The 144,179-nt window shown below is 35.6% G+C and overlaps 10 protein-coding genes, 1 long non-coding RNA gene and 3 pseudogenes across 13 annotated transcripts; 6 read left to right on the forward strand and 8 right to left on the reverse strand.

Annotated features, from left to right (window-relative positions):
- Positions 1-4,251: 4,251 nt before the first annotated feature.
- LOC104888540 (cleavage and polyadenylation specificity factor subunit 2) lies at positions 4,252-18,199 on the reverse strand. Its single transcript, XM_010673559.4, has 18 exons — positions 17,961-18,199; positions 16,760-16,928; positions 12,212-12,308; positions 11,719-11,845; positions 11,521-11,636; positions 10,976-11,070; positions 10,745-10,896; positions 10,405-10,462; positions 10,219-10,326; positions 9,542-9,791; positions 8,863-9,044; positions 6,952-7,044; positions 6,169-6,267; positions 5,850-5,981; positions 5,710-5,754; positions 5,208-5,375; positions 5,032-5,106; positions 4,252-4,931 (listed from the first exon to the last, which is right to left on the reverse strand). The coding sequence occupies exons 1-18, from the start codon at positions 18,107-18,109 to the stop codon at positions 4,830-4,832; spliced, it is 2,217 nt and encodes a 738-aa protein (XP_010671861.1). The 5' UTR covers positions 18,110-18,199; the 3' UTR covers positions 4,252-4,829.
- Positions 18,200-25,665: 7,466 nt separating this feature from the next.
- LOC104888542 (zerumbone synthase) lies at positions 25,666-28,339 on the forward strand. The gene is made up of 2 exons (XM_010673563.3): positions 25,666-25,844; positions 27,322-28,339. The coding sequence occupies exons 1-2, from the start codon at positions 25,792-25,794 to the stop codon at positions 28,118-28,120; spliced, it is 852 nt and encodes a 283-aa protein (XP_010671865.1). The 5' UTR covers positions 25,666-25,791; the 3' UTR covers positions 28,121-28,339.
- A 6,712-nt stretch (positions 28,340-35,051) lies between these two features.
- On the reverse strand, positions 35,052-35,995 carry LOC125495465 (RNA polymerase II C-terminal domain phosphatase-like 5; annotated as a pseudogene).
- A 3,586-nt stretch (positions 35,996-39,581) lies between these two features.
- LOC104888541 ((+)-borneol dehydrogenase 2) lies at positions 39,582-42,290 on the forward strand. The gene is made up of 2 exons (XM_010673561.4): positions 39,582-39,725; positions 41,401-42,290. Exons 1-2 carry the CDS (start codon positions 39,673-39,675, stop codon positions 42,197-42,199), a joined length of 852 nt encoding a protein of 283 aa, XP_010671863.1. The 5' UTR covers positions 39,582-39,672; the 3' UTR covers positions 42,200-42,290.
- A 1,911-nt stretch (positions 42,291-44,201) lies between these two features.
- LOC104888543 (xanthoxin dehydrogenase) lies at positions 44,202-48,764 on the forward strand. The gene is made up of 2 exons (XM_010673564.4): positions 44,202-44,410; positions 47,836-48,764. Exons 1-2 carry the CDS (start codon positions 44,364-44,366, stop codon positions 48,632-48,634), a joined length of 846 nt encoding a protein of 281 aa, XP_010671866.1. The 5' UTR covers positions 44,202-44,363; the 3' UTR covers positions 48,635-48,764.
- A 2,609-nt stretch (positions 48,765-51,373) lies between these two features.
- On the forward strand, positions 51,374-52,727 carry LOC104896955 (uncharacterized). The gene is made up of 2 exons (XM_057393241.1): positions 51,374-51,996; positions 52,071-52,727. Exons 1-2 carry the CDS (start codon positions 51,535-51,537, stop codon positions 52,242-52,244), a joined length of 636 nt encoding a protein of 211 aa, XP_057249224.1. The 5' UTR covers positions 51,374-51,534; the 3' UTR covers positions 52,245-52,727.
- Positions 52,728-56,609: 3,882 nt separating this feature from the next.
- LOC130590750 (uncharacterized) lies at positions 56,610-58,407 on the reverse strand. Its single transcript, XM_057393289.1, has 2 exons — positions 57,862-58,407; positions 56,610-57,767 (listed from the first exon to the last, which is right to left on the reverse strand). The coding sequence occupies exons 1-2, from the start codon at positions 58,405-58,407 to the stop codon at positions 56,610-56,612; spliced, it is 1,704 nt and encodes a 567-aa protein (XP_057249272.1).
- Positions 58,408-60,510: 2,103 nt separating this feature from the next.
- LOC104888544 (signal peptide peptidase-like 1) lies at positions 60,511-64,520 on the reverse strand. 2 transcript variants are annotated; one of them, XM_010673565.4, is made up of 4 exons: positions 64,389-64,520; positions 62,514-63,459; positions 61,433-61,633; positions 60,511-60,816 (listed from the first exon to the last, which is right to left on the reverse strand). In XM_010673565.4, the coding sequence occupies exons 2-4, from the start codon at positions 63,315-63,317 to the stop codon at positions 60,700-60,702; spliced, it is 1,122 nt and encodes a 373-aa protein (XP_010671867.1). In that variant the 5' UTR covers positions 63,318-63,459; positions 64,389-64,520; the 3' UTR covers positions 60,511-60,699. The 2 variants fall into 2 exon arrangements, with proteins under 2 accessions (XP_010671867.1, XP_057249533.1); XM_057393550.1 differs by having other exon boundaries at positions 62,514-63,339; positions 64,389-64,509.
- LOC125495962 (uncharacterized) lies at positions 61,892-62,507 on the reverse strand. Its single transcript, XR_007272438.1, has 2 exons — positions 62,280-62,507; positions 61,892-62,246 (listed from the first exon to the last, which is right to left on the reverse strand). It is a non-coding gene; the product is annotated as an uncharacterized LOC125495962 (long non-coding RNA).
- A 5,145-nt stretch (positions 64,521-69,665) lies between the features above and the next one.
- On the reverse strand, positions 69,666-71,323 carry LOC104888545 (pentatricopeptide repeat-containing protein At1g55630-like; annotated as a pseudogene).
- Positions 71,324-73,695: 2,372 nt separating this feature from the next.
- LOC104888546 (pectin acetylesterase 9) lies at positions 73,696-88,788 on the forward strand. Of its 2 annotated transcripts, none has more exons than XR_007272439.2 (11): positions 73,696-73,957; positions 74,223-74,305; positions 79,804-79,933; positions 85,565-85,644; positions 85,742-85,828; positions 86,221-86,345; positions 86,538-86,658; positions 86,902-86,979; positions 87,276-87,389; positions 87,473-87,623; positions 88,585-88,788. XR_007272439.2 is itself a non-coding variant. In XM_010673566.4 (11 exons), the coding sequence occupies exons 1-11, from the start codon at positions 73,819-73,821 to the stop codon at positions 88,693-88,695; spliced, it is 1,209 nt and encodes a 402-aa protein (XP_010671868.2). In that variant the 5' UTR covers positions 73,700-73,818; the 3' UTR covers positions 88,696-88,788. The 2 variants fall into 2 exon arrangements, 1 of the variants encoding a protein (XP_010671868.2); XM_010673566.4 differs by having other exon boundaries at positions 73,700-73,957; positions 87,276-87,381; positions 87,475-87,623.
- Positions 88,789-91,611: 2,823 nt separating this feature from the next.
- LOC104888547 (tripeptidyl-peptidase 2) lies at positions 91,612-121,221 on the forward strand. Its single transcript, XM_010673567.4, has 34 exons — positions 91,612-92,175; positions 94,022-94,100; positions 94,333-94,406; positions 95,786-95,895; positions 96,028-96,108; positions 96,654-96,740; positions 96,819-96,961; positions 104,195-104,345; positions 104,430-104,552; positions 104,885-104,968; positions 105,107-105,294; positions 105,450-105,624; positions 105,732-105,853; positions 105,946-106,025; positions 107,225-107,283; positions 109,151-109,305; positions 110,734-110,912; positions 112,520-112,632; positions 112,724-112,894; positions 113,816-113,944; positions 114,064-114,164; positions 114,245-114,362; positions 114,702-114,781; positions 114,883-114,955; positions 115,144-115,229; positions 115,319-115,370; positions 115,454-115,588; positions 115,721-115,792; positions 115,865-115,957; positions 116,576-116,671; positions 118,574-118,672; positions 119,079-119,171; positions 119,495-119,677; positions 120,706-121,221. The coding sequence occupies exons 1-34, from the start codon at positions 91,761-91,763 to the stop codon at positions 120,862-120,864; spliced, it is 4,158 nt and encodes a 1,385-aa protein (XP_010671869.2). The 5' UTR covers positions 91,612-91,760; the 3' UTR covers positions 120,865-121,221.
- An 844-nt stretch (positions 121,222-122,065) lies between these two features.
- Positions 122,066-133,564, reverse strand: LOC130590751 (cytokinin hydroxylase-like; annotated as a pseudogene).
- Positions 133,565-138,966: 5,402 nt separating this feature from the next.
- LOC104888632 (cytokinin hydroxylase) lies at positions 138,967-143,368 on the reverse strand. Its single transcript, XM_010673657.4, has 4 exons — positions 142,996-143,368; positions 142,133-142,365; positions 140,793-141,416; positions 138,967-139,579 (listed from the first exon to the last, which is right to left on the reverse strand). Exons 1-4 carry the CDS (start codon positions 143,270-143,272, stop codon positions 139,154-139,156), a joined length of 1,560 nt encoding a protein of 519 aa, XP_010671959.2. The 5' UTR covers positions 143,273-143,368; the 3' UTR covers positions 138,967-139,153.
- Positions 143,369-144,179: the final 811 nt, after the last annotated feature.

Raw genomic sequence — 144,179 nt, forward strand, 5'->3', positions numbered from 1 at the left:
GCCCGTTTGGTAGTTGGTTATAAATGGTGGTAATGAGAATGAATTTGTGTGTAAATTTGTGAAAAATATCATTGTCCATTCCCATGGTAATGCTAATTTATCCTAAAGTGTCCACTTTCCTTCTTGAATTTTCATTCCCATCCAATACCACCTTGTAGGTTGGTAATGAGTGGTAATGAAAATTGCTTCCCCTTGGAGACAAAAACACAAGTTTATGGGTGAGATTGCTTGCCCATGGAGAAAAAATATCTCCCCATGGAGATTTTAAGGGTGCTTCCCTAATAAAATTACACTTAAAATTCATTCCCATTACCGCAATTTATTAACGACTACCAAACGAGCCGTTAGGGCTACATATAAGAAGCTAAAAATGGAAATAAAAAGTTGAATCAAGCATTTATTACCTCAAATGATGTGTAATTTTGTCTTGAATTTTTAAACTATTTCTATTTTAAGAAATATATTTAATGCTTATCCATAGCCCTAATGGCTACATATAACATTACCCTCTTTTTATTTAACTTTTAGGAAGTTTTAAAATACTTTTAAGATTGCTTTGGAAAGATGCCCATACGTTAACAAGGTCATTTGGAAAGATGCTCCCTTCTGAGTTTTTTGACCCTCTCTATCTGTGTTCATCAGTTGAACTTCTTTTCTTCCTTTCTAAATCTTCTAAATCTCTATTATCACATGAGCTCCTTAATCTTTATGACTTCCCTCCACATTGCATTTAGAACAAAGGATGTACATCTTTTTTCATAAACGGTCCAAAGGCATACTCCACAAGTGGGTATTATGATTAAAAAAATTATTTTGCCCGAAACTCTTTTTTTTTTTTAAACCCAAAGGAAGCTCAACTTAAATTAATAAACCAGGTTCAGTACAACCCTTCAAAGTACAAACATGATTAACATGAAAAGACAACCTAAAACTGGAAGCAAAAGTACCACAATTACACCACATAAAGCAAACTTTTAAACTGAGTCGACCTAGGAAACCCCTCATAATACTCAGCCAACCATCAGGAGGAGCTGACCACAAATTCCTTGTCTTGGAAGAAGACAGCCTTAGCATGCTCCAATACCGAAATGAACACCACTCTCTCGTCCTTCTGATGAGTCGCCTCCGCAGCAAGCAAGTGCGCCATCTTGTTACCCTCCCTCTTTGTATGACGGAACTCCACACTCCAATTTCTAGTGAGGAGAATACAAATATCCATGATGATCACACCCAAAGGATGATTCTCTGCCTCAAGGGGCTTAGAAAGGAGCTGAACCACTCCTCTAGCATCACATTCCACTTCAAGGTTGCGGTAGTTGCAGTCCCACGCAATCTGAAGCCCTTCCCTAATGGCCATCATCTCTGCCGCCTTAGGAGATCCAGCATCCACCTTTTTTGCAAACCCGAACTCCCAGTTACCCGCAGCATCACGAATAACACCTCCAATCCCCGCATTAGGCCACTCTTTCTTCCACGCACCATCGGTATTGAGCTTCAAGAAACCTCTTTGAGGTGGTTTCCATCTGAGCACTGGCGTAGCACCACCCTCCTTCAGACTAGTAACCTGAAAAGATTTAATATTAGTGAAGAAATCTGCCATCACCCTATTATACAAGAATCTAGGGTGATTGACAGCCTTCTCAAATACAGCCTTGTTTCTCGAACACCAGATGTGCCAAAAGGTAGTGGTGAACTTAGAAACCCAACAATCATTTTGGTTCAGATTAAACTCCAGCCACCCCATCCAATCCAATGTGAAGAAAAGGTTGTGATTTTTTGGAGTATGGTGTTTTAGAATTTCAGACCAAATGTTCATGGCCACATAACAGTCCCGAAAAATATGCATCAGATTTTCATATGGGAAATCACACACAACACATTGAGGATCGAAATTGGTGATGCGGCTGGACAAAAACGTGCCGGTAGGCAAGATGTTATGGACCCCATTCCAAAGAAGTAACTTGAATTTAAAAGGAATTTTTTTTCTCCACATCCCCTTCCAAAGCCCATTATCCTCATTGTCAACCTCCAATCTTGACGAGAGAAAATAAGCCGATTTAACACTAAAGCTACCATTTTTTTCAGGTTTCCAGATAAAATCATCCTCCAACTCAATCATGGAGGCAAGGGGGACCTCACTTATTTGCTTAACAATATCTTGAGGAAGTAAGCCATATATTTTCCTCAAATTCCACCTTCCCCTCTCAATGATGTCCTTCACTTGCCAATGAGTAGGGGTGAAAGTTCGGTGTGCGGTTTGGATTAGGGTCGAATCCAATCCGATCCGAACAAATTTTGGATTTCAATTTTTCAATCCGAATCCAAACCAATTAGGGTTTGAATCCGATCCAATCCAATCCGAAATTTCATACTCTAGATTGGATCCGATCCGAAAATCCGATTTTTTTGAAACTCTAGTTTTTCGATGAAATAAATTAAGCACAACAGCAGCCTAATAGATTTAGAAAATGAGGAATCAAGTGCAGTTAGTGTTTTAGGGGAAGGATTGAAGTGTTATGTGTATTGGGCTATGGAGTAGGTTTTTTTTATAATAAAAAATCAGTTAAGCACTTAAACCCAATCCAGATACATAATATAAGACATATTACTATTCGGTCATATTGGATTTTTGGATCCAATTACCCTCAATCCAATCCGATCCGAAAATCCAATTTTTCAAAAAATCTCAATCCGAATCCAATCCGAACACAGTTTGAATCCGATCCGAATTACTAATTCGGATTGGATTGGATTGGATTTTGGATTTTATCCGAATAACTTTCACCCCTACCAATGAGTCATGAACTCAGGGACACTGCGCACCACCACATTAATTAGAGGCCCATTACCCACCCACCAGTGATACCACAGCGAAGTGGACTTTCCATTCCCAATTCTCCTAAACAGACCCATTTCAAGCACCTCCCTTCCTTTCACTATGTCCCGCCAAGTCGGAGAGTGGTGATTTCGCGCACTAGCATTCAAGAAAGAGCCCTTCTTCCAGTACCTAGCCTTTAAGATCTGAACCCAAAGCTTCGCATCTTCTTTTAGAATCAGCCACCCTAATTTAGCCATAAAGGCCAAATTCCAATTATTGAGCCTCCGAAACCCTAGACCTCCCGTCATCATCGGTCTACAGACCCTATCCCAATTAACTCGTGCTAAATAATGAGTTTTGTCCACCTTATTCCACAAGAACTTTCTGCAGTCCCTCTCAATCTCCTTAGTAAACCGAAACTGGAAGCAGGGTAGATTGCATACTATACACAGGGTAAGACGCCACAACCGATTTAACAAGTGTGCACCTCCCCGCCATATTCAAAAAGTTTGTTTGCCACCCTCTAATAGAGGCCTTGACTTTCTCTAGTAATCCCACATAGTCACCCCTTCTAAGCTTATTCGGCAGAATATTACACCCAAGATACTTCCCAAAACTAGTCGACCCCTTCATGGAAAGACAATCAGCCATAATACGCCTTCTCTGGTGATTCATTTTCGGAGGGAAAATCACCCTAGATTTAGTCACATTGACCCTTAAGCCTGAAATCCTCCCAAATTCTTCCAACACCCCCTGAATAACCCTCCCATTTTGGACTGAGGCCTGCCCAAAAAGCAGGACATCATCTGCATAGAAGATGTGGGAAACACCTAAATCTCTGCTAATTTTAATAGGCTTCCAGCTACCCTCTTTCAGCTTATCATTTATAAGAATGGAAAGGCGTTCCATACAAAGCACAAACAAGTAAGGGGAGAGCGGATCACCTTGCCTAATACCTCTAGAAGGAGAGAAGGACTCGGTTACTTCACCATTCCAGATGAGCGAAATGTGGGGAGAACAGATACAATCCATAATCAGATCAATCAAGGATTGGGGAAAGTTGAAGCCCTGCATGGTATCTCTAATAAACTCATAAGCATTAACAAATTACAACTCAAGAATTCTTTTTTTGAGGGTTGTCACTTGAAGCTGATCTTTAATGGTTAATTTGTCATTTAAGGGTTTAATAGTCCTTCTGCAAGGGTGAGATCTAAACAACCCAAAAAAAACTAAAAAAAAAACAGCAAACTTTAATATGAATATATATCCCTATGATGCATTAACACCCTTGACCCAACCCAACCCGTTAACACATTGACCCGGCACAGCCCTGACCTGCCCCAATGAACAGGCCTAGATGCAATGTACCTTGATATTTCTCAATATCAGCTGCCTGAAATGTTGAATTCATATTTATGTTTTGAGTGGGAGCGAAAGAAAACTTAATGCTTTAGCATAAACTTGTGCTTGGTTGAAAGAATTCAAGAAATGAAATTACAATTACAATTGGAAACCCATCTCCCTTAGTGGGTGTTTTGGTTGACCTTTTTCTAAAATCCCCTTCACCACAAAAGCTTTCAGCATCAAACAAAGAAGCCATATATAAAAAAGATGCACAATAGATTACTGCAATATGAAAGCCAGATGCTACTTTCCTTCAACCTTCGGATGCTAGTATCGTTCCTTTGCTTTTCATATCTTCATTCCATTCCTTTCTTTAGTGTCGAACCAAACAACCCCTAAAGTTTTCCTCGTTCAAGCCTATTCTGATACATGATGATATACTTCATCGCCACATAGTTTGAAGAGGATTGCTCAACCCAAAGCAAAGGAAATGAAAATACCTATTACCTCCATCCGGATTTAGTTGTCATGTTACTTGGTTATACTATTAACAAAAGGAAAAAAAATAATTCACGAGGGAGTACAAGACTCAGAAACTACGGAGCCAAAAATGCATAAAATTTTGAAACGATTGCGAGTCTTGATCTACAAAGAGTACATTGACAAACTAGAGCAAATAAAATTGAGAATAAAGATAATCCCTAATCTTGTAGTATTCCTCTGATAGAGGGCCTTCGATAACAATTTGCTGACTTCCAGCTACACCACCCTACACCATAGTAATAAATGAAAGGCTTCAGCTTACATGGTTCATTTATTTAACCATTTGTTATTCTAGTGGTATCCAATGAAATAGGTCCAGGTCTCACCTTTTGGGTAGGGTCTCCAACTTTCCTTAGGGTAACAAACTCTCCACACCGCAATGCTCCTCCAGAAAATTCTGCCTGGAAATTGTGTGAGAATCTCGGTAAGACATCCATGTCAAAGTCACAGTATTCGAGAAAAAAATTTACAGAGATTTCAGGTAATCAAAAAAGAACAGAACCTGGATGCCTTTACTAGCCAGAAACTGTTTGAAATCGGCCATTTTGATATCACCAACCAAAACTGACTTGTGAGCTGGAGCTTCATTTGAGAGAGGGAGCAACGAAAGCATCCCCCCTTCAGTTTGACCAACTTCAGCATCAACCCAAGCAATTTCGTAATCTCCAAGCTGTCAGATTAGGTTTAGGACATAGAAGTTGCAAAAGAACACATAAGATGAAGAACAAGACAGAAGAAAACTCTATGCTACAGGCTACATCTTTAAAGGATATAGACTCATTAACAGTGAGTTTAGAAATATCAAAGCGTGGTTCGATCATAAGCTAAATGTCCTTCCCAGCTCCCATTACGACAACCAGATCAAAATTACTTCAGCAAACTAATCCCATAATCAGGATATTCCATAATAGAGAAGATGAACAAACTAGTAAAAGCAGTACATGCAAACACACGCACATAGTTTGATATCCATTATGCATGGACTCTGATGATCATGTACATACCTTCTTAAACAAGACATTGCTCATCAATTTTTCCGAGAGTTGCACCTGTAGAATGGGAAAAAGTAAAATACTGTAAACCTACCATCACATAAACACATACAACGATATAATTAGTTTACCATACATCTTGCAGTCTATACCTTGTAAGCACACAAATCAGAGGTGACATCAATTGTTTCTCCAATTTGAGGTGCATAAACATGTGGACAAACATGCTTCGAGCAATGTTGCTTCAAATGCTCAGTAGCCTCGGCTGATCCATGCACCAAAACCTTAAAGGAAAAGAAAAACCTGGTAATTGTTGACTATTTCGATTTCCGAAACAGAGGTTGGGTGGGGAGGTAACTCTAATGCAAGACAAATGCTTTCATCCTAATAACATACATAGCTAATATGTACATCTTAGCTTTATCTATCTAGTAAAATCATGGATAAAGATGTAATAAACATCATTCTTACAAGCTTTAAAGGAGCCACATGAGCAAGAATTGACTTAATTGATCGGCCATCAGACCGCCCCTCAAAATCCATGTAGACCAGTGAACACTTGACTTGCACCTGAAACATTAAGAATGATAGCATTAACATCAACTACAATTCTCAGAACATAGGTGTAGTAGTAGTATCAAGCACCAAGCTTGGATAGTTAATCTGTAGAAACGACATAGGACAGCAGGAACTCAAATAGTTGGAAAAAAAATCATTTCTAGAGCAGCTAAAGGACCAAATGAGCAATCCGTGCAATTCTAAAGCAGGCCAATATATTGCCTCTACAGTTCTTTAAGAAACGTGTACCACCACCACTCTAACAGCCTAACGCCACACATGTTCACCAAAAGATCGGAGTCATAATATAATAGTATCAACTAAAAGCAGATTGAAATTACATCAAATGACACAAAAACCAAGATGATATAGAGAACTTCCTTTGTTCTGGGTATTTCGATAAAAGTATCCTGAATAGTACCTTTGGAGTCTTATAGCAGTGATTGAAAAGCTTACAAAAGCAAAGGAGACAATGAGACATAGATTCATCACTTTTTCATACTTTACTTCTTTTTGGGTTTTTTCCCTTTCCTACAGGGGGGTGTTGTCCAGGCAACAATGACATACAAATGTTAGGTGTTGTCCACGATACAATTGGAAGTGTAATACACCACCAAAAAGAACATCTTACTACATATTCAGGGAAAACTCGCTAGAACAGATTGAGAGAACATTAGAGAAAGAGTCAAGACTTACAGTGGATTCAGTGGATACAACTTTGGAAGGTGTAGTATCAAGCATCAAACCAGCGGAGCCTTCATCAAGTTTTCCATTGATATCTCCACCACCCTACACGAAAGTACAAGCAGCGTGATCAATAGAAATATTTACAGCAAGAGAAAAAAAGTCGCACAAAGCATTTCCATGAAGATAAAATCAAATAAAATTTAGACACAGTGACAGACTGGTTAAGACTTAAGGCCATGATGGTCCGATATACTTCCATCTAGCCATTGCAGTTTGATTCCAGCATTTTTTTTAAGAAAAGAGGATGAGATATCCTTCATTAATCGACCATTTAGTCACCGAGATCCATCAAACATCCAACTTCCAGACAGAGCACAAAGTTGCCAAAAGAATATATTGGTATTTTGGGTGTCAGCAACTTGTAAGCTCTACGAAACTCAGAACCTTTTAAGTAGAATATTGGCTGAGCGACATAATTGAAAATGCTACACAAGACCACAATGAGAAATAAGTTCTTAGCTTGACACAAGTCCAACAATGCATATTAAAGAAACAAGAAAGCAGCAAATTATATCAAGTCACCAGCTCTCTTTGTTTCTTTCTTTGCATCAGTTAAACATGGTTAAATATCATACTCGTGTTAGCGGCTTAGGTTATCTAAGCATTGTTATCCACTAACCTCAACAGGTTAGACAACGCTAATTAGATTTTGAATTCCTCAAACTCCACTAACATATCCATTTAATCTACTGATGATTGTGGTCGTTTCTTCGCAGCTTCTCAGCTTTTAACAATTTAAAACAACCCAAAAATGATAGCTGAAAACCTTGCAGCCTGAGGTAGGTTTTGGTCGCAAGTCGCAACCACATATGTGCCATTCAAATTCTCAAGTAAAATGTACTAATATCAAGAGTGAGAGAGAGCTACAAACTCCACAAAAACCCGGACCAATTCGTGCAGGCATGTAATAAATATCTTCCAAGCATTTCTTATGCAGTAACTTAAGTTGTACTGAGTAAATAGCACAGCATGCAAAACCATATCAAGGTTCCAAAATCATGCACCAACAAATACCAGTCAATCAGTCATGACGGTAAGGAACAGGAAACAGGGATTAGGTTTAGTGTTACCTAACTGGCGGCACACTTAGATAAGCATAACAGTTACACGTTCACAACTGCCCAGTTCCGTTGAACTAGTGCAGAAGAGTACCACTGAGCCATGGTGGTATAAATTTGAGAATCTTGGTTGTAGTTTGTGGGTGATTAACGCAGTAGGTAACATTGAATGAGTTTGGGCTAGATAGGAAAAAACCTGTGTCTAATATAAGTAATTCAACTTGTAAGGTGAGTCAAGTGACATTGAACGAAGTACGTACATGCCACTACAGTTGTCAAGAGAATCCACAGTCAAGTAAGAACTGAATCAACTGATTGCGCAGTAGATGCAGAACAGTTAATATGACCAGTTAAAACCTCAGGTGGCCAGCAAGATACACCATACTACAGGCCTATACCATCCAGAGCAGTAACTTGTAGCCCTCCCAGAAACTATCCAATCACTCCTTTGTGAAGATAAGATATATTCTCATATGTCATCCAGAACAAGGGTACTTATATTAAGTATAAGATTCAGTAAAATATTTGTTAATTTGTGAAACAACTAACACTTTCCTGTTTGAGTGTGTGCATGAACTAGAATACCAATTCACCAAAAGTCTCAAATCACAATAGTATATATACACCAGCAACATATGAAACCAGTTTTATTTAGGATATTTAGCAAGCCACGATGTCCTTGAAAATTCCAGACAAGAAGAGAGGCATACAGAGTGTAACATATGACACAATCAGCAACCATCAAATAAAACATAATAGATCTGGTTACAGGTACTTCTATAATTCTATTAGGCAAGTTTACCTGCAAGGATGTCAGCTCCATATTTTCTTCCTTGATCATATAATCGTCAGGGTTAATTACTTCACCAAAATCACTCCAAGCGGCAGACGTTTCAAAAAAGGGAAACATTGGGGCTACACTTGTTGAAGATGAAACAAATCCATCAATAAAAACGTCCTTGTGTCTACCAGCAAAGGTGCCACCTGCTCCAAGTTACCAACAAGATACAAATTAGCCCAAGACTTTGCAATCAGAGAGATCTTCTCCCGCCTCCCCCACGATTAAGCTTTGAGAGATGCACAGTAAAAGAGAAAATCACCGGCAGAACCACAGAAGTACGAATGAACAACATTTATCTCAAATGTGGGCCGATAGAGCTACTTTTTTCAAGGAAAAGAATGATGAAATGGACTCAGTGATAAACGTACATGTCTTTTCAAATCATTGAATATGTACATATCGCTAATTTGCTATTTGAACACCATCAAAACAGATAGATGCTGAAGTAGTTGACTACAAAAGACCAACAGTTTCTCAACATTGTATTGGTAATGACCCTTCTTATGTGCATTAGAGAAATTCCACATTATCACAGAACATTTTGCACAGATTCATCATCGAGATATCTTAGATTATCCTTTAAGAAAAGATTTTATGTACATATGATGCCAATGCATAGCTTCTTGAAGTTTCGACATACCATCCGCTAGAGCACTAGTTTCACGAGAATCGATCATCATTGGGTCGGCTAGATTAGGATCAGATCCATGTGATATCTTAACTTCTTCCTCTTTAATTTGACTAGCTTTTAAAGCTTCTTCCTTTTTCCGGTTCTGCTCTTCTTCATATGCTGCTAACTCCTCTCCTACTAAAGGCACTCTTTTTGATAACGTGATTTTAACAGCTTTTGGAGGTGGATCTGCTTGTAGCATTCGAGCTAGTGTGGCGAACTACATATCAAGATAACCAACTCAGCATGCAGGGACATTCCCCACATATTATTATCTCTGAAATAATGCAGAACTCAAGTAAATCTTGAAAGGAAAAAGGAAAAAAAAAAAAAAAAGTCAAATATTACTAGTTAGATACTTAGATCATATGGTTTTGATTTCTGAGGACATTCATGAAAAGCATATAACTCAGTAAGCAATTTAATTGTATTTATTATCACTCAAGTCACAAGAAGGTTGACAGAAGAGCTCAAACAGGAGCTTGCAAATTTCCAAAAAATAAAAAATAAGAATAAAAACATAAGGGCATCTGTTGATTATAGATTTACACACTAAGCAAATATTTTCCAGCAACTTCAGTAACGTATTTCTTTTTGTCCATGACAGGGTTTAACAGAGTAAGAGATCAGACAAGATAAAAGATTACCTGTCCTCTTTCTGTGAAAAGGACAAGATTCTTGGGATCAGTTGCCCACTCAGCAAATATGTCATGAGAGAAACCTGCTTCAAGACTGGCCATGGAAGCTAGAACAATCTGCACAATAGCTTAAAAGTATAAGACATAAAGTACAGAAGTGCAATGAGATACATGAATTTAGTTTAGATAATCTACCTTTGGACCTTCAGGAACTTTCTCCAGTTCACTCTTATTGATCAAAAGCGAGACATGCCTTCAAGTGTTTGTAGAAATGCCTAGTAAGTGATTATCCATGCATAAATAATTTCTTTTAACACAAGCAAGCTAAGGAATCGATTTTTTTTTAGAAGAAGAAAAAAGATAGCAAACGAAAGAAGAAAGACAGCACAGGAAAGAAAAAATAATGGAGAAAAAAAATAGCCTATCCAATATAAGTGATTTAAGTGTGTTACGCTACATTTGCTACATCTTAAAAAAATAAGGAACTAGAGATCGAGTAGCATGGAACATAATTGTGACACATAGAACCATTTACCTCAGAAGAAAAGCATTATCACGAGTGTGTTCAAAGGACTTCGCTATAGAATCATTCATCCACTCCAAGAAACTTTTCACATAGTCTATTGTACTCGAGGAAACATACGTGAGAAAGAAGATTGGATAAGTCAAGTGATGCTGGGCCCAATGCTGCAGTTTCGAATGCGATAATAACATCAATTAATCAACAACAATCCAGAAAGAAAAAGACTACGACGGTTGGACATACCTGTTCCAGTATTAAAATAAGTTCCAGTACTCGTCCTGCTGTATCGACCGGAAGCAAGACCTTCCCGTCACCTCTGAGTGTTCTCGTTATAGCATCTACATAAGAAAAGAGGGAAGAAGTAAAAACATGTGTCCACTATACGCCATATTAGTATCTATATTTTGTTTGTATGCATGAGAGGACGTATAAAATTGTTCATGTCAAGGAAATCCAACAGCACGCAGAGAAGGCAGAAAGCGAATGTGAGAGGACACACTAATGCCAAAAATTGACTCTTCTTTCCTTTACTTGAAGTTTGCAACTTATAAATGAAAAAGAATGAGTACACAGCAAGATGTATACAAGTAAACATTTGCTGATCCTTACTAAAATCATTCCACGAATGCTTTGCAATTTGATACATTAGCCTTGCAGAACATTGTATGTATTATTGTTTTTGTATATACATGCAATACCCATAAGCATGTGCATACATATACGAACATCACATATACCATACATGTATAGAGAAAAGGAGAGAGCAAGAATGAAAGAAAGAAAAGGACCTAAGAATTCGTGATCCCTTTGGCGTCTTGGAGGTTGAGTATTCAATGCATTGTAAGCATCTGTTATTAGCACAGCAGGGCGTACAAATGATTCAAGAACTGTTCCATTTAAATGCCTGATAAACAGTTGCAAAAGTCAAAAGCCATAATATATATAATTATATAACCACACAAGTAAAAAGAATAAGATGAACCAACCTTTCCTTGCGATGATTGAAGTCTACTGCATAAATAACATCCTCACCATCCTTGGTTATCTTCCACACAGTACCTCCAAGTAGATGCCCAGACACATGTGGTGCGATAACAATTCCTTCACCTTTGTCTAAAATGAAATGTTAGGTTAGAAGAATATTATCAAAAGCAAAATCAACGAGCAGTACGAGACTATAACTTAGAAAATCTGATACATCATTTCCAGCTCATTCTAGATCATTATTCCTATATTACTAGACAGTTTGCACCCATCAACATTAGCAGGTAAAGAAGAATTTTACAGCTGATACTAAAGCAAAAGCTAGAGAGGTTTATAATGGTGAGAAAAAGAAGAAGAGAGAGGTCAATCAGGTTCAATAGCCAAAATAAAATTCTCATCCTTCCCAAGTAGTCTAGTATAGACATACTTCTCTTGCTCATTATCAAGAATTAATCTCCTCCATGATGTAAAAAGATGGAACGAAATGATACTAACCAGATAGATGATAGTTCTGAGAGTAAGTCAGTCGATTCACATTTTGGAAAGCCGCATCAATGTCATCCAGTGTAAACAAATCAAACTCTGACACTTGCTGCAGACAGATACACAGAATTAGCAAAATCACATTGTAAAGGTAGATACAGATTGCAAAAACTAGAATGCAGACATCATAGCATCTGGCATGTGAATTTGATATTACACATTTTCAACAAGAAAAAATCTAAGACATTTTCATTCTCTTCCTTCACTCTTTCTTTCATCATGATCATACTGCCTAGTGCTTATTATGGACAATGAAGACAATACCGCCAAGTGGATTTTTATTTTCTCCTCTGATACGCAAGCATAGACAAAGACAGACACCTGCTGTCAGAGGCTCTGAATCATAACGCATTAGTTACAAACTTCTGGTTCTAGCACTACATGACATTTATTAGTAAGGAAACTACTAACATCAACAGGAGGGGTAAAATCGTCCCAGCATTCAGTCGAGCAAAAAAAGCAGGTTTTCCCCAAAACTTTCGAAACTCTTAATAGAGGTGCCCCAAAGCTCAATTAGTTCCACTTCCCGTTGATCAATAAAAGATAGAAATTTGACGGGTCAGGAAACAGCAAATTCTATAATGACTTGCCCTGGTTTTATACCAAAACATGGAGCCTCTTTGGCTTCAGGTCCCATTCTTCAAAAGAGCTAAATGGAGATTTATAGGGTTTAACTTAGCAGACTTCTTGTGCTCTGCACCTAAAGTGTTCACCTTCATCCATATTACTGTCTAAAAAGAATAAAATTGCATTAAAGAGTACAGAAGCAAATTGCTAACAGCTACCCAAAGTAAAGCTACGCATGTGAAGCAGCAAAATGATCTATTTATCCATGTATTAAAGAGTTCCCTAGGGGACAAGCAGAACTCGCCCACGAGTAACACAGAAGTAAATGAAGAAAAACTAGTTCATCCACTAATATAATTCTCCTCATAGTCACTGGACAGGTCCATCTCTCCCACTAATATCAAACGAACTATATCATGCAAAAGCAGTAACTTCACAGTTCACGGTATAGGAACAGGTGACTCCCAGTGGCAGCTCCTTCCTTACTTAAGACACATACATTTAAAGAGATTAAGAGAATGGCTCATTAGCTGTACTTGTTATACAATTTAGCAACCTCTCATCGATCTCTAAACTGTTTAGTAGATATATTTCCGCATTTGATTCTACACATTTATACATGTGGAAGATTAACGTCTTGTTCGTTTCACTTTCCGGAAGTAAGAGTGGATAAAGAAAAATAAATTAGATAAAGAAAATTAGTTTAGATAGGCCTAACAAGTTCAAATAAGGGACACCTAAATTCGATTTACAAGTCAAACTAAAAAAACCTCATACAAGGGTCAAAAAAATAATAGAAGGGGAAAAAAGTGAAAAAGATAAAACCTGAGTAATAGTAAAAGCAACTACACAAAGAATATGTAGAGAGCTCTTCACAAAAATCTTCGATTTAGGGTAAAACATATAAATTGATTTTTTTTTGGAATTTTACATTGAACCCCTTCCTCGATAGGAAATTTAAAGATGGATATGTTACCTGGACTCGTATACCCATGTCTGACACGGGTACGTGTCCAAGTGTCTGACTCCGCTATTTTATGAAAAATTTCAATGATTTTGGCCAAAATGAAGTGTCCAAGTGTCCGTGTCCACGTTCGAGTGTCAAGGATCCGACACAGGTACTTGAAGTGAATTGAAGAGTCAATGTAACTAAGGGCCGACATGCATAGCCAATTGCTTACTTATGGAAACACAACTGAAAGGCTGCTCCCTTCTTGTATTATACCAAAATAAGAAAAGGTGCAGAACCCGTGAATTGGAGATGCAAATTCCATGAACACAAACAGGAGGTGTTCCGCCATGTGAAAGCTTCTCTAGATTTCTAGAAATTTTGCTTCGTCTAAATTTGTCCTGATATATCAAGTTTTAACATGCTTTCCCACTAGGAAGATGTAACAGACTCAATTGGCGCCACAAAACCTCCACTGAGGTTCACCTATGTAGGTGCAGGCACAAGGGCAATTTGGGCAACACAACCTAGTCATTAATACAGAGAATGATGACAAATTCTGTTATTTGAGACTGGTGATGACAACACAACAGATGACAGCACAGCACCAGGAATGTGGGTAGCAGAACAATGAAGAGATAGGAATATTGTAGTCAAAGAAATAGTTCAACTTTAGATTATATATAGCCAGTAGAGAGAATAAAGATTTCATTCAGAAAATTGATCTTTACAGTATTGTAGTAGGAGTTTGGAAGCCACTCGAAAGCTTTCCTCTATATTCAGTCATTATATAATACAATTTTTCCATTCTCTCTCAGTTTCCCCTTGTTTACTGTTCTTACCTGGTTTTATTCTTGTGCTGCTGCTTCTGTCACAGAAGATCTTTTAAGAACCCAAAACCACCAGCGACCCTTCTCCCCCCCCCCCCCCCAAAAAAAAAAAAAGAGTAAAGAAACCAGACTAAAACACAGCTAAACATCTAGAAGCACCAAGCTTACATATATAAATTGAAAAGATCCATAAGGGTAACCCCCCTTCCACCATTTCTATCTCGCATCTAGCCTCAAACAAGTTTCAATAAACTCTAAATAGGTTCTTTTATCTATCTTAGATGCCCTCAAATTCTTATGTCATAAATACCATATGCCACTAACATGACATCCTACATACTCATGCGGGTATCTCACAATGGATCTTGCACACATTTCAACTAGTCCAAAAGGACCTTGTAGTATGAAATGGTTGTAAGGTATAAGTCAAATAATACCCCACTTGATTCCCATAAAATTGTAGAAAACCCTTCAAAATATATTTTTCCAAAAACATCTATATCAAGAACTTCCTCATATAGAAACTCCAGACAACCACAAAAGTCCAGGTCAACCAAGTGATCAGCCTGATCATTGCTAGTTGAACAACATGAAAATGTATTTCATGAGAGAAGGTTTACACTAGGGTTTGACCTTGATATATCATACTTGGGGTGTAATTCATCAATAAGATAAGCCAAATTGTTGCTCATGCTATCGACTTCATTGAATTGTGAAGTATTAAATTTTAGGCCTCCATCATGCATTAACCCACCCCTCAGTTGAATGTCATAGCAACAGCAAGTGTGAAAGTCTCTCCTAGGATGATACCCATTCTAAAATCCAAAGTAGCCCCAGCCCCCATCTAATCCCCCAAATGAAAGATATTAACATAACAATGACCACATGTGCCATCATTGACAAAAATGGACGTCTCCTTTCATCTAGCAGTGAAGCAGCAGTGCAGCACTTTTGGACTTTGGTCATCCAACTATTTGCACCTCTTTCTTTCTCTGTCCTTAAATCTTTGCTCCATTTTGCTTTTTTACACGTAATTTGAGGGTTAGACAGTACACATAGAAAATTGTGGGCGGTTGAGCGTGGGCCTAAACATAGAGAGCGGTAAAAAGAACATTTTACCAAAATTAGAATGAAATAAAAAATTTGGAGGAAGTAAAAAGGAAGTGAAGCAAAGATTTAGGGATGGAGAAAGTATATTAAAATGAACAATATCAAGATTTCTAAGATACACCAAAAAAACAGCTAGTGTGCACTTGAGTCAAAAGAACCATGTATATGATTCCAACCAAGATAAGATTACATTTATTTGCAAACAATGTTGTTAAAATCGAGATTCTAGTTTGAATCGAAAACAACCTTTAGAATCGAATTGTAAAATCGAATCGTAGAATCGTAAGATTCTACAAACATGTATAATCAAGATATTGCACTCAATCTTCATTGAATATGCTAAAATTATAAGTTAAAAGACCTAAAAATTGGAAAAAATAGTTGTTTACCCACTATATTGGCAATAACTAACAATATATATCTCTTATTTTCTTTGTTAGCATGATTTAAACTTGCGAGGTTTTCGGTAGTTAACAGAAATGTATAGAATCGTCTAGAATCGCAAATCGAATCGTCTACCATATTTTGAACTGTAAAATCGTAAGATTTTAAGATTTGCATCGCGATTTTAATAACTTTGTTTGCAAATATGATATATTCCCTCCACCCCACAATTTTTTACTTTTCCCTTAAAGAGATGTCGCAATTTGTTTTTCACCTTTTGGCTTTTGAGTTATAAAACACTCTCTCCCTAGTCCCTATCACATGAGCCCCTTTTGTCTTTCACTCCCTCCGGTTTCTCTTACTTCTTTCCTCTCTCTCTACCCAGTGCCTAATAACAATTTAAGATCTTATAACATTACTGAAACATCTTAAAATCGAGCCAAACCCTATAGTGGATACATTTTACAATGGAGGGAATATATGAGAAACGAACACTGAAACTTTATCAAAAAGGGGAGCAACTTTTCTCCATAGTTTCTAACCTGATCCGCCACGATCAAATAAATAGTGCAAACAAGAGAAAGTAAAAGAGAGAAGAGCAGAAATGTCTCAATGTGCTAACTTGACCAGGAATAAAAAAAACCAACGATGGAATTTCACCTTTCTTGAAAGATAGTGATCATACATAGTCAAAAGCCCTAATCTGTAGACTGGCTCTGTCGCATAAACTGGTGCAGAGAGCCCAAACTGCTTCATTGCATATGGCAAAGCGCCAAGATGCAGGGTATCAGGATACGACAGGAGAACAGCATCAACGGTAGAAGCTATCCTGCATATCACATAACAGTTAAAAATTGTATTGCATAAAAGATTTGTAACCAGGATAAAAGGATGAAACTAATTATGAGTATCCATCAAGATCTAAGTCTTGACTAACCAGATTCTCTCCCTTCCCACACCCTACAAAAGGGAAGTGATACGGCTGGAAAAAAGGAAAAATGAAATAGCAAATCAAGAAAGGCATACACAATAACCATTATCATTCATAAACATCAAGCAGCTCAAAGGAAGAAAAAATTTGCACTTTCACTAAATAAGTAAAAAGATGAATTCTCTTTATCAGAATTGTGACATTACAGGCCAAATTTAGTAAACCAAGAAAGCATATAACAAAATATCCGAACAAGAAAACACTTCTAACTGGGAGAAACTAGAGTGAACATAATGCATAAACAGAAGATACTTTAAGGCTAGTGCCTCTTCTAAATTCCCCAATTACTCAATCAGAAGAAATAGAAATTGCCAACGATCAGAGCATTACGCACGAATGCATAAAAGAAAATCTAAGATCCATTACAAATCCACAATTACTTAAAATGAATTAAGTAAATAGAAATGAATGTTTGTGGTAACAGGATAATTATAATCTGAAAAGGCTTCATCTACTACATAGTTAAACACACAAATTGGACAAGATTAAGGCAATGCAACTTAAAAATCTGGCTTATCTTTGCAGCAAAGTTAAAAAAGAGCTCCTCTAGTTCTTAATTTACAACAACCAAGTATGATTGACAACAATATAACAAAGCAACAAGCACGTCCTGTCAGTTCCTCGGCGGCTCTCGATTCGGCCAATTTCTTACCTCTTAGCAAAGACAAAGATGCACTAATATGAAATACCTAATGCAACAAAAACAAATTCTGATACATTTGTCCTAACTGAAACAAAAACATAAATTTCACATTGCATTTCACCTAAACTTGCAGAATAATGAAACAAGCAAAAGGAAGAATTAAGCGCTAAGATACATAAAAACACAACAGAAGAATTAAGAAAGAAAAGTGTAAGGGTGAAGGAAACCTGGAGAGGGGTTGAAGGAGGGAAGGGTCAAAATGGTCATTCCAACCGCAATCAATGAGAAAATTGAAGCCATCAATGGAAACAAGGTAAGAAAGTGGGTTTTCATTGTATACGCCACACAGTGGAGTTACTTGTACCGATGTTCCCATTTTTCTCTCTCTTTCTGTGCTCTACTAAGGTCTGAGGGAGAATGCAGGGGACGATTTGAAAGTTCTTTTTACTTTCGTAAGAGGGTTTTAGCAAGACAACTAGTCAACTACTACGAACGTCGTTTTATTGGTCTGGGTCAGGGTAGTGCGGTTCGGGGTCAAGCCGTCAAGGTTCGTCATCCCGATGCGGGTTAGTGTTGGGTTCGGTCAGGGCTCGGCATAGCTAAGAGCCTAAGATAATCTATTGGCAATTTTGCCAAAAAAAACATTTTAAAAGTTCAGAGTATTCTTTGCAAAAATAAACCAAAAAGTAAAGGGTTTTTTCACCAAATACCCTTGACAAATTTTAAAATTCACCATATGTCTTTAATGTTTAAAAACTGCACCATATACCCATGAATTTCGGAAACTGTGCACCATATACCTTTTTCCTAACTGTCGTCAACTCACCGTTAGCTTTATTTACGATTTTGCCATCATTAAGCCTTAACCCTAATTCTAATCTAACTCTTACCCTAACCCTAACCCTAAATCTTACTCTAATCCAATCCCTAAACCCTTCCCCTTACCCTAGCTCTAATGATGAATTTTTAAACTTGTCGGGGGTATTTGGTCAAAAAACCAAAAAATAAATTATTTTTGCAAGATAAAACTTAATCTCATTTTCTGGTGTTGACCATGGACTTTCCAGTTTTGACCACTTCTACTTCCCTTTTTCCTCCATAATCACCACCTAGCCACCACTACCAATACCTGCCACTAGCCCCCACCCACCCCTGCAACCCCACTTCACCCCCACCACTCGCAACCCACCCCACCCCTACCAGCAACCCCTAACCTCTTCCTACAACCCCTTAGGTGGCAGTCCCCCACCCCCATACGTGGCTGCCTCTGTAATTTTTTGTAATACCCCATATTTTTTAGTATTTATTTACATAATTAAATATTTATTTTATATTTATTTTCTAAAATAAATATTTAAAGCAAAGGGTATTTTCAGTGATTTTTAATTATTTTGGCGGGATTCCGGCGCCAAAATTGGATTTGTCAAGCTTTTGGTATTAAATCCTAGTCAAAAAATTTCTGAAAACCCCAAAAAAAATAATTTTGGGCCATATATTCCTACGGGATTTATGGGGATTGGAGGGAGTTTTGTTTTCCTATAACTTCCAAATTTATGTTGGAGTTAAAATCTTGTTTAATCTCCTAATTTATGGTGAAGGTTACAAACTATTTAATTTTTGAAATTAAGACTACCTTTTCTACTCCTATAAATACCCCATACCTTAAGCCATCTTTTCCACACAAAACTTTGAAGAATCCATTTCTCTTACTTCAAAGTTCTTCTTTCTCTTCCTATCTATTCTAGTTTTATATTTCTTATTCAAGTTTCAATTTTCTTTGGTTTAAGAAAAATATTTTCATATTTCTTACTCAAAAATATTATGCTCATGATAGGTCATTCATGTTTAAATTCATGATTAAGTTCATGTGGTAAATTGCTTATTGGTTGGTTATGAGAAAGCTCAAGTATAAGAATAAGTAAGATACTAGTATACTTTTGTGCAAGATCAAGGTACGTTATGTAGCTAGATCTTTTGAAATATGTTTTATGATAAAGTTGTTTATTGATTTAATGGTTGGATTGGTTTAGAAATTTGGTTTGAAATGGTTAAATATTTTATTATTCACTCTTGAAGTGAAAAGAAGGAATGATTTTATCAATCATTTTATATAGAAGTTTTGTTATCCTTTTTGGAAAATTAAATTATTTTTACAAGGAAAGGTTGATTTTTTTTATGAACTTTGAATGTTCAAAAAGTTGTTTATGAGGAAAGGAGGTTTATTCATGACTTACAAGTCATATTTTTATTATTTCCGCTTGATTAATATCAAGAGATTCAAAGTCCACTTGTTGGCAATTATAGTTACCCCTTGATATAGCTCGTGATGGGATGACTAGCTTGGGGGTGTGCACACTTAGCAAAATAGAAGGGGAGATAAGAAGAGGAATTGTTTTCAGGATTATTTTTAATCCAAGTTGTTTGGAAAAAGTTTTCTCTTAAAAGGTTATTCTTGAATTATTATTAAAGTGTTTGGAAAGAGTTTGTTCTTAAAAGTTTATTCTTGAATTATTATTCAAGTGTTTGGAAAGAGTTTGTTCTTAAAATGTTGTTCTTGAAGTATTATTAAGTGTTTGAGAATAGTTTATTCTTAAAGAGTTATTCTTGAATTATTGGTGATGGAGTTTTCAAAATGAAAAATTGTTATGAACTAACATATGTGTTACTTATCTAGTACATTTCATACTCAGTCTTATACTGATGCGTATTTCCTTTTTCCTATTTGACTTTGCCCTGTTTACCTTTTTGGTAAGCAGTTTTGCAGGTGAATTTTGGATGTGCATGGGAGCATACTAGGAAGGGATCTTCACCTAGATTAGGGTTTTTATTTATATTGAGTTTTGAGACAATATTTACTTTTATTAATAAAGAAGTATTATTATTTTTTGTTAAAAGTCTTCCGCTGCAAGTTATTTTGTTAGTTAGTAGTTGGTTGCCGAAAGCGTGTTAGTCACGTGGCGGTAATACTCCTAGATTACTCAAATATTATTTACTAAATAATTTATTTAAAAGCGAGTAATTTGGGGGTGTTACATTTTTCGACCTTGGCTGGGTGGGAGGGGGAGCTGCGGAGGGGGGGTTCTGAGTGGCGCAGCGGTGGAGGGATGGGCGAAGGGAGAGGAGAGTGGGGATGGGTGATGGAGGGAAGAAGGAAGAGGAAAGAGGGTAGGGGCGAAGGGGGTGGAGGGTAAGGTGTGGCCGTGTGGGGCAACCGCGTACGGGGGTGGGGGGGTTGCGGCATGAGGGGTGGAGGGAAGGGTTGGGAGCTGCTGGAGGGGGTGGGCTGCAAGTGGTGGGGGGCTGGGGTGAAGTGGGGTTGCGGGGGTGGGGGGGCTGGTGGCAAGTGTTGTTAGTGGTGGCTAAGTGGTGATTATGGAGGAAGAAGAGAAATAGAAGTGGTCAACGTTGAAAAGTACATGGTTAACACCGGAAAATGAGATTAGGTTTCATCTTGCAAAAGTAATTTACTTTTTGGTTTGTTTTCGTAAAGAATGCTTTATAAGTTTTTTTTTTTCCGCAAAACTGAACTTCTAAAAGGTTTCTTTTTGACATCCCGAAGTTTTTTATTTTAGGAAGTTGTTTATTACTTATGATGTGGGAATGTTTTGCATAATGTTTGCTCTTTAATCTACTAGCACATGAGGGTTCTTTTTGTCACTCCTTATCTCTCTCGTTTCCTTGTTTTTTATGCACATTTTAACGTTGTGAGTATTAAAAAGCGATAAAGTAGAAGATAATATTTTCATAGGATTGTAGTGTAAAGTTCGACAGGGCAAGTTAGTTGAGTGTTCATGAACTTGTTGGATGGGATTTCATGTGGAATCGAGCCTAATCTTTTTGATTTGTGGCTTGTTTCTTCCTTGAGTAAAGTTAAGGTTGGGTTGGAACAAGCCTTTGACAAGCCACTGAATTAGGCTTTAGGGATGTGATGAGTCAAGGTTTGTGGCGGATCCAGTGAGATTAATACATAGACCATGAAGTTATATGCGAAGCCAAACCCGTAAGTTTTGAAAAATCTAGATTACAAATGTCTTTTAATTTGTTATTCCCTCCTAAACACTTGTTGAAACATGTAGCGTAAGATGATAACTTGTAATATGATTATCAAATGTAATTTAATTAACAAAAAAGATGTGCTAGGGATCAATGGCATTTTTTTATTGAACACAAGAGAAAGTTCAATATTTTGTTGATAGAGATAAAGTGTGTGCTAAATGAGTGTAAGAAAATTAATATAGTAAAAGTGGGAGTATGTGAAAATAGAAGTGTTCACACTAATTTAGGACAAACAAAAAAGAAAAAATTTCAAACTATTTTGGACGAACGTGGTTATTTTAGTTACTTTTTTACACCCACTTTTATAAGCTATAAAAATAATAGAAGGTTTTCAATAGCGCAATCGATAGGAACATTAAATATCCCTTCAACACAACATATGTCATTTAAAGGATCTCGAAAAACCACCAAAGCACGAAAGTCAGGATCTTTCAAAAAATGGAAGTTACAATAAAATCGTAGTCATATGTAATAAATCTAAAACATTAATTTTAAAATTATCTTCACTAATTGCAATAAGTTAAAATTGAACAAGACTAATTAGAGTTTAACTGTCATTGGCTCTATTTGGCAATACTAGCTGACAATAAACTAAAACTGACAAGTTAACTGAAACTGATAAGATAAAATTGAAACTTGATAAGGTAGCTGATTGGTTCAACTGTTTGGCAAAATTAGTTACTTAAGTTGAAAAATTATTTTGGCAAAATTAGTTGCTATTAAAATTTTGAAAAATAATTTTCAAAATCTCGATCACCTGATTTTGAAAAGGTAAAAATTTTCAACTTATCATTTAAGTCATTTTAACCACCTGAAATTTTATTTTAGGTACTCCCAAAACACCACTAATCATTTTTGCCCCTAAAATATGTTAGCACCTTATCATTTAAGATAATTATATACTTCCCCAAACAGAGCCATTGTCTTTGTGTTTGCCATTAAGATGCCACTATGACGGATTTTTTTCAGTTTCTTTTTCTTGTGGTGAAGAAAAACCATTTTCAAGTTAATAATACTAGTCACAAACCAAACTGTGAGGATTAAATTTTCAAAATGAGTGGCTTAAATTAAAAGATTATAAGCCTTTTTTATGCATATTATGCGTGCGAAATCATATATTCTTTAATTACTTTTAGTAATAATTTTCAACAATAATTGAAAAGGGAAAATGTAGTTGTTAATGTTGTGCTTTTTTTGTTTGCAAATGATGAAGAAGAGAGTGTAATGACGAGGAAGAAGATGTTGTAGTGCAATTAGCTTTTAAGAGTTAGAAATAAATTAAGAATTTTTATTTGTTTTTTTATGAAAATATTGTTGGCAGTTACCTTTCTCTTTTAACTTTTTTATTTTTATTTTTTGGTGTTCTCCATTGTTATCTTATATAATACTAGTTTTTATATGCACGCGATGCGTGCGAACATACGTACAAAATTATTTTTTTAGGAGATGAAAAAAATTAAATTAATTATTAATTATTTCTAATAAAGTAGGAATATTTGAATTCTTGATGGTTTTCTTTTTGTAATATTTTTTTATTTTTTAAATTAATTAGGTAGTTTTCTTTTTTATTTTTTCATTAAAGGAAGTAGTTATAATAGAGATGTTATGAGGGTAAAATGGGGTTTCTAATATTTTGGTGTCCTACCCCTCTTCCCATATAGAATAGAGATAGATGGTGGCCATTAATAAAACAAAAAAATCTTTAATTCTTAACTATAATCAACACGAATTTAAGTACTCCCTCTGTATTTTTTTTATCTTTCCTACTTTGACTTGGCATGTTTGCCAATGCACTTATTATCCATTAAATATCTTTCATTACATATTAGTAAACATTATAATAATTGAATATTAATAAAGTACTCATTGAGATGAATCAAACAAGACCCCACATGACTATATTTTTTCTTATATATTGAGGCCTTATTTGGTTGACAAAACAAATCATGGAAAGTGCAAATTTCTGAGAAGTAGAAGTATATGATAATATGAAGTTGTTTGGTTGGCAAAACCATGGGAATTTACACTTCTTAGGAAGTTACTTACCTAGGTCCCCCTAGGTAAGTAGAGCTTCCCATAGGAAGTTCTACTTCCCATTATCAACCAAACACAATTTTACACTTCCTAAGAATATCAAATACATGGAAAATAACTTTCTAGGAAGTATGACTTCCTATCTACAACAAAACAAGGCCTGAGAAAAATCTAAAAGATTCTCTCTAATTGTGAATAGTGTCAAAATTCTAAATGAGAAAGATAAAAAATTACAGCGGGAGTAAAAAATAATTAATTAATTTACTTATATCGAAATGTTATTGGTTGTTGGTTATCTTTATCTATACAAATATATTAAAAGGCGTGCGGGACAATATATACACCCCATGTGGCACCTCTGTTACTCCACTAAAATTGTCCAATGTGTACATAAGTCATGTCAATTAACAAAAATAAATTAGCTTGCAACAAGATTTGAACCCATGGTCTCTTGATAATATACATGACACAATTACCATTTCACTCAACTTTTAATCATGCTTTAAGTGTCGACATTATTATATTTGTACCTTTTACATGTTGAGTTTTCCTTAATATATTTTAACGGATATGGAAAAAAATGCATATCAAGTTCGGAAACACATACCAATCCGAGACAACGCCCACGCCGAAATACTAGCTATATATGGAAACAAGGTTGAGAAACAAAAAAATAGAAAAAGAAAAAAAAAATAAAAAAATAAAAAGGATGTAACTACAAATTAACTAAAAGAATAAAAAGATGAAAAGACACAAAAACAAGAAGTGAGAATTTATTGTCATTACTTCCCTCTCATCTAAATTATATGAAAACAGGGTTGACTGGTTGACACACGAAAAAGTAAAAAAAATAAAATAAAAAGGATGTAACTATAAATTAATTAGAAAAATATAAATATTTGAATGGCAAAAAAAACTGTGAGAATTTACAATACCGTCATTACTTTCCTCTCATCTAAATTTGAAAAAATTTACAAAATTCCTAATTTAGTGGGAGAATTTGATTAAAAATTTTAATCTCTAATTTATTAGATATAGTTAGTAATTAATTTAATTTTCAACATGTTTTGATATGCATCGCGTGTATATAAGACAAGTACTAATATAAATTTGGCTAGGTAGACCATATTTGATTAAGAATTCCTAATGTAATGAAATAATTGATCAAAAATTTTAAAATCTCTAATTTGATGTAATTTGTAATTAATTTAATTTTCAACATGTTTTGATATACATAGGGGTCGCTTGGTTGAAGTTGGGAAGTATAGCTTCCCTTGAATTTGCATTGTCCATGAAATTTCATTTTCCTAAGAGGTGAGTACATTTTTTTGTTTGGTTAAACATGGAAAATTCTATTTTCTATAGAAATTTCCATTTACCTAGGAAGCTTAAGTAAGTTAGTTCCTGACTTCTAATTTCCCATGTATTTGAAGGTTAACCAAACACGTTGATAGTGTATATAGGCAGAGGGGTAGATGAGGGTGTGCAAAGAGCCCAACAGCACAGGGCCCCCAAAAGTATAAAGGCCCCAAAATATATTATTTTGAAAATTTATTTCATATTTGAAGAAATCAACCTTGTTTTCCACCCTTAATAAATTTGTCGATGATTTATCTTTAGATTTTCAACTTTTCACTTTAGAACTCTAACCTTCCATCTCTATTTTCTATAAATATAGGGGCTCAATTTTCATATTAGAACCGGGGCCCCAAAATCTTCAAGACGGCATATAGGGCAAGTACCAACACAAACTCGGTCAGGTAGGCCATATTTCATATTTGTCATTTCTCTCCGACAGTTGGCACCTGTCAGTTCGACTGTTCGAGTATAGATAAAATTGCGTTTAGCAAGATAATAAACGTGGAAAATCTGAAAAGCAGTCTCAGAGTCTCAGTACAAATGTACAATGAGTACATGAGTAGAAGAGGAAGAGATTGAGAGAGGAGAGTGAAAGAGAGCGGAAAACTAATGGCAGCAATTAGCAGTTGTAATACTAACAATCCTCTACCTTCAACCCAAAGGTATGTTCATTGGAATAAAAGATTAAAATGGAATTTATGTATCACTTTTTCATATTAGCTTAATTTCATCACTGTTTCACTAGGTAGTTTTTAGCTTAATTTCATCATGCTAAATTGTCTCAAATGGGTTTGTGATTCGTCAATTAAATCTTTCCTTGTTGTGCTCATTCCCCTAAATCTAAACCATATTCGAAGTGGTTTTGTCTAATTGTAATTTGTACCACTTAGTAATTGCTTAGAACCAATTTTCTTTTTCTTGAGAATTGTGTTTTGAGGAATACTTTCAAGTTTCAACAACATTGGTGTTCCTCTATTGTTGGCGGGTGTTATTTAGGTTATGTTGCCACTTAGGGATTAGGGGGCCTGATAGAGTATAAATCTATTCTTGGGACTTCAACCAAAAGCTTAAGCTGATGGTTGGAGTCCCAAAACTAGATTTATACTCTATCAGAACTTATCTTATTGTGACTAAATAAAATCTTATCTAGATTTATTTTTATTTTTCTTAGTAGACGAATTAATCGTGCTTATGCTATGAAGAACAGAGCACATACATTGTGGTATAAACTAGAAACAGCAAATTAGAAGCTTTCAGTTTTCCTAACTTCCTACTATTCTAGAAAAAGTGGCACCTCTATGTAGTATTCCCTCCGTGACTCCGTCCCATAATATAGTGCTTGTTTCTGTTTTACATAGTTTCCAAGACGTAATTTTGACCTTTAATATCTTCAATTCCGTATTAATAAAATATATAAAAAATTGATATTATGAAATTACACATTGAGACGAATCTAACAAAATCCCACATGAATATGTTTTTTATATATACAAATGAGAATATTCGGTCAAAGATTTTAAAGTTTGATCCACCAAAAATGAAGTAGGCACTATATTATGAGACGGAGGGAATATACGATTCTGTACTTGGAACTTTGTGCTCTAGCCAGTGGCGGAACATAGGGGTGCGAGTGCTGGCCTCGACACCCCAAACTTTTATTCTTTTAGGAAAAATTAAGGTAAATTTTGCTTTATTTTTTCAAAAATAGATAAAAATATTAAAATACCCCTTCTGATCTTTTGAAAATTTTCCTTTGATCCCTCAAAAATAATTTTCTGGGTTCGCCACTGATTCTAGCTAGAAATAGACTGATGTTTATGTGGAATAAAAATATGTTACATGAGCATGGCCTCACGATAGATGAATTTACCAAAATGTATTACTTTCACGCTCTCTAGAGAACATGATCTCCAAAGGGAGTTTTTCATACTTAATTAGCTGCAGAGCTCACGAAAATTGCATATTGGGAAAACATAGTAATAATTTGATATATAGTAGAATAAACCAAAAACTTCTACTTCTACTACTATTACCTAGCTATCTACTATCAGAACTGTTTAAGGCTTTGATGGTAGAACACATAAAAGTTTATGACCTGAACTATTTTACTTTTGTTCACTTATGCAATCTTTTATCCAGGTTACTAGGGAAAGTGGCACTCGTAACCGGAGGAGCCAATGGGATAGGAGAAAGTATCGTACGTTCATTCCACAAGCATGGTGCAAAAGTATGTCTAGTAGATATAAGTGACGAAGCTGGCCAACGCGTTTGTCATTCCCTTGGTGAAGACGCGAACATATGTTATTTACATTGTGACGTTACCAAGGAGGATGATGTTAAACGAGCTGTTGACTTCACAGTAGGCAAATTTGGCACTCTTGATATTATAGTGAACAATGCAGGGGTTGCAGATTCTGTTTTAGACATCCTTAATGTAGACTGCTCTGATTTGGAGAAGGTATTGAATGTCAATGTGAAAGGTGTATTCTTTGGGATGAAGCATGCTGCTAGAATAATGATCCCATTAAAGAAAGGCTCCATAATTTCTCTCTGTAGTGCTGCTGTTGTCGTAGCTGGTGCAAGTTCTCATGCATATACAGCATCCAAACACGCGGTGTTAGGCTTAACAAAAACTGTGGCAGCCGAATTAGGACAACATGGGATACGAGTTAACTGTGTTTCCCCCTATGCAGTTCCAACCAACTTGACCTTGTGTAAATTTCTGGCAGAAAAAGAGAGGACCAATGATGCAATTGCTAATTTCCAGGCTTTTCTTCGAAGGGAAGCCAATCTGCAAGGGGTGGAGTTGACAGCTGAAGATGTGGCAAATGCAGTGGTTTTCTTGGCAAGTGATGAGGCAAGGTATATAAGTGCAGAAAATCTTGTCATTGATGGAGGTTTTGGATCTGTTAAACACTCTTTAAGAACCTTCAAATGATTTTATGCTGTCTATTATTTATGTATTCCTCCATTTTATTATCGGTGTTGTTTTCTATATATATATTCCTCCCTTCATATGTAATTGTAATGTTTGCACTTCTATTGTATTTACACACTGGTCACACTCCCTTTGACTATTTATTATGATTTTTACGTAAGGATAAACATAGTCATGTAGGATCTTATTAGATTCATCTCGTAATATACTTTCATACTATCAACTTCTTATAATTTTACTTGTTGATACTTGAAGATATTAGTAGTCAAAATAATGCATTCAGAGGTTAACGTTGCATGTTGCAATTAAAGTATGTTCTTTACAACTTGTGTTTAGAAAATCTAGGAAACTTTAGAAAAATCGATAATTAAGAAAAGTTCAGAAAATTTAGGAAACAAGGAAGAGTTCATAAAGTAGAGAAAAGTTAAGTGAAATTAAGAAAAGTTCAAAAAAAAACTTAAAAAGGTTAGGAACAATGAGGTGAAAAGAACACACCTGAAGATAGAATAGAGGAAGTATGAACTTTTTATAATGATTATTTGTAAATAATTGAAGATATCATTAATTAAACGATTTTTTCACCAAGGGTCTGAGGTTTCACGAAATGCACCAGGTACCCTTGTTGTTTGGGAAATGCACCAAATGCCCCTGAGGTTTGTCGGAATTGCATCAAATGCCATTAATGATGAAAGGCGTTAGACTGTCGTTAGTGCTTATTTACACAATTGCCATAATGTTACCCTTTTCCTCCTCTTTCTCTCTCCTCCCTCCTAAGTCCTAATTATTTCTAATTAAATCCTAATTATCTCTAATTAAAACTAATTAGTAAAATTCCCAACCATCTCACTTGCGAACACACCCTCCTCTTTGTCCAGCCACCCCCGCCCAGCCTCCCACCACTCCCTCCCCTTGCCCACCCCTTGCCCAACCACTTATAAACCCTGAAAACCACCCCACCCCTCCCCCTCCCATGCAGCCTCCGGAACCCACCACCCCTCCCCCACCCTGCGACCCCACCACCCCCACCCCCTTCAAAATAAAAATTAAGAAAATGAAAACAAAAAGAAAAAGAAACAAGAAAAGAAAAGAAAAGAAACGAGAAGAGAGATAAGGTGGATGAAAAAGTTAATGGTATGAATTTTTGACGTGATTTTTCACAATAAAGTAGTGCAGGTGGCAGCGTGGGAAGGCGGCAGCATTCGTCGGTCACTGGTGAGTAGTGGTGAGGCACATCAACGAACAGGGGTTGGTGGGTCGAGCAGATGAAACAGAGGAGAGTGCGAAGGACAGAGAGGAGCGTAGGTGGCGCTACGGTGCGTCGCGGCTGCAATGATTGACTGGCGAGATTTTCTGGTGTTTGGAGGGAGGCAGTGCATCGGGGGTGGTGCACATAGTGGTACGTGGTGGTGTGGTGGTGCCGTGAGAGGAGTGAGCAGACTAATGGTCCACTGGTCTGAAGGGCGACAAATCAAATGGAGGAGGAGGAAGACTCCAAATGATTCAGAAGATGATGGTAATGAAGGGAGGGTTGGGATTTGGGGTGATATTTGGATAAAAAATTGGCGTGATTTTTCTAAATTTTGGTTTGAATTGTTAGGTGGGTTGGGAGTTTGGAATTTCGAGGTGAAACTAGTAAGAATCAAAGAGATTATTAAGTACAGATTCGACCTCCATTAATGGTAGCTAGTTCTTGGGGGTAGGAGAGAGAAAATTTTTGGGGAGGGGAAGGGGAGGAAGGAAGGAGGAGAGAAAAAGAGGAAGAAGACAGTATTAGGGCAATTGTGTAAATAAAACTAACGGTAGTTTAATGTCGTTCATCATTAATGGCATTTGGTGCAATTCAGTCAAACCTTAGGGGCATTTGGTGCATTTTCCAAACAACGAGTATACCCGGTGCATTTTGTGAAACCTCAAGGGTACCTGGTGAAAAAACTGTTAATTAAAATTGTATATTAAGATGTTGTGATTCTCTACATGGTTCAATTAATATATTGACCCATATGGGTTTTGAGTCATTTAATAATAAAATCAGCATAAATGGATAAAGATTGGAATGGTCAGTTAAGCCAGTCCACTAAACTCATGTTAGATCCACCCTTACTTGGTTCCCAGTTACCACCATGTTGCGTTTCAAAAGGGGAGTTGAGAACGTTTTCTAGGTTGCTATACGACACCCTAGAATTTCCTAGTAACGCCCTAGATACGTATAATATACTGTATTTTTCCATTTTCAGATTTTCTCCCCTTCTTCATTTACTTTCCTTCCCATCTTCTTCCACATCACCACACTGGACACCAGTGCCGACACACCACACCACCACCGCCACACTGCTACTGATGTCGCACCACCACCATCGTACCCCCATCACATTATCACCCACTTCTTCTAAGATTACTAGAAGGAAGCAAATTATCATATTTACCAATCAAATATGGCAATGGTATACATGTCAGACAAGTAATTTGTTTATCTACATAGCAGGGTGAAGGAGAAGAAGATGGGATTGGAAGAAAGGTGAGGAGATAATACTAAAAGGTTGGATTATTAAAAAATAATTAAAAGGTGAGATTAATTTGAGCTAATGGTTTAAAGGTTGGATTATTAGAATCAATTTTTCCTTTTATGTATTCATGAAGTGCAATAGTTTGATTTGAGGATTATTATTATTTTTTGTCTTGAAAGTTGAAACTCTATTACTTCCTCCATGCTAAAACAAGTGAAACACTTAGTATTTTAGACCATTTCAAAATAAATTAAATGTCACTTTATTTAACTGGTATTTACTTCTCTCTTCATTACATGGATCCCTCTTTTCTTTCTCTGTATATCTATCCTCTATCCATCTCCTAAATCCTTATGCCAATTCCCTATGTTTCATTCATTCAAAAGAACAAGTTTGATTTTTGAAGATATATCATTGGACATTTTTGAGGGCATCCCTTCTAATCAAGGGCGGATGCATGTTAGTACTAGTGGGGTCAGCTGACCCCACTTGAATGTAGAAATTTTGAAAATTTTCCTTATATAATTTGATACTTTTTGAAAATTTTCTTGTAAAATTAATTGTTTGAAACCATTAAAAATTAGAAATTTTATTTTGACCCCACTTAACACATATTCTAAATCTGCCACCGCTTCTAATCTCATTCTTCCAACCACAAAGCTAGTACTATTTTTCACTAGTTTATGAGCGAGTTCACTCATTGTACACCCGGGTGTACCATGAGCATGGTACACCCAGGGGTATTTTTGTAATAAATTAGAACTTCAGGTGCTCATTTGACACCAAATTTGCTCATATGGGCATTTTGCTCATTTACTCATTTGCTCATTTGTAATAAAAGTGTTTGCTCATTTTCTTAAATGAGTAGAAATGTTTGCTCATTTGTTCATTTTACTCATTTGCTCATTCACTCATTTTGCTTATTTAGAGAAAATAGTCTTGGGTGTACCAGGTGTACTATAAATATTAACTTGAATAGACTCTATAGCTAGTATCCTAGAATTGACAAAATTAACTTGATACGATCATATGATCCAAACCATCACGAAATAGATGGGTAAAAAGCTAAAGTAATAAGATTTTTTTTTTTTCTATGAGATGACTTTGTACTACTTTTAAGTTTTACACGTAGACTTTGGGTAAACCACAATATATTAGAGTGATTATTTTGGCCTGGCCCGTTTTTGGGCCGGGTTTTGGGCAGAATTTTTCAGTTCGCGGTCGGTTCGGCCCGATTTTTTTGGCTTTGGGCAAGTCAAAGACGACTTTTTAATCTATTTTTTGGCCCGCTAATTTAGGCCCGAAATAACGGGCTTTGGGCACAAAAATTCGGCCCGAATTTAGGCCAGGCCCAACCAATGGGCAATTTTTTTTTTTGCCGCAGCCCGACCCGGTCCATAATCACCTCTACAATATATCCCTTCACGACGATCTCACTGCGCTCAAACACAAAAGACAAAATGCAAAGTATGAACCTATTTATGCCAAAGTTCTAAAAATTACATCGGAAAGCACAAATAGACTCAAACTAGTATAAGACCCGTGCGATGCACGGTTGATAAAATTGAATATTAATTTTGTATGAATTTCTTTTAGTTTAATTGAAATAATAGTGAAATCTTTTATATCAGGTAATTAATTATTGTCATCCAACAACACAAACTTTAACAGCTCCATTTAATAGTAAAAACTTTAATGTTAGGGGAACTAATCAATACGGAAGTTAAGAAAGAATGTCATGCTTATCGTTTCTCGAGAGCAGCTGCCTCATCCTTGTCTAGTAGCTTGCAACCCGCCCCAATCACCATTTTCCTGGAATGAGCATGTGATCCTCCTCTAGAACGAAGAAGGAAGACACAGAAACAAATAGCTCATGAGGGTTGAAGAAATCGTAATAAAGAACTGGGTGGCAAGCAGCTGATTAGGCTGTGGGAATTTTGAAAAGGAGTAGACATTCTTTAATAAAGCTTTGATGTTGGGTCCTTATTCGACATAAAGAAAAAGCCTTGACAGAGCTGTGAAACAGCATTAAGATCCTTCTTTTAATTTCTTCCTTTTAGTTGAATATTAGAAAGGTGAGCAGAGTATTAGGCAGTTGGTGAGGTAATAGCTCACAAAGCCAATGATGGTTGGTATGTAGCATAAAATTTTATATTAGAGCAGATAGTCTTGTAAGTATATGAAATTTCGTCTAATTTTGGGGTAAATTATATGAACTTGTTTTCTTTTATATAAGTAATTAAGATGATAGTAATTACGTTCACTATAATTTCCTTAGGCAATCTCAAACTTTATACCTCATCTATGTCGTTGTTTACACCCCGCATTAAAGTTTTTACTGCAAGGTGCACCCATTAAAATTTGCATCATTAATTGCACCCAAACAAAAGTTCGTTGGTGTTGTTGAGGCCTACACATACATAATTACATGGCCCAAATACTCAACTTGTCCAAGACTAAACCATGCTAGAAAACTTTCTAAAACCAAAATTAACCCAACTCAATGATAATTGAGTCTAATATGTATTTATTTATTTTAACAGTAAAATCTCTTTGCAATATATCAAATCTCGACTTGAATTACACAAACCAGATGAAGTGTGAACATGAAACCTAAATTAACAGGTTGCTTTATGTCAAACACTCGTGCAATGCATGATTTTGAAAAATATATTTAAATATTAATTATGCAATAAGTTAATAAAAATTTAAATATTTCAAGGTACTATTTACTTTAGAACACTGCAATATAAATCAATTCTGATCATTTTATACCAATTTTAATTAGTACAATAAATTTGAATACATTTAATTAGTTAGCTTAACAATATTTGTGTCAATAACATAGCTTAATTTAGGTACCTACATATATACACCTCCTCATGAGCTACACTTATTTTATTTGAAAAAACTTATCATACTTCATATATCATATTTTAAAAAAAAATTGCATTGCCACACCATTTTGTCATCTTATCTTAGATAAAGACATAAAGTATTGTAACCTTAGCATATATTTTAATTCATTTTTTAATTAATCATTAACCATACTCTTATACTAATCAATATTGTAAATTAACTTCATTATCATTAGCATCTTTATCATCAGATCATCAACATCTTCATCATCAGATCATCGTCATCAACTTCTTTTTATTGCTATCACCATTATCATCTCCATTGACGACAACATCATCACCGTCATTCATCAACGACCACTGCAGCCCAACCATCCACCACCGCCGACAACTAACCGCCATCACCAAATTCATCCCAAATTCGAACCCAACCATTACCCAAGTCAATCCCCAAATTCGAACCTAACAACTCACCAAATTCATTCCCAAATTCGGACCTATCAATCTTCTCCAATCAACCCCAAAATCGAATCTAATAACTTACCCAAATCAAACCCCAGATCAAAAGACCCAAATAAAACCCCCAAATCAAACTTGTAACCCACCAAAAATAACCCCCAAATCGAACCTATCAATCCACTCCAATCAACCCCAAAATCGAGTCTAACAACTTACCCAAATCAAACCCCAAATCGGGTTTCAACTTTCAAGTTTGAGTAATAGAGAATGAAGAAGGATAGAGAAATCCAAAGCTTTGAGTAATAATGAAAGGGTGATAATTATATATAAAAAAAAAGATAGAGAAATGTGCTATGAAGATGAAGGAACTGAAAAGAAAAGGGCTAGTCATAAATAATTTGTATTGGAAACAAAAGAGTCTAATTTCTTTTTTCAAGGAAGAAGCAAGTTCAGTTTTTTTTTGGGTAAACTGAAAAGAAAAGGGCTAGTCATAAATGATTTGTATTGGAAACAAAAGAGTCTGATTTCTTTTTTCAAGGAAGAAGCAAGTTCAGTGTTTTTTTTTTAAAAATGCCACATCATCAATACATTTAGGCGGGAATTAAATTAATCAGGACATGCCACCTAGGATAGTTTTGGGGGGAAAACTGAACTATGTATTCTCTTTTAGTATATAGTAATAGATTGTACAAAGTCATTCACCTCATTAATGACCTCAATAACAGTATTACAGTATCAATTAATAACAAATACCGACATGCATGAAAGAGTTTTACAAACTCAATTATATTAGGAAAACGATATATACAGCCCTGGAAATAAAGATATTAAGCAATAAATTAGCATAATGACATTAGTTATGTCATAAATTTCTTAACTAATACTATAATAGGAAAGTACATATTTGATGCTTATGTGCAATCATAAGGACGGCATATATCAAATCTCTTGATATTATTTAGTTTTTCGAGTTAATATTGCACTTGAAAGAGAAATTAAGAAAGGATTAATATATCTATGTTACTATGTATACATACATATTTACAAGATTTATCTAATGTCATGAGATCGGATCGGAGTTTTATGATCTTTGAACTGACGTCTCAACAACTATTGCCCCGTTTGAGATTCATCACCAAGCTTTTCTTTACTTACACTACAATCATCCAAATAAAGATCTTCTTCTTTATTTTGAACTCTTTCTAAAATTTGTCTTACATCTCTTGCAATATATTCCTCTTCACCATTAAAAGACTCAAAATCACTCTCATAAAAAACATTATGAATCTCTCTTAAAATTCTTAAAACCCTAGCAAGTTCCTTATCATCTTTATCTTTTGCTTGCTTCTTATCACATTTATATCTACCAATTTGAATTATGTTGTTCTTATCAGATTCTTCCCAAATTTCCTTTTTATCATCCACAATCAAAACAACATTTTCATGTGATAACACAATATCCAACCGTTTTTGTCGCTCGTTTAAGCAATCTTGCTTGGCGATCACCCAAGTAAACCTTAAGGAGGGGACCTCGGACATAAGTAATTCCGCCATTATTATATATTCGTTTGCATATCCACGCGATCCCATCGTGTAGATTGACAAGTCGAACATGGCCTGGCCTTAACTTCACCAATTGATCATCAAATATTACGTGAAATCCATGCATGGCTTTCATGACTTCTTTCTTCTTTTTCGAGAGACGACGGGGAGAATGAAGTAGTGTATGATCTAAATCAAGTACTAGGTGAAGTTTCTTGCGGTGTATAAGGTCCACCAAATCGTCGTCTCGAAGGTGATTGATTTCTTCAATGGTAAGTGAAAAGTCATGGTCAATGTAACGCAAAGGTATAGTTGTGGATGAATTATTTTCATGGCGGGACATCGAGGTACCAATATCATCATACTGTAACTGAGAGATGCTTCAGCCATGTTTTTCCTTAACTCTGTCTAATTAGTCTTGCCACAATGAGAATGCAAGAATTGTTCTTTGTTGTTGCCGAATTATTGGCGAAGATGTAGGCTATATGTTAAGGTTATGAAGAAAGATAATACTATAGAGTATAGAATAGGGTTTTTATAAGAATTTATAATATGATGTGTGTTTATATATAAACTGTGTATTCCTAAAAAATGTTATAGGAGTAGGATTTGTAATAACATATATCATCCAAGGATCAAGTACACAAAACTACCAACGTATAGAAAATGATAAGTTGGATCATTGACTATTAAATATTAAATATATATATATATATATATATATATATATATATATATATATATATTATATATATATATATTATATATATATATTATATATATATATATAAAGAAGATGCAATATATTAGGAAACCTAAAGAGAGTCGGATTACACTGTACAAAGTATTATCCTAAACCTATAGGAGGAGAAGTCTATTAATAATATTAATCTTGATTTTATAAAGGTGTATTATTTTTCGCTTTTTATAATTATAAAGTGCTTACACCAAATATTTTTGACAAATTTGTTTTCACCAAATACCTTAATGTTTCAAAATTTTATCATATACCCCTTAGTTTTTACATTTTCTCAAAACTCAGATGTATATGGTGAAGTTTCGAAACATCGAGGATATTTAGTAAAAAATAGTAAATTATATATAATTTATTCTAATTAATTGTAAAATGTAGTCATACTATCATCACAAAGTCTTAAAAAAGACGGTCTCACGTTAGTCTTAACATGAGACCTGACCATCCCAAGAGATATATATATTTTTAGAATACGAACCGTGTCTCACAAATTCTCACGATAATATTTTGGCGAATTAGTTAATATTTTTGGCGAATTAGTTAAGAATTTTAGCACAATAGTTTACAGCTGGTAATCTTTATGCAGACTTCCATTATTTTTTAGTTAACATATTCAATACATTAGTTAGTGTTGTTCTATAATTAGTTAAGATTATTTGAGCATTATTTTGGTTTCTAATATAAATGAAGAAACAAATTTTTAGAATATAAAATGTCAAATACAAAAGACAACCTGAAAAAATAACTTAAAACAACCTAGCATTTGGACTAATTATTGTACCAATTTCAGTTTGGTTCTTGGAATTTATTTTTTTGGTCTTCTCAAAATGAATTTTCTTTCTTGCACTTCTTCTCTTTGTTTTTGAAACATACGGGTATAAAATAACCAATGTAGTTGTCCTTGATGATGAGCGTCGTTCTTCTACGATTGGTTTTGTAGTTAAGACTTTATATATGATTGCAAGAGTATTTTCGTAAACTTCTTGGAGTGTCTTTCTTGCATCTTCATTATCTTGACTTTTGAGAATGAGATTGTAAAACTAATTTTCTCGCGGTTTCATATCGCCATGTGGTCACATTGATTTATCTATTCATTTCTCTTTTCCACACTTTCCACTTTACATATCTCATCCACCTTTTGCACATATACTCCTGTAATATTTTTGTGAATGAACGCATGTGCATGATTCCCAATGCATAAAATATAACAATTGTAGCAGCATAACTATTACTTCATATTATTTAACTATTACGAATAAATTAATAACTAATAACATTTAGGTATTAGCTATGTTTTTCAAATAAAAAGTTAAACTTTCAAATGCAAAAGTTAAGTTTTCGGTACCAAAAGTGATCTGATTTGTTTCTTCAAAGTTTTTGTAAGTGCAAGTTATCATCTACAATGGGCAGTATAGATTACGCTTTTTGATGAATATGTATCAAACTCTTCTTTCACTTCAAACATGATAAACATCTTATCAGGTGAAAAAACAAAGTAAGTGTTTGTGGACATTGTCATTACAAACTCGTGCTCAAATATTTTACTTACATCGAAATTAAACATCCAATGCATGTTGTATGCAGAGAATGGAGGAGGAAAGAGAAAAAGGAGAGAATGTTTATGTATATTGAAGTTAGGGTCAATAAAAAGCATTATAATCTGGAATATATGATATAACTAATATACTCCAGTGCTTAACTAATATACTCCAACGCTTAACTAATATACTCCAGCGCTTAACTAATTCATCCAGAAACAATCTAAGGCAAACATAACTAATAGGTGCAAGTGCTTAACTAATTATACTGCTGGTTTGATGCACGTGCATGCTGTCAGCATGACATCAACGGTCTCACGTTAACACTAACTTGAGACCGTCTCTCCAAAAACGGACTCTACTATCATATAGCATTACTATCATTTCTATTCAAAATTCATTTCAATCCAAAAGTTATTTATTCACACAAATTCATCAAATCATACAGTAAAACCTTTATATGATTTGACACACATAGTATGCATATAAGACTAGCGGATTAAAAAAAACGGGCAGAAGCAATTAGTAGATCCTGGACCGAGGTGTAGGATGAGTATCCTATATCAGCTCCAAAACGCAAGGCAAGAAGGATGAAACGCACCATTCAACATGCAAAAAGTAATTGATTTGACAGCCAATGTACATTCCCATTACATCCAGTGTACATGTCAAAAATTCAAAAAGTAACTGATTTGACAGTTACTGTTCACCATTTAATAACTAATTTGATGTCAACCGCCATCATTTCCCCCCATATAGTGTTCACCACTTCTCTCTTTTCCACACTCAACCTCCTTGTACATTATTGGTTTCGTGATTGTTCATTAACGAAATCAAAATGTACAATGACAACCCCCAGCTGAAAGTAACCCAATTCCTGAAGCTGATGTCAAGTGAGTAATTTACAATCTTTGTACACTGGTGTGTTGATGTTTGTTCACTAATGAAATTCAATATATACAATTACAGTCCCATACCTCATAATGCTCCAGATGCCACAATTCAAAGTGATGAAATTCAATATGTTCACTGGATACGAGTCAATGTACAATATTGTTTTATTGAATATTGACTGATTATGACTCACTGTACAATGTTATAGCAAGATTGCTCAATTTATATGCTTGAATGTACAATGTTGTTATGACTGAATGTTTAAGGTATTTTATGAAGCTGATATTGTTCATGGGTTATAACTCAAAACTAGTTATTATGCCCGGCCAATGCCCCGGGTAAGAAAATTTTCATTTATTAATATTGTACTTTGATATGATATCACTAAATACAGCTTGGTCTAGTGGTTAAAACTTTAGTACATGAACTTGAGGTCATGGGATCAAAACCTATACTATGCAATTTCTAATTTTTTTCATTGTACATGGATTACATGAACTAAAACTTCCTAGGGAGAGCGCCACGTGGCACCGTTCCTGGTTTACGCACGCCTTTTAATATATTAGTATAGATATATACATTATTATTTGATTGAATGTTCAATGGATATGACTCAATGTACGAATGTTCTAGCAAGATTGTTCAATTACTAAGCCTGAATGTACAATATTATTATGACGGGATGTTCAAGTTATTTTATAGAGCTGACCCTATTTTGTGTACATTAAAGTGTGTATGACTAAATATACATTAGCTTCACTAACATGGATGCATAACATATTCTATATACACAAACAAAATAAAAAAAAACTCAATATGGGTACTAAAACAAAAGGTCAACATATAACAACATGATTGTAACCCAATTAATGTACAAGAATGTCAATATGTGGCTGAAATTTGTGGAACTAATCAACTGCGGAGCTAGATATAAATGTAGCAAATCCGGGAAATAATATCAATATGTGACTAGGAGAGGAGAGAGAAAGAGAGCTTAAAACTAATGGCAGAAGTGAGCAGCTGTAATACTAATAGTCTTCCACCTTCAACCCAAAGGTATGTTAATTGGACTAAAGAGAGGAAAATGAAATCATATTCATACCACTCTTTCTTTTTAGTTTAGTTGCATCACAAATTCACTACTTTGTTTTCGTTATAACTCATGTCTTACATAATAGTTTCCGTTATGATTTTAGTGGCTCTTTATTGTATCTTTCTACAATTGTTGAGTTTATTGAATTTCCACAATTTCATTACACGCATAAAAGATGTTTTTGTTTAATTAATGTATATTATCCAATCTGTCCAAAATTATTGTTCTCATTTAATTGAGTTCTCTAGAATCCCTATTTTTTTTTTTTTTTTGGAGGTGTGATAGTGTTGTATTGTAGCTACAACGTATTCCTAATTGTTGTCTGTTTTAAATGTTATATTTTGGGAAGAAAGATGAGCAATTGGTGATAGTCTAGTGGTATTGGCATTACCTTCGATTCCAGAGGTCAAGGGATCAACTCTCACTGTTTGCAAGGAGAGATCCCTAATTTCCCCTTCCTTCCTCCGTTCTTTTATTATTGTAACAATGATAAATTTACACTATTTATCACCACCCCTTAACTATGTATTGTGATTTTTACACAAGAAAAAATATTGTCATGTGGAGTTCTCGTTAGATTCGTTTTGATATATACTTTCAAAATATCAAATTTTTATAATTTTTACTAAAAAGTAATTGAAGATATTGATAATTGAAGATGTGCATTAACAAGCGTGAAAATTCAGTTGTTATAATAGAAAAAGAACGGAGGAAGTATATCTTATAACCGTTATAAATTTTGAGTTTTTCTTTGTATTGTTACATACTTACATAGTGTTATTGATTCATAAGTTAATTTTGATGGTGGGTTTCGAGCCTTTGACCCATCAGAATCTAGAATAGTGGGGAACTCAAAGTAATTAAGCCCTTTCTTTAATTTACTTAATTTGCTATTTGAATTTCTTTTGTCTAGTTGCAATCCATTGGTCACATAGTAATTTTTTAGAAATGTTTTTCTTTTCTTTTGCGTGAATTGTTGTAAGATTAATATATTTTCAACTACATAATTGTTCCTCTACTGCTGATGGTTGCTATTTAGGATAAGTTTTCTTCACCTGAATTTTGATGATGAACTTATCTTATCTGAACTTGTTGAAATTTATCTGTTATTTGTAATTTTGCTTAGTATATGAATTGATCGTGCTGATGCTATCAAACACAGAGCACACACATTGTGGTAAAAACTAGGAACAATTAAATAGCAGCTTTTAGTTTTCTATGTGTTACATCTCCCTCGCTAAACTTCTTGCTCTCGTAGAAATTATTGTCACTACAAGTCTATAACATCCAATGGCCCTAGTCTAAGAGGGAAAAATTACTTGGTACTTGCTATGAAGTCTGATAGAGTAAGATCTATTCCTGGAGCCCCAACTATCAGCTTAAACTTTTGGTTGAGTTGGTCTTTTGATAAACTGATGGTTGATCTATACTTTATCAAAGTCTCAACTTTGGCACAGTAGGGCCGTTGTATTAGATTGAGAGAGTAAACGTCTCGAAATTGTTCTCCTTGTTAAATTAAAGGAAAGCAACATCAATTTGCCTTGTTTGATTATCTAAATAGAGGAAGATGTCAAGATGAATCCCAACCTTTCCCTCCAAACTCCCCTATTGAACACTCTCATGAAATATTTTCTCCAGGTTACTAGGGAAAGTGGCACTCATAACTGGAGGGGCCAACGGAATAGGAGAAAGTATCGTACGTACATTCCACAAGCATGGTGCAAAAGTATGTCTAGTAGATATTAATGACGAAGCTAGCCAACGCGTTTGTCATTCCCTTGGTGGAGACGAAAACATATGTTATTTACACTGTGACGTTACCAAGGAGGATGATGTTAAACGAGCTGTTGATTTCACAGTAGACAAATTTGGCACTCTTGATATTATAGTGAATAATGCAGGATGTATAGATCCTCCTTTTACTGACATTCGTAATGTAGACAGCTCTGATTTGGAGAAGGTGTTGGATGTCAATGTGAAAGGTGTTTTCTATGGGATGAAGCATGCTGCTAGAATAATGATCCCATTAAAGAAAGGCTCCATAATTTCTCTCTGTAGTATTGCATCTGTCATGGCCGGCATAAGCCCTCATGGATATACAGCATCCAAACATGCTATTTTAGGTTTAACAAAGAATGTGGCAGCCGAACTAGGACAATATGGGATACGAGTCAATTGTGTTTCTCCGTATGCAGTTCCAACCGACTTCTCCATGGGTCATCTTCCCAAGGACGAAAGGACCGACGATGCAATTGCTGGTTTCCTGGCTTTTGCTGGCAAGATAGCCAATCTGCAAGGAGTAATTTTGACAGCTGAAGATGTGGCAAATGCAGTGGTTTTCTTGGCAAGTGATGAGGCCAGGTATATAAGTGCCGAAAATCTTGTTATTGATGGAGGTTTTGCATCTGTTAATCACTCTTTAAGAACCTTCAAATGATTTTATGTTGTAGCAGCTTTAAGCATCAATATAATATGTATAATTATGCAATCACCAAGATGTAATTACATACATCCTATGTTTTTTTTTCCTCTGTTTGGTCTCGGTTGATCAATTAGGTCATTAGTTATTTTTATTTAAACATTCATTGGAAGATAATTTCCGTTCAATATAATTCGGGTGAATAGAACATAACCTTAATTATAAATATTTTGGAGATAATTTACAGCTGGTACTGAAAAGCATTTGTCATGTTGAATTGAAGTTTCAATTTACAGAAGCTGAGCTCAGAATGTTACCTTCATATTCTCTTCAGAAGGTATATGTGCAAAGTTTGTCTGAGGGTACTAGATGCTATTGGGATAAGAGTATAAGACCATCTGGGAAAGAATTGCCATTCCAGAACATAAATTTGTTGCTTGGGTGGCTATGTGGAATAGACTAAAAAGTAAAGTTCAGACTTTTCAAAATGCTCAAATTCTCAGCAATACAAAGGTCAAAATATAATGGCTTGGCTGTTACTATATTCATCTCAATGTTGTCTTCAGTATATCTTTCTAATATTATTCAAATTAATACATAATTACATGATCAAAGATAATGGTCAAAGTAATACCTTAGAGATTGTAAAAGTCAAACAACATAGCTATCCTTATCGGTAAATACCCATTCAAGAAACCTTTTTCTTTTTCCCGGTTTGACGCATAAACTTAAAAGCTGACAAGTATTCTTATCAAACAGTTTAGGGTGTAATATTCAACTGGTTTTTTTAGATAAAATAAGTTGGATATAAACGTACTTTTAACCGTTTAGAGACATGAATGAGGAACATGTGTGTATACTCACCATCTTGCTCCCATGATACACCCAAACTTCTGTCAAAAGTAAAAAAGATCTTAGCGAAGTGAGGCTTCATCATTGTTAGCCTAATATCATATGATTCTTCCTTGGGATAAGTGGTTTTGTTGCCTTTGGAGGTAACCATCTTTTCTAGCCTTTTGAAGGCTTCCTAAACATGAGTTTAGGTCAACTCCTTGGTGGGACCCATAGCAAAGGAAGCCTTCAAAAGGCTAGAAAAGATGGTTACCTCCAAAGGCAACAAAACCACTTATCCCAAAGAAGAATCATCTTATCAAAGTTGTTTGTATGGGGATTTCCAACAGTATAAATAGCACCAATCTCATCTCATTAATGAATAGGTATTCAATTCTAACCTACCAAAGTTAGAGCAGCTCTCTCCATTGATATTTTTCTATCTCTATCTCACTCACATCTTACTAAAGCGTTGGGCGATCTCAGAACAACCCCGATAGTCTAACCTTGTTTTGCAGGATTCCGATGTACGAATAACGGAACTCAGCATATTCTTGGGACCCACATCAAGTCTTTCGACCTTCAACGATCCTTAATTCTTTAAGTAGAAACAATCATAGTTAGAGAAGATGTAAATTCATAAATATACGTGAATGTATGTACACACTAATATATGATTTATTAATATTTCAAGGTTCACTTATATTACATTGATTCTTCAATGATTCATATTAGCCGATTTCAACTTATTTTGAAATTAACTCTTTGTTATTATTATTATTATTATTGTTGTATCAAAAATTTATATTGATTATCAATTTCATTACTTAGGTTTCGTTTGTTACCGTTTTTTGTATTGAAAACTAAAAAACCAAAAACCAAAAATAAGAAACCAGAAAAAGTGATTTTCACTTTTTAATTGTCGGTTTTCAAAATCATCATATTTCCAATAAATTTAACTAATTTTTTATTCATTATAGAACATATATCATATGACTTTGAAAATCAAAAAATCAAAAAAACAGAAAACTACAGTAATATTGAACGCGTCTAAGTTTTCAGTTTTAAAACAAATAACTGACATCTCAAAACTAATGTAAGTACAGGGAGATGATGTATTGTGATTGTACCCCACTGAAACCGAAAAAACAAAAGTGACAAAAAATTTGACAATAGAAAATACACCGACCCACATGTAGCAAAAACGTGGTCTTTTTAACGCTTCAGAGTTCAAATTCAGTAAAGATGAAAGACACTTGCGTTTGCATCTCACTGAGAAATAGTGTCAAAAAGAGTCAAAAGAGAGTCAAAAGAGAGAGAAAGGAGCTCCCACTAGTTGACGGAAGAACTAATGGAACCACTCACAAGCTGTGTGAATCCTCCCTTGCCTACTCAAAGGTAATTTCAACTTCTGTATTTTATTTATTTATTTAAAATAAACTCTTTTGTTACAGCTTAATTTGTATCATTAGTTTGTTCTTTAATCCCTGCAAATCTTTTGAATGAACTGGGTTTGAAGATTGTAACTTTAAATTGAGGTTAGTGAGTTATAAATATTCTTCTCTACTGATTAAAAGCTTGCTTTTTAAATTTATTTTATGAATGTTATTACTTCTTTATTACTAGAATAAATTCTAGATCAAGTTGATGTATTTCTCCAAAGAAAATAAGTATTTGGATGCCATCTTTGGTGCCTGCATATAACTTGACTACTTGATGATAAGAAATTTATTGGTCTGTTTTTTTCAGGGGTTCCTTAGTTATCAAAGATTTAATGCACTATTTAATCATGATTAATTAATAAATGATTTTCACTATTTTAGGGATGTAGAGTTTTTTTTTTCTCCTTCTTTTGTACTTGAGCTGTAGGCTAACTTGAGGATTTCTTGTGTTGGTGGAATGATGACTTGCTAGTTGCTAGTGAGATGTATGTTTAACAACTACTAGTATGTTATTCGGCCTACTCGTGTTGGACATCAGTACATATCAAGTGTCGGATTTGGATTTTTTATGAAAATTGTCAAATTGTCCACATCCGAGTGCTGTGGATTAAACACGAATACTTGAGGTGATATGAAGGGTCCAAATTAACATATACGATCAAATCAGAGTCGGTATCACTTGTCAGCACAATTTTGTACTAATACTTTGCCTATAGCTTGAACAAGAGTTTACAGTATGAAGCAATGGTACCTTTTGGAGTTGATTCTCTTATGTATTATAACTAGTTTTTGTCCTGGGTTATACGCCCCGGATTATTTACTAATGTGCATTTGAAGTCTTTAGAAACATAAATATTTGTGTTTAAATGATTTCCCCCCCATAAAAACCAACATGAGCATTGTAGTGTAGTTGGTTAGTGCATTAGCATATCAAATGAGAGGTCATGGGTTTGAGTTTTGAAACACACATTTTTATTGTTTAATGTCTCATTTGATTTGTGTGGTGGAGGGAAGGGTATATGTGGCAGCATGATATTTGTTTGTCTTGGGTTTTAGATATGTGTTGGTTCATGACACAGTACAGTTTTTTTTTTTTTTGACATTAAACGGCGTAGGATAGATTAATTAGCGCGCATAGCCCTAATAGAGTTTACAGGTTCGCTGTTTTGGCCATCTGAGTTTGGCTCCAAAGATTTATCAGCCCTAATAAGTTTACTACAAGCCAAGTGGGGGGTTACAATACATTCAATTCCATAAAATCTACAAGAGTCTTTTCTTGCAAATCTCGCCATCTCATCTGCGGGGGCGTTGGCTTCTCCTTTTTTCATGCATGAGTGTTCCTCCATCCTGCTCTAGGAGCATCCTGCAATTTTTTATGATTCTCGTTAGTTGGTCCTTACTTTCATCATTGGAGTTTATCCCAGTAACTGCTTGGATGCAGTCCGAAGCAATAATGTAATCTTTCCAAGCTTCTTCTCGTTCCCATTGAAGGCTGAGGAGTATGGCTTGGATTTCAGCTGTTTTCGAGTTCCTGCATAAACTTTTTGCAATGAAGCCCTTTATCCAACTTCCCGTATCCGACCGACATAGGCCTCCAATACCTATAACAAGATTAGAAGCCATGTATGAAGCATCTACAGTTTTTTTTATCTGTATAGCTTAAAGCCGATGGAAAGTTATATACCTTTTGATTATCCATTATTTTATTCCAACTAGTGAATCTTGGGTTTCTGAAATTTCAAACATAAAATCTTTTGCTTCACTGATGTAGTGTGTTCAGACTTCAGATTTTGAGTCAATTGTGGTGAGATTTTGAGTCAATGCACAATTGCATTAAAGGGATCTTCAATTTTTATTGTTCCACTTGTTAGTGTAGATTGAATAAACAGTTCTCGTTCTTTTCTGGTGCACTATAAGCTTCCCTCATATATCACGGATTTCTTCGTATTGGCTCCCTTCTATGCCTCATTTCATATGCTGAAAGGTACGCATTTGTTATGTTCACCATTCCTTCAGGTGGTTCTCTCAATAGCCTCTTGCCCAGTTTCCTGTGCTAAAGATACACATTCATGAGGAATTAATATATAAAATCTCTGATATTTCGATCTTTTCTTTGAAACTCTTTTAAGTTCCCCTTCCATCTGGTCCATTGTAGTCAGTTTGCCATGGACTATGCTGGACAATAGTGCTGGCAGCCATTTCTTGGGTGGTTGTTCCTGTAGTTTTGCCTTTGATTCTTTCTGTAATTTGTGAACATATTGATCATGCTGAAAATGAAGCACAGTCCTGGTGGTAAAATCTAGAAACAGCATATTGGTTGCTTTCTACATGTATAGCATCTTCTTTTGCGTTGATTTATGAAGTATTGGAAGGTCCCTTTGACTTCCATGCACCACCTCAAAAGTCTTCCCATGATATGATTTAGCTATCAGAGAGACAGAAATCCGAAACCTCACTCACCTATGTTATGATATATGCGAGGAAGATTTTCTATATTACTAGAGATTTGCATATGGTGGCTGAGGTTAGTTATGGCTACCCATCTGCATTTGAATGCACTGACTTTTGGTACTCTTCTCAGCTATTGAGGGCATTTTCTTTTAATATCTCGTAAACATCAAACGAGTTCGTGAAACAAATCCCTGAATGCAATGCATGTCAAAATATCCATAATACTTCTATTGCATCTGTGTGTACATGAGGCCTGAAAGGGTTCAGAAACGCTTCCTTTCATTTACGTGGTTAAAATAACTGATCATGTATTCATTTCTAAGAGGACTTAAGACTAAGACCATAGATGATCTATTAGAATTAGCTTAAATGTTGTGTATCAGATAATGGGTTGATTGGGAACCACCTTTCCCTTTTATAGGGCAAATGCTGTATACATCTGATTCCCTTTACCCTGTCCACTGCAAGAGCTTCTTTCAATTAACTAGGGTAGATCTTGTTGTAAATGATGAATAGAAGCTAATAGTCTTGCTCTTTTTTTTTAAGATTCTTTATGCTTCATGATTTGTTATACCTTATAATTTAACAAATAATCTGGAGCATTAATGTAAGTGAAGTGATGAGGTCACAATGAAATAAAAACCCCAAGAGATTCTTGCATCTTGGGAATGTAGTCCTGATTTAATCGGGACACTGATATACTTTTTTAACAAATAAAACAGGAGGAATCCCGGTAATTATTCCAGTATTTAGTATCAAGCTCTGACAATGATGAGGAATATGTTCATGTGACACATTGCATATTATAATGTGTTGGACTACCTACTTTCATACTGAAATGTGGTTGTTAATTGGGCTTGTATGTTGAAACAGGAACTTCGGCCTTCACAAATGTTGACATGTCCTTATATCGTGCCTTTATTTCTCCAGGTTACTGGGAAAAGTGGCATTGGTGACTGGAGGAGCCACTGGTATAGGAGAGAGCATCGTGCGGTTGTTTCACAAACATGGTGCAAAAGTATGTATTGTAGATATCAGTGATGATGCTGGCCGACGCCTCTGTGATTCCCTTGGCGGTTACCCGACAATTTGTTTCTTCCATGGCGATGTTACTAAAGAAGATGATGTTAAACGTGCTGTTGACTTCACAGTTGAAAGTTTTGGCGCTCTTGATATTATGGTTAACAATGCAGGGATCACGGGTCCTCCTTGCGATGACATTCGTAATGTGAACCTCTCTGATTTCGAGAGGGTATTTGATGTAAATGTGAAGGGTGTTTTTCTGGGGATGAAGCATGCTTCTCGAATAATGATCCCATCAAAGAAAGGATCCATAATTTCTCTTTGTAGTGTTTCGGGTCTCTTAGGGGGGCTTGGCCCACATGCATACACAGGATCCAAACACGCTGTTTTGGGCCTGACGAAGAGTGTGGCAGCTGAACTAGGATTGCATGGTATTCGGGTCAATTGTGTATCTCCCTACGCGATTCCAACGAACTTGGCCTTTCCTCATTTGCCCGAAGATGAAAGGACAGAAGATGTTATTGCTGGTTTCCGGGCTTTCAGTGGAAGCAAAGCCAATCTGAAGGGGTTGGAGTTGACAGTTGACGATGTTGCTAATTCTGTGCTTTTTTTGGCGAGCGACGAGGCAAGGTATGTAAGTGGAGATAATCTTATGGTTGATGGAGGGTTCACAGTTGTGAATCACTCCCTACAAGTCTTCAAATGATTTATGTTGCCTAGTCTTCTAGCAGGTGATTGTTCATCACATTGTTTAGATTTGAATAATTGGTATGTATTTGGTGATTCAAATGCTGGTCTTTGAAATATCCAAAAGTTTCACACATTCGTTAAGAAAATCGCATATGTGATATGCCTCGGGTATCATCTAGTGACTAGTGACTAGTGACTAGTGAGTAGTGACTAGTATTCAATAGTTGATAAAATTAGTACTATTTAAAGTCATTGAGTTTTAGCGCCAATATAAAATGGTCCAATCAACGAGGTTTAAATGATAGCATTGGCATGATAACAAATTGGCGTTTGATAGTTTGTTTGTTGAACATAAATGTTGACACACACCACTATCAAATTGACAAATTGTCAACATTTACTATAGTTTTAGAACATATATGTTAACACACACCAGTATCAGTTTATCAACATTCTACTACAGTGTTACCTAATTCTTTAAATGCCCTGCCAATTGAGAAAAGCGAATTATGGTCGACTTTAGTTCATTTTTGGCCCATTTTGGGCGAATTGGCGAAATCAAAAGGCGAATTAGATAACGAATTAGGTAACATTGTTCTATTATATGTACATCTGATTGTACCATCAAAACTAATTAACATCTGGATTTTCCGGTTTCACCAATCACCACCCTCCTTCTCAAGTTACGTGGAGTCGAACTCGAACCCTTGTTTACAGATATTACAGTCTCCAATTGAATGATGTTGAAATGTGTGCCATTGAAAGCAACTCAATGGAGAAAAGAGACTACAACCAAATCTAAAACTAAATAAATACATATGAGTTAAGGAAGTAAAGGAACAGAAAAACCGTACCCGTAAAAAATGTGTCAAATATTCTAGAATTTTAAGAGCAAACTGGTATTTTAGAAACAAAGTATGGTATTCAATCCATCAGAAATCAATTGAAGAATATGATATTTTTACTGAAATTGGAGGTAGAAAACGAAAAAACAGAAGAGGAAAGAAAACCGATTAGAGATTAGTAGACAAACATGTTTTTCTTTTTATTATAATAAAGTTCAGATTAAGAAATTAAAACTTGAGTGGAGATTAAGAAACTAAAAACATGATCTTTGATCATTGATATTATTGAAAACATAATTTAAGGCACAAATAAACTGATCTATGACTAATTGGTTTGTAGATGGTTATCCTAGCGTGTTGTTTATGCCGATTTTGTACCAAGTACTAAAAAGGTTTAGGTGCCAACAACAAAATCAACATACTGATATTTAATGACATCATAAATAAAATGAATTGAGTAAAGAATAGAATAATGAAGGAAACAAGAAATTGTTGACGCGGAAAACCCAAAAGGGAAAAACCGCGGGTGATGCTCCTGATCACCAATCCACTAATATGACGTTTGAAGTAGATGTTACAATGGTAGCTGATTACAATGATGATGGAACTCAAAGTATTTAGAGAGAAGAATAACAGGTGGGTGTTTTCTAGAGAGAGACGATGGAAGTGAAAATAAAGAACATAAGTCAAAACTAGGTTACAAATTATGTATATATACTACTAAGAAAATATCTCCCCAGCTGCTTTAGAGTTGTTCCACAATTTAAGGGCCCCGTCAGCGTAATCCCGTACATATCTCAACCGCCAAGAATGACGCCAAGTAACGTCGCTTGACTCAGTCTTCCCACTCCTTTGCCAAACTGCCACATTAATTAGAAATTCGAAATATTTAGGGAAGCCCGCCTATTCCAGAAAATCGAGGGCCCAACAATTGCCCCTGATTGACGCGTGTCCGAAACCCAGTTGTAAGAAAACCGTCAATCATCATGTTGGGAAAACCGCCCACTTTCTCCACTTCCACACGCTTCTCTATTTAAGAGAGTCCCATCATCCATTTTGTCCTTTCACACCCCCCTTTCTCACCAACTCACTTCTCTCTCTTCATTAAACTCGTTCTCTCCCCAAACGGCTACTTCCTCAGGTGATTTCTTCAACCTCTTGAAGATCCAAGAACCAGGTAACTCCTTCTTCCTAAATTCCTCCGAATTTGTTTCTTTAAATGGCCCCCAAAGAAAATCTCCCCAAGATTAGAAAATCAAAAAGAACTTCAAAAATGGCAGAAAGTTCAGATGAAGTAGTTATTTTAGAGACTGGGGTAATTGGGGGAAAGAGTATCGCCAGCGAATTCACTGAAGATGATGTAATTACTCTAATAGAAAAATGTATGTTGCCCGAAAAATGTATGACGAGGATTCCCGATGAAGAACAACGACCCGACGACTGCCCCAGTGGGTGGGTAGTTTTGTATGAAAACCCTTTCAAGATTGGGTACTCCCTTCCCTTTAACTCTCTCATGACTCAACTCTTAACTGTCATGCAAGTTAGTCCAGGCCAAATTATGCCACTTGTTTGGCGTGTAGTTCATGTAATTGACAAATTGGCCCAAGACTCGAATGTAGACTTCACCCTAGAAGACCTTCTATACATGTACGACATTAAAAGAGTAGAGGTGTCTAGGTACACTTTTTTCTTAAAACTAGGAAAACCATCTTTGGTAGAAAATTCTGGGGCTAATGACAGGGGATGGAAGAAAAGATATTTTTTTGTTGAGAAGAATTCTTTGGGAAAGAGCTTTGAATACTTACATGACGGATGGAATTCCAAAGGTAATTATCTCTCATCGAATAATTCTCTTGTTTATGCTGTTGACTCGTCTAATTTCCCCTGTGATTGCAGAAATTCTGCCTTGCCCGTCGAAGACTCGTCTCTTAGCAGAGCCAAAATCAACCAACTTCTCAAGAAATATTCCCCTAAGGAAAGAACATTCCGCAACAAGTTTGAACTGACGTCGTCAGAAGGAGACGTCTTGCCCCAATCTACAGAAGAGCATACAACCAACACTAGTCCCTCTATGGCGTCAGGTAATGTATCTTACATACTTGTCTCGTCATTTTTTGTCTTCATTTTTTTTTCTTTTTTTTTTTTTTTTTTTTTCACTGACATCACCAAACGTCCTCCAGAGAACACCATGTCTACTAGATCAAAGACCCCTACCGTCGGCCTCTCTGAAGCGGAAATGCTAGAACGGGCCAGGAAGAGGAAACAGGCCGCAAGTGCTTCTGCAGTGACCCCGTCATCCATGGGCGCTCCCAAGATTGCTAGGACGGCACCCAACAGAGACCCCAAACCTGTGAAGACGCCTCTTGGAGAAGGAGAAACTTTTACTATCTCCCTTCCCAAGAACTTCTGTGAAATCACTGCCCCGACAATCTTCCCGTCGGCGGAGAAGCTGGCGTTTCCTGCACCTCAGCGTCGCCTAGCCAGCTTGCCCTTGCTTACAGTGGCGAACGAAGGATTGGCCCTGCAAATACATGTAAGCCAACTAACACATGTTATGTCATTTAAATGTTTCGTTATGTACTTCACTGACGTCGACCATTTGTATAGGCGTCACAACATTCTCTGGCCCTACGTTCTGCTGCCCTCACTTTAGAGAAGGAATGCAAGACACTCCGCGAAAAGTTGGACCGGTCTTCGGCGTCATTGACAGCGGCAGAAAAGAAGGTGACGGAGCTGTCCGAGGAGTTGGCTAAGAGAAAGGCCAGAATGCTAGCCATGTGATCAGCCTGGCGTCGATGAAGGAGGAGACGGACGCCACAATCGCCAGCCTCCGTGAAGAACTGATGGACGCCGCTAGCCGATACACCTGGAAGACTAAGGCGAGGCTGATGAAGCAGTTCCTGGAGGGACAGACGTCGAAGTGGACGCCTGAAGCAGACATCCAGCAATTCCTGGAAGTTTTTGGGACGCCGGAAGATCTGATCCCTGAAGGCGAGAGTAACGCCGACGTCATGGCGACGGCGGATTCTGGCGTCAATGCTGAAACTGACGGCGCCGCTTGACTCTCAATAGTTCCTGCAAGGTGCTGCGTCACCGATAATTGTTAATTAGCTTTTGCAATAGTTGTTTCAAGGTGATATGTCACCGAAACTTTATATTTTGTGATGTTTCTTTTGCTACACTTTAGTAGTTTTGCTTTGTATGTTTTCGAAACGATGTTATGTTGTGTTCAAGAATTGTGTTGATGTTACGTCATGGTGTGTTTGTTTGCAATGAATGTCGTCTTTGTTTAATTCATGAACACAAGCATACATGTATGTATGTATGTACAACGTTGTAAGGTACCTTGGTAGTGTGAACCAAGTGATGTTTTGGTTGCAATGAAGGGATAATCGCACTTCCAACCAAACACACTGGCTTGCGGATGTCATAGATGTAAATGTCGTAGAAATCGGACGGGGAAGAACGTCTATCTGACCATGTGGGGATTGCCCCTGTCCGTTTGTAATCGTAACTGTAAGACGTTAGACCCCGACAACGTCGATGTCTGATGTCATACTCTTTATTTGTGCAATGAATGAGCCTGTAATACTGCCAACATAACTCACATACAAATGTTAGTCAAGGAAATGACACAATACATACTAGAAACTAAATGAAACAACGTCATGACATGTTAAATGTAATATTACCTACTCTAATTATCTAGTACGTGTCGACATTATCAGTTAAAAATGGTAGCGTTTAAGGTGAACGACATTCCAGCTTCTTGGTACGAGTTTGCCATCCTCGGTGCAGAGACGATAGGCGCCGTTGCCTACTACTTTCTGGATCTTGTATGGGCCTTCCCATGCAGGTGCTAACTTTCCTGCATTGACTTCCTTAGTATTTTGAAAGACTTCCCTCAAGACCCAATCTCCGACGCTGAATGTTTTAGCCTTGACATTTTTATTAAAGCTTCTAGCCACTATCTGTTGTTGTGACGCCATTCGAACAAGGGTCGCTTCCCTCAATTCTTCACTTGTCACGATGTCATGACTTAATTCTTCATCGTTCCTGTCTGGTGTCAGTAATCCATAACCGATGTCGGGATACGTACCTCAGGGGGAAGGACAGCTTCATACCCATAGACTAAGGAAAAAGGGGTCTGCCCCGTCGCCGTCCTGGGGGTGGTTCTGTTCGCCCACAAAATTGACGGAAGCTCCTCTGCCCACTTACCTTTGGCTGCTTTGAGACGCCTCTTGATGACTTTGAGGACTGACTTGTTACTAGACTCAGCTTGACCATTGGTCTGAGGATACCTAGGCGTCGCGGTGCTAAGTTGTATGTTCCACTTAGCCAAGAAATTCCTTGTGGGCGTGCTTATGAATTGAGAACCGTTGTCACAGATGATTTCGGAAGGAACGCCGAACCTGCATATGATGTTACGCCATATAAAAGTAATAACCTCTTTGTCGCGTACCTGGGTGAAGGAGTCAGCTTCGATCCATTTGGAAAAGTAATCCGTCAGAGCTAACATGAACACCTTTTCCCCGGTGCTTGGGGGAGTTTTCCGACGATGTCCATTCCCCATCTCATGAAGGGCCAAGGGGTGATAGTAGGGTGTAGCCTTTCTGCAGGTTTGTGTGACATGGCGGCATGTCGCTGGCAGGCGTCGCATTTCTTAGCGTATTCGACGGCGTCGCGGCGCAACGTCGGCCAATAATATCCCATGCGTAAGGTCCTGTTTGACAGGCTGCGTCCTCCCGAATGATTGCCGCAACATCCGTCGTGCATCTCTTGTAACACTTGCCGGCATTCGTCGCCGTCGAGACATCTTAGGTATGGTCCTGCAATGGACTTCCGAAAAAGTATACCGTCAAGTAAAACATACATAGAAGCCCTGAATCGTACCTTTCTGGCTTGCAGCTTGTCTTCGGGGAGGGTGCCATCCTTAAGATATTGGATAACGGGGTCTGCCAGCTTGTTGACGCAGTAGCAGTATTACTGACGTCAATGTCGTTAACGTCCGTCGCGACGTCTTGGCTTTATCAGCTGTGGTTGCTTTGTGGACCGCTGGTGCTGACAGATGTACTATAGGTATGCTTTTGAACCCTGACTTTCTCATGGCTGACCCAATGTTTGCCAATGCATCTGCTTGTGTGTTTTGGTCCCTGGGAATCTGAAAGATGTCAAATTTGTCAAACAATTTTACCTTTGACTGGACAGCGTCCAAATATGCCGTCATTTTGGAATCTTTGGCGGCAAATTCCCCTTTTATTTGGCTGACGATGAGCAATGAATCACTATATGCTTCAACTTCGGTAGCTTTTAAGTCTTTAGCCAGTGTTAATCCTGCTAACAATGCCTCGTACTCTGCCTCTTGTTGGTAGCCTTGAAGTCGCAACTGACAGTCGGCGCTATGATGTCCCCTTGTGGCGACTTTAGCAATACGCCTAAACCGGCACCTCGAAAGTTGGAAGATCCATCTACATGCAAGATCCATTTACTGTTAGTCGTATTAACCTCAAGCATACTTACCTCTGTTTGGGCTATTGCTTCTAGTGTAGGGCTAAAGTCAGCCACAAAATCCGCTAATGCTTGCGACTTTATTGCTGTCCGAGGTTGATAAGTGATGTCGTAGCTGCTCAGCGTTATTGCCCACTTGCTCATTCTGCCCGTTAGTTCTGGATGTCTTAGAATAGACTTGACGGGATAGTTAGTTTTGACATAGATAGAATGTGCTTCAAAATAATGTTTTAATTTTTTAGACGCCGTTACGATTGCCAAGACAAGTTTTTCAAGAGAAGAATACCTGGTTTCGGCGTCGACCAAGGACTTACTTACATAGTACACTGGCAATTGCCCGTCTTGTCCTTCTCTGGCTAGGACGGCACTCACCGATGATTCGCTGACGGCGACATACAGCTGTAATGGCTCGTCGGCTACTGGCTTTGACAGCAATGGCGGCGTCATGAGGTATTGCTTGAGATCTTGGAGGGCCTGCTCGTGTTCTGGCGTCCAATTAAATCCTTTGTTTTTCTTTAGGAGCTCGTAGAACAGTCGACATTTGTCGGAAGATTAGAGATGAAACGATTCAACGCAGCGACACGTCCTGTTATTTTTGCACTTCCTTTACGTTTCGCGGCGATTGAATGTTGAGGATAGCCTTGATTTGATCTGGGCTAGCCTCTATGCCTCGTTTCGTGACAATGTACCCTAAAAATTTACCTGCAGACACTCCAAAAGAACACTTAGTGGGATTAAGTTTCATGCCATACCTTCGAATGACGTCGAATGATTGTTGTAAATGTGACACATGGTCGTGGGAATTTTTAGATTTGACCAACATGTCATCTATGTACACCTCCATGGTGTCCCCTAGCTGGTCTTTGAACATGGCGTTGACCAGTCGTTGATAGGTTGCGCCAGCGTTCTTCAGTCCGAACGGCATGACCTTGTAGCAATAAATGCCGCGATCGGTGACGAATGACGTCTTCTCTTGATCTTCAGGATGCATGAGTATTTGATTGTACCCTGAGAAGGCGTCCATGAATGACAGCAACTCATGTCCGGCTGTGGCGTCTACCAGAGCATCAATGTGCGGCAGGGGAATGAGTCTTTGGGACATGCCTTGTTGAGGTCAGTGAAGTCTATGCAGACCCTCCACTTCCCGTTTTTCTTACCTACAACAACGACGTTAGCTAACCAATCAGGATATTTTACTTCCCTTACCTTACCGGTGTCAATCAGCTTTTGTACTTCGTCGTTGATAATTTGATTTCGCTCTGGGGCGAACTTGCGTCTCTTCTGTTTGACCGGTTTGTGGTTTGGATCAACGTTGAGCTTGTGTGTGATTACGTCGGGATCTATCCCTGTAACGTCCTCATGGGACCATGCAAAACAGTCAGCGTTAGTTTTTAGAAAGTCGATTACCTGTTGACGGACGTCGGGGATAAGGCGGCCCCTATTTTGACCGTTTGATCGGCCTGTTGGGGTCCAAGATGACCTCATCTACTTGCTGCTCGTCGAAGTCTTGTTCCCCCAACGTCCCTGTCTGTAATTGCTATGCTTCTGATTTTCTTGGCTTCAAGGACGTCTTGTAGCATTCCTTCGCGATCCGTCTGTCCCCTTTGATTTCCTGCACTCCCCACTTGGTAGGGAACTTTAGAGATTGATGGAATGACGAGGGACAGCCTTCATGCTATGGATCCATGGCCTGCCTAAAATCACATTATAAGAAGAAGGGCAGTCAATGACATAAAATTTAGTTGGCATGTTAACTCCCTTGGCGAAGGTGGGCAGGGTCACTTCTCCCATGGTGTGCTTGGATTCTCCGCTGAATCCGACAAGGACGGTAGATTTGCGGATGACGTCACGTTCATCGATCCCCATGTCCTCTAAAGCGCCTCTCATCAGGATGTTTGCTGAACTGCCATTGTCCACTAACACACGTTTTAGCAAGCAATTACTGACAGTTAGAGATATTACCAGACCGTCATGGTGTATGTCCCTGTCGTCGCCGAGATCGGCGTCATCGAAGGTGATTGGCATGGCCTCCAGCTCGACGTCACGGGGATGACGGAGTTCTTTAGGGACGGCGTCTTGATTCAGACCGTCTCGTGCATGCCGCTTAGCTGCAGAATATGTTAGTCCACAGATATCTGAACCACCACTAATGACATTAATTACCTTGACGTGCGGTGGGGACGACGGCGGTTGACGTCGGTCGTCATTCTTCGACACCGTCTGCTTACCTTTCTCCGTCAGCAAGTCCTTTAGGTATCCTTGCTTCAGCAGGTGGGATACTTCTCGCCTCAGAGCGACACATTCGTCAGTGTGATGCCCATGGTCTCCATGGAATTCGCACCATTTGGATTTGTCGCGATGGGCCGTCGATTTTTCATTCCTGAAAGGCCATTTAACAGCAGAACCTAAAGAATGTAAAGTATTAATAATACCTCCCATAGTGACGTTGAAACCATATTCGCTTAGCTTGGGGGGAAGACCGGGATCATTTTTCCAGTCATTGACTGGCCCATCATGACGGACACTATGGACCTGCTGCGGGCGCTCATAAGGCTTTTGACGCCAAGATGCTTGCTTGTTGGACGTTGCCTTCCGGCTGTCAGCATGGGCATAAGCCTTTCTGGACTGCATGTCTTCTTCCAGCCTGATCTGGGCCAACGCTTTGGCTTGAGCATCCTCGAACGTCGGACATGGATATTTGGTCAGCTCCTTGTAGAGGTCCGATTCCTCATCCAGACCACGTCTGAACGCCTCGATGGCCGTCCTAGCATCGCAATTCGGGATGGACACTTTTCCCTGTTAAACCTGTTTACAAATTCTTTAAGAGACTCGTCAGATTTTTGCACAATCCTATGTAAGTCGCTAGCTTGTTTTTCCATTTTGCGACTACTAGCAAATTGCATATTAAAAGCATTAACCAATTGAGCAAAAGAGAGATGGTCCCGTTATTAAGATTAATGAACCACTGCAAAGCTGGCCCAGTCAGCGTAGAGCCAAATCCCTTGCACATGCATGCTTCCCGCATATTCTTCGGGATTGAGATGGTAATCATTCTTTGCTTGTACTGAGCGACATGGTCGTTGGGATCTGTGGTGCCGTCGTACAGCTTCATGGATGGGACGGAGAACCTCTTGGGCACCTCGATCAACGCTATGGGATCTGCAAAAGGAGAATCAGCATAACTGTTAGGAGTAGCTTTTTCCATAGGCCTGGGGACACCAGGGATACGGGCAATCATGTCTTCTAATTGCTGGAGACGCTGCTGGATAGGATCATCAAGACGGCCTTGGGCGAATTCTTTCGAAGGGTCAGCACCGTCATTCTCGCCGTCATCGGCGTCTTCCTTTTCTGAATCATCAGCATCTCCGAGATTAGCACGATTTTCTGGGGTTCGAACCTTCGCGTCCAGTTTGCATCCTGGAGACGCCACGGACATTGCGAGGCTTGGGCCCCTTGGACGTCTTCTTGGCGGATTTCAAGCTCTGGATCTCCATGCACGACGCGACGTAGCTTTCCTTTAACGTCGCCATCTCCGCTTTGACGCGATTGAGTTCGTCAATGACTTCCTGGGTGGTAACCCATTGTCCTGCCATAGCAAATACGAAAAGATGGAAGAGTATGGAAAAATAAAATAAAAAGATGCGATTGTCAATAAACGTATGAAGATCTTGCTGTGGCCCCACGGTGGGCGCCAAATTGTTTATGCCGATTTTGTACCAAGTACTAAAAAGGTTTAGGTGCCAACAACAAACACATACTGATATTAAATGACATGATAAATAAAATGAATTGCGTAAAGAATAAATAATGAAGGAAACAAGAAATTGTTGACGCGGAAAACCCAAAAGGGAAAAACCGCGGGTGATGCTCCTGATCACCAATCCACTAATATGACGTTTGAAGTAGATGTTACAATGGTAGCTGATTACAATGATGATGGAACTCAAAGTATTTAGAGAGAAGAATAACAGGTGGTGTTTTCTAGAGAGAGACGATGGAAGTGAAAATAAAGAACATAAGTCAAAACTAGGTTACAAATTATGTATATATACTACTAAGAAAATATCTCCCAGCTGCTTTAGAGTTGTTCCACAATTTAAGGGCCCGTCAGCGTAATCCCGTACATATCTCAACCGCCAAGAATGACGCCAAGTAACGTCGCTTGACTCAGTCTTCCCACTCCTTTGCCAAACTGCCACATTAATTAGAAATTCGAAATATTTAGGGAAGCCCGCCTATTCCAGAAAATCGAGGGCCCAACACGTGTGTTGTATGCAGAATGGACATGGTTGAAGATATATGCGCATTTAAAGATTTCGGTATTTGTTAGTTGTAACTAACGTGATTACCTGAGACCTATAAATGCTATAATAATATACATAACTCATAGTATGAGACTTCTCATGTGTTAAGAGTTATAAATAACCTAATAATAAAAACTTTACAATCTCAAAGCCCAATCCAAAATTAAGAAAAACAGTCCATGCAAAAATTTATTTAGCCTAAATTGCAACACCTCATTTTTACAAAGATAAAACTAGTTATTGGCTAGTATAGTACCTCGAATAGTTTTATGCAAATATAATGATATAAAGAATTCAATATAAAATGAGCAAAAAAATTAGCTGTGGCAATTCAAGGCTACTAATTAATAGAGGGTGAGAATTAAAAACGAGAGATAAATGACCAAATCGTTATCAATGAAGATAAATAGGAGATGTGATCTGTAAATTTATTTGTGTAATTTTATTGTTTATTTGCTACATATTGATATACCAAGATCGTCATGCGCTAGTAAAAGTTAGCATAATAGTTAAAGATGACATAAGGTCATGTTGTATCGTGTTAATTAGATGGTAGTTCTAAGAGGTACTTCTTCCGTTATTTTATAGATGTTAAATTTTCCTTAAATGGAAATGTTATAATAGATGTTACATACCATAAATGGATTCCTTTTCACCATAAAGATCTTAAAATACTATTAAAAAGTTGGTGGTCCCCCATCTTCTCTTTTAAAATACTCATACTTTTTCTTTAACAAATGTTTTTTTATTCAAAAAGTGGTGGTTCCCTACTTGCTCTCTACCTTTCTTAAAAATCTCTTACTTTCTGTATGTAGCATGTATAAAAAAACGGAGGAAGTATGACCTAGTGAGGTCATGATATGCCTTGCCAATCATTTTTAGGATTAGACCCATGGGGCCATAGCAAGACATGGCTCATAAGCTAGTCCATTTTCCCATTAAGCACTAAACCAGTTTCTTTTAGTTAGACATTGATCGTGTTGGCATTGTCTATGGCAATGGCAAACAATAAGACAACTCATGTGCAACACCACTTTGAGCCATTGTTTAAAAAAAATTACACCTTTGTTTTATTCTTTGAGAAATAATTATGTAAAATGTTATGGGATTTCCTCAAAGTATATATGTTGAAAATATCAACTTCTTTTCTTTTATATCACTAATGATTTTGATTTAGTAATCTTTGTTTTTATATTACTTTATCCAGCTCTCCATTGTGTTTGAGACCAAAACCATAGATATAAGTATTATAGTTATATTTAACGAATAATTCATCTAATAATATCATTGATGAGAAATAAACATTCATCACTACAAGAGGTGTTCTCCTCAGAAACTAAATTGGAAGCATTACTCCCCGAAGTATCTTTACATTTTCCAATCCCCCAATAGGAGCAATAAAATCAGAACTGGATTCGAGTAAATCATACATCAACCAAATGAACTTTATCATTCGAATTTGGCAACGGACCTTCCCATAGCTCCATCAGCTCGTTCCTTCTCCAAGAGATTACAATTATGGGACCTAATGTTGAAGGAACCTGGATCAACCAAGTACAAAATAACTATCAAAACTAAAGGACAATAAGGATCGAGAAGCAACATTTCATACGAATAATCAGAATAATTATGATAATAGACGTCAAAACTTAATCAGGAAAAGAAAAACATCAATATTCCTATAGTAAAAGTTACTAGCCAGATAAGGCACTTTATTTCTAATTAGTATGATCACGTCAAGCATACCAATGTGCTATGAACTGATATTTTAGGATAAGGGTAATTTAGATATTATCTTAATGAGTAGCTTAGAGAATAAGCTAGGTAGTTATTTTAAGGAAATTACTCTATATATAGGGTTAATTAGAGAGAAGAAAGGAGGTTGAAAATTATTGAGAATATTAGGGAGCTTTTAAGAGTTCATTTGGGAGTGTGTCAAGTCACTCGAATACTTGGCAATCTATCCTTTATTTCTGTAATTTTCAGTTTATCAATCAAATCTTCATCTTCTTCCTCAATTTATGCATTTATTGTGTCTAAGCTATGTTAATTCATAGCACGATGACTTAAGTACGAAATAACCTTCAAAATATCACGAATTCCACCAACGATGCTGTATCCATACGACAATACTGTAAAAAATTATTGATATCTTACCAGGTATAGAAGGGCTGGCTGCGGTGAGTGAGTCAAAATTCCAGCAGCCAAAGCTGTTACAAGGCCAACAGCATATCCAGAAATAGCATACCATATGTACTTATGCCCTCTAGAGGATGCAAAATCTAATGGGCTGACTGTTTCCCTGTTCTTTCTGTGATCAAAGCAGAGAACTAATGCCAAAAGCATGGCAGGGATAGCCTGAAAATCAAAACCATTTAGAATTAGATTCTCGTGCATAATTTCTTTGATATAAACATATGAAAGTTATATATCAAGAAAGATTATATTTTCTGTAGCAAAAAAGAGAATTCTAACTTAGCCAATCATGAGGACAACCGGGAATTTTAATACTACTATGGAGAAGCCCAGCAAAAGATACAGTGAACAGTAACCTTGGTGGATATATCAACAAAAATTCCTAGCAGTACAGTTTCCTATGACATTTCAATAACTAAAGTATTGTTAATTTATTTGTAAATGGACAAAGGTCAAACCAACCCTATATAAATGAACTAGAAGTAGTGAGCTCGTAGTCAGTGTCAAGAGATCTGAAAATGGCATCATAATGCATTAAGAAGTGCATCTGACTTTCTCAATAGATGTACCATTGTCGATAAACTGCTAGCAAAAAAGATTTCATGTAGCCAAAAAAATGCATTGATTAATGATTACTAACAACTAAAACGAATTGGACTTCAAGAACACGAGATTGTAAAACAGGCGCCTCAATACATAAGGCCTGATGAAAGCCAGAGGCTTGGATGGGATAACTATTGACAGTCATAGGCTTGCTCAATGATGCTATTATGACCTTGCAAGGCTTGCTCAATGATGCTATTATGACCTTGCAAGGCTTGCTCACTCCAATCATATGAACTGTGAAGGGGCAATTAGAACAGTTAAAGGCAAGTGCATATACCTATGATCATAAATTTACGACAAACAAGGCTACGACCAGCATCTGACAAATGTTCTATTTAACAAGATTGATGTATATCAGTAATATTCTATTAACTCAAGAATAAAGACCAGCCACTCCAAAACTGCAATGGCTAATTAGATTGCAAGAAATTTATACCATGTCTCCTAGTCCAAGCATCATGAAGTCCGCCGCATGTTCTCCTGGAATAACTCCACCTAACAAATTTCTAGGGAAGACGATCTTCACCGGTAGCTCCAATTTCTTAGTGATCATTTGCAAACCAGGGAGACTCAAACTATGAGCTACTGTATGAACAGGATTAGATGCCTGTTGAGTTGCTACGGAGACCATTACATTCGCACCAAAAAACCTCTCTGAGTAGAAAACCCAAAAAATGTCGTACAAAAACAAACATGCAAGAAGCATCGCGCATACTTTTATATTTGGAAGTCTTACATGACTTACAAATGCAACACAGATGGAGATCCCTAGCAAGTTGTTCAATATCCAGTGTCCAGAAACAAGCCAAGCTGCCACTGTACACAAGCACACAACCAAGAGGAGCCCTTGAAGCCTGGTAATTGACTTGGAACAACACCGTGATACAAACGGGTCAGCCAACCCAAGATGTGACTTCACACGGTTAACATATGGAGATAGGCAAAAGAAAAGAGAGGAAGCAGAGGCGACTGCTGTGAAGGCAGTCAAGATTTGTGACACAGAAGAAAACAAGTAAAACATCATGATCAAGCTAAAAGAGCTCATTATTGGGATCATAAGTGCTTGAGACCTATCCAAGGTAATTGATGCTTCCGACAAGTCTCGGTTACGCTCCATTTCTTTTCCATAATTTAGAGCTCTAAAAGCAGATCCAAAAGTCACAGCGACTGCTGTTATAATAAGGGTTATCGGAGCAGGCTCTAACAAATACAGAAGCTTCCACAATGATTCCATAGGCATAGCTAATTCCACATGCAAAACCCTTCAAATAAAACAATCAGAATTCAACTCCAGAAACCTTGAAAGCTTGTTATACTTGATACTTCACAGCCAAGGCTGCAGTCTTTCTCCGGTGTAAACTGGACCAGAGAAATTATGCAACCTGAAATAAATCAAAATAGAAAACGTCAGACTCGTTCCAGCCAGCAATGGAACCAGCCGGAACAAAAAAAACAAACACCCCCTCCCCAGTCTGTAAAGTAAACAGTTTCCAATTTTGTTACACAGTTTTCCACAAACACCTTCAAAATCTCTACTTCTGGAATCAGCAATCAACAGGGTCATTATCCAATATAGAGTTCAAAGGGTAACTAGATGTATCGCGCATATCTGCCCATCAAAAATTACATACAGAAAACTCAATCCTGATACCAGCCAACCTGAGGCAACTAATGGACAGTCGAGCTGGGTGATATATCCATCAACTATCATAGATTCTTTTTTTATTTTCTTTTTGGTGGTTAGTTTATCAAACTATTCTGGATTCATTAAATTTATCCCTTCAATCCCATTGCAATTTGCACAATACTTCCAGTATAATCAATTGGCTTGACTTTTTCACTTGCCCAAATTCAATTTTACAAATACACTCTTCTTTAGTTCTTTATACTCTTCTTTCACATTAAGGCTTTATTATGTAGTCATCAAACATTACAACAGAATAAATCATAGAAATTCCAAAATTTTTATTCAATGACACTGTACTACAAACATTCAATGAAAACCAAGATAAGAGTAAAAGCAACTATGATCAGTATCAGTACAAACATTAATCACAAAATACCCAGATAAAATTTCGTCCATTTTTCCAAATTGAACAATAAAACAAAATATGAAACAGTAAACCAATTACTTTAGGGATTGCAATTCAAGAAACCCAAAATAATTCTTCATCTATATTTCAAAATTAAACAAGAACATAGCACACAGATCAAATAAAGAAAAGGGATCTTTTACATAGAACATTAAAAAAAAATGTAAGCAATAATCTTAAAAAAAAATGAAATTTAGGAGGTTCGAATTTGGACTTACCTTGGACCTGAAGGAGATTGAGGAGAGAGTGGAAAAGACTTGCTATTCTCGGGAAATGTTTTATTAAAGTAGTCAGAGTTTCCTATGGATTCAATTTGCTTTTTTGGTCCTTCTTTCTTCTGAATTTACAACTTTTACCCTGATATTTAAAGAATTTCAAGAGCTTTTTTTGGAGGTTGTAGGACCAGATTTTGTATTTTAGGTATGGGTTTATGTTTTACTGCCTTCAATTTTTATTAGTTTACTCGTTTTTTTTGCATAAAGTTTTAGTAAAAATAATATTGAGGGACGTAAGAATAAAGAAAAACTATTATTTTATGTTAATAGGTTTTATGTCATTGAATGAAAATTTTAGAATAGCTACCCACCTGTTGTAAATAGGTTCTATGTCACTTATATATAAGAGTTTTGTCGAGTTTTAAGTACCCAATTCTTAAGGGATGAACTTTGTTACTTAATGGAATTGGCCTTGGGATTTGAATTACTCTGGATGGTTAAATCTGGTCTATTTTAGCGAGGAGTTGTATCCTATTGATTTCGAGGATATGGATAGAGTAGCATATCCGGTTGCATTTTCTTAATAAACCTAAAGCAATGATTGTCGTACTTATTATATTAAGTGTCGTACTTTTAAAAATCTAATCTATCTATACAAATTTATTAGAAGGCGTTCATAAACAAGATGTGGTGCCACGTGGTGCTGTCCTTGAGGGTGTTTTAGTCCATGTAAACACATACTATAAATAAATTTAACAAATGCATTGTATAAGATTTGACCCATAATTTCAAACTTATATACTGACATATTAACCACAAATCGCTGATATTTGGTGTTATCGTTCTAAAGTAAAATACTAAAAAATGAAACATATAAGTACTTGGGAATAACTTGAGCCTAATAAATAACTAGCTTTTTTTTTTTGAAAAACTGGAAAAACAATAATAAAAAAAATACAATAGTATATCTAATCAGTGTGACATTGATAAGATTGATAGTAGTTTTAATTAGGTTGTAGTTTTCTGGTCTAATTATAATGGCTACAATCTTGTGTAACAACGGAATTCAATTAGTTGCAGCTTACTGACAAGGTTGAGTTCAGTTGATTGGTGTTTCTAATGTTGACAAGTTTGATAATTTGATACATGCTTTCATGGTTGGATTAATTTAGCTTGATTAGGATTAAATTTTTTTGCTTTCACGGGATTTAGCGAGTCAAAAAGATAAAGCTAGTAATCTACTTGCTTTCAAGGGATTATATAGTTAACCAATATATCCTTAGGCTAGTCGAATGAGTTAATAATTATACCCAATATCTATAGAAAGTTACATGTCTCCTATTAGCTTCTTAGTTATATTTTAAAACCGAATTTATTTCCTTCAATTTATATATTCATATTTTAGTTTAACAATTTTAGTATAGAAGTGATATTCAAACCCCCCCTATTTATATAATAATAGTCATTTATATAAGTAAACAATTAGTTTAAGATATTAATGCAGTCTCTGTGGATTCGACCCTTACTTTCCCTGTCTATTTATTAGAGTTAGTGAGTGATTTATAAATTTAATTTTGTTGCGGAAACGACACGCATCAGACATTATATTATTTTAAGTTTATTACGAAAATGCCACCAGATATGTTACCATTCCGTATTCACATATTTAGCATATCTATGATCGAGTCTGTAACGCATTATTCATCTAGTGAGTGGTTCGTTGGTCGAACTTTCGACCCACCAACTTGAGTAGACCTAGAGGTCATTTGGTTCACCTTAAATTCCACTGGAATTTGAATTTTCTAAGAAGTACAAAATAGGGTAGTTGTTTGGTATGCAGGAAATAGGAAATTCATGGGAGATAGAATTTTCAAGGAAATGGAAATTCCTATTAAGTGTAGGAAATTAATCACCAACCCCTCCCTCCCTGGTGATTAGAAATTCCTGTATCAATTACAAATTTCTATGCTCAACTAAACACTCAAAGCCATTTCCTAGAAAATAGACAAAGAAATTTAGTTCCAACAGTAACCAAACGAGTCCTTAAAATTGCTGGACTGCATGATTGACCCTATCAATTTTAAGACATTTGACTAAATTTGATCCACCTTCCAACCATGAATGTCCTCTAAGCTGGCCCACCTTACTACTTACTCCCCCCATTTCATATTAATTTACACACTTTGACATTTTACACTATTCACAAATTGCACTTTGACCCTCGTTTGTGATTTATACGTGAATAAAAACATAGTCATGTGGGATCTTGTTAGATTCGTCTTCTTATGGATTTTACTAATATGTACTTTTTATAATTTTTACAAATACAAAACTAAAGATATATGTCCTCAAAGTTTTACATTGGCATGCGTGAAAAGTATAAGTGTGTAGATCAAAATGAAACGGAGGGAGTATATGTGTTGAGCTTATTGTGGCATGAATCTCCAACCTAGCTCAACGCACTCAAACAATGCAATGACCATGACTAGCCCCATCATATAATTTATCTAAGAGCATCTCCAATGGTGAGTTGTAGCTTGACTTACCACATCAGCCTTTTAGCAACATTACTTGTTAACTACAATGTCTCCCAATGGTAAGCTACAACACTTTTTAGCTTGTCATTTTTCTAAAACATAGAAATAAATAAAAGTTTCCACATGACATATTATAATTGGATGTGTTCACTCTTATTTTTTCAAGCTACTCTGCTTGTTTGGGCTACACTTGCTTACAAGCAGGTTTATTTTTCTTCTCTCTAGTGGTTAAGTTATAGCTACATATTTAGCAAAAATTGCAAGCATGCCCTTATATGAAACCATTTGAGATGCTCTAATGAGCCCACTTTACTTTTTAACCACAAAGAGCATATAAATAAATTATGAAGTATATTCCTTTTGCTTCTTTTAGTTTACATAATTTTTTTGATTCATTTCTTTTTAATTTAAATTATGTATTTTTTTTTTTATCTTTGGTAATATGTCCATCTATATTCTCCTTTTTCATCCACCCATGTGATTAATATAATATTCCACTTTATAATTTGTTTCTCCACCTTTTTAGTTTGGGAAATTCCACTCGGTACTACTTTACTTTGGATTTTTTCATTTGATATCCAAATTCTTTTTGGATTTTATACGATTCCACTGGAGTTTGGACTTATTATTTACTGTAACATTATGTTAAACAAACATTAGTTTGGGGTTTAAATTGGGTTAGAGATTTGTCTAAGTTTGCTTAATTAAGGCTTTGAGAGTCATTTTTGTACTTAACGACCAAATTTAAGGTCTAATTTGGTAAAATAAACAAGTAGGCCTTCTCTGACATGTAAAACAAGATTTTAGTAGTTTTTCTCCAATTTGAACTTCAATTTTGACCCATAAAGCCAAATTGAATCCCGAAACATAGCTACACAACTCTCGATGCACAATGCACATAGACGAGTCAAACTACTAATCCTATTTAACCAAAAACTAATATTTTATTTAATGGAATGTTGCGTTAGAAAATAAGTTCAAACCAATAGTGGTACCATGTAGAATCCAAAAAATAATTTTGTTACCAAATAGAAAATTCCAAAGTACGATGGTGCCAAATGAAATTTTAGTTTTTCTCTTTCACTTTTGTATGTCCTTGGTTCTCCCTTAAAATGATGTGAGTAAATTAAAAGAAACCAAGAGAATACAATTCAAGGTTTTACTAGTTATTTTTCGTGACTTTACCACTAGCAACAAGTTTCTATGCGGCTAGCCGCACAGTTAACAACTATGTGGCCGCACATTGTAACACTCCAAAAATCCATACATGTGCAAACTACGTCGCACCGACTTTGGAAGTTTTACTGCCGCGGTGAAATACAAGGCTTATTGAAATGAAAACATTAACTTAAAACATTATTATGAAAACTAAACTGCAGTGGAAATAAAATGTTAACTACAACTCGGAAATCATCATCGACCTCTTTTATTCAAACCACAAACTAAACAAATTATAATAGTTAAGTTCAACCAAAACATTTAAAAGTTTAGAAACCAGAAAATATCCACCGTATGCCCATTCTCATGTAGCAGCACGCATACCTAATCTGATCCCCTTCGAAACATCAATGGCTCATCATAGGTCAACAAACAACACAAATAACAAACAATCAACTATGTTGAGTACGTACTTAAATAGTTTAATAATATACTAAGTATAATTAAAATAATAAGAAACATTCTTAAACATGATACTACGAGAGTATTACATTTATTACTTTTATAATTTAGTTGGCAGTGAACAGACACCGTCATCTTACTAGAATCATACAGGCTATTTAATCCTTAAAATACAACTTGGTCTATTTGTCTATTAGATGGAATGTTAATATGGTTTCGTTCCATCCCACATCCATCATCTTAGTATGCATATCTCCAAGATCGTTACAGATGCTTCCGCCTACTTGAATTATCAAAATTCATAAGGACACTACTGTTGTCACAGTAGGCCTGCGGGTTGCGTAGGAGTGTAAAACAAGTCCTACACTCCCCCATTGTTCATTACTTATAGGGATTCCAACTACAAGTTTATCGCCAAATATCCTTTCTTAGTGTTATTCTTCCACATAACATTAAACATATAGTCATTTAATTTTCCTTCTTAAGTACATTGTTCAATTCTTTAGTTCTTCTAACATCCTTGCTACAACATTAAATCATCGGATTCCAATCCAATACATTTCATGCTTGTGATACGATAGAATTACGCATTCCAATAATAATGCAATCCAACTCACAAGTCATACAACTATTAAATACATACAGATTTCCAATCGATTTCATGCTACCAAATAATCTCATCAATCATGAACATAAATACAATTGTTCCCTATCATGATAGTAGGTTCCAATGAAAGAATTCATAACCTAACATGATGCTAACATATATCCAACTGAACTAGTACGCGTACGTACCTTGTAACGAAGAATCTTTGTTTTACCAAAATTTCAGGTGCAAGTCAGTTACAAATCATTACAGGTTTAGGTCGGGTTCTCAGATTAGGTCATTTTTTGACGGCTCTAGCTGTTACCATTGCGGCGATTATTCCTACTGTTGTTACTATACATGGCATCAACAGTTGGCTCAAAAGAGGAGAATGTTGTTCAGAAGGCTAAGGTAGTACCTGAACTTTTTTGTATAGTTACATACTCGTGAAATAATTATTCCCTGAACATTGGTTAATTTGCAGATTAGGTTGTTTTCGAGAAGAATGACAAGTCTGTTGTCTTCTACTATGTGATCTTCACTCAACAAATCCTTTTCTTACAAATGTAAATAGGGTTGTAGTTCATAAACTCATAATAAAGCAATACTGTTAGGGTAATATGCTACACTTTAAGTAGACAAAGGTAAGTAGGTTTGTGTTCATAAACTCGTAATAAAGCAATCACTTTCTTGTACAAGTTGTACATGTACTCTGTGACTCGCTAAACTGTGAGATGCAATATAGATTGTCTTTTGCTTCTATTGATCTTCTATTACAAGCAATGCTATTTCCATTTCCTTTAGCATAGAGCATGCTTTCTCAAATCTCTCAGCCATACAAAGTCCTCGAATCATAGTTGTAGGTAAACACGTATGGGAGCTATCCATCTGCGATCATATCATTGAACAACTGCTCGGCCATCTCTAGCTCCTCTGCTGCTATATACCCATTGATCAAAACAGTGTAACTGACAACATCAGGCTTTAACCCATTTTTCCTCATTTCATCAAGAAAGTACTTGCAAGCATCGATATTCCTGCTCGGCTAAAACCATCAATCAAGGTAGTGAAGTGGAGGGAACTTGGACATATTCCAACTTCCCTGATCATATGATTCAAAAGATTGAGTGCAGCATATGGTTTATCACCTTTACCAAGAACATGAAGAAGAATGTTAAAAGTATGAAAATCTGGAGAAAGTCCATTGCTATCCATTTCATCCAGCAACCGATGGACGCCTTCCATCATTCCCAGCCTATATTGTGCACAGATGAGTATGTCATATGTTAAGAGTGTCAGGCAGATGACTATCGGCAACATTTGCTGATAAACCCACTCAATTAACCTGTGTTCGTTGATACTGCGAAGACAAACCAAAATTGCATTGTAGGAATGCTTAAATGGATGGTAGTTGAACGTCTTTGACCTAATGAACCTTTCAAGTTTCAACAACTGTTCTTCGCAATCCTATCTCACAACAGCTGCAGACGATAATATAATATTAAAGGTTATTGCAGTTGTCGGGTATCCCTTCTCTGTCATCTCATCAAATAATCGCCACATTGCTTTAAACTCCTCAGCCGCTGCAAGAATTTTCATCAGCAAATGGTATGCGTTCACTGTGTGTCTGTAGTATTCGTGCTCGCCAGCCCATGCAAAGAACTTGTAAGCCAATTTGGCACACAAAGTCCTGTTTTCATCATTTATGATCCTCAAAATCTTCAAGAGAACCTGCCTGACAAGAAGGCCCGAAACCCTTACATTCAGGTCCTGCAATTCCAATTTCACATTGAAGCCAGGACAATCTTGCCTTAATACATCAAACAACCTATCTGCATCCTTCATGGTCCTTTCAAAAAAAATTATGCTCGACATCAATTCTACCTCGAAAAATGGCTTTCGTCATCATCCTCTTTACTTGCTCTATCTAAACCCAGATCAAAATCCGAACTTGCCCAGGTTTCTCTAATTAATTTATCAGTAGGACCAAAACCATTGCTAGCATTATCACTACCATTATCTAAACTACAATTACCAAAAACCCTTCGCAAATTGAGCTACAGAGTTCATTATCAATAGGATTCAATAAGTGGGAAAATCCCATTATCTCAATAGCTTCAGAAAACTAAATGAATTCGAGTAACCCAGAAACAGATTTAAAAATTCAAGTAGAACACCAAATGTAATGATCCCATTAACAATAAGAGCCCCCAACTCATAAAAGTATATCCTTCATTGAATAATCAACAGAACAGTATAGCTATCTTCTATTTAAGTGAAGCTAAAGACAGAAACTTTCAAGAACTAGATTTTTTTTTTTTTTGAGGGGACTTTCAAGAACTGGATATAGGAATGAAATTTAGGGTTTTAGGGAGGTATAGTGTAAGTTAGGTGGGTGGCAAGTTTTTTTTTGTAATTTTAAAGAAGAGAGAAAACTTACTTGGTTGATTGATTGTTGGAATAACTGGCATTTGCTGAAACAAGAGGAAATAAGTTTTCTTTGAACAGTATAATCTGTGTTGGGAGGAAACTGAAAGGTGCAAATTGCAATTGTGCAAAGATGAAATGCAGTGAAGCGGGGTAAATCTCAAGTGGCGGCAGTACGGCACAAGTCTAATGCCTCTCTTTGCTTGGCTCTAGTGTATAAAACGGTTTTTTCACCAAATACACAAATTACAAAATTCATCATATATTCTTAATATTTCAATATTCACTATTCACCCTATACCTTTGAGTTTTTAAAAAAGGTTCGTCAGATGTCATTTTTTAACTTCCATTAACTCACCATTAGCTTTATTTATCATTTTGCCATTATTAACCCTAAACCCTAATTCTAATTTAACTCTCACTTTAATCTTAACCTAACCCTAGGCCCTAATTGTAAATATCTAATTAAACCTCATCTTCTTGTGACAAAATTTGATTTTTGTCCCTTTTAAAGCAGAGATCCCCAAATTTTCTCCTCTTATAAGAGATATTTATATTCCAAAGGGCCTATTTTTGGTCTTGCCGTGTGAAATTATGTAGTATTTGTAGTTTGGGTTAGAAAGTTTGGGGAGTTTCTAGTTTTCTACCAGAATCTACAAGGTAGATCAATTGTGGAAGTTAGAGAGAAAGCGACAACCTCGTCTCGCGGGGCAAGATTAGGCTGACCTTCAACAACATCAAAGACTATCCGAATTACGGAATTACCAAATCCTTTCTTTTTTTCAATGGAACCCAATTACCAAACCTTAATAAAAGAATCAAATCAACGACACTGCTTTTTTTTAAAAAAAAAAGAGATCCATGACACTACTTAAGTACTAATCCAACACTCAACTCAAATGAGCAACCAAAGCACGAAAATTAAAAAGAAAAGAAAAGAAAAATCTAATCTATTTGGTTTTCTATTATTATTAGCCATAGGTATTATTATTATGTTTTGTACAAGGCAATCTTACAATAAAATTATGGTAAGACCACATCACTTTGTTTTCTAAATATGTTGAGCTCCATATATGTTGTGCACATGTGAGTTGTCCCATATTGAAAAGAAAAGAGAGAAAATGCCACAATATAAGCTAGATGAGCTACTCCTACTATTGTCAATTAGTTTTAGTATAGAACCTCATTTGGGCTTTTTTTTAAAAAAATTTTTATTAGAAGAGCAAAACGCTAACAAAGGAAAAAAGAAAACAAACTAAAACAAACACAACTAAATTACGGAGAGACGAATCGTTGCAAAGCCACACCCCTACAATCCTCCTCTAAGATCTGACCTAACTCTAACAGAATACTATCTAAAATGAAAATATTATCTTGTTGTGAGATGCCACGGTTAGCAAGTCAATCCGCCACCCTATTTCCCTCGCGAAAAATATGGAACACCTTCACCTCCCAATCTGGCTTGTTAAGGAACTCCATGCAATAATTTAGGTCATGTGCTCAACCGCCACTTGCTTGTTCATTTCCCTATCATTACGAAACTTCATTTGGGCTTGTAAGTGGATCGAACTCTGCTTCATCGTATTGGGTTGCCCAAACCCATTTTCAGTTCCATCAAATATATCAAAATGCTTCAGTTTGTAAGTTAAAAAGGTGATTATATAAGTTAAAGTGATCCCTTTTGTATAATAGATTATCTTAAAGAGGTCACTTCTCCTATAAGTGAGTAAGTGACCCATTTGTCTTACCATAAATCATGACAAGACGATCTTATATGCGATTTTGAATTATATCATGTCGTAAAACCGTCTAAAACAACCCAATCACAAATTATTATCTTAAACTTTTACATCATTTTTTTTTATTGTTTCTAACTATTTATCTTCTTTTTGAGGGGTACTATAATTTATCTTTTTACTATCCTTTCGTTGGTAACTTTTTACTGTTTTTGCTCAACTGCTAGTAAATCCAACTCCCTCAAACCGTATGATACAGAAATTCACGGGGACTAGCCACTAGATACCTCTCTATATTCCTACTGGTTCGATCCCTGATCATCAATCATTATCATTCCATACAGTATTTGGGCCCCACATTCTCTCTCTCTTTTCTATAACTCTATATCAACAGCCACACCACACTTCTCTCTTCCAACTTTTCTTCTTCTTCTTTTCTCCATCTTTTTCCCGCCCTTTTATTCTTCTTCCTGCGTATTATTATCAATAAAAATTAATTACCATCTACATTAAAGTTTAGAAAAACGATGGTGTTAAGGTTAAGTGTAACTATAATGCTGCTGCTAACATGCGCATCGTGGTGTATTGATGCAAAGTCACCAGAACATCGGCTTTTGGTGGGCATGACAATGGTGAAAAATACTACTGCAAAAGCTCTTGGAGCTTGTAAGTTAAAAACAATACTAGAATTACATTATTACCTTTTTTTTCTTTTAAATGTACTTTTTTTTATAATTATTATTAAGAAAGATAAGTGGTCCGAAGACTGACCCTAGGTTAAACAGCCCAGAATTAAATTCCCAACATATTGTTGGGATGAGGATTTCGGGGTGATACTCCACTGAACTTGTGCACTAGTCTGTATGTATTTCAATATTACTCAAGTATTATCATTATAATTGAATTAGTGGAATTATTTATGTGATTGAAGATTGCTTGGATGGGACTTTACCTGGATATCATTTCAGCAGAGGATTCGGTTCTGGAGTACGTAACTGGCTTTTGCAATTTGAGGTATTTTTTCTTATTTTTGAATTTTTTATTTTATTATTTTGTGTGCTATGGATTTTTATTCTACATTTCGAATCAAATAGTTATCTTCACTTATATCTGTTGAAGATTGAAATTCGAAAAGTGATTATCCTATTCTACTTTTTTACTACTTAAAAACAAGATAAAATATATATTTTGGATTATCTTTTAGAAGGTTCATCGAATATCACAACTTACAAGCACATTTCAATTCTTGATATTAGAATTTCGAAGTAAAGTCTTAAATATACTATGATATAGAAGTATATTAATAATTTCAATTTTCTTTATAATTACTAAAATATGCACCGTCATACAGTTCACACAAATTTTTTACAATTGATAAAAAGAAAAAGGGCTAATTGTTACACTTAACGTGAATTAAATTCACAATCGTATATCACTCCAAAAAAAAAATATATATATGTACAATCAAATATAGTTTTTATTTACATAAGCAGACATTAGAGAGATAATTTACCAATTATGTGCTTCTAGAAGTTCAATAAGTAAAAGATATGCAAATTACTAATTACAATTTTCAACCTTCCTAAACTCATTTTTAGTTTTGCACTATGCAAAATTTACAGGGACAAATCCAAAGAAAAATAAAGTTGCAAGGACAACTAAAACAGCCGATTTATTTGACAAATGCAATAGATTCCCTTCTTTGTCTTTGTCCCTTCATCTGTATATCTTTTTCCAACTTTAGCAATTTTGGGTTAATCCGCAATTTCCTCAAAAGAATTTATTCTGTTGGCTTTTATATCAAACTAGTTTAAATAAACAAAATAAGAGAAACATTAAACAGAATGTCAAAAGGAACATCGAGTGGTTAAACCAGTCGTTGCATGCCCACTATTATTCATCATTTCCGAAGGTTACGGCTTTAGAAGTGCTAGTAAAGTTACTGTATGTTGCTCCATAATTTGCACATATGAACTCCATTTTATTGTTCAATGTTCCTGAGTCCTGACCATGCCAAAATTTAGGAATTTACTAGTAGTAGTATTTCCTGTAACTGAAATGGAAAATTAGGGGGGTAATTGAAGTACCATCTTACTTGCAATGAGAAAAAGTAAAAAAATAATATCTTAGATAGGGGGAGGGCCAACTAGTTGTTATGTTGATGCAGCTCGTGCTAGTCATACTCATACCTAGGGCTAGAGGTGGCCATTAGGCAAGGTCAACTCAAGTCCAACAAGACAACAAGCCAAACTGAATTTGGATCATTGGTTGATTGAAACACAAACTGACTTGATTTAGGCACAACTTTGATCCGACCTTTTTAATTTAGGCTCCGTTTGGTAGGGCGTAAAACATTTTCAGTGTAAAATGATTTTCATGGAAAACAATTTACAATGGAAAACACAATTCCAAAATTAGTTTTCCGTTGTTTGGTTCGATGTAAGAAAAATGATGGAAAACAAGGAAATGAAAGAGGTAGTAAAAGGATGTACAAAGAGGAGTGGTGGAAAATGTTTTCCTCCCAATTTTGGGGGAAAATGTTTTCAATGGGTGGAAATGGTTTTCCATCCCAAGTTTTACATTTTAATATATACACCAAACCAAACAATGTAAAATAGGAAAATAGTTTTCAAGGAAAACGTTTTACACTCTACCAAACGGACCCTTAGAGCATCGATTTGAGTCCAACTTCTATACGGCCAACCCTCTTCAATCGGCCCACTCAGCTGCGAATTACTCGGTTATATACACACACACACATACATACAATGATACATACATCTTAAATGTAGATGATAAAGTGTACGAAATTTTCTAACCTATCAAACCGACCCTATATACTCCTATGTCTAGTTTACCGAACCCGACCCACAAACTTGGCAACTCTACGTAGGGCTACGCCTACGACACTCCACCAGTCTACCATGAGTCATCTTGTGCTGGCCCTCTTGATTACAACTTTTTTTTTTAATAATTATTTGAAGTTTCGATTTAAGGGTTACATGTCTTATCCGTCTTTATATTTGCTACCAGCGACAGATCTGGATGATGTATTCGGTAGAGTGGAGTTTAAATTACCATGTTTTGGTGGGTTTGAACAATCAATTTTACAAGAAAATTTCCAAAAATTGCAAATAATATAAGAAAAATTTCCAAAGTTAAAGTGGGTCATCTGACTCCACTAAACATACATCCGTTCCTATCTACTGCCCAAACACGATCCTTAGTTTGTCAATGGGGCCTTATATATGCTTGCCATGCATGCATAGTTGCATGGGCTACAACCATCCTTAATCTTAGGTTTTGTTATGGAATCAGAAATATATTATTTTTTTTAGTTGTAAGTTGTAAGGATTAACTTAACTATGACTTTGATCTCTTCATTACAATTACAATTCTAAACACTTAGGGGGCGTTTGGTTCATATAATGGTATGGGTTTGAAATCAGGAATGAAACCAAGGTGGTATGGGTTTGGAACTTGATACTTAATACCTTGTGTTTGGTTTCATTTAGGAATGAAAATCTTCTTTTTGATACCTAGAGGTAAGGTATGAGTCATACCCACCTCCCCCCATGGGTTTCTAAACCCCATACCTTATGGGTTTGAGGTATGGGTTTAAAATTTAGAAATAAGTTAAACAAACACTAGGTATGGGTTTTGTTCATTCCAAACCCATACCTCATACCTAAAACTAGTGAACCAAACACCCCCTTAAAGTTCACTCAACAGACCTACCTGCACAACCACGACCCACCCTTTAAAGAAGAGCATATTTAGACATTATCACGTTCATATGATTAAGTAGTTATGTAGTATGGATAAGATATATATATGCATCAGCCGTCAAGTCATCTAAAATTAGGAGGTCTTACTTGTTGATACGTTTCTAAAATCATGAAAACATTATTTGTTAGTTATGATTAAAACACTGAATAAGGTTGTATACTTTAATTTGCGTGTATTATTTGCACATTTGCACTCTATAGCTAGTCTTGTGGACCTGTCTGCTATTGACCCAAAGCTACAACTGCTAATTAATTCTATGCTGATCCATCTACTTGCTTTCATGGAATTATTGTATTATTTTCACATACGTCGTTTTCATAGATAAGGTCCAAAAGAACCACTTAATTTCCAAGTTGATTGAAATTAAGGTCTACAACGCCTGGTCTATGGTAATTGTATTGTAACTAATCTTAGGCAACTAATGACATCAATCAGTCAATACTTTATGAAGATTATAGCTAGACTCTATAAGAGGTAAGATATAAAAACTTACTCTTAAATTGATTAAGGTAGTGTTTGGAAACTTGTATTTCATTTCAAATAATGGAATTGAAATCTTGAATTTAAAGTTTGTATTTCAATTCCTAATCATTGTTTTGTAAAGAGAGTATGATAGAGGAGAGAGAAATAGAGGTTTCATGGAGGAGAGAAAAAGAGTGTGGGTTTATTAAAGGAGAGAGAAATAAATATTAGAAAGAAAATGAGTGAAGTTAAGATATAAATATTCATAAAGTTGGGATATGTATGGGGAGAGAATTTCAAATGACAAGGTAATAGCTTGAATTTCAAATTCTACTAATATAAGCATTTGATAAGAATTTGAACAAATTCCATAATTTCAAATTCCATGCCATCCAAACACTAGATTTCATCCAAATCCAGGATTTGAAATGAAATCTTGCTATCCAAACATAGCATAAAGGAATTCTACCAAAAATTTCTAATAAAAACACCTATTGAATATATAAAGTCAAAATTTCTGTCTGTTATATCTTGTATGATATGAATACCCTTCGGTTTTTATTACTTTACCCGTTTTGACTTTTACACTATTCACATATATGACTTTGACTATCTCTTGTAATTTGTATTTAAGGAAAAATATAGTCATGTGAGATGTCGTTGGATTCGTCTTAAATTATCCAAATATCAACTTTTTGTAATTTTTGCTTATCAAAAATTAGGAGAATATTTATAGTACACCTGGGTGTACCATGCTCATGGTACACCCAAAACTATTTTCTCCGAATGAGCAAAATGAGCGAATGAGCAAATGAGCAAAATGAACAAATGAGCAAATGAGCCAACATTTCTACTCATTTAAGAAAATAAGCAAACACTTTTATTACAAAATGAGCAAATAAGTAAATGAGCAAAATGTCCATATGAGCAAATTTGGTGTCAAATGAGCACCTGAATTTCTAATTTATTACAAAAATACCCCTGGGTGTACCATTAGTGAAACATGGTACACCCGGGTGTACCATTAGTGAACTCAAAAATTAGAGATATTAAGGTTCAAATTAGTGTCTCGGTAAATGTGCCTCAAAACAGGGGTAAACTAATAAAGTCCAGAGAAAGTATATACACAAACCCGATTTATTATCTTAATTATTTTTGTTAGACTATCTACCTATTAGAGAAGTATAACTCCTCAGAAAACTCACTGCAAGAGCATATACATACTAGAGACAAATTTATGCATAAGGTGCCTTTAGGTGGAGGTTCATGGTTGTACCAAGAGGGCTAGGTTTTAAATCTATTTGCATTCCAGGGAATTTCTGTCTTCTTTTTAACAAAGGAAACAATAGAAAGACAAATAAAGGAACTTGCATTAACAAAAACGAAGACTTCAATTTGAAGACATTACCTCTTTCAGTATTGTGTCCATGGATTTGAAATAAGGTTGCTTCATAATGTAGTGATCGACTTTTAATGGCTTTCTACCTTTTTGTCCTGTCACATGTGTTTAATTATCATGACATGATTATCTATAGGATAATCTGTCAAAGAAAAAATCTATAGGATCAAATATATATACTAGTACAAATCAAGATTAGGTATACATCTATTGAGCTCTCTAGAGATACTTTAAGGTTATGTGCTATTCAACTTATTTTGATTTTGTCGAACTTATCTTAACTTATACTTTTATACATTTGCGGAAAATCAAATTTAATACTTATTGAAACATATATGAACCTATATATAAGTTAAAAACTTACCTAAATATTTGAAACCTTTTTATTTCTAAAAGAAATTAAAGGAAAAATGATAAAGTGGAATTCCGAACTCCAAAACACAGATTGACATTGCGAGAAGACACTTTTTCTGATACCCTAAGGGCCTGTTCTCCCCAGCTTATTTTCAGTTCAGTTCAGCTCTGGACAATACTTTTACTATCACATATCACTATTCATTTCAGTTCAATTCAATTCAGTTCAATTCAATTCAGTTCAATTCAATTCAGTTTAGTTCTTCTATTTTATGCCGAAGAGAACATGCCCTAACTATTACCACAACTGCGATTTTTTTCCAAGTATTAGTACAATTAGCTTTATTGTTCTATGTATAATTATGTGATTAAAAGAAATGATAGGAAAACAGTTTATGGTAGTAAGAATAGTGGTCTTAAATTAACAAACAGGAGGTTTAATGAAAATTAACAATGGGGTATCGGAGATAACTTAATCCTAATGATGTAAATAATGATTTATTGGTAGGGTGGTGGATGGTGCAATGATCTGGAATCATGCTTGGACAGGGCTAACACACGCCGTGGATCTACAAACATCATGACTAAAGTGGAAATCTTTAAGGGGATTCTAAGCAACAATGAAACCCTGAACCCAGGTTTACATAATTACATTCCTCTTATCTTATCTATGCTTAGTTTCTAAGGCATGCTAAGATTTTGTTATACATTTTCAGTTCATAATCCTCCCATGGGACTACCACCTTTAATTATGTGCTTTTTTTTTTGGTCCATATGAGTCACAAAAGTAGTACAAAGTGCTCATAATCTTAAATCTTTTCCAAATATCATAAATTTTTTTCACATTCTTATTTTAATGTGACAACTAATTAAACAAGTTAAAGAACCGAAAACGAAGATTTCATTGCATTTTAAATACAAACTCTTACACTTGAATCTTGTTCAAAATTGCTTACGACCTCTAGGAAGTAACCAAAGTAAGACTTCGTTCTTTTGAACTTATTTTCAGTTCAATATTATACAATTCAGTTTAATTACTCTCTGCATTTCAGTTTCTCTCATTCAGTTCAGTTTCTTTGAATTCAAAAAAACTGGGCCTAAGAGCATCAAACATACAAAATGAGTGGTCATGTTGATGCATACTTTGCTAGACAGGACAGGCTGGAAATCTGTCCATTTTAACCAACATGTGCAAAAGGTTCCATTTTTACTGCATGTGACTAAAATTAGAACTTTGATTGGCTCTAGCAACTCTCACAACATTGACCCTGCTGCAGCTGAGTACATCTATATTGCATGGACGCTAACACTTCTTGGCTATGGAACCGACTATGATTGATTGAACTTTGTCTTTGATCTGTGGGTGCTCCTAAATCTTACTATGATACAACATCCACAATGGAATGCCACAATTACTTATATCTTTTGTAGGAAGTATTTGCCAAAATGTGCCTAACCAATAATATCAAAAAACAAAAAAACATAGTTTTAAATAAAACGTTTGCTTTTTCACGCAACCCAACACGCTTCTTTAATTATTAATACCTTTAGTTGTACACACATAAAAAGTATAAAAAAGTTATAATTTGATAATATGCATCGAGAAGAATCTAACAAGATCCTACTTAACTATATTTTTCTTTATATAATGGCGATAAATTGGGGTCAAAATTGATCAATGACTAGTGTCATTTCACCCAATTTTATTTAAAACAAAACGGAGGAAGTATCTAAATTATTGTGAAATCATGTAACTTTGCCCAAACACATGATTATTTCAAGCTACAACTGCTTGTAGCTCCACAATAGCTTTATCTTTTATATATTTACAAGTTAGTTTCTCCCTTCAACCATTAATCTTCTTAGGACAGAAATTCACTATACCAGTTGAAAAAGTGTCAAAAGTTGGTGAATTGTCCATGTTCATCACGTTGCATGATTTGTCTCTTAGCTAATTCTCAACCCTTTTGCAATAAGATGAATTCAGCTCTCATATTAATTGTTTTTGTTTTCTTTTTGAAAGGCATTTGAATAGTTTTTTCAGAAAAAGAAAAGTATCTAGTTGAAATTAATGTCTACTAGAGATCTAAAGATATGTACTTTTTATTTGTACATGACTCTTAGATCTTATTTAGATTGTCTACTTAATCTATTAAGTATAGATCTGGGTTTAAACTCGTGGCTTTAAGATAGATGACTACGCATAATCCATCCATTGCATGGTCCTTATTAGCATCATTATTTTAAAGTTTGCAACCAAATACAATGAGGATTCGAGTGTTAATTATAGGATCGATCAGAACGTCCAAACTCATGGAAATCTTATATTAAGTGAGTTAGGAGAAATATTAAACAGCCTTCCTAGCAATGTTATCAGAATTAAGGTTTTTTACTTTGGCAAAGATAGAATTGGGATCCCATACGTAGAATCAGATTGTAGGATTATAAGATCTATGAAATTGATAAAATTATACTATAAAATTAAAATTTAAGTTTAGAATGATTATATACTATATTTTTCATTGAAATTTATTGAATTTGAGTATCTTTATGCCTATATCATACACTTATAAGTTAGTAGTTAAAATGACGATTTAAGAAAAAATATTGGAAGTAGCTTAAAATACAATTTATGTAAAACAAGAAACATGATTTACTAATTTAGACCTAGAATTTCAAAAAATATTTCAATGTAACCATATTAATTTTGACATGGTCGACATCCCTAATGCCTTAACATTGACCAATGAAAAAGAAAAAAGAGCTAACTTGACGTTCTAAAGTATCATTATCACCAACGAATTAATTGAATATTAAACATAGTCAAATCTATAAAAATATAATTATAAAGCGTTCTTAAGTAAGTCCGCACGTCACGTGGCACTGGCCCTTTAGTTGTTTCGTTCCATGTCATCAACATACATTAAAAAAAATAGAAACACGCTCCATATAAGATTCGACCATATAACCTCAAGTTAACACAATACAGTTCTAACTAATGAACTATGCAACATTAGATTCTATTATTTTGATGTTATAACGGACGTGAGAGAGAAACAAATAATGAATGCAAAAACAATAAAAACAGACAACAGATTTACGTGGTTCACCAATTTGGCTACATCCACGGCACAGAGAGGGAGAATATTTTATTATGTGAGGAAAACCAGATTACAGAGAGAAAATAGGCTAATTCGTGGTTTAAAACCCTAAGATATAAATAACCTATTTATACCCACAACAGAAAACGCGTTTCCGCGTTACCCCGACTCGCCCGACCCGCGCCCGCAGCCGATGCTTCCCATTCTCACGGACTTCCTGTCCGCCCGCGGGATCGACCCTGCGCCCGTGGGATTTCGGGCTGCTGCACATCGACGAATTCCTTCGCCTGTGGGATCGAGCCTGCGCCCGCGGGTTTCCGAGCTTGGCTTGAATACAAGGCATCTTTTACATTTGACATGGTCATATTGATAATTCGGGCATCACTCGGATCTAATAACTAGTTGTAGAATAAAAGGTTGATCTTTTAAGTTCATTCATGTAGGTGCTTTATTTTATGCTTGTGTTTTTTTTCCAAAAAATAAAAGTTGATTTTAGCAAATATTAAAAATTTTCTTAGGACCATATTGTAGGATCGAATGATCTGACCGATCCTTTTCTAATCCTTGTGCAATCCTAACCATTCTAATCACATTTGTGCGATCCCAATTGATTCTATTCCAGTTATATTGGCAATCTGATTCAACACATAATGTGTATCATATTGCCATATTTAGATCGTAGGATTATACTATTCTACAACCGGTTTGCAATCCGAACAATAATGCTTCCAAGTTAATGCTACTTTGAATAATAATGCACTAAATGCAGTAGTGCAAAAAGAACCACTATTGTTATATGGTACACAGTACACCAACAAGTGTTACTTTTACCCCACATCTAAGTCGTTCAGTTAGGATATATGAGGTCCAGTTTACCTAATTCAAGTTGTACGTTAAAATTATGAAGTTGATGTTTATTTTGGAAACATTATAGAAACTTTCCAAGGTGCATATCCCCCTGTTTTTAGGTACAGTTCTTTTGATCTTTTGGACTTCTAGGTCCATCATTTTCCATCTATTTTAGTAGTTAACCCGTCACTAAACTTGGATTTCTGCTTTTGTAGTTCTTTTCCTTCTCAAGGATTGGTTGTAATTTAATAATCAATATAAATTGAGTATTTCAGTGTATCTACATAATCCTATCTTAGTGATTTAACACCTAATAAACAAACGACGGTTTCATCCCCCCTCACCCTCACAAAAAAGGAGGTACATATCGATATATGATATCTTGTTTTTTCTAATTGGTGAGATAATTTAACCTAACGGATTAGAACCTCCATGACAATCGATCTGAGTTAGCGTGTTAGACATTTTAAGAGTAAGAAAGGAGGGTAAGAGAAATCCTTACTCTTACAGTGCTCCGAGTGATAATTAAACCAGCAACCTTAAAGGTTGGAATTTGAAAGGCACAATTCCTACGACTAGGCCAAACTTAGCTTGGTATTGACATATCCTAACTACAATTTACCCTTTATATAGTGAACAAAAATACCTTCTCTATGTGGACTTTAGATCCAACATTCACCCCTTTTGCTCTATAAAAGAACCTCTACATGGTGCGAAAAACGCTGTTTTTTCCTTACACATGCAAGTAACTTTTACCCATTATATGAACTCTTAGGGCCTGTTCTTCCCAACTTATTTTCAATTCAATTCAGTTTAATTCAGTTCAGTTTAATTCAATTTAATTCAGTTTAGTTGCAATCAATTTAGTTCAATTCAATTTAATTGTTTTATGCCGAACATAACAAGTTAGGGATGGTAATGGATAGGATTTCTACAGGATCCTTTAGGATCTAGATCCGTTTTTTACGCATGTATCCAAATTCGACCCGGATCCGCTGGGTAATAAAATTGAGCATCCATATCCAGATCCAATGGATCATGCGGATCCGGATCCAAAACGAATCCTAACCTTTTTCTTTAAAGATGCTAATTTTCACAATAATTAAAGATTTTAAAGAACAAAACAACGCTATTTAGCATTTCATCTGTCGATATTGAAGTAAACAAGCATTCAACCTTAATATACCAAATCCAAGCATAAATAACATTAATTTTTACCCTTTAATTATAAATTTTAAAATAATTTTAAAGAAACGGGTAAACGGATCCGAATATGGCTAATAGTAGATTAGGACGCAGCCCAAAGCCGTTTTTAGAAACTAGGATCCAAATCTTACCCGGATCCATCGGATCCAAAATTTGAGGATCCATATCAACTAAAAACGAATCCGCATTCACGAATCCGTGCATGGTCCATTACCCACTGACATCCGTACAACAGCCCTTGCCCCTTGGTCCACGGCCTGTGTTAGGTTTATCACTACTTAGCCATCATATACGACTATTATTCATAATGTTCCTATGTTAAATCAACATTTTCTACCTCTTTTGGATCTAGCTTACTTTGGCATTCTTCTTTTCGAGGGTGTCACGGGTTTTCTCTAGTCACATAATGCACTCTAGCTAGACAACTCAATTAAATGTCCTTCAGCCTGAGTATCTAGTTGATGAATTTGTATGGCTGTTGGAGATTGCATCAAAGATGTCCCCATTCAACTGCACTTTTAATATCCTTGTGTATCTATGGCCTTGTATGTCCTGTCTTATGTTTGCAAATTACAAGTGTTGAGAGATTCCTCGGAGAGACCCTTTTGGCTCAAGAATAATTTCAAATAAGGGCCTTTTCTCCCTAGTTTATTTTCAGTTCAGCTCATTTCAATTCAGTTCAGTTCAGTTCAGCTCTGGACAATACTTTTACTCTCACATATCACTATCCATTTTAGTTCAATTCAATTCAATTCAGTTCAGTTCAGTTCAGCTGTTTCATGCCGAAAAGAACAGGCCTAAATCATCATTGCAATGTTGACATTAAAAATATAATTTCAAACCCCCTTATATTTCGTGATCTTGAAAATCTGACTGTTGTATTAAGAATTGAAAATTTTAGTTTACATATGCTCAAATGGAATTTATTTCTTGTACAATACACACTTTCACGTTGAATTTTCCATATATGCGTTGTTAGACCCTTCGTAACTATAGAGGAACTAGAACCATTTGTTAACAAGTAGCCTTGCCAAATTATGCAATGTTTTGTTTTCTTCAATGGCTTAATTCAATTCTAAATATATATGCTTCATCTTGTTTCATTAATAACAGACTTTTACAATTGGAACCGAATTAAGCTAAGATACTGTGATGGAGCTTCCTTTGCTGGAAATTCCAAGTTTGACAATGGGGTAAATTTTGTCTTTCATTAAAATAAACTTCAGGGCACTCTCAATGATGTATGTAAGAAAAGTTGTTAAACTCTTCGTTTAATTTGTGTATGGACAGACTTCATCACTTTACTTTAGAGGGCAAAAGATTTGGCAAGCTATGATTTTTGATCTTCTTTCGAAAGGCTTGGCAAATGCAGAGAAGGTAGATTCTTTTTCGATTTTTTTAAGAATTTTTCTTGGTAAATTGAAATTATACTCCATAATACTCCCTCTGAACTTTATTAGTTTACTATTTTTTGGGCAGATTTGCCGAGACACTAATTTGAACTTTACTATCTCTAATTTGATAAACAAAAATTACAAAAAGTGATATTTGGATAATACACATTGAGACGAATCCAACAAATCTCACATGACTATATTTTTCCTTAAATACAAATGACAAGAGATAGTCAAAATTATGTATGTTAATAGTGTCAAATGTCAAAACGGGTAAACTAATAAAGACCGGGAGGAGTATTAGCTATTTGCATATATCTGATATAATTAGGCTAAGCTCCGTAATTATATATCACATCTACTCGTAATCTGCAGGCTTTGCTTTCTGGCTGCTCAGCAGGGGGTTTAGCAGCCTTCTTACATTGTGACAACTTTGCCAGCTTCCTACCAAGGAATGCTACTGTCAAGTGTTTGAGTGATGCCGGATTTTTCTTAGACGCGTAAGTCCTCTTCTACTTGTAGTTGTTACATTCCTCCCGTCCTAACATAAGTATTCTATATTTTAAAGATATTAAGAGTCAAAGTAGCATGTTGAACGCTGTGAAAATCAATGTTGTAACTAATTTTTTTGCCTTTTTCCCCCCTACCCTACGCATGTTTTCTGATATCAAGTCCTGTTATTGTACTTGCAGGGCAGATGTATCCAAGAACTACACAATAAGATCCGTTTACAACGATGTTGTTACACTTCATGGTGTAGAACATAATCTTGACCAAAATTGCACCAGTTCTCTTGATGACAATCCTAAACTAGTATGTCTACTTTATAAGCAAAGAGTTGGACTGTTTGAAAAATTGTTCTTCATTGAACATTTGAGAAGTGGCAATTTGATATATGATCTCATTTGGCGTGGGCCTCACATAATTCATCTTCTCAGTTCAGTGAAGAACAAGCTCTCCATTTAGCCTTTTTATGATCACAAGTTCTCTATTTAGCCTTTTTATGATCACGCGAACTGCTTCAGATATCATTTGACACACTTCTTTTGGTTTCAGTGCTTCTTCCCACAACATCTCCTAAGTTACATTAAGACTCCCTTTTTCGTCTTAAACGCTGCTTACGATATGTGGCAGGTATTGTTAAGATTCTTGGTTCCTCAATTTCTTAAATTCATAGTAATTATCTATGTTACTCAGACACAGATTGAGTGTCTACTTGGATATGGGTGTCCAAGTGTCCGACTCGACTATTTTGTAGAAAAAAGTCAAGTTTTAGTTTAAAATGAAGTATCCAAGTAAAGTGTCGTGTTGGACACGACACGACATCCCGTTTTTGAGGTAAATGAAGATGTCGGAGTAACACTGGTAATTATCTTTCGTTAAACTTATATCCTGGACAATTTTTGAGGTATTAATTACAACTTTGGCAGTTCCATAACATCTTTGTACCATCTGCTGCTGATCCGCGAAGAGAATGGAAATACTGCAAGTACAATATAACAACTTGCACTGACAGTCAACTTCAAACACTACAAGGTTATATTAGTGTAATTTCATATACCAATTTCAAGCCTGTTATTAGATCATAGTGTACTTTAAAGTGACATGAGTAAATGCAACTGTTAACAGGTTATCGATTGGAAATGCTTGAGGCTCTATACTCTTTCTACAAACATTCAGCAAGCGGAGGAATGTTTATAAATTCATGCTTTGCACATTGCCAAAGTGAGTCAAATGAAACCTGGTATGGAGTTGACTCCCCCTTAGTGCACAACAAGGTACTCTTTTCTAACACATTAATTCAAATGAGAACTTCTAAAACAATGCACAAGATATTAGGACCTGTTCAGCATCACTGTCAGTTTTCAGTTTTTGGTTTTATGAGTGTAGAGTCATATGATATAAGGGGTATAATAAACTTAAAATTAGTCATATTTATACCAAACATGTGAAGTTTGAAAACTAACAACAAAAATCTGGAAACTACTTCTAGTTTCCATATTTTTGTTTTTGAACTGGAAACAAAAAGCGATAGCGAACAAGCCCTTAATTTATCGTTTGCTAATCAGTAATCAGACTAATCACATTACATATATATATACTAATACTTCGTTCGTAGTTTTGGTTGTTTAGCTTTAAATTCTGCATTGTTCATTTACATAACTCACTTTGACCATACTTTTTTATCTGGTTATCACATACACCACTTTTGACTATTTACTTTACTATACTGAAGATAACTGCAAATTGGTACCGATTGTCTTGATTTTATAATTTTACTAATCGATTTTTAAAGATATCAACAAGTGTTATGTACATGGAGTTTTATTGTACAAAAAGTTGCTAAGTAGCTAACTCGAATCACATATATGAAGTCAATTTCATACCAAGGATCCTTGAGTCTAATGATATGGCTTTCTATTCTCCTACATGGAAGACCAAGGTTCAAATTTTGATGGGAGCAAAATTTCAATATTGTTAGGGAGGGGGAGTTGGGGCTTATTGGACCTCTGAGTAAGTAGCCTTGTGCGAGGGCAAGAGATTACCACAGGTTCCTAAACGGGAGCCCAGATAAAAAATATGTTAAGTTAATTTCATAGAGGAATCTATTTTGTAATTCGGGGCGACTAAATCCCATTACATACAAGTATATGAAGTTTGTATGTTTCTGTTTGTTTGGATGTTTGAAGATTCCTTAAAGCTCCGCTAGTAATTAATGATAGTTTTGACATCTTGCAGACCATTGCAGAGACTGTTGGTGATTGGTATTTTGAACGAAATGAGGCAAAGTTGATCGATAATCCATATCCTTGCAATACTTCTTCCTGTCATAACATAATACCAGCATAGACCGAGATACGACTAACACGGCAAATTGTCATACGATATTGGAGAAACTTTACAGTTGAAGATGTAGATTCAATGATGCTCCTTGAATCACGAGTTTTAGGGCGTCAAATAGCAAAACCCATCTTTATTCAATTCAACAACTATTATTTATAGTGAGTGATTAATCTTGAGGCAAATGTCAATAGTTAAAGCATGTTTTATCTCCAATTCATGAACTTAGCGGATTTTAGAAATTACTTTGTTGATTCTTAACAATAGAATTTATTCAACAAAAGCTTTCTGCTTTGTTGATACAGAAAGCTGGAAGTAATTTTTGATGTAAAAGTTGCTGTAATATATAGACTATAGAGTAAAGCTTTGTACCTGAATCGTAAGATAGAAGTAATCAATCATGAATTTCTTTTTATCTAGTCTTTCTTATGAGTTTTAATGAACTTTTACCAGATCTATGTTTGTTTTGTGGTTCTTGATTGACATATCTTATTTTAGGCCTTGTTTGGTTGTATATAGGAAGTCATACTTCCTAGAAAGTTATTTTTTCCATGTATTTGAAATTCCTAGAAGGTGTAAAATTGTGTTTGGTTGATAATGGGAAATAGAACTTTTAATGGGAAGCTCTACTTACCTAGGGGGACCTAGGTAAGTAACTTCCTCCATTTTGGAGGAACTAATAAAACTTCCTAGGAAGTGCAAATTCCCATGGTTTTGCCAACCAAACAACTTCATATATTTCTACTTCCTAAGAATTTGCACTTCCCATAATTTGTTTTGTCAACCAAACAAGGCCTTAGTGTTTCTAATTCAAGTTTATATAATGTGAGTGATTTTATATCCTTGGATGGAGACAAGATTTTCTATAAGGTGGACTTACAAATTACAGTATATTATGCATTATCACTAATCTCATTTATATTCATCAATAGAGCACATTACACCATCAGCTCATTATGTAATTATATATAATTTTTAATGTAAGATGAATGAGGCTCACTTGATAGGGATAAGGGGAGTTACTCAAATGAGTCATATGAGATTTGATCCCAGATTCATGGAGGGATACGAGATGGGAAGCGATACCACTACTCTGCCACCTCAACCTCTCATTATTTACTTCATGGTACGTTGTAACTTGTATGTAACAATTTGTATCTATCTACTACAATCACTACTCGATTCATAAAAATAACAGAAAAACAATATACTCTTGTTTAGTTGTTTTCCTTCAATTTAAGCTCTCACGCAATGGGAGGGATATGCCTATGATCGCGTGCCTGTTGAAGAATGAGCTAGCGGCTCAGAGGCACTGGCTTGGTTAAGGATAATAAAGACAATTCCTTGACACAAGTACATGATAATTAAGAATTAACCATAGAGATATCGTATAAAATTTAGCTCGATCACCTCATTTCAGGCAAAGACAACAAAGTCTATATGTATTTGATACTGAAATCTTACACATGACAATGGTTTTTGCGAATTGCATCCTATTAAACACCTAAACTTGTAAACGACAACCTTTTAAACTGAAAGTTGTTAATTACCACCCAAAAATAATTCAACTTTACTATCGAACCTTTTTCTATTTTTTAGGTGACTTTTGCCTGACGATTACGTCATTAAACCCAAATTTAAAACTGGCATACATTCTTCTGAATTAAATACCCCTTGTAAAAGATAAATTCGCGTCTCTTTTATAATAGAGGAAGTGAGAAACGAATGAGGGTTAAAGAGAATGCACAAAATATAGATTAGGTTTTTTTTGTCTTTTACATGAGTTTATTTTTTTTTTCTAAAGAGAGCCACAAGGACAAATGATGTAGATGGAATTTGATCACAAGTCTTAATAAATCAAACTAGTTATTAGGCCCGAGCTATGCTCCGGTTAAGAAAAAATGTCATTTATTAATATAATACTTTATGATAATAACACTAAATACAACTTTGCCTAGTGGTTATAACTTTAGTATATGTACTTGAAGTCTCGGGATCAAACCCTATACTATGCAATTTCTTAATTTTTTTATTGTACATAAATTACATCAACTAAAACTCTCAAGAGCGCCACGTGGCACAATTTCTTGTTTTCGCACGCCTTTTAATATATTTGTATAGATTAGCTAGTTGACTGTCCACATACGAGTTTATTAACTATATTGAATTTTAATTTGGAATGAAAATGATAATGGGTTTAATGAAGATGTTGCTGGGAAATAATTACTAGAAATTGGGATAAAAGTCTCAATAGTAAATGATACTTGCTCTATTTTGAAGTGTTTTCTTTTAATTGCACTAATTTTATTTTTGACAAAAAATTTAGGGCTATTTTATCTTTTTACCCTTATTTCACTTATTCCTGAATCCAATTAATTTCCAAATAAGTGGACAAATGGATCTATTCTTCTTCTCTCTCCTCTTTCTCAAAATTTACACAAAATTAAATAATGTAATTTAGAAAAAATCTACTTCCTCCGTTTCAATTTATTTGTGACATTTTCTATTTTAGGAAGTTTCAATTTAGTTGTGACAATTTCATTTTGGATAATAACTTATTTCTATCTCTCTCCTATCACATGAGACCCTTTTATTTTCTTTCTTTATCTCTTTCCTCTTTAAAAATTGACTAAAAACCCGTAATTTTAAAAATATTATTACAACTAAATTAAAATGGAGGAAGTAATTAAAATCAAACAGATACACCAATTGTCCAACCAAACATATTCGACTTATGTTACGCAAGCCAGCCCGCACATATAGCCATGACCCATGTGTAAAGCCCATAAGGACCATTTCGGAAATACACACCACAAAAAAGGCCAAAAACAATAATTTGTGACTAACTTCACACATCTCAAGAACAGAAAAAGGCCACGACCCACCAAAAAAAAACGTCAATTCTAATTCTAATAATATCCCATTGGTTAATCCTCCTTTAGGTGGCGTCTGCAACCACCCACCACACCACCACCTGTCACCGGCTCACCGCCAACTAAAAAACACTCTCTTTCCACCTTACCACAATTACCAAACTACCCCTCACCATTACCGAATTACCAAACTTATTTTAAATGCTGCAATTGCAAACCCCTTTATTAGTGAATGAGTCATGTCTGACTTGTACTACCACTCTTACTACTACTTTTTATAAACTCCAACAAACAATTCCATACTTGGTTTTTTCACCATTTTCTGCATCAAACACCAAAAAGTTTGGAAAATCAGGAGAGAGAAACTTCAACAACAACAACAAGAACAACAATAGTAGTAGTATTACTATTAGTGGAAGAAGCAGAGTTGTTAGGGCAATGCCGTCTACTTGTTCATCCTCCATTGAAGCAGCTCGTGGTGGCAATATTCGTAATTTTAAGCATACTGAGGCCTCTTTTCTTGCTTCTCTTATGCCGAAGAGAGAGATTGCTGCTGATAAGTTTCTTGATGCTCATCCTCACTTTGACGGTCGCGGTGTCCTTATTGCTATCTTCGGTACTCATTTTCTCTCTCCTCTTTTCGATTTTTTTTGTTGTTGATTGATCGATTATTTTGTTGTTGTTGTTGTTATGATGCATGAGGATTAATATATGATATTAATCAATGATTGCTAATCATGCAATTGATTTTTTTAGTATTATATGATGATTTGTTTAGATGAACTTTTAGCGTGTTTGATGAGTATCGATTTTAAGTTGCTTTTTGTGAAAATATGATGATTTTTGAATCTCTGATTGCTGGAACATGAAATTATTAGTTCGTGTTGCGTAAAGTAGGTTATGATTTGAAATAGGAAAAGTAGAGACATTATATTACTAATTGTAAATTTGTAACTTGTGATTAGAGCTCGTATTTACGTTATAACGATTTCTGTGTTTTTCTTGTTAATTGATCGATTATTTTGTTGTTTTTGTTGTTGTTATTGTGATGCATGAGGATTACTATATGATATTAATCAATGATTGCTAGTCATGCAATTGATTTTTTTTTAAGTATTATATTATGATTTGTTTATTTGCGATTTTTTTTTTTGAAGAAAGTTTTTGTGTTTGATGAGTATTGATTTTAGTTGTTTTTTGTGAAAATATGATGATTTTTTGAATCTCTGAGTGCTGGAACATGAAATGATTAGTTCGCAATGCATAAAGTAGGTTATGATTTGAAATAGGAAAAGCAGAGACATTATATTACTAATTGTAAATTTGTCAGTGATAACTGATAACTTGTGATTAGAGCTCGTATTTAAGTTATAACGATTTCTGTGTTTTTCTTGTTAATTGATCGATTATTTTGTTGTTGTTGTCGTTGTGATGCACGAGGATTACTACATGGTAGTAATCAATGATTGCTAATCGTACAATTGATTTTTTTTGAAGTATTATATTATGATTTTTTTATTTGTGATTTTTTTTGACTGTGTTTTATGAGTATTGATTTTAGCTGATGATTTTTTGAATTTCTGATTTGATTGCTGGAGCATGAAATGATTAGTTCGCGTTGCGAAAAGTAGGTTATGATCTGGAATAGGAAAATCAGAGACATTACATTACTAATTGTAAATTTGTAAGTGATAGCCTGTTGATTAGAGGTCGTTTTTAAGTTATAACGACAGCGATTTGTTTATTTGTAGCCAATCTTAGCATTTCACTATTGTTACTCTCTTCACCTTGACCTAGTGGATAATTGTAATATTGTTGCGACTCGCGACTCCTATGATTAACAAAGGTATTTGAAAGGAAAAGAAAGGAACTTCGAAGGGAACATTCTACTTTCCAATGTTTGGTTCATAAAAACATTATAAGTGATAAAAATGGAAGGAAGTGGAAGGAAAGCCTCGTTGCAAAATTTTTATTTTCCTTTCCTTCCAAAATTGGAGGAATTAGGGAGGAAAGAAAAAACTTAAACGAAACATGGGAAATTAAGGTTTTTTCCCTTTCTTTTCTCTTCCGTTTCTTTCTCTTCCTTCCCTTTCCTATCCTTTACTAAAAACGAACCAGACATGCGGTAAAACACAATCTTAAGAAGTTTACTTGTGAATCACTATTATTCATAGAAGATGTGACAACTAGTTCAAGCATCTCAAAGTCGTTTGTGCGACTATAATATTTATGGATGAGGGAGTATTTGTGAAGTTTGAATTGGCTGCTTATTGCATGATGGTTTATTGTTCTTGAGTTCTGATGCGTTTTGTTAGATTATGCTCCCTAGCGAAGGCAGGAGGCGAGCCACTGTGAATTTATTCAAATTGAACCTTTTTAAGTACTACCATTTTCATCCCCTCAAAAAAATAAGAAGTACTACCATTTTCATTTATTGACATTGGATGGCTGTGTATATTTAGATTCCGGGGTGGACCCTGCTGCTGCTGGTTTACAAGTAACATCTGATGGGAAGCCAAAGATTTTGGATGTCCTTGACTGGTATATCTAACCTCTCTTGATGCAAATGATGAATATACTTAGACTGATATGTTTTTACTTTGTGCACTTTGTAACTGTCAAATTCTTTTTTATGGACAAAATGGTCACCTTTTTCTGATCAATACTTCAACGCTATAAATTAGTTGAACTAGATTTTTAATTTTTTTTAAATGTTTTTGCATTCTTTTTCAACTTAGCTAATGAATTATACCTTTCTTCTACATATTCTCAGTACTGGTAGTGGGGATGTTGACACATCCACTGTGGTGAAGGCTGACGAGGATGGCTGCATTTGTGGAGCTTCAGGTTGGTTATTTATATTTCTGACTTGTAAATTTTGTGATGTGATGGAACAGCTTCTGCTAAGCTTACATACCCATTCACATTATATTTTTGGATAGGTTTTAAAGCTGGTGTACCTTGTGTAAACATGTTCCATGAGTAGTGTTTTTTTTTTTTCCCATGCTTCTGTGCGTACAAATGTGGTTGTGTGTTCGAAAAGAAATTTCAGTGTTTCTGCTTTTTACATATCTGTAATTTTTACTGTTCCTGTTATTCATATAGTCGAAGTAAGAAAAAAATCGACCTTAATTGGTGATTTATATATGAGGCAATATAGTCATGTGAGATTTTGTTTGATTCGTTTAATAGTATACTTTCAAAATTTGAACCTTTTATGTTTTATGCTATTATTGAATTAAAGATGTTAATAGTCGAATATGTGCATTACCCTCAAAAAAGAAGAAGTCAAAGGCGTGCATTGGTGACTGCGGAAAAAGCAAGCAATTGGATTGAAAAACTACAGAGAGAGTACACTATCTCAATATCTACGTGATGTTTGCCTTGTGATATATTGATGATTATTGCATTCTTTTACTGTATGCATGAATCGTCCCAACTTCCAAGTTCTAGTGATTGACTGATTGTATGAAGAACAATGTTTAAGATGTTACTCTGGCACAAGACATTCTACTGTGGAAATGAAAAACTGCTGCATGTACATGAGTATGTGGCATTTTCAAAACAATGATGCTTAGAGGCGAAACCAGAAAATTTTCTTGGAGAGTGAGCCAAAGTTTTATTTTTCCAAATTTATATTGGGGACCAAGTAAAACTTTTACCTTTTTTTCTTAATATGAAAAGAATCAGCAATTTCGACATTAATTTCAAAAAAATTCAAAAATGGGGGGGTGGGGATTCCACCCTCCCTGGTCCAACCCTGCTTGATGGAAAACAAACTAATTAGTTTCTATGATTTAATGATGTGAATATTTTCTAGTACTTAGTTCCTAGTAACTTCTTATACTATAATACTGCATATTCTTTGTTTCTAGTTTACTTTATTTACTAAAATATCTTTTTTTGATCCTCTAAAATGGATGTCTTTTGATCATCATTCATCTTTATGCTGTTCTAGAGTTCATAGACATCTGACACTTTCAGAGATAATAGCCTTCAAGATGATCTTTTCTTTAACCATTTCATCATTCTAGTCATTCTATGGTACCATGTGTGGACACCAGGAACTTCCTCTATTAACTTCGCACTCTAAGTGTTCCTATAATATCATTATAAATCCCACATCCACCACGCGTGGGTTTTCTGTTGAAGACTTTCGATTCAAGTAGTGCTTTCTATAATGATGTTATATTTAATATCTTTCTGCTGGATGTCAATGTAAATAGGAGCACAGCTGGTAGTGAATTCCTCGTGGAAGAATCCTTCTGGGGAGTGGCATGTGGGTTGTAAACTGGTTTATGAGCTGTTTACTAAAGATCTAACATCCCGTTTGAAGGTAATGCCTGAACGGAGCCTTTTATATTATACAATCTCTTTCTTATTTTTGGTATCTAGTGAAATTTAGGTTTCAGTTCTCTGCATCCTGTTGTTTTATGATTTAGTGTAAAAACATCTTTGTTGTGGACAGAAAGAAAAGAGGAAAATTTGGGATGAAAAGAATCAGGAGGCAATTGCTGAAGCTGTAACTAACCTCACAGAATTTGATCAGGTGCTTTCTTGAAACTTTTTCATTGTCATTTGTTCTACAGGGTTCGGTCGTTAGTCTAGTCTTTACACACCATATGAGCTTCACTTTGTCTTGACAGGGCTCGAAAGGCTCTTTTTTCAATAATTTAAAATTTAATATGCAGTTGTATATAGACCTCAACCACCCCCTCTTTCCCACCCTCCACAGTCACCCCCAATAAAAAAATCTCAAAATCCTGCTTCGTATGTCTATTTTCTAGTTCCATGCTCTTTATTGTTCCTCCCATGAAAAGTAATTTTGAGACTATTTTATTTCATTTGCTAGAAATCAAGTGAAGGAACCAATAATGTTAAAGAGCATGGTAAAATCTACTATACGGGTAAATTCCATGTGAAGGATATATAGCTGCTTCGAGAAGCTAGTGGGGGATTGTGAAGCCTCTGACTTCACATTTTCCCATTTGCTATATGATATTAGATGCTTCTATGTTTATTCTGCTTTGTTCTCTATTGTGTGTACAAGTTTTGTGTTTGGGGTTAATCAGCTGGTCATAGCTCTTATTACAGAAACATACTAAGGTGGAAGATCCACACCTGAAAAGGTTGCGTGAAGACCTCCAGAGTAAGATAGACTTCCTACAAAAGCTAGCTAATGTAAGAATTGTCTCTTTGTTTTCTTTTATACTTTATAAAGTTATATTTCCCTTTTGATTTGACATTGGAAGTATCCAGAGCTACGATGACAAAGGACCTGTTATCGATGCTGTTGTATGGAATGATGGGGAGGTATGGAGGGTTGCTCTTGACACTCAAAGCTTTGAGGATGAACCAGACAAGGGGAAACTTGCAGATTTTGTTCCCCTCACAAACTATAGGTATTCATCTTTGTTTTTCTCTGACTATATGTGGGATCGATTTACACAGAGGGCAATAACTTTTTATTTTATGTTGTATTCTTTTCGATAAAGAGAGATTGTATCTATGGATTGTGGGTGGATCGTAGACGGCACTAAATGCTTTCTAGGTTACTTGTATTTACCACTGAGTGCTTGTTGCATTGACTATTTGGAAATAGTTGGTCCTAAAACATCCTCATTAATGAGCTCTTTGGGAAGTTTCCTAGAAGATCTTTATCCTAAGATCACTCCAAGCCAGTCTAGTAAGCTTTCGTAAAGGTAGGTTTGCTAGTATAAGTAGTCGTAATATCTTTTTAATCAACCTTTTGACCTTCGTTAGGGTGTACGTACATCCTCGCATAGGGTCTATTTCATGGTGTTAAATCTTGGATTGAGTCATGATCGCAATAATGGTTGCAAAAGCTTTCCCAGGCAAGATGGTTTGCCACCGTTGTGGTCTTATATATAAGTTGGAGTAAGCTCAAAAACTTTACAATGTGGTCACAATGTGGCCGAGATATAATACAATGGACTGCTTCCTCGTGCTTCTTTGTAGTTGATTGGCTTATGTGTACCTTTCACATGTGATTAAGCCTCAATATCTTCCTCCAGTAGATATCCCTTTAGAGTCTCCTATGACCTATCCATAGTTTAAGCTCATATCGCTTGATCATTTTGATGCCATTTGAAATGCCTCAATTTTCTTCTAAACAGTGGTAGCAAATACTTACTGCTTGCAAACCAATCAAATGTCTTCCTACCCTACTTTGTCCTCACTCATGCACGTCATGGTAATATCTCATAGGAGCTCATACATCCTAAAACTATTCCTAACCAATTATGCTAAGTGTTGAGTAGCTCGATACATAGGCTTTTGAATACAAATCCGTGCCCAATAATGCATGAGATACCCTTGAGTTTTGAGAATCCAATTATGTGCATTAAGGTTTGTAAAAAATCCACTATATACCCTTAATAATTACTCCCTTCGTTTTCTGAAGTTCTACTCATTTATTGTACATGCAGTATTTTAGGCAATAGGAGAGAGAGCATACTTTTTGGGTCCACTTGTATTAAACAAATAGATAGCACTGGGTCCACTTACATTATATAAATATAAATAGCAAACAAAAGTGGGCCATAGGCCAATGAACTAATAATATTTCTTTTGCCAATTCAGGAATAAGAACTTCACACAACGGACTAAAATGAAAAGTGAGTAAATTTTACAGAACGGAAGGAGTATTAAACATATAAACATGGTTAATTAACCCATCAAACAGTAAGTCAGAATTCCAAAATGAGTTATTCTCAGTGTTAGCATCACCCCTTTAACTGATCTTTTGCAATCTGGTTTATACCTCGAAGGGGTAATTGACGACATTGTTTTTTTTATCTTTATTAGTTATTAAGGGTATACGGTGGATACGTTATGTAAAAGATTCAAAGACCTTTTACTCAAGAATAAGAAGAAATAAAAGAACAGAAGAGATAGGAGAGAGTAGAGATAGATTGTATATTAGGCAAAATAAGAAGCATTCGAGTGGCTTCCATCACTCCCAAACAACCAAGGTAAGACTAAATTTCTCGATGCCTTCTCACTCTCAATACGACGGTATTCATACTACTCAAGTGTACTATTTTCTCTCGCTTAATCATTTCTCTATTTGTTGATTCTACCCACGTCCATGGTGCCGGAGGTGCCACCTTTTTGCTGCAGACCCAAACTTCAAAATAACCAACCGTGACATCATTCATTCCCACAGGTTGCCTTTGTTGTGAAATGCTAAACTTACCCTTGTTCTGCCGCCTAGCATAAGTGAACTTGAGTGGGGGTTTGTTTAGGCCCAACGAGTTTGTTACGATACCCGTCCCCCAAACTTTTACCTTGTCCTCAAGGTGAAAGGAAAGGAAAGGAATTGATGGCGAAGAATGTCATAATCTTCCTAAGTAGCCTCCTCCTCCCTTGGAAGATTCTGCCATTTGATGAGCACCTCTTTAGGAGAAGTACCTCGGAGTCGCAATAATGCCTCAGGACTAGCATGTATTTCCATCTGGCCGTGAGTTCAGGTGGCATATGGACTGCAGGGGGGAGTGGCTCCTTGATACGCTTGAGTTGGGAGACATGGAAAATTGGATGAATACGGGACTGAGGTGGAAGTGTAAGCCTATAGGCAACCTTGCTTACCCTCTGTTCAACCAAGTAAGGCCCATAGAAACGTTGGGATAGCTTTTCGAAAACCTCAACGAGCCAAGGATTGTTGCCTATAGGGTTGTAGGCGAATTAACACCCAATCTCCCACCACAAATTCTTCATTAGTGCGCTTTTTATCTGCCCAAACTTTCTGCCTTTGTTGGGCTTTCAACATATTCATGCGGAGCTTGTCTAACACTGCATCCCTTAGTTGCAATTGCTCTTCCAAAGTATCCACGGGTTTCCTCCCCTTCCCTATCTTGATATGGTGGGTCACGTCCATAGATTGCCTTAAAGGGTGACATGGAGGTCGAAAGGTGAGGTGAGGTATTATAGGAGTACTCAGCCCACATCAACCATTTGGCCCATTGTCTGAGGGTGCTCATTGATATAGAACCTTAGGTAAGTCTCCAAGCTCTTGTTGACAATCTCCGTTTGACCATCACTTTGGGGGTGATAGGCCGTAAATCAATTCAATTGGGTGCCTCGCAAAAGAAATAATTCCCTCCAAAAGATGCTCAAGAACACCTTATCTTGATCTGGAACAATTGAGCTTAGGAACCCATGAAGACGAACTACTTCCTTTAAGAAGTGGGCAGCCACACTTTGAGTGTAGGGGTGAGATAAGCCAATAAAACGAGCATACTTGGACAAACGATCCACCACCACTAAAACTGAGTTTATCCCTTGTGAACGTGGTAGCCCCTCGATGAAATCCATAGGGATTTCCTTCGAAACCTTTGCGGGTAGTGAAAGTGGCTGAAGTAACCCAACCGGGCTGGTGTTTAGAGCTTTTGTTGTTGGCACACCGAACAACCTTGGACATGCTTGGCTACCTCCTTTCGCATCCCCACCCAATACCATTTCACAGCCAATCTGAGGTAATTTTTTAATTCACCAGCGCACCCTCCTATCGGTGAGTCATGTTACTCGTATAGGAGAGCACGAGAGAGAGGAATTGGCGGGAATCATAATGCTCCCCTTGTAGAGCTGCTTACCATCAACAACTACTTATGCAGCTGTCCCCCCTCATCTATCTCTTGTTTTAATCGCCGAATAAATGGGTCCCCTGCAATGTTGGCCTTAATCTGCTCCCACTATTGATGTATTTAATCTTCTAAAAGACTAAATTACAAGTGTGGAAGCTAACAGAATTAAAGGATAGTACTTAGTTGATTTCCGATAAAGAATTTAATCACCATGAATATCAAACTAAGGGTTGGATAGGCTTTTATGTCAATTCCATAAAGAATTTAATCACCAAGAATAACATAAAAGGTTCGAATTGTTTGATTAGCATAAAGGCAAAGCCACCAACTAAACAAAACAAAACTGGATAGTACTTAGTTTATTCAATGATAAAGGCTAAGCCACCACAAGGAATAAATCTAAGGGTTTTGAATGCGTAAAGGCTAAGCCACCAGCACTCAAGAAGATTTGGGTAAACACTCAAACTCACAAAATTATTATTCACCATCTAAATTCGAACTACATAGACTCTATTTATACTAGTTTAATTATGCTAATCCTAGTAGGAAAGAAATAACCTAATGCTACTAGGAAAACATAATAAACTATAACCCTAATAGGCTTAGGACAAGTCCCTAAGTCCTAAATTCTCTAGACTCTTTGAATCATGTAAAATCCATCGTTTTAAGAACGTAGGCAAAACCATGATTCCTAATACAAGTAGAACTAGGAAAGCAATAAAGATATGAGTTCTAACATAACTAGAACTCTACACACTTCTATTTGACATCATGCCTCAAGAGTATCCAAGAACAAGTAACCACATCATCTCATGCATCAACTATATCCCACAAACACTCTCCATATTACCCAGTTCAACACCCAAACTTTTGCGAGAGAGAGCGCCCGCCACCTTATTGGAGGCTCCGAGATTGTAATGAATCTCAAATTTATACCCCATGAGTTTACTCAACCATTTTTGGTATTCCATACCCACTACATGTTGCTCCATAAGAAACTTGAGGCTTTTTTGATCCGTTCGTATAAAAAAGTTTCGGCCCATCAAGGGTGCCATTTATGTACAACAAGCACAATGGCCATTTACTCTTTCTCATAAATGGACTTGGCCCTCAAACCCAAATTATGACTGAAGAAGGCCATGGGGTGTTGAATTTGCAAGAGAACCGCCCCAAGACCATGTTGTGAAGCATCTGTTTTCCAACACAACAGACTGTTGGAAATTGGGCATAGCCAATACCGGGGCCGATGTCATAGCTTTCTTTAGGCTCTGGAAAGCCTCTGTATCCCACTTGAAGCTATCCTTCTTGAGCTCGGCAGTTAGGGGTAAAGCAATCTTCGAGTAGTTGGCCACAAACTTTCGATAATAACCTTTGAGACCTAAAAACCTACGCAACTCCCTCAAACTCCGAGGTAATGGCCAAGCTATAATCTAACATAGCTGCCACTTTTTCTTTATCCGTCGCCACCCCTTGCGTTGAGATTACATGCCCCAGATACGCCACCTTCGCTCGCCCAAAAATTCACATTTTTCCTAATTGGCGTACAATGGATGTGAGGCCAAGGTTTGCGGCACCAAACTCACATGTTCATAGTGTTTGTTCTCATTTTCACTATACACTAAAATATCATCGAAAAAGACTAGAACAAATTTTCAAAGGAAGGGTTTGAATACCTTGTTCATTAAGGATTGGAAGGCAGCGGGGGCGTTGGTGATCCCGAATGGCATGACGAGAAACTCATAGTGACCTTCGTGGGTGCGAAAGGCCGTTTTGGAAATATCACTCTCCTTGACCCGAATTTGGTGGTAACCGGACTTCAAGTCCAGTTTGGTGAAGACTTGATACCCATGAAGCTCGTCCAACAATTCATTTATCACTGGGATCGGGGGTATTTGTTGGGTAAGGTGGCCCAGTTGAGAGCCCTGTAATCCACACAAAACCTCCACAATCCGTCCCTTTTTTTGACCAATAGAAGCGGACTGGAGAATGGACTGATTGAAGGTCTTATAATTCCGGCTTGAAGCATCTCCGACACTAACTTCTCTATTTCAACTTTTTGGTGTTGAGGGTACCAGTTAGGTCATGCCCCTGCCCCAACAAAATCGCATGCTCTCTCCCTCTTTGCGTGGGCAGCCCTTGAGGCATGTGGAAAACCTGTTGGTATTGAGTCACAGTAGGCCGTAGGTAGGAAGGAATTCCCTTTTCAGTCACTATGGCAGTCCCTTCTTCCTTCTGCATGTGGTCCAATTCAACCAAGATTCCCCCTCCCTCTTTCCTCAACACTCTTATCATGGCTTTGAGAGACACCCTCCCAGGTCCTCCCCCACCTTGAATTTCATTGTTTGTTGCTTCCAATTAGTCAACGTAGTCCCTAACTGTTCCAACCATTGCATCCCAAGAATAATATCCGAACTCCCTAAGGCCAAGGGTAGGAAGTTCTCACAAATTCGGATTCCGTGTACCTCCACCACCACTATCCTGCATTCCCCCGTTCCATGAATGGCCTCGCCATTACCGAACGACACCCCGAATCCCCTGGTAGGGCTGACCGGAAATGGGAGATGCGCCACCGTGGCTAAGGAGATAAAATTAAGGGCCGCTGCAGGGTCGACCATAATTACCACTTCTTCACCCCCAACCATAGGGGTACGCTGCGCTTCAAAACGCGAGGCTACATCGCGCATTCTTTAAAAGCTTTGAGATTCCTTGTGATATTGTTGGCAATGAAGCTCATGAAAGTCCCTTTAAGAAAATTCTATAACTATGAATGATGAATCTGAGTGTTACATGTATTATAACTCGAGAATCGCAACTATCTTGTTGCCAAGCTACCTGGTACTAGGGATGGGCATGGGTCCAGGACCCTACCCGGACCCTGTTGGATCCGACCCTAATTTAACGGTCTGGGTCCAACTTTTTTAAGACCCTAAGGGTCCGGGTCTGGGTCCAAGTAAATTTTTTAGGGTCCGGGTCTTAAAGTTTTGGACCCAGACCCTACCCAGACCCGACCCTTAGACCCTAAACTTATCTAATATATACATTTTAACTTTTTTTTGAAAAAACAAACTGATTTTCTAAAAGACTAAAACCTAAACTAAAACACCAAAACACCCATTCTAAACTCTTATGTAAGTTTGTTTATTTCGTTTTTTTTTCAGTTTGTATGTTTGTGTTTTTGTTTCGTTTTTTTTTCCAGTTTATATATAGTGTGAGTTTTGTTTCGTTTTTTTTTTTTCAGTTTATAAGTTTGTGTTTGTTTTTGTTTCATTTTTTTCAATTTATATGTTTGTGTTTGTTTCATGCGATTTTTTGTGTTTGTTTCATGCGAATTTCAGATGATTATTGATATTAATAATGCTGAAAATTTAGCAAAATAAAAAATTTAGGCCTGGACCCTCCAGACCCTCTAGACCCTCCAGACCCTCTAGACCCTCCAGACCCTAAGGGTCCGGGTCAGGGTCCAATTTTTTCAGACCCTTAGGGTCCGGGTCCGGGTCTGCAAAAATATTTAGGGTCCGGGTCTAGGGTCCAGCTGAACCCGACCCATACCCTACCCAGCTACCCTTGCCCATCCCTACCTGGTACACATCCTCACGGGTTGCAGTCCCAAGTGCTAGCATTTTTACAACGTATGTTGTCCAGAGGGGTCATTCTGATAAAATGTGTAACTTACCATCTACAGGTTACTTAAAACTAAGCACACTTATCTTAGCATATGGGTTTTTGTAAAGAAAAGTGCATTTTTTTTGTAGTACCATCAAGTCCTTTTAATTCAAAATACCATCATAATCTCCATCAAAAAATTTGTACCACATTAAGAGGTCAAAAAGTCTTCTAAAAGAAAGTTGATGAAAAATATATTGTATCCTGAGATGGGATTTTTTTTTTGAAAGACGTGAAAAGAAGCAAGAACCGCTACTCTATCCATTATAGACTCTCTCCATGCAATTTTTGATATTTCTTTTCCTTCCACTTATTCAAGAAATAGCCTTGAAAGCTTATATCTTTATGTTGCCTATAATATGACAGAATTGAAAGGAAGTTTGGTATATTCAGCAAGCTAGACGCTTGCTCATATGTGACTAATGTGTATGAAGAAGGAAACGTCTTAAGCATTGTAACTGATTGTTCACCTCATGGAACTCATGTTGCCGGCATTGCCACAGCATACCACCCCCAGGTTGTGTCCTTCTTCCATTTTATTAAATCAATTATCACTTATATTTGACCATCTAATTGCATTAGAGAAGTTGGCTATCTATAGGAGCCCTTGTTGAATGGAGTTGCACCTGGAGCACAGATCATTTCCTGTAAGATTGGTGATGCTCGCTTAGGTTCAATGGAGACAGGGACAGGCTTGACTCGAGCTTTAATTGCAGCTGTGGAGGTGAGCTTTTTAGAAAGTGTGTTTTGCATTTTGAATGTAGAGGAAATCAGGAACTAGATGAGTATTCTTGTTTCTTCTCTAGCTTACCTGTGTGATGGATAAATAATTCATCATAAATGCATAATTTCACATACTTATAAACCCTTTGCATTTTAAGAGGGTAGAGTAGGAGAAACATAAGTGATTCCCAAATCTGGATTTCCTAATTCCCCATGGAGATTTAGACTCTCTTAAAATTTGTGATGTGCCTTGTGGTATCTCTGCCTTGCTGTGTTTATCTGCTGCATTTTATCTTCTGATTGTGTCAATAACTTTTCCTTTGTTCCTTGCAGCACAAATGTGACCTGATCAACATGAGCTATGGTGAACCTTCTTTACTGCCAGATTATGGTCGCTTTGTTGATCTAGTTAATGAGGTCATATTATTACTTACCGCTATCTGCTTTAGTAGTGTTCTAATTCATCTGCTCTTCATACTGGATTATGAGTGTATTAGTAGACTTTTTTTTTTCTCCCTTCTGATAAACTTCTAGTGATTTTAATTGTAAATGTAGGCTGTCAATAAGCATCACTTGGTATTTGTTAGTAGTGCTGGAAATGAGGGCCCTGCTTTGAGCACAGTAGGAGCACCGGGGGGCACCACATCAAGCATCATTGGTATTGGTGCTTATGTTTCTCCTGCAATGGCAGCCGGAGCTCATTGTGCTGTAGAACCTCCTAGTGAAGGGCTAGAGTACACATGGTATGATTTGTTTCTCTCATAGTTACATGCACTTTTTGCCAACAATAGCTGTAATAAATTTGTATCTGAAGTAAACAACATGAATGTATTATAAATGTTTGATGATTTTGCTTTCGAAGAATTTGAACATATGTGATTGGATGAGTGTGATGCAGGTCGAGTCGAGGGCCAACTGCAGATGGAGATCTTGGTGTCTCTGTAAGTGCTCCTGGTGGGGCCGTAGCTCCTGTTCCAACGTGGACCCTTCAATGTCGAATGCTCATGAATGGAACCTCAATGTCATCTCCATGTGCTTGTGGTGGAGTTGCATTACTTATTAGTGCAATGAAGGTTCTTAGCATTCATTTGTTTGCTTACTAGTCCTTTTTCTGAAGTTCTGTTTTCTACATTACTGACTGAACAACTGATTCTCCTTCTATATGCTGGTTCTTTTTAAGGCTGAAGGTTTTCACGTGAGTCCTTATGGTGTGAGGAAGGCTATTGAAAATACATGTGTTCCAATTTGTAGTTCTCCAGAGGAGAGACTAACGACAGGGATGGGGCTTATGCAAGTTGACAAGTTAATGTCTTCATCATGCGCTTGTGTTTATCTTATGCTATGCAATTCATGGACATTTTCCAAATATTTATTGCAAAACTCTACTTCTTCAGGGCATTTGAATACATTAGACAATCATGTGACCTTCCTTCTGTTTGGTACGAAGTAAAAGTCAATCTATCTGGAAAGTCAAGTAAGGCTGTTTACTGTTTTTTTCCCTATCTTTGCTCCGTGTAGATCTTGCTTATGAATGTATCCCACACATCAAAATAATAATTGCAATTTTAATGAAGATCTGTGTTTCCATTCACTTCTCAAGCAATTGTTGTCATCCTTTGTATTTAATTGAATTACATAGGGAGGAAGAAACTTCTATGACTGTTTTCCAGAAAGTATGAGAAGTAATACCACAATCACTATCTGCGCAAATTGTGTTAATTACCTTATGGAAGGTCTGGTTTGTAAATCTTGGCTTGAGATTGTCTCCCTACTATGTGAAAATTGACGTGGGTAAAGTTCTTGATCTCCAAGCTTCCCTTTCCAGATAAATCTTGTTAGTAGTTTGGTTGTCTTTTGCTGATTATGATTGAATGATTTGGGTGGAAGCCCATACCATTTTTTCTTTTTGCTCTCACTACCAATACCTGCCAGCTTTATTCTCTTCACAATACCAGAAACGTAGGCTGTGTTCTTTCTTCCTTTGTATCCTGGCATTACCAATTGCATCATCACGCCTTGACATTGCATACACCTTTTCACCAAAAAGGAAGACTCCAAATCACGCGGACAAGAATAAGCCCTAAGATCTTGTCACCATAATCATTATTGACACTGAGCATTGTTTTGAAAGAAATGCTTGCTCTATTGATGACTGGCTGTTTCTGTCATTCTGTTGCTAAATTAGAAAAGAGGAAAGTGCATCTGCTGCGTGGTTAGCATAAAAATTGAAACTTCTTGGCTCGTTTCTTTGAAGAGTTGCCAAATGCAGAGTTCCTTACGCTTACATTTAGGATTTCATCTAGTCACTTATACCACTGAAAAATCCATGCCAGCTCTCCATTTGCATGTATGAGACATAAACATCCTTGAGAGCTTTCCATTTGAATGTATGATACAAATGCACTTGATAAATTTTTTAAATTATACATTATTGTTATCTACAATTAATTCCATTTTAATTTTCATTCTAGTTAAGTGTGCTTCTTGTATTACTTTATACTTTGGTTCATACCAAAAACATGCTCACTTTTCTAAACTGAAGCATAACTGGGAAAAGTAGTGAAAATGTTTCATGTTTGGATTGACTAATTTATGACTAAATCAAGTGGTGGGACATTTGTGCTGTTAGAGAGTACTTGGCTATCCTTATGCATTATTCACATTTGTTTGCAGCACCTACATATCGAGGTATCTACTTGAGAGAGGCCAGTGCTTGCCAACAGGCTGCAGAGGTGAGCCAAAATTAAATGAGAAATTTAGTTTTATGGGCTATTTGGTTGAAATTCACATTCCGCTTCATACTACATTCACCACCACCTAGCATGGATCTTGCCCTTGCCTGGTTTAATGATGGTATCCTTCACTTATTTAGATATTGGTTTCAAAATCCAAAATAACTTCTATGCATGAGGTGCAGTGACTCCATGAACCACTAACCTCTTTGACCCGATGATCCTCTGTCCATTTTTCTTCTTTGCTTTCTCTGTTTGATTCTTCTTTGCACTTCTCTCGTTTATCTTTCTGGTTCCCTCTGAATGCTACCCCTTTAAAAACAGACCACAATGCATTTTGGGAAAAGAAAGAACCCGCAAAATATAAGTATTTTGTAATCTCTCCATCCCCATTTTTATATTCCCTTGGAAATCCAACTATTAAGGAAACATTAACAATGCATTCACATTTATTTCAGTTCTTATAATTTTACATTTACCACTTTGATTTTATAGTCCCTACTGGAACATCCTAATATTAAGTAGTTGATGCATTAGAAGATTGGAAACTCAGGATTTTAGATGTGGTTTAGATTTTGGGACACCCCGAATTGAAGAAGTCCTAATACATGTCTGGGACACAAATACTACTCATACTTGCAAAAGTATAAAGTAATTGGTTTGCATGATGTGTGCCATTCTCTCATGTATCACACTTTCACTTTAGAAGTGTTTTGTTCCATAGAGCACTTCATATTTTTTAAATCATCATGCTGTTCCTTTATATCTAGAGGCCAGGGCATTGAAAATAAACACCATTTTCAGCAATTCGAAATGAATTTGAGAAAGAAACAACACTACTCGTTATATCATATCAATTGTATGTGTCACCATGTTCATTTTTCATTTTTTTTTTCAAAGCTATGAACAGAAATGTACAAGCCAGAAATAGTAGTTTCTTGTGTATTTGTCGAAACAAACATGATTAGTATAAGTATGTCTAATTTTGAGAACCCAAAACTGGAAGTTGGCAGTGATATAGAACGAGTGCTTGATTTTGGCAATAATATTGAACAAACCTAAATTTTGGTTTTGCAGTTCTTCGTTGGACTGTGTGTGTCATAAGGTGACTGATATAGTCTCTATCTCGAGCTTTCTAAAAAATCTCTATCTATAGGAATTTCATAATGTGTTCGAAGTTGCACATGCATATTGAAAACACTGCTTGAAATTTGAGTGGTAGAGCTGTAGAGGTGGCCAACAAATTGGTTTAGGCCTAGCTCACCCTTAATGGGCCTCACAAATGCCCAATCGCTTAGTTAAATCAGTCTTAGACCAATTGAGCACGGGTTAAAAGTCTGCAATTTTAGGCATGGACTGGCCAGCTAATCATGCTCATCTTGAACCCTATTTCTATGAAATAGCTGGACAAGCCCCCTGGGATTGAAACTATTCTTTCATAGCCTGGGTTGGCAGGATTTGCTTGGTGCCCACAGTGAACACATCATATATGTTAGCTTTCAATAAAAGATTAAGGGATCGTGATTCTTATTTTTTTTCCTAATAATGTCAAAGTATAACCCATTTTTGGAATGAGTAAGTATTAGTTAATGTGTGCAGGAAAGGTCACAAATATATTATACTTTTTCTGTGGTCTTATGCATATGAGATAGTTGAAGGGGTATCTTTTATGTCATTGCTAGTTAATAGTGAACTTTCATACTCCTTAATCAACCAAGCTCAATAACTTTATATAGGGATAATGCATTCCAGTAGAATTGACCTTGCCCAAGTAACCTGTACTTAGGACACATGGAATAGAAACTTCTTTCATGTTTATCCTTTATGTGCTTTGTTCCTTCAGAATCTAATATAATACTCTTAACAGTGGACAGTCCAAGTTGCTCCAAAATTTCATGAGGATGCGAGTAAGTTAGATGATTTAGTTCCCTTCGAGGAATGTATTGAGTTGCATTCCAGTGACCCTACAGTTGTCAGGGCTCCTGAGTATCTCCTCTTGACTCACAATGGGCGTAGCTTCAAGTTAGTATTCAACCTTGGATCTCCCTCCTTCTCTGAGTTCTTTTTTTTGTTCTCTTTTATCACTTCAGCTATAACGATATCTTGTATATCTGATATCTCTGTGTTGTTTATCTATGGTTTCTCCTTTATACTGCTGCTGTTTTTTTTTTTTTTTTCAATTTCTTTTGTTGCATTCAAGTCCTTTTTTTTAATAAACAAAAGACATTTCTCATGCTGTTATTATCTTGAAGTTGTAGTATATTCCGCATTAGGATATGGTTGTAGGTCAAGAATCTTTTAACTTGTAATAATAGAGCAAGCAAGGAGTTAGCTCTGTGATGTAGATGTGACTGGGATTTTTGTTTAGAGTAACTGGTTTATGGATCTTCAGGTGTGATTCTGTTAATTTACATTTTTCCAATCTTTAAAGTTTAAACATCATCCTGTCATCCTGTCTGGTTACCACTTTTCTGTATAGTTTCATTGCTTTCATGATTGTTTTGCCACAATAAATACTTTCAAGTTTCGAGAATCAATGTACCTTGACTATAGGAAAATTTCATAATCGATTGTACTTTATGGAAGACTACAACTTGAGCAATTTTTCTACTTTCAAGTATCATTGTGTCCCGTGTATCAGAAAATCTCATACTAGATTGTACATTCTGGAAGACTGTGAAGCTGAAGCATTGCTTGTTTTGTTGTTTCCTTTCATGAGTCTTATGGACTGTTATCTTGTTATGTGGTGAACAGTGTACATTATGCAAAAGTGAGCTTAGAAATTCAGATTATCTAAATATTATTTCTGCAAAACAGATAAGTTAGGAGCTTTTTTACTGAAACTTATTTGATCATACATAGTAATTGGTTGATAAACAAAGTTTATTTCCTCCTTTTAAAATGTTTGGTTTCAAAAAGAAAGATTCGGAAAAGCATTATAGAATATTTCTTTTTGTGGAGTTTCTTCTAGAGTTCTAGTCAATGTTGATTTTAAAGTGTCACTCTTCTAGCAGAAGTGTTAGCAATCATAATGGTATGCCTATAATTATAATATGTAGGTGCTCTACCTCTTTCTTTTCTCTCTCCCTCTCGCTCTTTCTTTTTGTATGTGTAAGAGCAGTTAACTGATTGTTTATCTATATCGATAAAAACATCAGTAAATTTTTGGTTCTTCTCGGGGTTGGGGGGGGGGGGGGAGATGGGTAACTTCTTTGTAGCTGTAGCCTATTGAAAGGAGAGATTGCGAGATAAGGTCCCTGCTCTCCGAATTGCTTTTGGCTGTCATGTATGTCACCAAATTTTTGCTATCTCATCTGTATACACTTGAGCACTTTTGCTATTCTTAGTCCTAACTTTATTTATTCTAATAAAGCTGATTATGTATAATATAATTTCAGATCCAGCCTGATTCTGGAATCATGATTTTAAGTTGATTTTTATTTCCTGCAGCGTAATTGTTGATCCCTCAAATCTTGAAAATGGGTTACATTATTATGAAGTCTACGGAATTGATAGTAAAGCCCCTTGGCGTGGTCCTCTATTCAGAATTCCGGTGACTATTACAAAGCCCACACCTCTGGTAAATTGTCCACCGGTGATTTCTTTCACGGGGATGCAGTTTTCACCTGGTATTCCTCTCTCTTCTCTCTCATTTTCCCGGTCTCATCTTAGTTATTATTCCATATTGTCTCTCTTGTGAGTTGTGATCATGCCTGAGCTGTTGAGAGTTGAAACTCCTTTTTCCGGTGTTATTAGCATGTTAAAATTTAGTAGCTATTGCGTTTGACTTTTTGAAATATAGGCCATAGAGTTCTTTAAAGTTCCTAGACTCCCCTCAATTATATTGACCCGTAATCCACGTATATACTTCTTAGTTGGCAGCTATAATATATAATTCGTACTCGGGTGCTTATGTCAGTCGTGTCCAAATGTTTGACTCAACTCTTTTACGGAAAAAATGCACGATGTTAGTCTAAATGAAGTGGCATAGTGTCCATACTCATGTCGGACTGTCGAGGTCCTACTAACAGGTAGTAATTCACATAGCTTTAGGAAGATGTGGAAATATAATATCATACTTGTATGTGAAATTGTGACTGCATCAGTTGTTGCCTCCTTGTAAATTTAGCTGTTGAGTAAGGGTTTAGAATATTGGGATATGGAAAGAATTTGGTCACGTAAACATCTATAAAGAGCATTGTTGTTAAAATCCCGATCCAAATTTTACGATCCTACGATTCTACGATCTGGAAGGACCTCACCGATCCCGATCCTACCCTACCACAAAAAATCATATGGTAGGATCTTAATACGATTCCATGATCCTACAACTCTACGATCCGGTCCTATCGCAAAATAATCACAAAATAATTTCACATATTATATTCCTCCTATTAGATTTCACTTTAATCTATAGTATTGAAAACCTATTACCATTTGCCAATTAAATATGTCATTATTAATATGCATAAATTTTTATCTCTATTTTACCAAATTGTAGGATCTTACGATCCTACGATCCGATCCCACCAATTCGATCCTAACTACTCCTATGATTCAAAGTAGAATCATGATCCTGATAACATTGATAAAGAGCAAAGACTGGGATGCTATTTGCTGGAATCTGCTATATGTTGTGGTTTGGATGAGCTCATTAAAAAGATTGTGGACATTGTACCTCTGTATTGTTGTGTTCTGTCTTAATGGATTCAGAGGGGGAAGAAAGAGCTTAAAACTAAGGCCCATATGTTGGAGGATTACCGTATATCCCATTGTTTTAGTTTGAGTTACGACATAGATGCAGGGGTATCTGGGAGCAAGTACAGTGATTTTCTATTGTCCTGCTAACTGCATGGGAATATTACTATTTTACTGAGTCAGGTTCGGTCAAAAAGTACCAAAAATGTGCAAATTGAAAAGGTAGCGAAGATATAGATTTCTGTTTTTACTATTTTTTTCCTCTTATTTTATGTTTCTTTTGCATATAATGTCTACCTTTATGCATGGTTAACGCTGTGTACATCTTGCCCTTCCCGAATTTTGTTCTAGCTCTCTTGTAGGGTGCTGTTTCTCATTATTTTATATTGACATTCCATATCTTGCTTTACGGGAATATATGTTAGGTAGTGCATATCTATTTTCTTGTCTGCATGTACATAAAGCTATTCTTTTCACAAAGTTTGCATTCTCTTAAACTAGTCCTTTTTTTTTGCTTTTCTTTTTTACTTGTCATTAGGTCATATAGAACGGAGATATATTGAAGTACCTCTTGGTGCTACGTGGGTTGAGGCAACCATGCGAACATCCGGATTTGATACAACTCGTAGATTTTTTGTTGACGCTGTACAGGTTTGGAGAAATGGTGTTTGAATTATAAGGTCTGTGTCCTTATTCTGAACCAAACTACTTATGATCTATACTGGGTTCAATGTGCTTGCAGCTTTCTCCCCTGAAAAGGTACATGAAAACAGAGAGTGTGGTCACATTCTCATCTCCCTCAGCTCAGACTTTTTCTTTTGCGGTAGAGGGTGGTAGAACAATTGAATTAGCTGTTGCTCAATTTTGGTCAAGTGGAGTAGGAAGTCAAGAAATAACAGCAGTGGATTTTGAGGTATAGCTTTTTTTTTTTAAAAGTTCTGCAAGGACTTCGATTTTATATAAATTTTGTTCCTGGACCTTGGTTCTTTCTTGGTTCACCATTTTGATTATTGCATTGTCTCTCTATTTGACTGTTATTGTTTATATGTAGTATGCCTATTTACGTCGGTTTCATATTGCTAACAAGTATATAATTTAAACAACTTGGCGTTGTAGACATAGTTTCTATGGATCATTGTCCGAGCTCTAGTGTATTTGTGATTTTGTGCTTGACTCATCTAAGATTTAACTGCACCCACACTTTACATAATCTCTCCTGGTTAGGTTGATCATCACTGAACAGCGTACACCCAGCAAAGAGAACTGAGCAACCCTTCCCAATTACCCGAATTAGCTCCTGATTGTACCCAAAATAAGATAACCCAATTTTACCCGTAATAGATTTGACTTTGTCGAACTGGAACAATCTGAAATTTAATATTATTAGCATGAATATATATTTTCATAGAAGCTACTCCTTTTGTCCCATGAAAGTTCTTCATTCCCACCTTTTTCTGCTGTCTGAAAAAAAAGGTTCTTTTTTCTCTATTCCATCAGCCCTTTTTTCTCTGTTCATCCTGATATCTTATCTTACCTTTTCTTTTCTTTCTTATCCACTTCCATTTTATAATATTCTTTTGCTTTTGCGTACCATTTGGAATCTCCTTGCAAACGCCTAATGTAAAGAAATTTTCGGTACTTCGGTATGAAGAGGAAATTGTCAACAGACCTTAATATGATCCAATTGAAACACACTCCATACAAACAGTATGCAAATAACCAGTATGCAGGATCTAATTTTCAGCTGTTTGCTTTACCATTTAATTTTACTATCTTGCTTATGTCCTAGTTGGATCATCCTGGATAACACTTTTGTCTTTGCGCAAATGTGTAGATTGCTTTTCATGGTTTCAAAGTTAAGAACGAGGAAATAATTCTTTGTGGGAGTGAAGCTCCCGTAAGAATAGATGTTGGAAGCCTGCTATCATCTGAGAAACTTGTCCCTTCAGCTATGCTGAAAAAGGTAAAGTTTTCAGAGTTGTAGACAGTCATTGTTCTTTTTACCTTCCCCCTCCCCCTTCCCTACAATAACTTGATCTTCTAAGTTCTAAATGTGTACTTCTATTTGTTTGTAATCTACAGATTAGAATTCCATTACGACCAGTGTCAACGAAACTCAGAACTCTCCCAACAAATCGGGACAGGTTGCCATCAGGGAAGCAGATTTTAGCCCTGACATTAACGTGGGTTTTACATGAGCTTATATACATAATTACTTGTATTCGATGTTATTGTCTATAATTGGTCCTTCATTGCTCCACAGTTACAAGTTTAAACTCGAGGATGGAGCTGAGATTAAACCTTATATACCTTTGCTTAACAACCGTGTATATGACACAAAGTTTGAGTCTCAATTCTATACGATCTCAGATGCGAACAAGGTTAGCGTTCTCTTTCTGTCTATTGTGGTTAAGTATAGCCAAAATTTAACCAATGGTGTGTGCAGATGGGTTTTGTGTTTGCACCTTGTTGTATTCTTTGATTTCCTCGAAAATTTGTAGTATCGTATGTTTTCAGATATAAACTGTAGTTTTAATATAGTAGACACCTTAATTTTGCTACTAGAAAAAAAAAATATTGAGTTGTAGCTACCAAATAGTTGTTATATCAATGTCTTTTGGCTTTACGTCCTATTTTTGGTTGGGATGGATATATTTCAGAAGGTATGTCTTGGCTGAACCAAAATTCTCTCTTCTTTCATGTGACCTTTGTACATCTAGCGTCTTTATGCCTGCGGTGATGTCTATCCAAAAGCTGCGAGCGTGCCAAAGGGTGAATTCACCTTGCAATTGTATTTAAGGTAAAGAGTTAGTTTGCCTTGGGCGTGCAATTACTATTGAAAGTCAACATTATAATCTTTGCGGTGTGTTTATCTCTCACACTGTTTTCATTCTTGGTCAGGCATGATAACATGCAAATATTGGAAAAAATGAAGACTCTGGTCATATTTATTGAGAAGTCTTTGGAGGCAAAGGTAACATATCTTTTCTTTCTCTAATATGATCTTTTTTCTGTATCTGTTCTGTTTCCACCATTTGCTGACTTCCTTGTGAAAATGTAACATATGTTGCAAGGATTTTAGCTTGGTAGCTTGGTACCATTTGTGTCAAACAGAGTAGTTCATGTCTTAGATGTTTGCTTCTGGTTTCTGTGCTGATTCAGGAAGTCATACAATTAAGCTTTTATTCTCAACCTGATGGCCATGTGACTGGAAATGGTAGCTTTCAGTCTTCAATCTTGGTTCCAGGGTATGTTTTCTCATCCGAGACGGTGTTGTTGACTTGTTTCCTAGTTATCCTTGGAACTATGCCCTGTCATCTTCTGTATTTGTTTGCAGATCAGAAGAAGCATTTTATGTCGGTCCACCAACCAAGGACAAACTTCCAAAGGTATTGAGTCTCAGAGATATGACTATGTCTCATAATCTACTGTTATGACTATATGCTCATAGCTGAATCTTTATTTCCTGCAGAATTGTCCTGAGGGATCATTACTGGTTGGAGCCATTTCATATGGAAGGGTATCTATTTCCGGGGAGAAAGGTGGAGGAGACCCTGAAAAGAACCCTGTTTCTTATCAAATATATTATGTGGTTCCCCCTAATAAGGTTGTGATTCTGAATTCTGAAGATTCTTAGTATGTAATATAAATTTATATTAATTGTATTAAATCTAACTAAATTCTCAAATTACATTTGACCAAGTGGTTTGCTATTGTCTATTCTGAATCTCTCTAATAGCCTGGTGAAGACAAAGGGAATGATGTTTCTGTATCAACTAGCAAGACTGTAGCTGAGCGATTAGAGGAAGAGGTAAGTATGTTGAATTATAGATTCAGTGATGCTTCTAATAACTATTGCTTACTTCAGCATTCATCTCATCAGGTTAGGGATGCGAAGATAAAAGTCTTGACAAGCCTGAAGCAGAGCAGTGATGAAGAGCGTGCAGAATGGAAGAAACTATCCGTGTCTTTGAAGGTAAAAAATGCTAATTATTGTTTTCCGGAAGTTCTTTGATACAGATATGGATAAAAAGGTCCCAAATATCATTAAAAAAATGCAGCGCAAGATAGCTGGTAATATATTTGATATAGTTTATTAGAGTTGCATATGAATTGAATAATCTGTAGCAGCCAATGGGTTTGCTGTTTGAGTCATCCCATGCGTTAAGTTCTGCCTTTCTTCCCTTTTCATGTTCTGGTGCTACATGTGGAAATTTTATGGTCCAACTTTGTTACCCTTCCCCCAATTCTCACCTTTTAGCCTTAACACAATAGAAATTTTCTCAAACCATATTTTCGGTCGGGGGGTAACAAGAATGCACGATATCATTTGCTTACTCAGTGACCTCCTGGCATTGACCAAAAATCCTTTGTAACAATTTTGGCTAAATAAATTGTTTAGAACTTTAAATATAGACTGTACTTGATCCATTTCTTAGGTCAACGAATGTACTCATTTTAGTGAATCCCCCCTCCCTCCGAAAATAAAATAAAAAATGAAACAGTAATCCCTTATTTTGATGCTTGTCAAAGTGGTTGTCACTTTTCACAGCCTATATTGATATAAATTTGTTGTTTTTCTGTTGCTTGACAGTCTGAATATCCAAAGTACACTCCATTACTTGCTAAGATCTTGGAGGGTATGCTTTCTCAAGATAACATTGAAGAAAAATGTGGCCATTTGGAAGAGGTAATCTTTCTACAGAATCTGTCTTCTATTTTGATTGCTTATTTTTCCATGTTGCACTATTTGTTAATTACGGCATGATATTATTGTACTCCCTGAATTCCCTAAATAATATTTCACGTTCAAGGTCATCTTTGAGGAGTCGAGTTAGGATACCTTAATACAGTTCTACATCTCTGCCATATCAATGTCGTCTTTCTTTTGAATTCTTAGTTAAGCCATAAGGTTATCATTAAGGGTAGGATTTTTTGTCCCAAACTACCTTTAACGTTCAAGTTTTTGCGAGAAACTACCTTATAAAAAAATTGTTGTCCTAAACTACCTTACTTTACAATTTTGTTGTTGACAGCTACCTTATGTCGGTTTCCGGCATTGACTTTTGTTTTTTCAGTTCAAAATTGTGGGAAAAACAAAATTACCCTTGTGGGAATTGAGGAGGGTGATTGTTTCAATTTTAGTTTAAGTAGAAGAGGAATTTAATGGTGGATTGGTGGTACAAAGTGCCACATAGAGAGCGCGCGCACACCGGAAAATGAGGAAACTAGGGTGGGGAAAATTAAAAAAAGGGTTTGAAGAGGTCAAGTGATATAACGTGACATTAAAAAAGCGATATAAAAACAAAAGTCAACGTCGGAAACCGGCCTAAGGTAGTTGTCAACAACAAAATGGTAAAAGTAAGGTAGTTTGGGACAACAATATTTTTATAAGGTAGTTTCTCGCAAAAACATGAAAGTTAAAGGTAGTTTGGGACAAAAAACCCTTAAGGGTAATATGCTAGTTTTTCGAAATTTTAGCTTACAACTGTGGAAAATGGCCTATAATTTTTGGAATGGGATGACCCTTTACAGAATTATGGCCTTTTTTATCGGTGGGTGGAGGGTGTCATACTTTTTGTGGAAACTCTAGCTTTGATTGCGGGTCTTTTGAAATTCCATAAACTAAAATTTGAATTGATCTGTGCTGCCATGCAAGGATATTTTCCTCACGACTCTTAAAGAAATCTTTGAGAGGATAATAACTGAAACCTTTTTCCTTTTGGTACTGAGTACTGGGTAGATGGGTAACCTGAACTAAGTTGGCCTTTCCCAGTATAACTGTGTTTTGTAATTATTTGGTGGGGATCTTGGATATACCCTTAGATGTGCAGTATAATCTGCTATTATGATCTGTAAATCAGGTGTGTCCCTGCAGCCACATCTAAATATTGGACAGAATCCTCATATCCTAAAATTTAATCGAATTTGGCTAAATTGTAATACTTTTTTGAGTTTTTTCCCTTGTGGGACCAATCTTCCAAAAGGAATAAAGGATTACATCGTCAGGCAAAAAAAGGATTGGAATTTGCTAAAATGGATTATTATACTGCTGTTCTCATAAAAAGAGTGTTCTCACGGGAATTTCAAACTAAGTATTTTTTGTCAGAGGTTATCCATGATAATAACTTTAACAAAAGAATAATCAGGGTTTTTGAATAAAACTAGTTACTAGGCCCGGGCTATGCCCCGGGTAAGAAAAAGTCATTTATTAATATAATATTTTATAATAATAACACTAAATACAACTTAGCCTAGTAGTTAAGACTTTAGTATATATACTTGAGGTCTTGGGATCAAACCCTATACTATGCAATTTCTAAATTTTTTTATTGTACATAGATTACATGAACTAAAACTCCCTTAGGAGAGCGCCACATGACACAGTTGCTTGTTTTTTTAATATATTTGTATAGATGATTCGTTGGCCTATTGTTACACCTTGAGGAGGATGAGTGATTTGCAATCCCATATTCCTTCTGCATGCTAGACCTTCAGCATCTCACGCAGTGCTGTTTTAGAGCTTTGTGTTTGCTACATTGTGCTTTGTGGTTGTGGAAGCTTGTTTGACCTGCTTCGTGCTCTTGAGCAGGTTATTGATGCAGCTGATGAGGTAATTGATAGCATTGATAGAGAGGAGCTGGCAAAATATCTTTCACAGAAAAGTATTCCTGAAGATGATGAGGAAGAGGTGTGCCTTATATGTTGATATTTTCATCTTTAACATCAAAGCATAGTATTATATTGATAAAATATTTGTGGAATGTGTCCCTTGAATTTTCATCGGATAACTCGTCCCTTAACATATTCTGTTGTATTATTCCATGTTGGGATCAATTGCACAGCTGATCAGTTACCTTTGCATTTGCACATTTCTGTACCTAGTTTCTATTGTTTTTAATGCTGAAGCACTTGCATATGTTTCTAATGCTTCGGCTGTATGTGAGCTTGTTCCTTTCTACTTCAGTACTTCTGCATGCCTCTTTTATGCTTTTTTATAAGTGACTTTATTACTGTCTACTTGTGCATTCATATCGGTTCAATACAATTTGCATACTGGTCATTTGAAATTGAAAAGTTGTCACTTTATGGTGCAGAAAACCAAGAAGCAAATGGAGACAACACGAGACCAGTTAGCAGAGGCACTTTACCAGAAAGGACTAGCTTTGTCTGAAATTGAATCATTGAAGGTTCAAATTTTATTTTCAGACTGTGCTCTTTTATATTTGTCTTATATGCCTATATGAGCACATAAATAAGACATATGTTAAGTTCAAATTCGTAACTCTTGCTAGATTTATATTATGTATATGTAGTTCTGTACCAGCACATCTGTCAGTTCTAGAAAATTTCTATAGTTGCAGTATAAATAGGCTTGGGTCTTCTATCTATCTTGTCTAATTGAATTTTGCATTCCTGTCGATGTGTGCTCATCTATCTATCTTGTCTTCTATCTATAGTTTCAGTTTATTCTCTATTGTACTTAAAAGAGGGTGTTCATCTGACTTTGCAGGCAGAAAGAAGAGCATCGGATTTGACAAATGATCAGGTCGCAACTCCCTCGAATGCACAGCAAGATTCATTTGAAGCGACATACAAGGAGTTAAGAAAATGGGCAGATGTAAAGGCATCAAAATATGGAACTCTCTCTGTGATTCGTGAGATACGTTCCAATAGGCCGGGAACAGCCCTGAAGGTATGCTGCTTGATCTTGCTGACTGTTGATCAAAGATATGCTTAAAAATCATTCTCCCCATCCATCGACTTGAGACAGTAGTGTGTCAGCTGAAGCTGCATGATTTCCTGTAGGGTCAACATCGTGGAAAAATATTTACCTACCTTAAGGCTTCCTATTCTGGTTCTAAAACAGTTTTAAATAAAACCCTTGTTGATCTAACATGATTATAGACTGTTGTTGAAACATCTCTCTAGAGCTTTGACCAAGTTGGGAAGATTTGCAGTAGCACCAACTATTATTGCATTTATCTGTGAACTCCACGGAATGACAGGAAATTTTTGGGACAAAATTGAGAATTTAGCTGTCTTAACAACAAAACTTGGGAAACCAAGTGTGGCAACTAAAACCATATATGACACTCCAAATTACTCGCATCTTTGAAGAAGCTCTAAATTCCATCAACCCAGTAAAACTTGGGGGACTTGCAGACTCGTGCAATCACCCTCGGAAAGAAACCTGATTTATATCCGCTTCAACTAAACTCAACCATCTGGTAATTCATATTGTAACTCCAAATTCAAACAAGTATCCTCATGGAGTCATGGTCGTGTATTGACACCACTACAAAAGCTAAAATAACCTTTAAATGAAGGCGTAGATAGTGCATGGACAAACAAATACAAATCAACAGATATGAGAGTGTCGGGAAAAATTTGGAATTAAGTGAAAGATATAAGAGCGAGACAGAGAATACTTGCAAGAATGAAATCGGTGATAATTTAGATGTTAGTATGAGAAGCTCGGTTGGGAATCTGCAGAAGGAAGTCAATTTTTGGTGCAGCTTTCATTGCTAATGTGTGTATAGAAAAGAGATTAATAATGTCACTCAACTTTTAGACAGCAGGTGTATTGTATACGACCGAATTTAGTCACCCCTGATGACTACATTATTGTCCCCTGTACAAAGTCGACTATTAATACATCTAATGTATGCATGACTTACTGATAATACATATATGTGGTCATCTAACATCGTGATGCATCAGGTATTAAATGACATGATCAACGATGACGGACAACCTCCGAAAAAGAAACTGTACGATCTCAAGCTCTATCTGATTAAAGAGATTGGATGGGAACACATAGCTTCATACGAGCAACAGTGGATGCATGTCCGCTTTCCATCAAGCTCACCTCTCTTCTAAGTTTTTTTATTATTATTATTATTGTCTGCATGTTTCCCTCTTTACCACTTTCAACTATCCACGAGTACCACAATGGTGAACACACACTTGCAGGTCTAGTTCCAGGTATAGGGTTTGTTGGGGAAGGAGTCTACTTGATTCTATAATTTCAAGACTTCTATAGAGGGGTTGATGGTGAACAAATAGATTTTAATGTAAGATTTCAGATCTGTTAGACGTTCGATTTATCTACCAGGAGATATGTATAAGATCCTTTTCGTTATCCATCTTACTCAACATGCTCATTTTAAGTCATGTATCACAATTCACACGGGAACTTACCTAATTTCTCTCAATAAAGCGTGTTTATTGACACTATGTTTGATGTTTTGGCTTACGTTCTTTAAGAAGAGAAGTGATCTGTCTGAAATTCCGCCATTGCGCTTGCTAAATATATATGTGTTCCAAGAGTATGATTCCTTATTTTTCTAATGCAAGAAACAGAATAAATTAGCTACTATCTTTTTTCTTGTTTGGTTTAACTGCTCCTCTATACTTTATCTGTTTTTGAAAGTAGCAGTTGTCATTTCTTGGTGGTAATAGTCACTAAATGTATTTGATTCATTGCTTGCAAAATACTTGTTTGATATGGGCGGGGAATAAGATTAGGGTAAAGATATAAAATACAAAATACTTTTACTGATTCTCCCTTATCTCCTCCTTTCTTCCTTTTCGTGCACATTTATTGGATATCCCTACAGGCTACAAATAAGTGTGATGTATTTATAAATTATAACTGTGTCACTTGTTTAATAAGCATAATGATGTAGATTATATGATACTAGATTTTAAGTACTTCACCTTACAAAACTTTACTAAGCTAAATGACATCTACCAATATTATTTTGATAATAGGACATTCACAATCATCCACGTATACATCTAACTGTCTATATCTAATAAACATCATATCTCATCTGGAAACAAAGGATGCCTGACCCCTATTGTCCAGATTGGGACATGAAACAGGACCTCACTTTCAAATAGTCCCCGAATTGAAAAAAAAATTCTTTAAATATAAAAGACATGAAGTTGATAGTCAAAATGTCTGCAAGTTTCTTGAATTCAGCTCTTTTTGCAATGTATCAAAAAGATTTTGAAGAGAAAAGCTTAGTTTGATACATGTTTATTATTTGGTTCACTTGTATATTTTGTTAGGAGTCTATTTTTCAATATTAGCATAGTTTGTTCGGGTCGGTACTGTCTGGAAGTGTCCAGTAACACAAGATAAAATAATGATGAACATAAAATTCTAAAAAAACACATGCTTGGATCTTTGATTAACAGAGTCAATAGGATAATATAAGCAAGTCTTAATACCTTCTTGAGTCTTGTAAGCATAGTGAAGTCAATCTCATCTTTCTCTCCAATCGCCTCTTTGATTTCTTCTCTTAATATACCCTGCCAATTTGGATACATAGCCAAAAGCATCAACGACCATGTCATTACTAACGTAATAATCCAAGTAGATCGTCTTGAGTTTCAACCTTTCTTCTCCTTTATTCTCGCGTTTATAATGGATAAAACTACATCATCAATCTTCTGTTCTAGTCTTCTCACCTCCAAAGTATGTCTCATGGTCAACAAATGACCGTAAGGAACTCCATCGTAACGAGTGTGTTTGAACAATTTTATTTGCATTGCTCTTAACTTTTCAAACAACATCTGTCCCAGTTCATTGTTGATTCCAAAATTAGTTTTGGCAATTATCTCCCCAGCTAGTATTGTGATTTCTTTCTCCATATCGAGTTCAAGCTTGCTCGAACTAGCAAGAAGAGTAGTCCATCGATCTATCATCTTGGTTGTGATTCCCACCATTGAATTTGCCATGTCCTAAACTTTCAAGAGCAATCAATTTATATATGTACTTTGTAAAGTTTCAGAAATATTTATTTTCTTATATATTCTTCTATTTTTTAGATGCAACATTTGCTTTTTTTAAGTGGATTAAAATAATCAAATGTTGCATTAAAAAAAACAGTAATATATGATAAAAGTAGGGTTTGCAAAAGCTGACCCAACTCGACAACTCGACCCGAATTTAACCAGAAATAAGCGGGTTAGGGTTTGCATTTTTTACCCACACGATTAACCCTTTTCATTGAACGGTTTAGGTTGACATTTTCGACCTGAAAATAACCTGCTTTGACCTTATTAACTACTTAAACATATAAAAAATTCTCGAAAAAATATATTGATAAATAAAAAATTTGGTTGAAAAAAGGTAAAATATCACTAAAATAGGTCATAATCATTTCAAGAAATTCTAAATACGCATAGTCGCATATAGTCAATCGTGAACTTGCTCATTTAGCTTTTTAAGAAAACAATTATTTTTCAATATAATCATAATTATAGGTAATGGGTTAAACAAGTTATATGGGTAACTTGTTTATTAATTGGGTCGGGTTAAGGTTTTCAACCTAATTTTTAAATGGATTAGGTTTGATTAAGTGGTTTTTGTCCATTTATTATCGACCCGAATCCGGCCTAATTGCTAGCCCTAGATACGATATGTATATTATCTCCATTAGAAAAATGTGTCCGAACTCTTTTCTTTTTTACTTTTTGTTCAGTTCGCTCCTTTTCCTTTCCAAATCTCTCTATTCGAACAATGTGTAAAGATGATCAAGACATGTACCTTCAAGTTGATGGAAGAAAAAGCTGGAGTAGCAATATGCCTATGACACCCTCCACCACGCTAAGACCATATTCTCCAATTCAAGGATAGGTCTCCTAAGACTTCTAAACACATTAGGCTTACCCCAATTCTTGCCTAATACGCTTCCAGACATTTGCTTCAGGAATTCAGGGTATGCTACATATAAAAACTGTTCAACGCCCATCCAATAAACGAACAATTTCCCTGCAAGTCAACAATCAAAATAAATGCTAATTAGTTATTTACTTGTTCATCATTATAATAATCACCTTATTAATTATTATATGTATCTTTACTCACCTTTCATTTTGGGTTGTCTTATTATAATCTTTTACATAGAGCATCATGTTTCTATTTGTCACTATCTTTCTCACTTTTGGTCCACAATAAATTAATACTTTCTCTTTCCGTTTATAATACACTGATACTGTTAGAACTAGAGAAAGGGTGAAGAAGATGAATACTATGAATAACGAATCTTCTAGGCGTGTGTAGACACTTTCCCAAAAGTGATATTCCGACCTTATACGAAGCACGGGTTGCACGGAATTCAATTTCGAGATACAAAGAAGAACAACAAGAGTCACGCTCGTATGAATCTTGTAAAAATGAGAATAAGTTTTATGGTTTTGTGTTTGATGATCAATGTATTCAAATGCTTGAGAGAAAGTGCTTTTGGAGTAGATAATAAAATCTGAAAATCTCTCTTTCATCTGTGGTACAAACCACTCTTATACACGCAGCCAAAAACCGTCACAACCATTCGCTGAATCCAAAGAAAACACGCGAAGACAGGCTCTCGTCGCGAGCCGCGACAGAGCTCGCGAGTCGCGAGCGAGCCTGTCGCGAGTCGCGACGTGCGACTCCTCCAGCCCACGCCTCCAGCCCTGCGCGAGCATGCTGTGCGACGCCTCCAGCCCACTGCTTGCCGAGCATGCTATGCGCACTTGCTGCATCATGCTTGGCTAAACCACCAAGCATACTATGTTTTACATATATAGATTCAAGTAACATTTTGTACTTGTTTGCGGTTTCTTTATTCCTTCAAAGCTTATTGTTTACTATACCATAAACAATCTACGTGTATAATTAACGTAACTTGAACAACGACACCATAACCAAGCTATTCAAGTTATACGTTACATGAACTCAATCAACCAAATACTCTAAATTATCCAACAATCCTCCCCCATTTAGATTATTCTAAAAGATAATAAGCACTAAACATCATCAAACAAACATCTCATGCATAAATGAAAGTGTATAAAACTTGAACTTTCATATAGTAAAGTACACATTCCAAGTATCCGTATCCAATTGGTGTCGATAACGATTGAACCAATTTCAATACATAATGGAAACCCAAAGATACAATACACACAAGAAAAATTTACTTAAACTCATTATAAACCGACACATAAAGCCTTGTGTCCATATCTATTCATAAGTGTATCAAAGCTATGCCCCAATAGCTCCTTGAAGCGGCTAAACTTCACATTACATAGGTAGATCTCTAAAATACATGCTACTGTGAAAAGCATAAACAAGAGACCTATTAAGTTATACAACCTCCTTATACAACACAGTTATAGAACTATAAACTTAGGATGAATAAAAGTTCTACAATCATCTAAATGAAGAAATTAATCTTATTGAACTTAAGACCCAACGTCATATTGGGCGTTAAGTTAAGATTCCCTCATTCGTGATTCTCGAGGGGCTCCAATCCTAAACCGATTGCCATCCTCTTTACATTATCTCTAGCCAAGGCCTTTGTAAAACAATCCGCTAGATTATACGTTGTACGTACATAGTCAACAGTGATTACACTATCCTTGATAAGTCCTTGGATGTAGCTATGCCGACACCAATATGTCTTGACTTACCATTATAGACTTGACTATATGCCTTGCCAAAGCAGCATCGTTATCACAATGAATCGCTATGGGCGATATCGTTTTGGCAACAAAGGAATCTCAATCATGAGATTCTTCAACCACTCCGCCTCTTTGCTTGCGGAAGACAAAGCAATGAATTCCGAAGTCATGGAGGAATATGACTATGCAAGTTGTTTCTTGGAAGCCCAAGATATAGCACCTCCCCCAAGTAGAAATACCCATCCACTTGTAGAAGATGATCTCTTTTTAGAGATCCAACTTGCATCCGAATACCCTTCTAAAACCGAAGGATATCCACTGTAGGATAAACCATAGTCCTTGGTTTTTCCTAAATACCTTAACACACGACGAATAGCTTGCCAATGTTGTACACTAGGATTACTAGATATACCTACTAAGTTTGCCTACCGCAAATGCGATATCCGGCCTAGTACTCGTCATTGCATACATCAAACATCCAATCACCCTTGAATACTCAAGTTGAGATACAGCACTACCTACATTAGGTAGTAATTTCTCACTAGGTCCATTGGAGTTGACACAAAAGAGCAACCACTAACATCGAATTTCTTAAGAACCTTTTCATGTAGTGAGATTGAGACAAACTCAATTTACCTTTGCTTCTTTTAATTCTAATTCCTAGAATGACATCCGCCTCCCCCAAATCTTTCATTGAGAACTTAGACGATAGAAAAGATTTAGTCCACTCAACTTGGGATAAATCAGTTCCAAAAATTAGCATGTCATCTACATATAAGCAAATCATACACCATGACCATTGTCATCAAATTTGCTATATACACACTTTCTGAATTGTTCAATTTGAATCCATTAGACAACACTACCTCATCAAATTTTTGATGCCATTGCTTAGGTGCTTGTTTTAGCCCATACAAAGATCTAATTAGTTTGCAAATTTTTGTTCTTGACCTTTGACGACAACAAATCCAACCGGTTGTCTCATGTAAACCTCCTCATCTAATTCTCCATACAAGAACGCAGTCTTGACATCCATTTGATGGATCACAAGATTATGAATTGCTGCAAGGAGCAATCAATAATCTTATAGTGGAGATTCGAGCTACAGGTGCATATGTATCGAAATAATCGATACCCGGCTTTTGAGAAAAGCCTTGTGCCACTAACCGGGCTTTGAACTTGTCAATAGTTCCATCGATTTTCATTTTCTTCTTGAAAATCCATTTGCACCCTATTGGTTTACATTTAGGAGGTGGTCCGCTAAAACCCATGTGTTATTCCCCATGATTGAGTCCATTTCATCATCAATAGCTTCTTCCAAAATGAAGCATCTTGAGATTGCATGGCCTCATCATATGTTAAAGGATCCCCTTCCACATTATAGACATATGGAAATTTAGTCAAAACACTATCTCTTGATCCTTCAACCAAATATACATGAAAATCCGGGCCAAAAGATTTCTCTTTCCTAACCCGTTTACTTCTCCTTGGTTGAGTTGATGTAGATGCAACATTTTCATCTAGAATTTGTTCATCTAACTCATGTCATCATTTTTGATCAATCTCTTGAATTTCGGTACTTGGAGTTATATCCTTTGGTCTAGGAACCGATGAATATCTATTTTCATCAAAAATTGCATCCCTTGACTCCACAATAGTGTGAACCGACCAAAAGTCGTTTTGTTCTATAACATAGAACCTATAGGATTTGCTATGAGCAGCATATCCTATAAAGATGCATTCAACTCCTCTTTCACCTAACTTTTTACGTTTAGGTTCCGGCACTTTCACTATTGCCCTACATCCCCAAACTCTAATGTAACTTAGATTTGGTTTTCTTTTGTACCATAATTCATAAGGGGTTACTTTGTTCTTTTTCATAGGAACACGATTAAGATGTAACAAGCGGTTAAAACCGCTTCACCCCAAAAACCATCACTCAAACCCGAGTAGGATAAAATAGAATTTACCATCTCTTGTAAAGTTCTATTTTTCTTTCCGCTACACCATTTTGTTGTGGTGTATAAGCCGCGGTTGTTTCATGTATAATTCCTAAAGCTTGGAAATAACTAGGATTATGAAATTCACCACCTCTATCGGTTCTAAACCGTTTAACCTTGTCACTTAGTTGCAATTCTACTTCATTTTTATAGATCTCAAATTTTTCTAGGGCTTCATCTTTAGTAGACAATAGATATACATAACAAAATCGTGAATGATCATCAATAAATGTTACTATATATTTTTTGTTTCCTAAAGAAGGTGTACTATGAAAATCACAAAGATCACTATGTACTAAATCAAGCAATTTAGTATCTCTTTCCACATTATTAGGGAAAGAACACCTAGTTATTTTGGTAAGCATGCATGTTCTACACTTCTCAATACTTGGATCAAAAGAAGGAATTAAATCATCCTTAGCCATAGAATATAATTTTCTATAATTAACATGACCAAGTCTTAAATGCCAAAGAGAAGAATTATCATTAATAACACACACATTGTTAACTAAAGCATTTGAAATGCTGAGTTTAAACATACCATTATACAAATAACCAAGTCCAACAAACAAACCACCTTAGATAATATAAATTTGTCCGACTCAAAAACCATTTTAAAACCTATTCGATTCAAGATAGCTCCTGACACTAGATTACGCCTAAGTTCCGGAGCAAATACAACATCTCTTAACACTAGAGATTTGCCGGAACTAAAGACCAACTCTACTTGTCCTACACCAAGAACTTGAGCTGTAGAGTCATTCCCCATGTATAGAACTTCTCCATTGTCCACCTCCTTGAAGGTTTTGAATGAAGACCGCTCCTTGCACACATGCCTTGAAGCTCCTGAATCGTATACCATGAACAATCATCCTGTACACAAAAGATTTCAGAAATCATACACATATAATTCAAACTTGAATTACATGAAAGTTGTGACAAGTACCTTGTTTGGCTTGGGATTGGCTAGACTCGCCTTTCCCTCCACCTTGCTCATTCTTTTTGTTCATTTTCCTCTTCCATAGGAAGCAATCCTTTTTGAAGTGTCCGGGCTTGCCACACTCCCAACAACCACGTTGTTGAACACCTCCACCATTCTTAGGCTTCTTAAAGTTGTTGCCTTTGGTGAAATTATTAGCCCTCTTCTTAGGATTTGAGTCTTTGAACTTTCCATCCTCCACCATGTTAATGGTAGAAGAATTAGGATTTACCTCCTTTTGTCCATCTTGAACCCGAATGCCCTCTTCAATCCGAAGATGAGCACCCAATTGTTCCACATTTATATCATCTTTCCTATGTTTAAGAGTATTTCTAACATCCTTCCAACTTGGTGGTAATTTGTCTATTATTGAAGATACAATAAAGTTTCATCCATACTAATATTGTGTTGTTTAAAACTTCCTAAAATCCTTTGAATTTCATGGAATTGTTCCATCACAGGCCTTGTTTCATTCATCTTAAAGTTATTGAAATTACTAACTAAGAACTTCTTACTAGATGCATCTTCGGCCATGTATTTGACTCAAGGTCATCCCAAAGCATTTTAGCGGATTCTAAAATTGATAAACATCAAATAAAGTTCAGACATACCGTTTAAAATGTGACCACGACATATATAATCGTCATTCTCCCACTTGTTCCTTCTCCTTGAGGCCTCCAAAGTTTCATCTTCCACAAACTCGGGTTTTGGAGTACTCAAAACATATGCCACCGAAAGAGAAGTGAGAAGAAAATGCATCTTCTTTTGCCATCTACGGAATCCCACACCCTCAAACTTTTCAAGTTTCTGAAAATTCGAAGTCATTTCACGTACCGTAGCCATCTTCAAGAAATATCACTTTTGGATTGTTAGAACTAGAGAAAGGGTGAAGAAGATGAATACTATGAATAACGAATCTTCTAGGCGTGTGTAGACACTTTCCCAAAAGTGATATTCCGACCCTATACGAAGCACGGGTTGCACGGAATTCAATTTCAAGATACAAAGAAGAACAACAAGAGTCACGCTCGTATGAATCTTGTAAAAATGAGAATAAGTTTTATGGTTTTGTGTTTGATGATCAATGTATTCAAATGCTTGAGAGAAAGTGCTTTTGGAGTAGATAATAAAATCTGAAAATCTCTCTTTCATCTGTGGTACAAACCACTCTTATACACGCAGCCAAAAACCGTCACAACCGTTCGCTGAATCCAAAGAAAACACGCGAAGATAGGCTCTCGTCGTGAGCCGCGATAGAGCTCGCGAGTCGCGACGAGCATCGCGAGTCGCGACGTGCGACTCCTCCAGCCCACGCCTCCAGCCCTGCGCGAGCATGCTGTATGACGCCTCCAGCCCACTGCTTGTCGAGCATGCTATGCGCACTTGCTGCATCATGCTTGGCTAAACCACCAAGCATACTATGTTTTACATATATAGATTCAAGTAACATTTTGTACTTGTTTGCGGTTTCTTTATTCCTTCAAAGCTTATTGTTTACTACACCATAAACAATCTACGTGTATAATTAACGTAACTTGAACAACGACACCATAACCAAGTTATTCAAGTTATACGTTACATGAACTCAATCAACCAAATACTCTAAATTATCCAACAGATACACACAAATTTTTTCTTCTAAAACTATGTGTCTATAAAAGTGGTTAACTAATAGGAGACGAAGGGAGTATATGATAATGAATTATGCTTACCATGCATCTTTCGCCATTGAGCGAAATACTGTAGAGAAGAAGAATAAATGTCATGGGAGGTAACTTCGGATGATGAAGAAGATTTTTTCTTCAACATCTTCTTCATTTCACCCAGATTTCCCATAGGAAAACTTGGCGTTGGTCCTCCTCCTAGACCATTCTTTCCAAGCTTTCGCCTAGCTTGAATGGGTAAGAGATAACAAACCTTGATCAACTTGCATAGCAAGAAGAAGAAGAATCCATATACAAGCTGGTGAATAATACTCCCTCCGTCTCAAAATATAGTTCCCATTTTCATTTTGGGTGTCCCAAAATATAGTTCTCATTTCCATATTTAGTTCCACATTTTTCCGTAATTTGCCTAGAAAAATCGTGTCCCATCATTTATTTGCTTCTTGAATTTTGTTTTTTCCTTTATTTATTCAACCAAAATGTTACAATTAATGCTCTTTCACCAATTATCTCCATTCTCTCTCCTAAAATCATCTTTTCCCATACAACATTTATTTAAATAAACAAAAAATCTTGACTATCTCAACTTGCATAAATTACCGTGAAAAAAGGAAAATGAGAACTATATTTTGGGACGGAGGGAGTACTCATTTTCTCTTTCTTTGTTCTTTTCTTTTCCCTCTTTCTCTCTCTCTTTTTTGGGCAACCTCTCCACTTCTTTTATTTCTCTCTAATTGTCCATGTGCATATATAGAGGTGCAAGATTAATTCAAATCTTCTATCCCATTTTTTTTCAGGCAACCTCTCTTGTTCTATTTCTCTTTAATTGTCCAAGTGCATATACAGAGAGGTTCAAGATGAATCTTTTATCCATATTTTGTGTATTATTGTTGGATTATGCTCTGAAATTAGTAAAATAGTTTTTTTAATAGTTAGGATTAATTGCTAATAATTAGTTAGTGGTCAACATAATGGTCTATCTAGTGGGATAAAAGTAGTGGGTTAAGTAGTGGGCATATTAGTAGTAGTGTTTTATATGCCTATTCAAAGGATGTTTTGTTTAGTTATTTATGTACATGAAAAATATATAAAAATGTAGTCTTTCTAATTCTCTCCAAGTTTTTCTTTTTTCTCCTCTAAAAATTCTACATGGTATCAAGAGCATCAAATTAGATCCAAAAAAAAGAAAAAAAAAAGTAGAGAGAAATAAAGAAGAAAACAACCAAGAAAAAAAGGGGAGAGAAAGAGTGTTAAAAGAAATTAAAAAAAAACAATAGGAAAAATTTATGAGTGTTTTATGTGTTTAACCATGGTAATTAATGGTTTTACATAGATGTGTGGATGGGTTTTCTTTTAGCCCATGAAATTATTTTTGGTTACTATAAAAAAGAGGGAGCAAATATCTCGCGTGATGGGGCAACCTTCACAAGAAAATCAAATAATTGGCAATCTGATAATGGTGGAAGTCCGTAGTCAATGCAGACACGGTTTCCGAAATTTTACAAGTGGATGTGGTTAAATTTGCAAAACTACGTCGAAGAGAGTTTATGGAGAGAAGTGCTTCATTCATTCATTGAAGGTTGATGAAAAGTGCATCAACAAATTTGAAGATGATAATGAGAAGTACATTACATCAGGAAGAGAAGTGCTTCTATGTTAACGGAGAGGAATGCTCCAGCATGAAGATTAAGAAAAAAATTGAAAGTCCATCACGATTCATACGAGAAGAATTACGAACAAGCAACATTGTGACACAATGTTCAATGTTGGGTCTTAGAAATTTCAGAGCAAGGGGGTGTGTTGGATTATGCTCCAAAATTAGTCAAATAGTTTTCCTAATAGTTAGGACTAGTTGCTCATAATTAGTTAGTGGTCTACATAATGGTCTATTTAGTGGGATAAAAGTATTGGGTTAAGTAGTGGGCATGTTATTAGTAGTGTTTTATATGCCTATTTAAAGGTTGTTTTGTTTTGTTATTTATGTACATGAAAAATATATAAAAATGTAGTCTTTCTAATTCTCTCCAAGTTTCTCTTTTTCCTCCTCTAAAAATTCTACATTATTTATATGTCACTTCTTCTAATTCAGTGATAATTATAATATGTTTTTGAATTTCAACTTAAAATTTGGTGGCCTTATCAACGAATAAAATAAAGTGACACAAAAGTGAAACACAAAAAGTGGCACTGAATATAACGATTGGTCCAAGATAACCCGAAGAATCCAATATAAAATGATAATAATTCAATAAGAAATTTGACATGAATAATCCCAACTTTCACTAGTATTTTCAAAGTAATCTCATCTTTGTATTATTTCAGAATAATCCCAACTTTTGAGGAAAATTTCTAAAAAAAGAAAAAAGCTAAACTATCACTTTTCTTGCCTACACTAATCTTTTTAGGTCTATAATACTCCCTCCGTCCTTTATTAGTTTATCCTTTGGATTGTTCACATTTATCGATGTAAAACTTTGAGTAACAATATCCCTGATTATGTATTTGTAAAGATTATAAAAATTTGATGTATACATATTGAGAAAAATCAAATGATATCCTACATGATTATATTTTTCCTTACCTATAAAACACATATGATGGTCAAAATAATAAAGATGAATAGTGTTATAAGTCAAAATGGTTAAACTAATAAAGGACGGAGGGAGTATATACTACCTCTGTTTTTTTAGTTGATCCGTTTTCCTTGGTCGTCACACATGTCAATTTACTATTTTAAACCTTTATATCTCTAATTATCAATAAGCAAAAATTACAAAAGTTGATATTATGAAATTATGCATTGAGAGGAATCTAACAAGATCCTACTTCACTACATTTTTCCTTAACTACAAATCATAAAAGATAGTCAAAATTACACATATGAATAGTGTCAAAAGTCAAAACAGGTCATCTAAAAAAAACAATAGAAGTAGAAATTAATAGTTCGGATTATTTTAAGAAAGTATCCAAAAGTTGAGATTATTCTAAAATATTCTAAAGTTGAGATAATTTTGAAAGACTAGTAAAAATTAGATTATTCATATTAATTTTTCCTTGTTAAACAAATAACCCCTTAACTCTGTGTCTGCATCATCACCTTCTGTAATGTTATTAGAGTAACTTCTTTTTTTTTGGTTTCTTACATCATATGTACAAACATCTCTTGTGAAAGTTGTGTTTTTCCATTGAAAGTTCACTAGTTCAGCATTTTATGCATAAGTCAGCACTAACTCTTAGTAAGAAATGATAGGTCTTACTTATTTCATATATAAATTTCCTCCTAACTCTTATTATGCGTTTCCGTTTCACATATCTCTATTATATAAGTCAAGAAAGGAGGTGTGCTGTCCTCTTTTGAAGTGACTAGAATACCTTTTAATAATTTAAAATAATCTTTTCCTTTTTATAAAAAATTAAAAAATGAGAAATCAATGCAACTTGCCATATGAGTAGGTCAAAAATAGAATATCCAATACCATTGATAACTTGACAAACTAGATTGACACAACCAATTCAGGAAATCAATTAGAATCTTCAACAAAAAAAAGTTTGCAATATATCGTGATAACATAATATTTCATATTTACAAAGTTCAAACAATATAGTTTATGAACATTTATCATTGTTAAAGAACTATACTAAAGTCGCGAAAAGAAATTATTAAATCATCTACCAAATTTTTCAGTGACGACGGTATTGAACAATTAAAAATCATTCACTTTTATTTTAATAAGATAATAACATCTACAAAAGAACCTCAATAATTTAAATACATCACTACCAAAATAATTTTAGATAAAAAAACATGTTCATTTGTATATACCTACCTAAGATCGTCACGCACGCATCGCGTGCATATGCAACTAGTAACTGTATAAGAGATGGCTCGTAAAAGATATTCTCCCATATCAATAATTCGATCTCTTCCCAATAATCTTTTAGAGGGTGTTTGGTTGGAGGGTTTCAAGAAAGGAAAAGGGAATATATGTGATTATTGCAGGGAATGATCAGGAAGCTATAATGAACTTCAAAGCTTACCTTGGGAACTGTTTCAAAATGAAGGATTTAGGTGCTTTGAAATATTTCCTAGGTCTTGAGATTGCCCGGGGGCCGCAGGGAATTTTTATGAGCCAAAGAAAGTATGCCTTGGATATAATTTCTGAGGTTGGGTTGCTCGGTGCCAAACCTGCCGAGTTTCCTATGGAGCAGCACCATCAGCTCGCTCTGGTTGATGGTCCTTTGTTCGATGATCCGGAGAAGTATCGCAGATTGATGGGCAGGTTGATTTACCTTGCCGTTACGAGACCTGATTTAGAATATTTTGTTCACATTTTGTCACAGTTTATGAAGGCACCTCAGGTATTTCATTGGAAGGCCGCTTTGAGTGCGGTTAGATATTTGAAGAAGAAAATCCTGGACATGGCATCTTATTCCGTTCTGATAGTGATCTCCGCCTTGAGGGGTGGTGTGATTCCGATTGGGCTAGTTGTCCTATTACTCGGAGATCCTTGAGTGGGTGGTTTGTATTGTTGGGATATTCTCCTATTTTCTAGAAGACTAAGAAGCAGCCTACAGTGTCTCGGTCGTCTGTAGATCAGAGGCAGAATATCGTTCTATCGCTGCTATAGTTTGTGGATTAAAGTGGTTGAAGCAGCTACTAGGTAATCTTGGAGTTCAGCATCCTACAGGAATGCGATTATATTGTGATAGTTAATCTGCATTATATATTGCCAAGAATCCGGTGTTACATGAACGTACTAAACACATTGAGGTTGATTGTCATTTTGTTCGTGATGCTGTGATTGAAGGTCATGTGAGGCCGTCATATCCTACCATGTTTCAGTTGGTAGATATTTTTACAAAGGCACTTGGTAGGACTCAATTTGAATTTTTGTTGTCCAAATTGGGCGTTTGTGATTTGCACGCTCCAACTTGAGAGAGGGTGTTATGACTGTTTAGGATAAATATTGACTCTATTTAAGATAGATATTAGGAATAGGTTTGTTACTCCTAATAGGACTCTAGACTCAGGATGTATAAATATATGTGATTAATTAATGAATGAGAAGGAGGACGAGAATTGAACCTATCTTAACAAGTTCCTTGTTTCCCTTTGTGAGTGTTTGGTTAGTGTGTTTTTTCAAAACCTTTGCCCCTTTTTCTTATTAGGATTACCCTCCTTCTCCTTAGATCGATTCCCACCAGCCCCCAAGGTTTGGGATTACCCCATATCCCTCTATCATATTATTATTATTATTATTATTATTATTATTATTATTATTATTATTATTATTATTATTATTATCATTATATTATTATTTATTTTTATTTTTATTATTTAATAATTATTATAATTATTATCATTATTATTATTTATTATTATTAATGTTACTATTTATTACTATTTATTATTATTATATATTATAATTGTTATTATTATTTATTATTATTATAATTATTTTATTATTTTATTAATATTAATTATTATTATCATTTATATTATTTATCATTATCTATACTAATATATTAAAAGGCGTGGCGCTCTCCCTAGGGAGTTTTAGTTCATGTAATCCATGTACAATGAAAAAAATTAGAAATTGCATTGTATAGGTTTTGATCCTATGACCTCAAGTTCATGTACTAAAGTTTTAGCCACTAGACCAAGTTGTATTTAGTGATGTCATATCAAAGTACAATATTAATAAATGAAATTTTTCTTACCCGGGGCATAGCCCGGACCTAATAACTAGTTATCTATTATTATTTGTTATTATTATTATTATTATTATTATTATTAAATAACAATAATGATAATTTTCCACTTTCTTTGATGATCCTAATCAAACAACATTTTTAATCAAAGATAAACCCTTTCCATTCCTTTTGTAACCTTTTCTCATACATTTTTCTTTTCCTCTTAATGAACCAAACACCCCCTTAAAATATTGCATATTTGCATTACAGATCCTCTTATCAAGAATAGGCTTGCAAGTGGATATGTCGTATTGTTGTTGTTGGTGGTGGTCTGATGATAAAAAGACGATGTGTCAGTGTCACCGTTAGATTCTAACGAAGTTGGACATGTTTGGAGTTTGGACCATTAATACTTTTTTGTGCCATCTTCCTTCGGACCTCTACTTAAGCTAGGAATCACCAATCACTATTCACCCCCTGACCCCCACACCCTCCAAAAAAAAAATAACAAGTTGAAAAACAACTTGTCCATATTTAGAAAATGCCTTGGGTGTAACAACATCTCACACGTGTGATAGTTGTTCGTATGATATCTTTATTATTTCTTCTATTAATTTTGATTCCGTTATCATCACGTAAGAAATTATTACATTCGATGAATGATCATCTTTATGATCATAAATTAATTAAAAAGTTATAGCGTTACACAAGATAATAATATATAATTATATAAAGGGTTAGGTAGTTAGCTTGCACTTGGCAAGTTGGTAAAGAGTATAGATTTTTAATTGGAATGGTATTTATATTCTTTAAGATCAAAAAACATCAATGTCAACTTTTTTAATATTCCTTATGTATTTTTTTATCTTTCTTACTTTGACTTTGCATGTTTGCCAATGTACTTATTCTATATTAAATATTTTTCATTACATATTAGTAAAAATTATAATAATTGAATATAAATAAACTACTCATTGAGACGAATCAAATTAACAAGACCCCACATGACTATATTTTTTCTTATATATTGAGAAAAATCTAAAAGATTCTCTCTAATTGTGAATAGTGTCAAGATTCTAAGTAAGAAAGATAAAAACGTACAGAGGGAGTACACTATTATTTCGATCGATAAAATCTAGTACCCGATTTGTGGGTACCCAAAATTTTCTAGGTTAGATCATGGGTCACGTTATCAACTACCCGCCAAATAAAATTCTAGTTTTGAATACCTTTATATACGTTAGCACAATACTTTTTTCCGTTCTATAATAAATGAAACACTTACCATTTTAGGTCGTCTCAAAATAAATGAAATGTTACTTTATTTGGTGTTCACTTCTGTCTATCTTTCTCCTCATCACATGTATCCCTCTTTTTTATTCTGTCTACATCTCTTCTCTCCTAAATTCCCATGACAAGTCCCTACATTACATTTAAAACATAACATAGGAAGTATAAGTATATAAATATTGAATTATATAGTATAAACATTATAATTTTCTAAATTGTATATGAAGTTATCCGAAATTATAATTATCAGTTTTTATTATTTTAAGTTTATAATATTAAATGTATATAATGACATGCAATCCCATGCGGCGCTCTGAATGCTCATGAGAAAAGCTTCATTTAAATTTATATATTAGATATATCATGAGAATTAGTACCCCTCTATCTTGATTTGATTATCACCAGTTACAGAGCCAAATAGTAACAAGGGGTAGGAGAATGAGGGATAGCTTAGTTGGTTAGAATTTCTATCCTAGTTCCAGGAAATCTAGGGATCGACTTTCAACTCTTTTCCTTACTTGTGGCCTCTCTAAAAATCAAAAAGAAAATAGCAATAAGGGGTGGCAAATAAAAGGAAAGAGAGTGGCAATGGTCCAGACCAAGCTCTAATTGAACTTTTTTTCCCTTTTCACTATGAAGTATTCCCTTTGTTTTTTTTTACCATTCTCATTTTCATGTACATGTCTTTCAATGCATGTCTTTGAACTTAAATGTCTTTAATTATATATTACTAAAAATTATAAAGATTGATTGTTAATAGAGCATTAATTAAGATGAATCAAATAAAACCTTATATGACTATATTTTTCTCTTATAAATTGAGAGAATTGAGTAGATTCTCTTTGAATATTAATAATGTCATGATTCCAATAGCAGAGAAAGAAAAAAAAATGGAGTATTTGCAATCTGCATTGCTATGTAGTGTAGCCTTCAGCGATGGCGGATCTTCATTGGGGCAGGCCTGGGCCTGGCCCCCCGTAGGTTTTTAAAAAAAAAAAAAATCGTGTAGTTCAGAGCCCAAACTCCAACATACAAAAACAAGTTACACAATATCAGAATAATATGTTATTGTGGAAAAATCTGACCCCCTGTAGCAAAACTTTCAAGATCCGCCCGTGCTCTTCAACCCTTCACCCTTTGAGTCTTCGCGAATCAAGAGTTGTGTTTCCTCCTTGTTCAATTGTGCCCTTGCAGGCCAGCCAGAAGTCTGGCTCGTGGAGCTATAGTTTTGGTTACTGATTTTTTTTCCCTTGAAATTATAGTTGGTATGACTTGTTAATTAGTAAATTGTGAATAGAATATATGGATTTATGATTTTAGAGTTGGTAAATTGCTATTGTTTGTATTTTTAGAGAGCTATATTTTGTGTAAATTGTCGTTGAATTATAATCTGTGTGAATCGCAAGTGAATTATGGTTTTCTAAATTAATTATGAGTTGTAAATTGTGGATTTTTTCTATTGAATTTTAATTGTGTGAATTATTAGCGAATTACTTTTTATGGTATAAGTTTAGTGTTATTTAAATTGTTGTTAAAAGTAAACCTAGATGCCATTTTAAATCAATTCTAAAATGGGAGAAGTCCTTGTGAACAATTGCAATTTTCTTTTCTTAAAGTAAAACCTAATGCGATTGTAGATCATTTCCAAAATTTAAGAACTTGTCTTGAACAATTGTACTTTTCTTTTAAAGTAATTCGAGTTGTATTTAGATTTTGTAACATTTATTTTGGATATACTAATTATGGTTCGTTCTTTATACATTTTGGTATTATAATAATATCGTAAAATTACCCCGCCTCTCACTTGAAAACCTAAATTTGTCACTGATAATCATGTTACCAATTTAAAGTACACTAATATAACAACGAATTATAGATAGAGAGAATATGAGATAATTTGTAGAAGATCAGGCACTATTTGGCTTAGCTTTTTGGTGATTTTACAATAGCCTAATTAAACAGAACTTCTTGGCTTACTATACTTAGCTCGAGACCTCGAGTACTCTACCACCAATTTGGTGTCCACTCTCCTTATAAATATATTGCATAGCCATTTCTATTAATACTAGAAAAAAAAAAAAGATTTACAAAGGTTGAACGATAAGAGGCACCCCAGAACTAGGTCTAAAAGAGAAAAAGTACATAGGAGAATGGTGATATGATGGTGCAATTGAAAATGAGAATTTACGAAGAATTAACGACATCACAATCTTGTACTCCATAATGGCCAGGTTCTTGCCAATGCACATTCTTCCTCCAAATCCGAAGGGCATGTAACCCATCTTATGTGCACATCCGCCATATAAGTTCCCGTCAAACCTCTCCGGTCTAAACTCATTAGCATTGTCACCCCATAGAGCTTTGTCGTGGTGCATGCTAACGATATCGATCCATATGTTGGTGCCATTAGGGATAACTACATTTCCTACGTGAATGTCGCTTCTTGCTTGTCTATGTGCATTTGGCGAGGAGGGATACAATCGTATTACTTCATTTAAAACCCATCCCATCTGCAATATAACATAAACTCTTTATTAGACATAGAATATAAACATTTAAATATACAAAAATAAAATAGATTGCCTTTTTTATGCATGTTTTCTTTTGTATGTAATATGTTTGAGTGTGTTGTTCTAAACTTACATAATGAAAGATTGAAAAAGTTCTAGCAAAAGATGTGATGGTTATCCCATCTCAACTTTTGTGAAAAGTGAACTCGGGTACTAACTCAAACTAGGCTTTCTACTCGTGCTAAGATTTGGTGGTCTAGGATGAATCATGAATCATATATATAAAAAAAGTGGTCGAGTGGGCCGTGTCGAATCCGGACGGTTATAATTCCGGCGCTAAATGACAACATGCTATATAGGTCAATTAGGTAGTTTGGTTGGTGGTCAAATCTTTGACTTTGTTGACCTTTCGGCATACGGTTTCCTATTTGACGAACATTTCCTCTCTTTGTTTTCCATGTTTTCTCGTTTTTGAAAAAAATAATGGTAAATTATATTATATGGTGATCAAAGTTTTCTTAATTATAAGAATATCTAAATTTATATGTCTTAAAGTTTTTTTTACTTTTTTTCATTTTAAAATAAATCAAACACTTATCATTTTCGACCGTTTTAAAATAATATAACGTTACTTTATTTTATCTTCACTTTTCTCTATCTCTGCTCATCATATTAGTATTTATTTCATTCTATATATCTCTCTTCTCTCTTCTCTCTTACATCACCGTGTCAAAATCTTACACTTCATTTAAAACAAAACGGAGAAAGTATAAATTTTTTAATAACAATTCTTAGCTTATTATAAAAATTCAGAAGGACAAGTGAGAAAAAAATCATTAAACCGGCCATCTATTAAATGCCAGGATGTATAAAACATAAATTTATACTTTATTTGTCACTTGGTTGGTCTGGGACCAACACCTTAATATTCACTTTATTATCATAGTAAAATCACATGCACGTATAAGCTCTATATTTGAAACTCTAAAAATACTATGTTTCATTTGGAAATTAATGTCGAAAATGATTTTTTTTAACAAAACAAAATCACATGCATGGTTTTTCAACACGGAGTATGTAGAAAAATATGTAAATTAATATGCATGCATTGATCATGTTTTTTTCCCTTATCATGTATTCATGTTGAATAGTATTCAGCTTACTAAAAAAAACATAAGCATGTATTGGTGACTTATAATGTGAAATATGTTACCTTCTTAAGTCCAGCAAGCATGGTGAAGTCAATCTCATCTTTCTCTCCAATCACTTGTTTGATTTCTTCTCTTAATTCTTCTTGCCACTTTGGATACATAGACAAAAGCATCAATGTCCATGTCATTGCTAATGCAACTGTTTCATGCCCTCCAAAGAAGAATGTCTTACACTCATCAATTAGTTCTCTAGTTCTCAATTTCGTCGCCGTAGATTGTCCGTCAACATTCTCCTCGCCCTCGAGCAATAATCCTAGTAGATCATGCTGAGGTTCAACACCAATAACTTTTCTTCGAGCGTTTATAATGGATAAAAGTATGTCATCAATATCTTGCCCTAATCTTCTGGCCTCTAGGGTGTTTTTTATGGTCAATAATTGACCGTAAGGAACTCCAACATAACGCGTGTGTTTGAACAAACTAATCTGCATTTGTCTTAATTTTTCAAACAATGTATTTCCCATTTCACTATTGATTCCGAAATTAGTCTTGGCAATTATCTCTCCAGCTAGCATTGTCACTTCTCTTTCGATATCGAGTTCGAATTTGCTCGAGTTATTAGCAAGAAGACTATCCCATTGGCCTATCATCTTGGTTGTGGATTCTACCATTGATTTCGCCATGCCCTACAATTCCAAGAACAATCAATTTATTAATTAACTAAAGTATGTTTATTTTGCTATATTTACTATTTAGTGTATATATAACTTCAGTTTTTTTTTTTTTTTAAATATTTAAAGTAAACTAAAGTTGATCAATATAATCTTATTGGTGAAGAGTACTAAAGGTTTGATATATTGACAATATTCAGAGCTGGAAAGAATAAGGAAGATAATGCAAAGAAGATACAGAAGATACATGCAAAAGGGAAACGATTAAGGACTACCAAAATATACATAATTAATATATAAGATAGAAAGCAATCATGTCAATATGGGAAGCTATCGTGCATGATCACGTAACAGTGCTTTGTTTATGAGAATGAAGAGGATGTGAAGAGAATTACATTATTCAAATGTAAATCGTGTTTGGATAAGCTCTAAAATAACTCATATATATAATCTTTATAAAATCCCCCCTATTTTTTTTTCTCATCAAAATCCACCTCCTAATTTTCCTTCCCACCAGTATGGTTAAGATACAACTATACGTTGCAGAATTTTATTAAAACTATATAGAGGATTCGGAGTCAATGTATATGTGGGTGTCCCGAGAAAACGATACACCAACTACTATCTTATACTCATTGAAAGCTCTCTCATTCTTAGGTGTCAAATGAGCAAATGATCAAGTAATGATGATTGTTTTAGGACGGAGAATAGTTGTTGGCAAATATATATACCTTCAAGTTAGTGGAAGAGAAAGCTGGAGTAATAATATGCCTATGACGAGCCCAAGTATTACCCTCAATCATGTTAAGACCATACTCTCCAAACATTGGGGTCCTATCACTTTTAAATACATTAGGTTTTCCCCAATTCTTTGCCAATACTTCTCCAGACATTTGTTTCAGGAACTCAGGGTCTGCTATATATAGAAATGGTTCAGCTCCCATCCAGTAAACATACACTTTCCCTGCAAATCAACCATCATAACAAATGTTAGTTATACACTTGATCAATAATTATAATATTAACCTACCCCTTATTATATGCATTTTGTTATATGATAAATGCTCTTTATAATTAGGATATCTGTATACCAAAAATAAATACATTTGCTTACTACAACTCATAGTTATGTGTTTTCGTTTTCTCAAAAAGGAGTAACAAGTTAAAATAATTTTTTGATGAATTACTAGTTTAGCACCACGAAAAGCCATGCAACACCCCCCCCCCCCCAAAAAAAAACCCCCACCCCAAAAAAAATGATGAAGAATTTTGGACGGAGTGAGTATGTATTGGTATTTAATAAAAGTCGGAGTGAGTTATATAAATAATGTAAAAGTTGGCTATGTTTGAGAACACAAGCTGAAATAAAGGTGAAACTGATAAGGTAGTTGAAAGAAGCTGAACTGATAAAATAGCTTAAATTTTATTTAAGCTTTTACTCCAAATACAACTATCTCTTTCACGTGACTTAAACTTTTAGCACCTACCCATTTAAGGTGACTTAAATGTGTTGTCAAACAGAGCCGTTAACTTAAAACAATTAAATAAATACAAAGGTTGTATATATGACAATGAACTCATAATATATACTCACCATGCAGCTTCTGCCATTGAGCGAAATATGGAAGAGAAGAAGAATGGATATCATGGGAGATAACGTGGGATGATGATGAAGAAGATAAAGCTTTAGCTGTAATCAACATCTTCTTCATATCACCCAAATTTCCCAAAGGAAAAAATGGCGTTGGTCCTCCTAATCCATTCTCTCGGAGCTTTCGCCGAGCTCGAATGGGTGACAAATAACAAGCATTTATCAACTTACATAGCAAGAAGAAGAAGAATCCATACATAAGTTGGTAAACAAAACTCATTTTCTCTCTTCTCTGGTTTTGTTCCTCTTTCTGATCTCTCTTCAACTTTAGAGAATGCAAGTCGTAGTAGTTATTTAATTTCTCTGTTGTGTGTTGTCTTACTTGTGTATGTGAATATGATATGTTTACACAAGATATCGAGTATTTATAGAGGTAAAATGAAAACACGACAAAAAAAAGGAACTTTTGAAGGTGACGTTTTATATATATTTTTATGCCAATAATAGGCAAAAACGAAGGATACGTAAGTTTAGTTTGACCTTGTTCTTTTTTTTGTTTGACCTTGTTCTTTGAATTGAAAAAGAGAGCGAAGAGAAACCGCGGTTGTTAAATAGTACTTTATTTTTTTCTTCTTGATCTGTTGATCAAGTGCGAATGAGGTCTGCTTGTATTATTGTTCAACTCGTGTGTCCTTGACGTTCTTTAAGAATTCTTAATTTGTTATAGTTACGGCCTTAATTTAGCTAGTTCACGAGATTAAGGAAGATCTGTTAAAACAATTGGAGTACTACGTATGTATTATCTTTTTGTAAAACTAAAGTAATTGAGAAAAGTAAAGCCTAGCTATGTATAAACTTTTCCACGTAAAATGATGAAAACTTGGCCGGTTACGGCTCGAGAGAAATATTGTGGTTCTTGATCAATTATCTTATTTTTTAAAGCTCATATAAAAAAGTCAAAACAAGAGACAAAACTAATATTTTTCCCATTTTTCAATATCTATAACCAATTAATTAGTGTATAGGTTATAGGGTATGTTCTCCCCAACTTATTTTCAGCTCAGTTCGGTTCGGTTCAGCTTCATTCTTTTATAACTATTTTGTTAAATATTATTATTATGTTGGTCTAATTTATTATATTATTATTATTATTTATTTTTATATCATTATTATTATTATTACTATTT

Source organism: Beta vulgaris, chromosome 3 (assembly GCF_026745355.1).
Source record: "Beta vulgaris subsp. vulgaris cultivar EL10 chromosome 3, EL10.2, whole genome shotgun sequence".
Taxonomy (NCBI): Eukaryota; Viridiplantae; Streptophyta; class Magnoliopsida; order Caryophyllales; family Amaranthaceae; genus Beta; species Beta vulgaris.

What these genes read in the sequence shown, in the direction of transcription:
- LOC104888632 (XM_010673657.4), bottom strand. Translation starts at nt 143,272, where the DNA reads ATGAGTTTTGTTTACCAACTTATGTATGGATTCTTCTTCTTCTTGCTA. An exon ending in TCAATGGCAGAAGCTGCATG is followed by an intron (nt 142,366 to 142,995) that starts GTGAGTATATAT and finishes GTTGATTTGCAG; the next exon opens with GGAAAGTGTATGTTTACTGG. An exon ending in TCTCTTCCACTAACTTGAAG is followed by an intron (nt 141,417 to 142,132) that starts GTATATATATTT and finishes TTGGAATTGTAG; the next exon opens with GGCATGGCGAAATCAATGGT.
- LOC130590750 (XM_057393289.1), bottom strand. Translation starts at nt 58,407, where the DNA reads ATGTCCGTGGCGTCTCCAGGATGCAAACTGGACGCGAAGGTTCGAACC. An exon ending in TTTTAATATGCAATTTGCTA is followed by an intron (nt 57,768 to 57,861) that starts GTAGTCGCAAAA and finishes CAGGTTTAACAG; the next exon opens with GGAAAAGTGTCCATCCCGAA.
- LOC104888543 (XM_010673564.4), top strand. Translation starts at nt 44,364, where the DNA reads ATGGAACCACTCACAAGCTGTGTGAATCCTCCCTTGCCTACTCAAAG. An exon ending in CCTCCCTTGCCTACTCAAAG is followed by an intron (nt 44,411 to 47,835) that starts GTAATTTCAACT and finishes TTATTTCTCCAG; the next exon opens with GTTACTGGGAAAAGTGGCAT.
- LOC104888541 (XM_010673561.4), top strand. Translation starts at nt 39,673, where the DNA reads ATGGCAGAAGTGAGCAGCTGTAATACTAATAGTCTTCCACCTTCAACC. An exon ending in CTTCCACCTTCAACCCAAAG is followed by an intron (nt 39,726 to 41,400) that starts GTATGTTAATTG and finishes TATTTTCTCCAG; the next exon opens with GTTACTAGGGAAAGTGGCAC.
- LOC104896955 (XM_057393241.1), top strand. Translation starts at nt 51,535, where the DNA reads ATGGCGTCAGGTAATGTATCTTACATACTTGTCTCGTCATTTTTTGTC. An exon ending in GATTGGCCCTGCAAATACAT is followed by an intron (nt 51,997 to 52,070) that starts GTAAGCCAACTA and finishes CCATTTGTATAG; the next exon opens with GCGTCACAACATTCTCTGGC.
- LOC104888544 (XM_010673565.4), bottom strand. Translation starts at nt 63,317, where the DNA reads ATGCCTATGGAATCATTGTGGAAGCTTCTGTATTTGTTAGAGCCTGCT. An exon ending in TGCTTGGACTAGGAGACATG is followed by an intron (nt 61,634 to 62,513) that starts GTATAAATTTCT and finishes TTTGATTTTCAG; the next exon opens with GCTATCCCTGCCATGCTTTT. An exon ending in AGCCAGCCCTTCTATACCTG is followed by an intron (nt 60,817 to 61,432) that starts GTAAGATATCAA and finishes TGGTTGATCCAG; the next exon opens with GTTCCTTCAACATTAGGTCC.
- LOC104888542 (XM_010673563.3), top strand. Translation starts at nt 25,792, where the DNA reads ATGGCAGCAATTAGCAGTTGTAATACTAACAATCCTCTACCTTCAACC. An exon ending in CCTCTACCTTCAACCCAAAG is followed by an intron (nt 25,845 to 27,321) that starts GTATGTTCATTG and finishes TCTTTTATCCAG; the next exon opens with GTTACTAGGGAAAGTGGCAC.
- LOC104888547 (XM_010673567.4), top strand. Translation starts at nt 91,761, where the DNA reads ATGCTGCAATTGCAAACCCCTTTATTAGTGAATGAGTCATGTCTGACT. An exon ending in AGAAGTCTTTGGAGGCAAAG is followed by an intron (nt 114,956 to 115,143) that starts GTAACATATCTT and finishes GTGCTGATTCAG; the next exon opens with GAAGTCATACAATTAAGCTT. An exon ending in CTGAAATTGAATCATTGAAG is followed by an intron (nt 119,172 to 119,494) that starts GTTCAAATTTTA and finishes CTGACTTTGCAG; the next exon opens with GCAGAAAGAAGAGCATCGGA.
- LOC104888540 (XM_010673559.4), bottom strand. Translation starts at nt 18,109, where the DNA reads ATGGGAACATCGGTACAAGTAACTCCACTGTGTGGCGTATACAATGAA. An exon ending in ATGTGGCTCCTTTAAAGCTT is followed by an intron (nt 5,982 to 6,168) that starts GTAAGAATGATG and finishes TTTTCCTTTAAG; the next exon opens with GTTTTGGTGCATGGATCAGC. An exon ending in GCAATGTCTTGTTTAAGAAG is followed by an intron (nt 5,376 to 5,709) that starts GTATGTACATGA and finishes CTAATCTGACAG; the next exon opens with CTTGGAGATTACGAAATTGC.
- LOC104888546 (XM_010673566.4), top strand. Translation starts at nt 73,819, where the DNA reads ATGGTGTTAAGGTTAAGTGTAACTATAATGCTGCTGCTAACATGCGCA. An exon ending in ATTCCAAGTTTGACAATGGG is followed by an intron (nt 85,645 to 85,741) that starts GTAAATTTTGTC and finishes GTGTATGGACAG; the next exon opens with ACTTCATCACTTTACTTTAG. An exon ending in TCAACTTCAAACACTACAAG is followed by an intron (nt 87,382 to 87,474) that starts GTTATATTAGTG and finishes AACTGTTAACAG; the next exon opens with GTTATCGATTGGAAATGCTT.